This window comes from Amblyomma maculatum, chromosome 1, assembly GCF_055883805.1.
Source record: "Amblyomma maculatum isolate TAMU_Amacu chromosome 1, ASM5588380v1, whole genome shotgun sequence".
NCBI classification, from domain to species: Eukaryota; Metazoa; Arthropoda; class Arachnida; order Ixodida; family Ixodidae; genus Amblyomma; species Amblyomma maculatum.
This window is the reverse complement of record NC_139344.1, coordinates 172,386,107-172,530,285: the sequence shown is the minus strand read 5'-3', so window position 1 is coordinate 172,530,285 and position 144,179 is coordinate 172,386,107. Positions and strand designations below refer to the sequence as shown.

The following is a 144,179-nucleotide window of genomic DNA, read 5'->3' as shown; positions in this document are numbered from 1 at the left end:
TCGGCGTGGGTGCTGTGCTCATACAACGGCTTGGAGGAAATCTACACGTTGTCACTTACTCAAGTCGCACCCTCAGAAATTCTGAACACAATTATACCGTGCAAGAGTGTCTGGCTGATGTTTTCGGCGTACAGCGGTTTCGCTCGTACCTTTATGGACGTGCCTTTACAGTCCTCACCGATGATCATTCGCTTTGTTGGCTACTTAATTTGCGCAACCCCTGTGGTCGGTTGGCCAGCTGGGAATTACGCCTTCAGGACTTCAACTTTACTGTGTCGTACAAAAGTGGCCGCCAGCACGCTGACGCTGACTGCCTCTCGTGGCTGGCTCTCGCGACTACTCTTTGCGATGACAACTTTGATGACTATCTTGCCACCGTTTCCTTACAATTTCCGGATCTTGACACATTCCAGCGAGAAGAGCGCAAATATCAAGACTTGGTACCGCTTTTTAAAAAAGCTCGTGATCCGACATCTGCGAACCCTTTCTGCATTCGCGATGGTTTGCTCTACCGAAAAAAAATTACTCGTCTGGCGGTGCGCGCTTTCTGCTCGTCGTTTCGGCTAGCCTCTACTCCTCTGTTCTACATGCAATGCACGATGGCGTGACATCTGAGCACTTGGGGTTTTTCAAGACTCTTACCCGCATTAAGGAACGCTTTTACTGGCCAAATATGCGTCGCACGACTCAGCGTTATGTGATCTCCTGTGTGCAGTGCCAGCGGTTCAAGCTTCCCACGACTTCTCCGCCGGGCCGCTTACATCACCACCGACCACCCCATATGAACACCGACCACACCATATGACCTCATCGGCCCGTTTCCCCGCTCGTCTAAAGGCAATCGCTGGGTCATCGTGTGCGTTGATCACCTCACGCGTTACTGCGAAACTGCCGCCATCCCTTCCGCCACCGCCGCTGACGTCTTTCTTCTCCACGCTGTCGTCCTCCGTCATGGGCCTACTCGTGTAATTATTAGCGACCGTGACGGCCAGTTCACGGCATATATTGTCGAACAGCTTCTGCTCTTCTGTTCTTGCCAATTTAGTCACTCTATTCTGTACCACCCTCAGACAAAAGGGCTCGTTGAACGTACAAACCGGACACTGAAGAACATGCTTGCGATGTATGTCGACTCTCGTCATAAGAACTGGGATGACGTGCTTCCCTTCATTACATATGCCTATAACACCTCGACGCATGAAACAACTGCTTAATACCCGTTTTTCTGTCTATATGCCCGTCCGACTCGAAGTTCTCTCGACACCATTTTGCCGTCCTCTCTCGACACCAAGCCTTCTATTTCCAGCACCCTCTGCCGCGCTGAAGAGGCTCGTCCTCGCAGGACCGCTCTAAGCAGCAGCTACAATCGTCGCCACTGTGATGTCTGCTACTTTCCCGGAGACTTGGTATGGCTCTAAACGCCTCTCCGCAAGCGTGGTTTGTCCCAGAAGCTGTTGTCGCACTACACAGGCCCATTTCTTGTGCTCAATCGGATCAATGACTTGAATTACGCGGTGTCTCGCCAATCTTCCCAAGACCGTCCCTCGCAGAAAACACAAGTTGTCCATGTCACAAGGATGAAGCTCTAGCTGCCACTCTTCGGATTCTGGCTGACAGCCCAGGGGGCTTCGTTTGCGAAGGGGGAAATGTTAGGAAGCGCCGAAGAGAAGAAAGAGGAAGTGTGTGGTAGACGAAGAAGCTCGCCATCTGGCCGTGAAAGCACCACGCTAAGGTGAAATGGCATCCTGTAAATAAACCGTGACAATAATATTATTACTCTGAAGTCAGGACACATATTGCAGCAACTGCAAAGCACCGGAATTGCAAAGGTTAGTTGTTTGCTAGAGAAGAAATTGTTTAAGCAAAGAGATATTATATGAAAAGAAAGAATTAACACAGAGAAAGTATCAATTTGCAAAAAGCGAGAGCCGAGTGCACCAAGACCAAATCTGCAGCATTTCGCGAAATACGAGCTGAAACAAAAGGCGATCGTTAAAGGGATGCAGTGGAAACAGCACTTGGGACATTCGCAGTCTTGCTTGTTCTTTTCTTTACCAGGCACGTTCCAGTGTGCCAAATTGGAAAGTGACCACGACACCAGAACCTCGACGATTTTTCTCAGATTTCTCCAGAATCTAAAATTGCCATAAAATGCATAAAAATTACCAAGAAGCAACTGTCATCAAACACTCCATTTATTAACTTTAAAAAGAAGTCGTTCAGCCTTTAAACAGCACTTTGTGCGTCTGCAGGCCGCAGAGAATCTGGACGGCGCCTTTCCGGCCGTTCACCCATCGTTGCCCGTTCGTTGCGCAATGCGTGAGCACGATGCACAGCCAGGACGGCGGACGGGAACGACACAGGGACGAACAGCCGTCTTGTACACACCTCTCCGGTCGGTGTGCGCGCGCGTAGGTTGATGGCGATGGACTTATTTACGAATGAGGGCGAAAAAGGGAACAACGAGGAAGCACGCCGATCGTCGTAAACGTCAGCGGCAGGGTGGCCGCGCAGTTTCACCCGTTCCTAGCGCAGAGTGACCCTTGCAAGAAAAATCGCCGCGGCGAGCGAAATAGAAACGAATTACCAGACAGTCCCCTCTGTCTTGGCGCTTTACGGCGCCGCGGTAACGGACGACCAGGGGACAGCGAGCCGTATAGTGCGCCCGCCGTGACGACATCGCCGAACCCCAGGAGAGACGCCCTCGCCTATTTTTCACTGCCTCTTTTTTTTTTTCTTATAGCAAATGAAAGTTAATGGAAGAATCCTTGATTGTTTCGGCGGAAATGGGTCTTTTAAACGGCCGAAGGGAGCGCACGTCAGGCTCGCCCACGGAAGCTCAAAGTCTCTTTTTGCTCCCGCGGCGCGTTCTTTTGTCTCGCCCTCCTGGAGGATAGATTTGTCTTTTTCTTTCCATTCTTTAATTTCTTCCAGAACAGGTTCGAGGTTCAGGAGCAAATTGTTTAATATGTACGGCACGATGCGCTTGAGGAACTATTGAACAGGGAACTTGAATCGCCTTTGTGGCGAAGGTGAGAGAAGACTTAACTCATCGGACATATGAAGGTTCTGCAAGAACTTTAGCAGCTCAGATGACTCTATATTATTCGAGCCTTATTTGAGTAAAATAGCTTGGCGTTGTGGGAAGCTCGTACATGCACAGAGGTGATTAGCAAGTTCACACGCTCTTTTCTGTAGGCAACGGGTACATAGACGCTACTAACTACATCATCATCGCCACTATCCTCATCATAATCACTAACAAAATCGGCATCGTCACGAACATCATCATCATCACTATCACTAACTACATCGTCATCACTATCATTAACCCCATCATCGCCGCTATATATCACTAACTACCATCGTCATCGTAGACAAGGAGAATTGCAACCTGTTTTTCACTAGCCCGGCGTGGAGTCCAAGTGGCCATGCTACAGACTGATCTCGCTAAGGCGTTCGACAGAGTATCTATCACACGACATCCTCTTCCTCTTACTGGTTCAGTCATTTGTGATGGGGTCAAAATGGCGTGCAGAAATTGCACCACGAACCTGGCTATAAACGGCGAGCTATCGCGGCGCACAGATGTGCCTTCCTCTGTACGTTCATTTGTCATCATTTCTGTTCCCGCTATTCCACGAACCGCTGTGTCGGAAAATTCGGCACAGCGATGCAATACGCGGTTTTAGGTTCCACACTTGTGAGGTCCGTTTGCTTGCCCACGTAGATCACGTTGCCTTTTTTGTGTCTGATAGCAAAAGTCTGAGCGCGGTCCAGAAAATAACCCAGGAATTTTATTAAACTTGGACAAAAGTGTTAGTTTGTGGCATGGCTCGTGGAGCACCAGACCAGCTGTTTTCAAGAATGTATACTAGTCCACAACGCCGAAAGCATACCTTGGTGTGCCACTCGGCAGCTATCGTGAAAGCGGGTCGGTTTAGGCCAGCAAGGCGGACGAAATGAGGGAGCTAACCACCCAATGAGGTGGACGCGACCTGTCTATAGTCGCGCGTGCTACAATCTGCAATGTGTTTCTGGCTACCAAAGTGATGTATATCTTGCAGGCCATGTACTGTACGTGAGCGAATATACATAAATTCCACCGTGTGTCTGCTACATTCATTTGGGGCTCCAGTTGGGAGTGGACGTCATGGACAAATATCTTTCGACGAGTCAGTGAAGGAGGCCTCACCCTGTCGCACTTATTTCTGCGTGAAGTAGTGCTAAGGTTCATGTTTCTCCGCGACCAAAGACTCTTTCCTCCAGTATTTTGTCCAGTTTATCTTGTTGTCCTTATGGGCGTGTGTGTGCCTCTTGCGCTTTGTGTTGTTGTTGTTACCTGCTCTGCTGCCTTCTCCCAAGAGATGTGTGACCAACTAGCTCATCGGTCGACTCTATTATTTTATACAGTGCATTGCCGGGCTTTATTGTGTCATCTGTCGAAGATGGACGTTACGGAACATCGCGTTGCATCCGCGAGATGGCTGCGTCTTATCGCTTCCTTGTCCCGCGTTTCTCGAAAGAGTATCTGTCATCAGTCAAGAGGCTTTAGTTGACGCAGGTTTCCCTTGTATCGCACATCTTTCACGACCGCATCCGGGAGAAACTTGTGAAAGCGAGTGAAAAAGATGTGGACAATGCCTGCAACGAAAACCTTTTTCTTTCACCTCCACACAGGTACCTTCCAGTAAAAACCTGGCTGAACGAAAAGGGCATTTTTGTACCTTTGGGTACGCAGTGTTTCCTCTGCAAAAAAAGAGGAGAACGTAGAGCACGTCTTTGTTCACTGCAATAATTTCGGGTTCTTCTGGGATGTTCTGCAACGCACACTGAATAAAGATATCCCGCTCACACCACACGGGATTAGGTATTTACCTGTGATGGACGCAGAAATACTATATGACGCAATTTTCCTGCTAGGTTTGCACAGCGACCCTGGGACTCGATCTGTACATGACTATTTTGTGGAGAGCGTTAAGGGAATCCATGAAGTCCTGATCGACAGTGACTGCAGCGAAGAAACTACGGTCCTGATTGAAAAGCTCAAGCAAATAAAAAAGTTACATTACACACTGCCAGTTAGGAGTGATATATGCATGTGAAACATGGCGTGTATTTATTGCAATGTATTATACATGTAGTGCATTATGTTGCATTGTACGTTATTGTGTTATACAGTATTGTATATTGCATTGTATATTATTGTATTGTAATGTTTTGTTATACTGTACCCTACAGCCTTAAATGCGATAAAGATAAAAAAAAAAAAAAAAAGCCCGGCGTGAAGTAGCGGTTTGCACGCTGGACTAATGATGAGAGGGATAGTGGTTCGATTACCGGTGTAGACCCGAATTTTTTTTAGTGCGGACATTTCTGCCGATACCTTTGGCCGAAACTTCCTTCTGCATAATAATAAGGGGCAGCGTGAACAGACAAGGACGAACACAAAACAGCAGGGCTGGCGCTTTCTCTTCGTCCGCGCTGCCTCTTATAATTGTGCATTCTGACCAACAAGCCTAAACCAAGATTCTGGTTACTTCCTTCTGCACCACCCATGAGTGAAGATAGTCTTTCGCTTTAGAAGGCTTAAACAGGCGAGACAAAAGGAAGAATGCATCGTCCAGTGCTATACATCACAACCTAGTGCACCGTGCAGAAAAAAAAAAAAGAAAGAAAAAAGCGCAGAAGGAGCAAAATGCATGATAAGAGGAACCGGGTCCTCTCTCTCCCTAGTTTTTCAAGTAAAATAAAACGGAACAGAAAGCAATCCGTACTGAACTGAGAACTCTCGGTAGCTTCTAAACTCAGTACGAAACGCGGAAAGAGACGGAGCTTCATGGCGTCATATGGAAGTTGGCTATTTAGTGTATACTTTCAAGGAGACAGATTGTCGGAAGCGAAAGTTCTTTTATATCCGCTTCTTTCATACTTCGGGTGCTGCCATGCACCGTGGCCCTTCGAACAATGCATCATGGTTTAAAAATAGCGCGTCGCAGGATTGTAATTTGAAAAACCCGCGGCGTGACAATAAATCATGCAAGTTGTTATCTCATTTCTGTAATGGGTGCTCGCGAAATTTGCCCTAGTTGGTTACAAATGGGATGGCGAGGTTTTGGATGTCCTCCAAGCTTTCCTCTCGAATTTGTGCGTATCGGCTCCCCGCAGTATACGCGCATATGCGAGAACGAAATAATCGTCAGTCCAGCTCGAAATCCGCGGGACGCCTAAAAAACTACAGCGTCTTGCGTATTTTATGAAGCATATAGTAAACGACCAGATTTTGATTTAATACATGTATTACATTCAGCGTGCAAAAGTCAAGGCCCATCAGTACAAGTCGTTATTTTGAGAGAGGAGACGCCTTGGGGATCCTGTTCAACTGGTCGTCTTGGAAAATGGATTTCCTGAATCCCTGACATTTCCCTCCTTAGGCGCAAAGAGCCACTCGCTCATCACGACAGTATGCCAGAGTATAAGCAGGCCTCACTGATCGCCTGTAATATTCCCGCACACGTTCCCCATTTTCTCACAACTGTCCTCCTTTGCGCAGCCTGCCGTGTTTAGTGGGCATTTATGCTCTTCGCAATTCATTTGCTTCTGGAATGATGTGGAATACAGTCGAGTAATGTAACAGGACGTTATAAGCAAACTGATGGGTTGAAAGGTCTAATCTTCCAAGGCATAACAAAATATTGCATGACTAATTTTTCCTACGCTGGACTGAGTAAAAACTTCCATAGCAAACCAGCGGGGGGAATTTTGACAATAAATAGAAGTAAACTACGAGCATCCCAAAAAAAGATCTGCTGGTAAATTAATTCCTGTGACTAAATGTTGCTATATGCGAAAAAAAAAAAAATGTCGTTCATAAGCAACCTCCCGTTAAAAAAAAAGTAACTTGTCCAGAATCTTTGGGTATATTCCTTGCCGTTTCTATTACGTCCATAGTGCAAGATATTAACTCTCGTATGACCCCGCAGCATTGTTTGAGCCATTCCTTCAAAAATGCTTCCAGCGACCATTATACTGAGTGAAACGCCAAACCATATCCCCTTCACCTCAGGCGCCTTTCTTCATTTGCCTGGAACATCTTAATCATGCATATTCAAGGAGCGCATACCAGTGCGACGGCAGCGCAACAGATATGCACCCTTGCTTCGAGGCGGCAGGGGGTTCTCGTCGAAGTGTGCCAATGGGCACACGCAGAGACGCAGTCGATCAAGTCGCCGCTTTCCAGAAATAGCCAGAAATTTAACCTTTGATCGAGTTTCAGAGAGAAGGAAGATTATGAAGCAAAAACTGCCAGACCTATCCGTAACTGTGGCTGTTGCCAAGATACGCGTCATGCCAGATCCTTCTGGGCCTGCGAGTCGAAAATACGGAGCTTTGATCAAACATTTTCAAGACACAGGGTTGGATTTTTAGCCATGCAGTTTGGCAGTTATGGCGCACCCGGAGTAACAAGTCTGTGTGTGTGTGTGGGAGAGAGAGAAGCTGTCGCCCTCATCCCTCCGGAATTATCGAACTTCAGGAGTACTGTAATGCACCTAGCTCTGCTGCTCAAAAGAAACCATACTTCTTCCTCAACACTCCCACATCTAATATGCGCCCGTTGCTGTCAGACCGCGCAGCGAAAATCCTGCCGATTGATTCTGACATCCGAATAACGCAATGAGCCGACCCAACTACATGCATAGAGAGCTACGTTTAATAATTTCTTCTCGCGGCGCGAAATGCGCGGGAAAATAAAACTCGCTTTTTTTCTCTCTCTCGAGATCGGCTTAAAGGTCCCGTTCTACACAACTGAACCTTTAAAATGGGGCCTCATTGTTGTCGACAGTAGTGTTGTGCAAGGAAAATCACGGCGGATGGCATTTGTCAGATGACATGGCTGGGCTGTCCGACGTCACGACACCTACATGACATGGCTTATTTTGCAGGAGCTGGCAACTCGTGCCGCTAATTTAAGATGGGAATCGAACTCGCGACCCTCGGACCTCAAATCAGACATGCTGGTGGCCGCCCCTGAGCCACGCAGGTGCATTTGAGGGGTTTTATTGACACGGGACTTCACATCTTTGTCGGATGGCCTTTCACATAATGTGGAAGATTGCGACTGCATGCTACTGATCATGTGAGGGTATATAGAGAACAAGGAAGTGCTGACGAGAGCCATTATCGCTGTCACGCCATGCACTTATAGAAGTGAAGCTTAAGTACGCCCAAAAGTTTCGTACTTTTTTGATTGCAGCTTTAGCGGATCACAGGCGGTTTTCAGCTTTCCTTCCACATATTTCTCAACTTGAAATAACTGAATCTTTAACGCTCCTAGTCGGAAGAAACTACAGAACATTTTCTGCTATCACGACAGAATTTATGTGCGGTTTTTGACAGTTAACCTGTTGGGACAACAAAACTTTTTGTATATGACATCAAAACTTCCTGTAGTTACAACAGAAAAAGTACTTCAGAACTACATACTACATAAAAGTGCTACAAAATAAGTTAGAGTACCACTGACAGATGCTACGGAAGTACAGAAAATTCTGACGTGTACTACAGAAACTTCAGAACTACAGATTATTTTGTCGTAGTTTTTACATGTTTCTGTAGTTTTTATTTTTTTTTGTTTTGTTTTTAGTGGGAGATGCGCGGCTGCATAAGGCATAATTCGCATCATCACCTCCATGTTCCTCGTGCTGTATTCAAGGTAACTTACATAATTACCTTAAATGCTTCCAGGACTACAATGAGGAGAAAGGCTGGTGGGTCCTGCTTACTTCACTGAAGTAAACAGGGCTGCTGCATGTCTGCATGTGAATCTCCAAGATGGTTTTTCCCATGGGAAAACCGGGCGAATCGAGCGGAGGTTTGTAAAATACGGAAAGCAGAGCGCTAAAAAACGAAGACAATTAAGTAATTCAACGCACTATAAAATGCCTCCAGAAATTTCACAGAACGAAACAACAAATGGTTACGTTGACAGTTGGAACCACGGTGTAAGAATAGAAAGGTGTCTCTACGAGCACTCCGCAAGTTGCGCAAAATCCCTCGCAGTTCCCGGCGCCACACGACTGCGGGCCCTTTCGGGAGTTAGAAATGGCGAAGTAAATTGGGCACCAATAGACGTTAGCAGGAAAACGCTGAAATATAGGGGAAGTATACGTTGGAGGGAATGGAAACAATTAATTTAGGTTAAACCTTCACCGAAATGAGTAAATACAGAGAAAATAAGATGCATATTTTATTATAATCCTGAGTGTTTACCAGTTCTCATGGCCTTCAGTTTTTTTTTTTTTTTTTAGTGTGTGAGAAGCATTGAGAATTGCAACAATTCGCTTGCAATTCGCCGATAAAAAGTTGACGCCTGTGCTGATCGGTCATCCGTAATTTATCAGCTCGTCGAACCGAAAATCATTCAGGCGATTTAGTCCCCGACATGCAGCTATGGGCAAGGCGGCTCAGTGTAGTGAGCGAATCGGAGCGGCTCCACTCGCTAAAGTGAGCCGGCTCATTTGAACGGCTCACTGGCTCACTTACATCTGTAGAGGTAAATGGGTCGGTCAGGAGAGAGCAAGATATATATATATATATATATATATATATATATATATATATATATATATATATATATATATATATATATATATATATATATATATATATATATAATATTAATAGTAATAAAAAGTAAAATCAATTTTGGCCCTCACGCGACAAAGCAAGCGGTGGCATTTAGCATCAGTTTCTGCCTGCGGTTGTGATTGCAGTTGCGGTTTCTGCCTGTTGAGACGACTGAGGCAGGTGCTACGAAAAACGCGGAACATTCGGACCACTTCGCTCTGCTTTTCTTCTCTCCGAGGGATGGCTCCGCTCCAGACACTGAAAAACACCGCATACCAAGCACGCTTTGTGTACGACAACATTGGACTCGATCCCCTGACGCCCGGCCTCGAGGGCGTCGAAGGCCATTCTTTGCCAATTAAGGCTTCTTTACTTCCCCCTTCAGTGGCATCGGGTGTCACACTATATTACGCACACAAAGCCAAAGGGATTGCCGCGGACTATTCTACACAGTGGACAAGTACGAGTACTGATCCCCACATGTCGGCATGGAACAAAACCACAAAACTGTAAGATAAAAAAAAAAGTGCGGGCACCGGTAGGAGTGCGCCCGCGGTACCCGCGGTACCCGCGGTACCCGCGGGAAGATCCGAAGGCAATGGGTTGTTTGTGACACTGACAAGGAAGAGCGATATAGTTGCTTTCTCACTTTCCATTTTGAAAAATCTCACCAGGCTCCAACAGACAAGGCTCACTTAACGAGAGAGAATCGGCTTTTCAAAAGAACCGCTGTTCCAGCCATCTAGCAGATCTCCATCCATAGAAGAAATGCAAAAGAACCAACTCACTCGCTCTCCAAAAGAACGGCGCACTCCACTCAAAAGACAGCCGAGGGCGAGCAGGAGGTTGCTTTTTCGCATCCCTAAGAGATGGCGCGGAAGGCGCACCCGCCTGTGACGGAAAAGGTTCACTGAACGAGAGAACAAGCAACCGACTCTCCGAAAGGTCCGACGCCTCCGACCGCTCCGATGGCTCTGACCGCACCGAATCCGACGGCTCCGGCGGATCCGGCTCCGACCATGCGGAGGCAAATGGCTCACCCGCTCTTTGAAAGGAGCGGTTCCGAAGATTCGGCTCGCTCCGGAGCGACCCATCTCTACGTGCAGCTCGTCTGAGCGATGGTGCGAACCGTGGTGAACGATCGTGCACACCGCGCGGTGGGCTAGGGCCGCCAAAGCATTGCCGCACTCGTCTCTGCAACTCAGGTTCTGGGTTTTTCGAAAATTTCGCGTATCGCCCGGAAGCAGCTCCCGGTGCGGCTAATGGAAGAAGGCTTCGGGGGTACTCAACTTCCGTTCTGGTTTTGTTTTGTTTTTTGATTGTTTGTTTTTTTGCGCGCAAAGTTTGTTTTCCTACTCCACGGTTTGAGCGCGGAACCTGCAGACGCACTTCGTCTGATCCGTGCATATATGAGCGCATCGAGACGGTTCAGTAAAAGCTTGGTGGGATAGCAAAGTAAAAAAAACAGGTTAGTGTGGCTGGATACTGTTAATCTCCGAAAGGAGCAGGAGAAAATCATTGCTTTCAATGCAAGTCAGCATCGCAGTGCAGTAGCGCACCTCTGCAGTCTTTTTTTTTTTTTTAACGCGATGCACTACAAGAAATTTCACCACTGTTTTATCGTACTTTATGCTATTTAGTGTTAGAAACGGGCTATAGCGTAACTTGACTCCCCTTGAACGATAACACGGCAACGCTGAAAACCCGCCTCTGTCCGTGAGAGGCGGCGGCGTCGCGCGACGCATCGCCAGGGATTGTCGCCTCATGCGGTTACCAAATCTGATAGCTTCTATTATCTTTATTACGGGCAATAAATTAATGAAACGAACTTCGTAGAATAGCGACTGTGAAAATATCTTTTGCAAGACATGGTCGCCGAGGTGCACTTACGACTACATGGCCCTTGTACACAGTTTCCTAAGATTTTGACACGAGATGCGGCTCGAAATGCTTTTCGCATAGAAATTCTGAAGGTTGGAGTAAACAATCCTTACGTGGTGTGGCATTTCTCCACACCTTCAAACGGTCTTCATCCTTTGGTGCCGAAAACAACGCCAACGTATATTTCCACGACCTGTTGCCTATCGTGCATCGTCGTGCATACGTGGACCCTGAAACACTGGAGACAGCACCATACATACCCACAATCAAAGTGCAGTCATTTTGGAGCAAAAAAAAAAAAAAAAACAGCATTACAGATCGAATTACAACACCGTTCCGAACAAAACTTACATTTAACGGCACTGCAAGCAGACGACAGCGGAGTAGCGGCGGGAGCGGTCACTTTGGACGGACGGACGGACGGACGGATGGATGGACGGATGGATGGATGGATGGATGGATGGATGGATGGATGGATGGATGGATGGATGGATGGATGGATGGATGGATGGATGGATGGATGGATGGATGGATGGATGGATGGATGGATGGACGGACGGACGGACGGACGGACGGACGGACGGACGGACGGACGGACGGACGGACGGACGGACGGACGGACGGACGGACGGATGGACGGACGGACGGACGGACGGACGGACGGACGGACGGACGGACGGACGGACGGATGGATGGATGGATGGATGGATGGATGGATGGATGGATGGATGGATGGATGGATGGATGGATGGATGGATGGATGGATGGATGGATGGATGGATGGATGGATGGATGGACGGATGGATGGATGGATGGAGCGTCCCCTTTGAAACGGGGTGGTAGCAGAAGCTAACATGCTCATTTTTCTCCCTATATCTTAATTATTGATTTCGAATCGTTAACTAAACCATCATTCTATTAAATTTTTGTTCCTACATTACTAACATTATGTCACTTCTCTGCTTTTAAGCCACCAATCTTCCAGTCGTTTTTTGCTAGTTTCCACCGCCGGTTTATTCACCCGGCCACTGTTATCTCTAAACCCCAGAGCTTCAGAAACAGTGATTGCGCCTGCATCAACTTCCGGATGGATACCATTACATTCGAGTATAATATGGTCGGTGCAGCGGTGGCGTAGCGGTAGAAAATCCGCCTCTCATGCCGCACAATTCTCCACCGGATAAAAAAAAAAAATCCGCGTGTCGATGGAATTGCATACACAGGTTTGGGGTGCGACCTGATGCCAGTGAACACCTCTGGCAACGCACTCCCTCACCAGAACAGGAGTTCGCCACCCTGGTGCAGTAATTGGCCGCAACCTCCTATGATAAGCTCCATAAAATCCCGGCCCTTAGTCACCAGCGGCTGCGGAACAACTGACCACTGAGTATACTGTACTAATGGGCGACTTCAGTGCCAAGGTAGGTAAAAAACAGGCAGGAGACAAGGCAGTAGGTGACTATGGCATTGGTTCTAGGAATAGCAGGTGGGAGTTAAAAGTTGAGTTTGCAGATCGCAATAACTTACGAATCATGAATACCTTCTTCAGCAAACGGAAGAACCGGAAATGGACATGGAAAGGTCCTAACGGAGAGACTAAAAATGAAATCGATGTCGTAATGTGTTCAACCCCCGCCATTATGCAAGATGTAGAGGTAATCGGGAAAGTGCGATGCAGTGACCACAGGATGGTGAGGTCCCGAATTAGCCTAAATCTGAAGAAGGAACGCAACAGATTAGTAAGAAAAAAACCCATCAACGAATTAGCAGTGAGGGGGAGGGCAGAAGAGTTCAGGATCTCGCTACAGAATAGGTATTCAGCTCTAACTGAGGATGGCGACATTACCCTAGAGGCAAGGAATAATAATTTCAGAGATATCATTACTGAGTGTGCGGTAGAAGTAGGCGGTAGGATAGTTAGAGAGGATACCGGTAAGCTGTCTAAGGAGATGAAATATTTGATTAAGAAACGCCAGAGCATGAAAGCTTCTAATCCAACAGACCAGATCGAATTGACCGAGATATCAAAGCTAATCAATAAGCGCAAGGTGGCCGATATAAGGAAGTATAACATGGAGAAAATTGAGCAGGCTGTAAAGAACGGGGGAAGCCTTAAAGCGGTAAAGAAGAAATTGGGATTCGGCAAAAACCAGATGTATGCGATAAGGGACAAGGCGGGCAACGTCATCACTAATATGGAAAAGATAGTCGAAGTAACCGAGGAGTTCTATACAGATCTCTGCAGTAGCCAAAGTAGTCAGGACCGTAATGAGATTGGCGGTAGCGAAAAACAGTCAGACGTTCCACCAGTGACGAAGGACGAGGTCAAGAAAGCACTAGAAACTATGAAAAGGGGGAAATCAGCTGGAGAGGATCAGATAACTAGAGATTTGCTGAAGGAAGGGGGAGATATCGTGCTAGAAAAACTGGCCACCCTGTATACGCAGCGCCTGGTGTCATCGACGGTACCGGAACCATGGAAGAATGCAAACATTATCCTCATTCACAAGAAAGGGGACTCTAAGGACCTTAAAAATTACAGACCAATCAGCTTACTGTCTGTTACGTATAAGGTATTTACTAAGGTAATCGCTAATAGAATCAGGACAACCTTAGACTGCAATCAAGCAAATGATCAAGCAGGGTTTCGGAAACGGTACTCTACTATCGATCATATCCATACCATCAATCAGGTGATAGAAATATGCTCGGAATATAACCAGCCCTTATGCATAGCATTCATTGATGACGAAAAAGGATTTGACTCAGTTGATACCTCGGCGGTGATGCAGGCATTGAGAAATCAGGTGGTAGACGAGCCGTACGTGAAAGTGCTGGAAGATATATATAGTGGCTGCACAGCAACCATAGTTCTGCATAAAGAAAGTAACAAAATTCCCATAAAGAAAGGTGTTAGGCAAGGAGACACAATCTCCCCAGTACTATTCACAGTTTGTTTAGAGGAAGTATTCAGAGACTTGGAATGGGAGCAGTTAGTGATAAGGGTAGATGGAAAATACGTCATGTAATCTGCGATTTGCTGATGACATTGCCTTGCTAAGCAACTCGGGGGATGAACTACAAATAATGACTGATGACCTAGACAGGAAAAGTAGAAAGGTAGGCCTGAAAATCAATATGCAGAAGACTAAGGTAATGTTCAACAGCCTCAGGAAGGAACAGCAGTTTACATTAGGTAGCGAAATACTGGAAGTAGTAGGCGAATATGTCTACTTAGGACAGGTAGTAACCGCAGATCCGGACCATGAAAAGGAAATAACAAGAAGAATAAGATTGGGATGGAGCGCATTTGGCAAGCACTCGCAGATTATGACTAGCAGCTTACCGGTATCGCTCAAGAGGAAAGTATACAACAGTTGCATCTTGCCGGTACTCACCTATGGGGCTGAAACGTGGAGGCTAACCAAGAGAGTTCTACTTAGGTTGAGGACAACCTAGAGGGCTATGGAACGAAAAATGGTAGGAGTAACATTAAGAGATAGAAAGCGTGCAGAGTGGGTCAGAGAAATAACTCAAGTTACCGACATTCTAGTAGAAATTAAGAAGAAGAAATGGACATGGGCAGGACATGTAGTGCGAAGAGAGGATAACCGATGGTCGCTTAGGGTAACAAACTGGATTCCAAGGGAAGGAAAGAGTAGCAGGGGGCGGCAGAAAGTTAGGTGGGCGGATGAGATTAAGAAGTTCGCAGGGGTAAAGTGGATGCAGCTAGCACAGAACCGGGTTAAGTGGAGAAATATGGGAGAGGCCTTCGCCCTGCAGTGGGTATAATCAGGATGATGATGATGATGATGATGATGATGATGATGATGATGATGATGATGATGATGATGATGATATGGTCAATTGTTTCACTGGAGTTTCCACATACAGCACATGCGTCATCTCCATTGTTAAATTTCTTTTAGTAGCTGCGTGTTCTAAGGCACCCTGATCTAGCTTCAAAAAGTAGGGCACTGCCTCTTGAGTTATCAAAGAAATCATCCTACCTCATCTGCATTTTCCACTTTTGGTATAATTCCACACTCTGTTTCTTTTCCATCGAATTTATCCAATTTTTACCTTCTGTGTTTTTCACCTGTTGCTTAATGCTCTTTATTTCTCCGTCCTTGTGACTAGCATACTTACTAGTTAGTTTCCTAGTTCTTTTCCTCCAGTGTGAGTCAACGCTTTTTAAGTACAGGTATTTAAATACTTTAGCTGCCCGTCTGTTACTGTCCAATTTCCTCAGGCGTTCCTCATAAAATATTTTACTCTGAGCTTCCCGTACTTCGAAAGATGCCCAGCCCATATCTCCCTGTACCGCCTCATTTGTAGTTTTGCCGTGGGCACCTAGTGCTAATCGTTTAACGGATCTCTGATTTATTTCTAATGTCGACTGTACCTCTGATTTTAGGCACAAAACCGCGTTTCCGAAAGTAAGTCCGGGCACCATAATTCCTTTCCAAATACCCCTCAAAACCCCATACCTATTGTTATGCTTCATTATCCCGGCATTCCTTCGCCCTTTGGCCTTAAGTGATTGCTCATGCTTTCCAATGTATGCCCATCCTTCGTTTACCCATACCCCCAGATATTTATATTCTGCTACTCTAGGTATTTCAGGGCCTTGTATTTTAAGACCCTGATCAGTTGAGCCGTTGAAAATCATCATACCCGACTTAACTGTGCTGAAACTGAAACCTAGAGCGTCCCCTTCATCTCCGCAATACTTAACTAGAGTTTGCAATTCTTCCAGACTCTCAGCTAGCAGCACAATATCGTCTGCATATATCAAACCGGGGAGGCGCTGCTCTACCGCCTTTCCACCTAATCTATATGACAGGTTAAAACCTAAGTTACTGTCTTGTATCCTCCGTTCCAGGTTTATCATATAAAGCATGAACAGCAGCGGTGATAAAGGACAGTCTTGTCTTAATCCTTTGCATACTTTGACATCCTGCGTACTTCTTATTTCTTCCCACGTAATTTCTACTTTGTTATCCTGGTATATTTCCTGTAGGAACTCTATTATCTCACAACCGATACCTTCTTTTAATATGTTCCACAGGACTTCCCTGCTTACGTTGTCGTACGCCCCGTTTATGTCCAGGAAGGCCAAATACAAAGGTCTATTTTCCACTCTAGATATTTCGATGCATTGGGTAAGCACGAACAGACTATCATCTAAGCGCCTACCATTTCTAAAGCCGTTCTGAAGTTCTCCGAGTATCTTGTTACTTTCTACCCATGCTTGCACCTTTAATTTCACCGGCTGCGTGGCTAACCTGTACATAACAGATGTTATGGTAATCGGCCTGTAGGATTTTATGTGCATCCTGTCTCCTTTCCCTTTATAAATCAAATTCATTTTATTCTGCCGCCAGCTGTCCGGAATTTGCTTATTCGTTATAACTGTTTCCAGAGCTTTTAACAACGTTTCTTTACTTTTTGGACCGAGTTCATTAATCAGCTTGATCGGAATTCCATCTATTCCTGTAGATGTGTTTTTAGGAATATTTTTTTCTGTCTTTTTCCAGTTTAGATTGGTCAGTTCTAAGCTGCTTTGTATTCTGCTACCTTGTGTTGCTTCCTGATTTGCGGAGATTACCCTATCGTCGCTTTTAAATGACTCGGCTATAACTGATGTAATGTAGTTCACTGCGTTGTCTCCCTTTAAACAATTTCCCTCGTTATCTTGAATTCGATCCTGCTTTCTTTGATTCTTCTTCCCTAGCCAACTTATATGGTTCCAGAATTTTCTTGCTCCGCCTCTAGAGGCATCGTGTATGTCAGCCATCCAGCGATCAGTGAACTGCCTTATTTTAATTTGGACGAGGGCCTGCACCTGAAGTTTCTTTTGTCGATATGATTCCCATTTTTGGTCGATTTCCTCCTGAGATACCTATGCTTTCTTTGCCATTCGGTGTTCCCTTGAAGCAGCCCGTCGTTGTTCAATAGCTTCCCTGATTTCCTTATTCCACCAGCTCCGTGGCTTCCTCTTTCCATTCTAGCGGTTTGCTACTTTAACCTCCTGAATTTTCCTCCTTATGAGTAGTTCTACCTGTTCATAATCCCAGTCTTCCATGGGGCTTTTCTCTATTGCTTCTTCTATGTCTGCTGCTATCTGCGCTATTTGATCGTCGTTTAATTTAGCGTTTACGTTTTGTCTAAGTTCCATTTCTCTTTTCATCAAGGGCCCCATCTGCAGACTAATAAGTTTATGATCACTTCCCAGACTACACTCCCCTTCTTCGTCTATTTCCATTTTTGTGACCTTGCTATAAATTTCCTGCGATATTAGACAATAGTCAATGGTCGTCTGCCTGTTGCGGAATTCCCACGTGATTTGGCCTTCACATTTTGTTTCTCTATTTACTATAACTAGATCGTGTCGCTCACAGAAATCTAGCATTAGCTTCCCGTTACAATCCGTGTATTCATCCAGATCGTCGATGTGGCCGTTCATGTCCCCCAGTAGAATAATATTGGCCCCATTTCCAAACTGGCTTATATCGTCACTGAGGCATTCAACAAGATCCTTGTTTTCTTGCCTGCATTGATGTCCTGTTCCTAAATAAACTACCCCTAGCCATGTCCTTATGCCGGCAATTGTTCCTGAAACCCAGATATGTTCCTTACAAGATGATTTAATTCTTTGTCAACTTGTTCCCCGGTGTATCAACATACCTACCAATCCACCCTTTTTTTCCGTTCTCGTTCTGTTGCACCCTTCACAGACGTAGCCTTCTATAAACGGCGGATCTTCTAGATCCCTGAGATGAGTCTCGCATAGAGCGTACACACCTATTTTGTCATCCTTCAACTGCTGTTCTATCTCTAGCCATTTCGCTCTTTTTCTACCTCCTTGCATGTTTAGTAGCTGATCCTAGTGCTAAATTTCTTTTTTGTACTTTTCTTTCTCGACCTACTCTTTGCCATTTTTGCGGGCTCAGCCTCCATTATTACACTTTCTTCTGCTTCACTTCTAACTACCTCTGTGCACGGAGTCCTCGCGGACCCCCTAAAAAAGCTACAGCCCTGCCTGCCAGGCGCCAGCCGATCTCTGCTCCCACCCTTCTGTTAAAATGAATGCCATCTCGCTGAAAAGCCCTACCAAAACCTGCTTTATGTACCTCCCTGTTTACCTCAACCACTTCGAAACGCTTCTCCAGGCTGAACTTTCTTAGGTCCTGATTAACTGTCACCACGTCCTTTTCCAGCTTTCCGTTCAACCCTAGCACCTCTGGTACTGTGCATACAACTATCTGCGTTTGCTGTGCTATCTCCCTGATCTCGTCAACTCCCTTAGCTAAACTTTCCACCACTCCTGCAGCGTCACCATTTAGGACATCGTTTAGCCCCACGGCTACTATTACCATACTGCGCTCTTCGGAATTCTTCAACAGCCTATTTTTACTCTCTTTCAGCACTGCCCTCATTGTTCTCCCTGGGAAGGCTCCAACCAACACTCTCTTATCACCATTTACACGTTCCAAGATATCTCGCTTGCACCTGTTCATGTTAGAATCTCCGGCGATAAGCACCTGGGCCTTCTCTCTCCCTCTCCCAACTGTTGGCTCCTGCTTTCGGTAATCTGTGTCCTTATCACTGGGATTTTCTATCTTCCTTACTTCTTCCTTTTTTTCCGGCTTCTTAGCTGCTTCTAAATAACTCTGACGGTTCGGATCCGCCTGACCTACTTTGCTTATGCCTTCCATGCCAGTGCTGGCCCCAGCCACGTGGCCCGCATTGGAATGTTCGTCCTCGTTGGTTCCAAGGATAAAGTCGGCCCTTTTTTTTTTTTTTTCAATTTGAGGAAGCTGTCCAAGCAGTTTCTGATTTTCCGCCCATAACAAACGTACTTCATTTTCTAAATCATCCACACGAGACACTAAACTGCCCCTTTCTTGATCGAATCTATCTAGACGCGCACTCAGTACACAACACCGACACAAAAAGTTGCTGCCTTCCGCTTCACCTACAGAGTCAAAGCGCGTTTCCTTGAGATTAACCTGCGCCTCACACTGAGTACACTTTACCTTCTTTTGATTGCACATCTTAAGCGCTCATCGACTGAACTATAGCTATTACGAATTCTCAGAATATACAAATTGCCAAAAGAAGACACAAGAAATGACTAGCAAACACGCGTTAAAAACCAATTCTGGGACTGCCAATAGCCTAGAAAAATAAGTATTTATCTAAACAAGATAGTTAAAGAATGAACGCCAAGAAAACCTAGCTGCCGGCACGAAAAACCAGACCGCTAGGACCAAGAGCTAAAATCTATTCTTTAGGCTGCACCTAACCTAACTAGCTGAAAACGAAATAAAGTTAATAAAAGGAAGAACTCATCTATTTGACGCTTCGGAAGCTCCCGCTGTCGCCAGTCCGTCCGTTTCCGGTAGCCACGTGCAATCGGAGGAGCGATGGAACACGCGTCCGCACCACACGGCTGTCAACTTGGGCCCGCATGACTGCGTCGCCACCTTGCGGCAGGCAGCGGACCTGCGAGCTTATGGCCATGGCCTCCGAGTTCACCCTCTCGGAGGCCATGTTATGGCGCAACTTTCGGAGCACAGGACAAGCGGCGCCGTTGATACACCTGTCTATTCTTACACCGTGGTTGGAACTGTGCTACATATAGCCCGCATTACTTTGTTATCCATCTGTTGCGAAGGGTAGAGATAGTAAGCAAGGCTAGCTCTGCATGTGTCTCACAGCAACCTTAACTTCAAGGGAATTATATATACAACCGACGTTTCATCAACAAGTACATATTGATCTCTAAAAGCCTTCTTAAAACGAATAAAAACAATCCGTCCATATTTACCGTGGCAGCGTAAAAGGCCCGTTCTCCAGAAAATCCGGCGTTGTCGACGTTGTGTGTGAAAAATCGCGAGCGGGCGGTAGTTGGCAGCCTAGTCATTAACTATGCATAAAAGCAGAGTTTGTGCGACCAAACTAAGTCTTGCCTACAAGACGTCGAGCCTCGCACGCTCGACGAGCGTCATCTGCGTCATCCATAGTACTTGGACACGGCAACTGCTGCGTCATCCGCCCGCGCTGTTTTTGTTTGTTTGTTTGTTTGTTTGTTTGTTTGTTTGTTTGTTTGTTTGTTTGTTTGTTTGTTTGTTTGTTTGTTTGTTTGTTTGTTTGTTTGTTTGTTTGTTTGTTTGTTTGTTTGTTTGTTTGTTTGTTTGTTTGTTTGTTTGTTTGTTTGTTTGTTTGTTGCCCTGGCCACCCACAGACCGCGCATCTTGGCTGAGCTCCTTCTCACCGAGTACTTTCGCTTCCCAGCTGCAGCTCCAGCCTTTCGAGGGGAGAAGGCAACGCAGTACTACGTTACCTGGAAATACACTACTAAACAATTTTAAAATCAAAGTTGCACGATCAGTAAAGTATTTGGGCGTGCAGTTTGATCCCACCAAGTCAACACTGCCATTTAAATTTCCTCTCCGATAAACTGTCACAGGTATTGGGTCTAGTCCATTCGTTCAGATCACTTCCTCAGTCCATGAAGCTGTTAATATACCGAGTGTCCAAGCTAACTTTTGCCAAGGGTTTAAAAATAAAACATTTCAGATAGATCAGAGAGACCACTTGTATGCAGCTGCCAGCCATCTGACGCACCGCAGAAATTTTTTTTATTTTGCAATTAACTAATTAGTAATTACGATAATTTTTTCTAATTTGCTAAGTATTGCCTTTAGACAATCAATATGATTGGCAGAGTTGGAGAGCACCTTCTGAAATCTCCATTCCATTTATTTCCGATAAAGAAAGCTTCACGTATATAATTTTTTCCAAGTTCTAAAGAAAGCCCGCGATATACAAAAATATCACGTGACTGAACGTGAATATCACGTGCGTCTCTACTGTGGTGCTCTCAACCGTGATTTGACGTTTGTGAGCGTCGATAGTGAGGGGCAACTGCGGTAAGTGGGACGCTTTTTGATTTACTGCTTCATTCGACATGTATGCCTCTTTGTCGGTGACAACATCCCTTTAATTTTGTGCTTCTACTGCTTCCCTTCTTTCTGTTACCACTTCTTGTCTCTGTTGTCTTATTTTTCTTTCCTATCCGCTTCGATCAATGACGTTGACTGGACTTGAGCCACGCAACGACTCGGAGTGTGCTGCAACAACCGCACTCACCATACCACAGGAGGAACGATATGTTCGAGTGAACGTTGACGCTATGACCCAGTCGCGCAGCTGGGAAGGAACACTCCGAGGCCTTCTCGACGGGAGGAAAAAACAGGCAAACTCGTATTTACATCGTTCATAAAGTTGACACGCTCACATCCAGAGCGCGAAGAGACGCGTCTTCGCAAGAAACAAAGGTGTACAGCTCATCCGAATTTCACTCTCACCAGTCTCAACATCACTAGCCCATGCGGCGCAGGCCTTATGCAAATATGAAGCCCCACCTGAACCAAGCCGCTTGAACGGGCCTGCGTGGCCTAGGAGCTAGTAGGCATCCAAAAGCCCCTGAAGGTTGATTTTTGTTCCACCTTCCCGCTCCAAATAAGCAACCCGAGTTGGCCCTCCGAACTTTGCGATATGTGTCTCGTTAAATAACGCAACCTACCGTAGAATTAGTGTTCAGCCATGTCACCTGCCAGTTAACACCTGCCATAGCCATGCCCGTGATTTTGCAGCGAGAGCTATATTGGCCGCAGTCTTGCCATTTCGCCGTGCCTGTCCGTAAAGCGAAGAAAGAAGAAGCCGTAAAATAATTAGTGATTAAGCGAGTGGCGGCACGTACATTAACGGGAATTCGCAAGAGGAGACTGCAGACGGGAGCCGTTAACGCTATCGCGTCAAACCCCTTTAAGCCCGATGTTCAGGAACTCCCTCCATCTTGTTTTTTTTTTTCCGTTCTTTAAGGTGATTAGCTAGAAGGGGTAATTAGCTAACTTTTTTCCATGCCTCGTCCAGAAGTAAACTGTCCTCATCAAATTGTACAAGCCTTGAAAAAGCGGCTCGCTGAACTGTTTCCAGCAGGGCATCGTCTGCATAAAGCACGTTCATTTTATCAGCCATGAAAGCTGGCGAAATCCAAAAGCTCCCACTTGACTGTGGTGCTGCTTGCAAAGTTCTCAAAAAGCGTCTCGGATGGCGAAATCAGCATTTTCTGGAGCGCTGGCTCCAACGGAGCTTTGCGCCTGCACTGTTACAACACACGACGCGAATAGTTCCAGCAATGACTGAGTAGTCTGAGCCGTCGGAAAGCAAAGCTTGTAGGCTCGCGCCGGCTTTTGTTTGATTTTGATAAGAGAATTGTAAGCGTTTTCTTTTTGTTTGTTTTTTCCAGATGCGATTTTCGTTCTGGTTATTTATTTATTTATTTATTTATTTATTTATTTATTTATTTATTTATTTATTTATTTATTTATTTATTTATTTATTTATTTATTTATTTATTTATTTATTTATTTATTTATTTATTTATTATTTGCGAATACCATATGCACTAAAAGGTCAGATTTTGAGGCCATTGATTTCTACGCTTCTTTTAAAGTCATTAGACTTGAGATTTCAGGTTGGTGCTTTACGGATTCGACGAGATTCGAGAATTTGAATGTATCAATCTTGTCAGTAAATCATTACAAATTTTTGCTCTAACATTTAAAATGGTTACAATTGTTTATTAAAAGCCGCAATTTTATCGACACAACGTGGGAGGAACACGGAGGAGGTTGGTGACCGCGTCGTGGAGGGTCAGGTTATTTATTTCTCCCATGTGTCGCCGAATGCCGCGAAACTACGCTCCCGTAGACTTTGCTTTCGATGCCGTTTTCTTTTTTTTTTTTTTTTTTAGTAAGCGCTTGGTGTTGTAAATGTACTGGCGCCATTAAGCATTACCCTACCAAGCTTTTTACGCCCGCTGTGCATGACCCTCAACACCGGTCACATGACCGTTTCAAAACGCTAGCACAAAAGCAGCTTGCTTGTTTTACCAACAACTTTTACACATTCAGCGCCTCATCTGATTCTTGAACCTTTTTGGTTTCCCTTTAACAATAAAAAACGATTCCGCAAAAAGAGCGTGCTTTTCTCACAGTAGGGAGCAAGATGTTGGGATATTTGCAAACTGGGCTGGCATTCAGCTTCGCTACCCAGTAAATGCCCATAGGCAAACAGTCGGCTAGAGGAGCATAGGCAAAATACGGCTGGGAATATTCAAGTTTGATGGGTAGCGCGGCGGCAGTTGGTTTAGGATAGAACAACTGTGGTCTGAAGGTGGTTGTTGTGCAGCATACTAGACCGCTATTCAAATGATTGGCAGAAGCAACGAGTCAGCACATTGTCACCTGTAAAGCACGCTTTGCCTCATGCATATCCTTTTACAGGAAAAGCTTGCGACTTGGGTGAAGGTGAATTGAGCAATATACGCTTTTCGCCCCACTGCCGGCAAACTCAGGACAGCATGCTCTAAATCACCAGCGTGGTTTTTTTTCGTCCTGTCGTTTTCGGTGGGCGAATACTCGGCGTCGGAAGAACTACCGCCGCGTCATCCATTAAAGCCGGATGATTTAAGAAATAAAACTCGCCTGCGTCGGAGTCAGCAGCTTTATACACACTCACGCCCTGGCCTCGCATCGAATGCAAACAGCGCGTTCCGCTGAACGCGCATTGGGATACATCAAGTTCCAGGCGGCGGTGGTAGCTGATGTAGGCTGTCATTGCACCCGCTACCGTTTCGGGGACGGACGACGACTGTTGCAACGCGCGTTGTTGTTGTTGTTGTTGTTGTTGTTGTTGTCGTTGTCGTTGTCGTTGTCGTTGTCGTTGTCGTTGTTGTTGTTGTTGTTGTTGTTGTTGTTGTTGTTGTTGTTGTTGTTGTTGTTGTTGTTGTTGTTGTTGTTGTTGTTGTTGTTGTTGTTGTTGTTGTTGTTGTTGTTGTTGTTGTTGTTGTTGTTGTTGTTGTTCAAATAACTTATGGCACATACCCACAGAGGGGGATCGGTCAAGAATTGGGTAGCAAAGAATATTTTTTTTAAATATACTTGCATAAAAAAATGATTTGAGGGATAGACGAAAGAAAACAAAACGGGAAATAAGTGAAATATAAAATGAAAAGTGGTAACACACACGGGAGATTGACACTGCAATTGTAGAACAAGTGATGCTGAAATATTTAGCAAGGCAAACGATTTGAGTCCAGTAAAAAATTTTGCATGGCGGTAAAAACAGACCTGTGACTGTGCCCAAGGATGGTGGTGCCAAATGATAACAATGTCGGGCTGCTTAAATTAAGGCCAAGCTGTTGCAATGGCCTTTCCATCAACTGTTTTCTCAACGTAGTAAAGCGGCGGCAAAACAATAAAAAGTGATCTAATGTTTCTTGTTCACCGCAAAATGCGCAGACGGGAGACAGTGCCAAACCAGACCTGTAAAGATAGAAATTTAAAGGAGGGATACGGCATCGCAGCCTTGTTAGTGAAATCTCAAGTTGCCGTGAATGACATAATTTTCTATTCCAAGAATAATTTAGATGCAGGTAGTCATCAGATCTTAAAAGATGTCCATTTTTTATATTTAATAGAAAGTTTCTTCGAAACCTCGCTGCGGTGATGTACGCGGTCGCCGGAAGGATAGATAATACGGGGCCATTAAGGGACTCTTTTGCCAAATTGTCAGCATATTCATTTAAAGTCACATTGCTGTGGCCTGGTACCCATACCATATGTACAATTTTCAAATGTCTAGGGATCAGTGAGACAAAGGTTTTTACTATTGCAGAATCCGCCGATGATGAGAGAGATGAACACAAGGATAGAGAGTCGGAAATTACAGCCACTTTAGAAAATGAGGAGTCCAATTTCCGTAAAGCGAGTACCACCGCCAGAAACTCCGCTTCAAAAATTGGGGTGAAGTCCGGAAGCCGGACAGAAAAAGACCAGTCTAAATATGGACAATATATACCCACACCCGCCTTTTCATAACTTTGAGATGCGTCAGTAGCTACAACTAAATTAGCAGAAAGGCTTCCTAAATGATCTTCTAATAATCCGTTTAGAATAACGGATGATAAGTTTTTAGCATTATTCGGGAATATGTCGTCAAAGACAATTTCAAGAGATGAACCGATGGTTTGTATGAGTATAATACTAGGAAGAGAAACATTTAAAGGGTCCAGCAAATTTTTGACCATAACAACCTGCGGGGTGTGAAATTTAGGCCAATGGACACCGAAAAAGGAGGTCGGTTGACAACAAACAATAGACGTAGATCGGTGAAACTCTGATTCATATATCCTTAAGTACGTCTGAACGATTAGGGTGGAATCTATATATCAAGGGTGGAATCCGGGCTTCAAGGTAGAGCACATTGTTGGCAACAAATTTTGGAAGTCCAAGACACAACCGAAGCGCTTCTCGCTCCAAGAGAACAGGCGGTCGAATTTTATAAGCTGCTGATCCTGAAAACAAGACTGATCCGAACTCTAAAATTGGACGCACACACATAACATAAATCATTAAAAGGACATCTCTCCGCATTCCAGACCTGGTACGACGAATTCGGCGCAACATGCCCACGGCCCGAGCCCCTTTCGTAGCAATGTGGTTAATGTGGGGCTGCCATGAAAGATTATCATCATAAGTGACCCCTAAATACTTTAATTATTTAACCTGTGGTATTATTTGCTGCTGATACATTACAGACAGACTTACAGAATCTTTTATATTGAATACGAGGACTGCGCTTTTGTTTACATTTAATGTGAGACGCAAGCCACACAACCAATTCTCAATAGAGTTTAGGTAAGTTTGCAAGTGGAGATAAAGGGATTGAATATCCGATGCAGTTGCAAAAAACGCAATATCATCCGCATATACGTAAGTGCGAACGTCATGATTAACTGGTATTGAGCTGAGTAGTATGTTGAAAAGGACTGGTGAAAGGACCGCTCCTTGCGGCACTCCCCTGGCTTGCTTATATCTGCCAGAATGAACGCCATTTAATGCACAGTAAAACTCTCGGTTTCGGAGGAATTCAGATATCCAAGCTACTAAATAATGTGGAAACTGAAGAGATTTTAATTTTTGCAATAGAATGCTATGCTCAACGCTATCATAGGCCTTGGCTATATCTAGCGTTAACAAGGCAGCGTGCATTTTTTGGCGCCGCGCTAAACGAACTCGACTCTCGAGATCAGCATGTGCATTCCAGATGGAACACTTTTGACGGAAACCAATTTGGCCAGGGCTGAGGATATTTTCTTTATTCATGAATTCCGAAACACATATAAGTATGACTCTTTCAAATAATTTTACAATGTTTGATGTTAATGCAAATGGTCAAATACTATCAATGGACAAGGCACCGTCTTTATTCTTAAGTAAAGCAAATTTGAGGATCATTATTAACTGGTTCCATTGGCATTACAGATATCGAGCCCGAAGGAAGTGCAGACGAGAAACGCTTCTCCAGTCCTTTGGCAATTGTTTCAATTGTGTCTATTGCTTCATGGGGAGTCAAAATAAAGGAATGCAGATTTTGTGTTTGCGGAATCTTTTTCCGCGAGCGTAAAAAACTAAAAAGAGCAGTTCGATTGCCAGATTTAGAGAGGAAATCAAATGCTTAGCATAATACTCGTCCTTCGCTTTTGCAACTGTACGTTTAAAAGTAGCTGCAATGAACTTGTAATCCTCCCAGTTTTTCGGGCACTGGTTGTGGAGAAGCTTTTTCCATGCCGCCTTTCTACGTCTGTAATCTCGGGAACAATCAGCATTCCACCAAACAGCTGAAGTATTGACCTTTGAGCTCCGTACCAAGATCTCAGACTTCTTACGGCAATCCTCAATCACCGAGCATAAGCGTTTTGATTTTTGTTCTTCATCCGTGTTAGTCAATGACTCAAGATTAGAGCGTAACGTTAACTGAAAGTTATTATAGTTGATAAATGACTTCAACTGAGAAGTCGCTGGAGTTACAGGGCGATTAACCTCAAACGCAATCGGTATGTGGTCACTAGAGGTGCCACAATCAAGTGTCGACCAATTATTAACGAAAAGACTGGGAGAGGTAAAAGTTAAATCAAACACAGATTGACTGTGTTTTCTTATGAAAGTGGCCGAACGCGAATTTCTACAGGAAAAGTTATTATTTGTTATCCAATCCCAAAGACGCTTGCCACAACTATCTGTCTTGTAGCCCCATGACACATGATGCGAATTAAAATCACCAGCCAGAAGAACTGAGTTTCGACAATTAACTAATAGCAGATCTAGAGGTTTTGTATCTTGTACAGTTCAGTTCAGTTCAGTCGTTCAGTCGTGTCCGACTCTTCGTGACCCTATGGACCATTTCACGCCACGCTTTCCGGTCTCTCACTATCTTCCTAACATCACATAACTTCATCTGCAGTGCCTCGAGGATGCCATCTAACCATCGCATTCGCTGCCTACCCCTTCTCCGGCGACCGTCAACCTTTCCCAACATCAAATCTTTCTCCAGCGACTCCTCTCTTCTCATCAGATGACCAAAGTAGCTGAGTTTTAACTTTAGAATTTGACCCTCCAATGAGCAGTCAGGGTTTATGGTCGACAATATCGACTGATTTTATCTTCTGGCAGTCCAAGGAACTCTCAAGAGTCTTCGCCAGCACCACAATTCAAACGCGTCAATTCTTCGGCGGTCAGCCTTTTTCACAGTCCAACTCTCGCATCCATACATCACAACTGGAAAGACCATAGCACGAGTTATACGGATCTTGGTTGGCAGACTAATGTCTCTGCTCTTTACTAGGCGGTCAAGGCTAACCATTGCTCTCTTTCCCAGAAGCAGGCGTCTCCTAATTTCATGGCTGCAGTCTCCTTCCGAGGTAATCTTGGAGCCCAAGAAGAGAAAATCTGTCACAGCTTCCACTTCTTGTCCATTGATGCTCCAGGACTTGATAGGGCAAGACGCCATGATCTTTGTCTTTTTGATGTTCAGTTTAAGCCCAAACTTCTCACTCTCTTCTTCTACGCGCATCAGAAGTCTCTTGAGTTCCACTTCACTTTCTGCCATTAAAGTGGTATCATCCGCATATCTAAGGTTGTTGATACGTTTTCCAGCAATCTTCACTCCCTATGAAGACTCGTCCAGACCGGCCTTCCTCATGATGCACTCTGCATATAGGTTAAATAGGCAGGGCGACAGTATGCAGCCTTGTCTCACTCCTTTCTCAATCGGAAACCAATCGGTAAGACCATGCCCAGTTCTGACTGTGGCCTCTTGTCCTTCATACAGGTTCCTGAGGACAAGATGAGGTGAATTGGAGCTCCCATCTCTTGGAGAGCTTGCCACAATCTGCTGTGATCTACGCAGTCAAACGCTTTGGCATAATCAATAAAGCAGAAGTAGATGGGTTTCTGGAACTCTCTTGCTTTTTCTATGATCCAGCGGAGGTTGGCAATTTGGTCTCTAGTTCCTCTGCCCTTGCGAAACCCAGCTTGCACGTCCGGAAGCTCCCGATCCACATACTGCTGCAGCCTACCTTGGAGGATTTTCAACATCACCTTGCTAGCATGCGAAATAAGTACGATCGTGCGGTAGTTGGAACAATCTTTGGCACTGCCTTTCTTTGGAATGGGGATGTAAACTGACCTCCTCCAATCCTGTGGCCACTGCAGGGTTGTCCAAATCTTCTGACATAATGTATGCAGAATGCTAACAGCGTCATGGTTGAGGTTATGAAGCAACTCAGCTGGAATGCCATCACTTCCGCTGGCTTTCTTCTTAGCAAGACTGGCTAAGGCCCATTCAACTTCACTCTTCAGGATGCCCGGCTCGAGATCAGTAATCACAACAGTCTTATGTTGGGTTTGCACATTCGGGTCCTTCTTGTACAGTTCTACTGTGTATTCCTGCCACCTCTTCTTTATCTCTGAGGCTTCAGTGAGGTCCTTGCCTCGTTTGTCCTTTATCACGCCCAGCTTAGCACAGAATCTTCTTTTGATATCTTTGATTGTCTTGTACAGAGCTCTTGTGTTCCTTAATTGGCTGTTGTCCTCAACTGCTTGGCACTGTATGTTCAGGAAGGCATTCTTATCTCTCCTTGCTATTTTCTGAAAATCCGCATTGAGAACCTTGTACCTTTCTCTTTCCCCCATAACTTTTGCCATCCTCCTTTCCTCAGCTATTTGCAAAGCCTCTTCAGATAACCAGTTTGCTTTCTTGCATTTCTTTTGCTTTGGAACTACCTTAGTAGCAACTTCTTGTATTATATCACGAACATCAGTCCACATCTCTTCGGGCTCTCTGTCTTCTAGATCTAATTCTTGAAATCGATTGCTCACTTCCACAGCATATTCTAATGGAATTTGATCCAGATCATACCTGTAAGGCCTTCTAGTTTTCTGCGTTTTCCTCAATCGAAGCTTAATTTTGGCAACAAGAAGCTGATGATCGGTGCCACAATCGGCCCCAGGCCTTGTTTTTACTGCTTGTATAGCGCTTCTCCATGTCTGCCGGCAAAGAATATAATCGATCTGATTCCTGTACAGACCGTCCGGTGAAGTCCATGTGTACAGGCGCCTCTTGTGCTGTTGAAAATGAGTATTCGCTATGGTCAGGTTGTTTTCTTGACAAAACTCTACTAGCCTCTGTCCAGCTTCATTTGACTCGCCAAGACCGAACTTGCCTACATTTCCGGATATTTCTTCACTCCGGACCTTAGCATTCCAATCTCCTACGAGAAAAACGACGTCTGATGATGGGGTGTGGTCTAAAAGGCATTGTAGGTCCGCATAAAATCTCTCAACGTCAGCTTCTTCAGCAGTAGTGGTCGGTGCATAGATTTGGATAACTGTTATGTTGAGAGGGTGACCTTGGATCCGAAGTGAAATCATTCGGTCGTTTTTGGGGTTGTACCCTAGCACTGCTTTACCCATTCTTCTGTTTACTATGAGAGCGACCCCATTCCTTCTCTTGGATTCGTGCCCACAATAAAAGACATAATGGTCGCCGGAGTTAAATTCTCCCATTTCGGTCCACTTGAGCTCGCTGATACCCAAGATATCAATGTTCAATCGGTTCATTTCTCGCTTGACGACATCCAGTTTACCTTGCGTCATAGATCTTACATTCCATGTTGCTATGTGATATATCTCCTTGCAACATCGGACTTTCCGGTCGCTTCCCGACACATCCACAACTGAGCGTCCTTTTGGCTTTAGCCCAGCCGCTTCATTCGTATGGAGCCACTAGGCATCGCCATTTGTTCATCCCCAGTAACATGTGGGACGCCTTCCAACCTGGGGGGCTCATCTTCCGGCGCCATATCATTAATGGTATTGTGACTGGCCATAGGGTTTTCTTGGCAGGAAATACTGGAGTGGGTTGCCATTACCTTCTCCAGTGAATCACATTTTGTCAGAACTCTCTGCCGTGACTTGTCTATCTTGGGTGGCCCTACACAGCAGAGCTCACGACTTCATCGAGTTTCGCAAGCCCCTCCGCCACGACAAGGCAGTGATCCATGAAGGGGTGTATCTTGTACACCGCTAGGGAAATAAGCATTCACTAAGGAAAACGGACGGTTCCTTAGAATTTCAAAGTCTAGGGCCAATAACTCACAATCTATAGAAGATAGCTGGAAATAAATCTGAGCCCTGTGACAGAATTTTGTACAAACAAATATAATTAAACCTCCTCCTTTTGATTGGCGATCTTGTCGGAATGAATGATAATTTTGTAAATAGAAATGCTTTTCGGCTGTTAGCCAAGTTTCTTGCAAAATAATTATGTGTGGATTATATTGAGAAGAAATGTAAACTAAATCTGTTGAAGCTGTTAGAATTGAACGACCGTTCCACTGGATAACTCTTAGTGCCCCTATGATTGCAAAATCTGGGCAGCCGCAACTGCCTGCCCCAAAATATTATCCTTCGGCTTTGATGTATGCTGATGTTTCTTTGATTTTGGTTGGGACCGCGGAGAAGAATGGTTGGACATTGGAGACCCACACCGTTTTAGAGTTCTTACATCTGATTCCACCATCTCTGCGTCATTAATGTTTCCATCGTCATCTGGAGGAGCAGCCCTGTGAGGCGAAGCAACAGTAGTGCTTTCAAACAGTTGAGAGCTTTCAGAGGCCATGTTTGCTATGAAAGGGGCTGTTCCTGATTGCAAGGCTTGCGTTAGCTGAACTGCCAGAACGTTAGAAAAACACTCTGTGACAGTAGCAACTATTCGGTCGACCATTTTAGTCATTGATGCTTCCACTGCAGTCATTATCGCCTTTGAGATTGATGCATCCAGAGGCACACCTGATCGGGCTGACACACCTGCATAACCATGTAATCGCTCCTTAACCTCTGTTACAGCGTCACGACGCGAACAGCGTTTTCTATCTATTACTTCTAGAATTTGCAGCTCCTGTTTTCGAGATGGACACTCCAAGGAGTTTGCAGCGTGGGCTCCACCGCAAAGGCAGCATTTGTCGTTTTGTTGTGAACATGATGACGAATGATGACCATCGCCACATTTGGAACACCGCACGGACTTACTACCACGAGCACTGTGACCATATCGCCAGCAATTAGTGCACTGCAGTGGCTTAGATTCAAGAGGATCCACACGGAAGACCAATGGCCATGCCTTTATCTCTGACGGGCATGAAGTTCCCGCAAATGTGGCAATCACCGACTCTGTTGGTACCCGCGTATTACCTCCCGGCTGCAACGATACACCGCTACCACACCAGCCGCCGAAAGAAGGTCGAGGGTCTCAGCTGGAGTTAAAGAAGAGTCTACTCCTCGGACCAATCCTTTTGTGCATGCAAGATGAGTAGGGATAAAGCTGCTCACCTGAAGCGATCCAAATGAATTGCATTTAAGCAGATCCTTCACGCAATTGAGGTCTGGAGATCGGCACAGTATCCCGCCACGCCCCAACTGCCTCACTTCTGTGATCGAGTCATACAGGGAAGAGTCCCAGGGTTATTCATTTTAATAAATCCGCCATCCTTGGGCACCAGCGCCACAGCAATGTTCGGAACGCCAGATCGTTGGAACGCTTCCAGAGGTAGATCGTGAGGCGTAATGAAAACCGACCAGGGGGAGCGCCTCTGGCCGGCAGACTGCGTAGACATCACTTTACAGTTACAATCTCTCTGCGAGCGTTATCAACACGGTGAAAAGCGCAAATGCGCAGGGGAAAACCGGAAAAGAGGACTAGCCGCCCAGTACTTAGCCGATTCACGCCTTCTGTTCGTAGCGGTGCCCTAATACGTCCTCGTGTCAGGATTCTTTCTCCCTCTTCTTCTTTTTCTTTCTTCTCTATTTTCTCCGCTCTCCGCACGAGGCAGTGGAGGTGGCTCAGCTACCGAGCTGTTGTTGTTGTTGTTGTTGTTGTTGTTGTTGTTGTTGTTGTTGTTGTTGTTGTTGTTGTTGTTGTTGTTGTTGTTGTTGTTGTTGCTGTTGTTGTTGTTGTTGTTGTCGTTGTCGTTGTTGTTGTTGTTGTTCAAATAACTTATGGCACATACCCACAGAGGGGGATCGGCCAAGAATTGGGTAGCAAAGAATTTTTTTTTAATATACTTGCATAAAAAAATGATTTGAGGGGTAGAGGAAAGGAAACAAAACGGGAAATATGTGAAATATAAAATGAAAAGTGGTAACACTCACGGGAAATTGACAATATAATTGTAGAACAAGTGATGTTTAAATATTTAGCAAGGCAAACGATTTGAGTCCAGTAAAAAATTTTGCATGGCGGTAAAAAAGAGCCAGTAGCAGGCCCGTGCATTTTCTTTTCCTTCTTCCTATAGTCGCAACAACAAGCGATGTCCGAGCTTACAGATGACATCGTCGCCCGGCAGACAGATAAAAAATATGAAACAAAAAAAATATTTAAAAAACTGAAAACATCTGGCAAAAAAAAAAAAAAAACATTCGTGAGCGTTTGCTATCTCGTCATTCCCTTAATATCGGAGCTGAAACTTGTTCGAGCCGTCCAATCAGACGAGTAGTCGTGGCGTTGTGTGCGGAGCATATCCGAACCGCAGTTTCGGTCGCTTGTGAGCTGCCGCTGGTTGTTAAATGATGAGTATTTCGCTGACGCGCTGTCGTGGACGCACCTTTGAAGCCCTCCGTCGTTTCATCTCGTCAACACGGTTTTGTTGATGCCACCCGACAGTCCGGTTGTGTCACCAGCAACTTTACCATGGAGCCATCATGGATGAATCATCTGGAGAAGGCCTGGCATTCTGGAAGAAACCAGAAGACCGATGATCTTGTAAGGCTTCTGCACATCTATTTTGACAGAGCTTCCAACTGTTTTGAATGTGCACTTGTGTTGATGCATACAGCGCGGGATTTTCTTTGGAATGATCTCAACACCCTAGGCTTTACGGTCATGAAGGAATTTCAGGAGTGGATATCTGACCGTCCAGCTTTGTATGCCCGACTTTCGAAGGAATTGAAACACCGTGCTTTGGCGGTAGTCATCAAGCAAGCAAAAGTATCTTTGATTGAAGTCGTGTGCCAAGTGTACAAGTTGAAAGACGATCCATATGACTACAATGACATTATAGACAACTTGCTATTCAAGAACTTTTATACCGAGGCAGGCACTATCGTTGCATGGCTGAACCTTCAAGTATATTACAAAATTGAAGAGATTGCTGTGCCGCTCTACCTCCTGGACAAAATAGAGCTCCTGGAGAAGTACATGGAAGGAGAGCCTCGAGTTCAAATAGATCTACTGAAGTTCCTCGACTTCTTGTTCATTGACCCATCCCGTGTTAAAAGGCTGAAGAACAATCTGGACCTCGAGCTGGTGAGCAAACAAAAGCTTAATGGCGAAACAATTTCCAAGGCTGCGTCTAGGCTACTTAAGCAGTATAGACTGTCAGTCGAGCTCTGCCCAAATATTCACTACAGTAGGAGCAAGAAGGCTTTGAAGTATCTTATCCATCAGCGGAATGCTAAAGAATACTCGGAAGCCAGCTGGAAAGAGGGGATTTATGATGTTGTCCACGGTTGCATGAAACTGCAGCACGACCTTCTTCAATACTTGGTATCATTTAATGACTGTGAAACTGCTCTATGCTTTGCACTGAAGCTTGATTATCCAGAGGATCATTGGCCAAGGCTTCTTTTGGACTACAAAAATCGATGTGAACTACAAAAAGTGCAGGAACTGCTTACTTCATGGGACTTGACTGATGTTCCAGACGTTACTGGCATGTTCTTGGAACTGAGGCTTGACCTTAAAGATGTGACTATGGTGAATTCATCTGCCGGTTTCGAGCACTGCATTACAGTCATTACTCACCGCAATGTTATTGGCATCGACGCAGAGTGGAAGCCAGCCTTTGGATTGATTCCCTCAAGGCTGGCCATAATCCAACTAGCGGTTTGGGACTGCGTGTTTATCTTGGATATGCTGAGACTCGTAGCGGAATTGAAAACCTCTGACTGGGACAAACTGTACTCTGAAATTTTGTCATCGCCCAGAATTCTTAAGTTGGGTTATGGCATTAAGGAAGACATCAAACTACTGGCAGAGACAGTCATGACACCAAATGCTAAAGTTAGCAGAGTTGTTGACCTGTGCAACTTTGCACAGAAGCTCAGACATGACTATCCAAGGGTTATTAAACCAGTGGACCCAAGACGGAAGTGTAAAGGATTGGCTGAACTAACATATTCGACGCTGGGCCTACCATTAAACAAGAGTGAGCGCTGCTCCAATTGGGAGAAGAGACCGCTGCGTCCGTCGCAGACTGTGTATGCAGCTTTGGATGCTTACTGCCTCCTGCAAATATATGAAGAGCTAGAGAAGAGATGTGAAGAGGAAGCTGTGGACTTTGGAAAGCTTCTCCGAGAGGCTGAAGAAACTTGGACGGAAATGAGCCGAGCCAACGGTCCTAGGCCTACATCCAGCAAGCATTAGAGTTGTGCTGTCCCTTGCAACTGCCTGGAAGTGGTACTTCGGCATTGTACTGGCTCAAAAACACTTTTTTTCCTTTGTCTTCAAGAACTTTTGTTTTCTATTAAAGTTTGTCTACTCCAATTGAACTGCTTCAGACCTGCTTGATGACCACAGAAAAATAAATGAAGGCCTTATACGTTGTTTTTCCCATTTTGGTGATTAAGCGCATGTAGTGTGTACTGTTTGCACGGAAGTTCTCAACTCGATGTAATTTGCTGCTTAAGTTTTGTCTTGTACAACTGCACCAGCCACTTCGTTTCTTCGTGAATATTTAGCCCTAGCTATAGTGGTTGGTCGCATTTATAATTTGCATTGACTTGCACCATGATTGAATTTGTTTTTTCACACTTCATCAAAAGAACAAATGCTACTGATGAGTACAGATAGGAATGTTTATACGTGGGTTTTGATGCTGAACCTCGAGGCTCAGCATCGGAACCCACGTTTTTTTTTTTTTTTTTTTTTCAATTTTTGCTCAGTGCAGATAGGTTTTTTGCCCCGTTGTCTTCTTCTTCGGACTTACGGTTTGGCTTGGTTTATGCGGTTTAACCTCCCAAGGCGACTCGAGCTATGAGGGAAGCCATAGTGGAGGGATCCGGAAATTTCGACAGCCAACGGTTCTTTAACATCGCACAGCACGCGGACCGCCTTCTCTTTCGCCTCCATTAAAAAGCGACTGCCGTGGCCGGGATTCAATCCATCGTCATTGGGTTCAACAGTCGAGCTCCACAGATTCACCTTGGCGGGAATTTTGAACCCGGGGATTTTAATTAAAATTGAGAGAGTTCAAAGGGAAGTGACCGAATTATTTAGAGGTGCGAAATACGCTCAAAGTATACGTAATGACTAGTCATCGACAAGCTTTCTTGAAAGGCCGTTCCTTGGACCCTCTCCGTGGCTGCCTGCCCACTTGACCAGCTATCTCCTGACAAGGTGACATCTAAAAAGCAGTGCAGTAGCGATGATAGGAAAATATCCGCTCGTAACCGTAAAAGATATAAACTAGCGCTCTCCGTGACATCATTTAAAAACGCGATGTCAGGATTCCTTATTCTTCTTCGTACAGTTACCCTTCGATTGCGCCATATCATGTATCACACGCGCAACCATGCACAAACACCGACTGGTCGAACATGAACCTTCTAACACAGACCGGATGCCAGCTGGCAACACAAGAACATTTGACAACTCCGCCACGCTCGGCGGACGATGCGACCGTAGACGGACGGTGTACACATCTCCATAGAGCGAAACATAATGCCTCGATTGCTGTCAAACTCGCGGACAACCCTGCAATAAATAACAATACACATCAAAATAAAAATAAAAGATGTAGCGTCGAACCTTACAGGCATCTTGGGCGTTCCAGGCTCTCCTGCTTTATTATGCCCTACAGTTTACTATTATAGAAAGTAGGCAGCTACAACTATTTCACAGTAGGAGCCACAGTAGGTGTTAGAAAGGCAGGTAAGAATGTGGTCATGAGAGACACAGTCGAATGCCTTAATTGCGGCCATCGACTGTGACCATAAGCATTAAGTTGAGAGCTATCAGGTGACAAAAGTGTGCTGAAATGTGAGGGAGAGGTCCTGTGCAGACGTGGGAACGAGAACTAATGAGAGTATGAGAAAACGAGTTGAAGCCTCTAAATGCCGACCGAGCCTAGTGAACGCCATTCTATCCAGCGCCTTGCCGATGCAGGAGGTCAAGAGAAATGGGGCGAAGTTTGAAAAGGGCTGGCGGCTTGCCAGGTTTTGGAATGAGGGAAATAATAGTGGGGAAGTCTGGGCGAGGGTAGAAATGTTATTTAGAAGGGTGGAAACTTGGGCGAGTCGGTAACGGTGATCCATGGCATGAGTGTGTAGTGCAAAAGGACGAAGGACACAGAAAAGGTACACAACAGAGTAGAAAACCTTTTTCTCGGGCGATATCTAGAGGTTGAGAAGATGGTATTTTGCGTTGTCAGGAAGAGCGGAGTACGCGATTCCATTCTCACCGGGAGCCGACCGAGTGGCATTAGCAAGAAGTACAGCCTCAAGCTCGTGCAGTGTAAAAAGGGCATCGAGGTCACCTCTGCACTGCCTGCATATTCAGTGTAGGATGGGGAGAGAGGTGAAGATAATAACCTGCGAGGGTTGCAAAGACCTTATGGGAGACTTTATGGTAGAATAGCGAAAGTCGGGGTAGGGGCAGGGGTGTACCAAGTTCGGTTCGAAAAAGGCTCCAGGACGATTTTTATGGAGCGCCGAGTCAAGATTATTGGTACTCGAGAATCCTCTAGCGTAGCATGTCGTCTCGTAGATTAGAACGGGATCGAGGTCTGTATTTGAATGCTAGGAGGTTAGAGTCTGGCTGGTTCTGGGGAGCTTTTTGCGACGCCTTCATAGTCTGATCAATCTGGTGAGATAGGGGTCGATGTTCGAAGAGAGATACGCAGCGGCCTTTGTGCGAGTAGATGGTGAGGTCGCTTGAAAACGGGCAGGAGTCCACGCCTCATAGGAGATGAAAGGCTAAAGGCATGCCAGTTGGTATGTCTTTTCACTGCATGCGGATGGGGATCCGAAGGGGGACGTAAATAATGTAGTGGTCACAGAGAAGGCTATCGGCACTGGCTAACCACTGAGGTGAAATGGGACCGGGGCAATGAGTCAAGGGTTGTGGGGCGTTGAGAGCATGTGCCCACCCTAGTGTGTAGCCCATGGGGCGTTCAGGAGGGTGAGAACCGACGCACGTAAGGCCGCTCCAGCTGTGTCTCCTTCGCGCTTGCGAGCTGACCACTTCAGAGACCAACAGGAATTTAACTGCCCGCGACGACGCGCAAACCCGAGCCGTACGGTTCCACGGACTTCGGATCGTATGCCCGATCAGGCACCAGAAGCAATTGCGTTTCTCCCTTTCTCTACCTTTCCACTATTTGAAACGTTGCAACACGTGACGTCATCCGCTAGGGGCGCTAGCGGACGGCGCAGCATTCACCATATGCGTGGTCATATGTGCGGGCACCGCACCCATGCCACAGTATTCAACTCGCTGCGATCCGTGGGGTACGCCTTTCACGTCGTGACGGAATTTCTGCATGCACCAGCGAAAACCATGCGAGCGAGTGGATACACCCGTGGACTTCGTTCAACAAGAAAAACGACGGTCTCGACAAAATGTTTGACTTTGTGGAAACATCGGCTCGTACGACCGCGGTAACTTCGTCGAGGTCTGCCGCGTACTACAAATACCACTGCTTCGCGTTGAATTCTCCGACATCGGTGCCTGCCTTGTGAAGTGTGGTCTTAAGTTTTGCGACATGTGAAGAAATTAAAACGTACTAAGCCATCAAAGTGTTTTAATTTTGGCTGTGGCTAAAGGTACGTCGGACGGACCCGATCGATGGTCTTAAAGGTACGTCCGACGGATCCGGTGCGTTTTTCTTCGGGATACGACGGACGGATCCGGGAAATATTTTTCAGAGGTACGGCGGATGGACCCGATCGGTAGGGTTCTTCCGACGGACCCAACGCATTTTTCTCCGATATGGGCCTTGGGATCCGTCAGGAAAGCCGGACGGATCCGAGATTCACAGATGTGGTTGTAGCAACAACCAACGTTTTTAGATCCCTTGGCAACAACATGGTAGCCATATGTAGCCAAATCGAAGTTGGTATGAGGTGTGCGAGGTGCAAGAAGTATGTACTACATACTGCATGCGTGAAATGTGAAATTACAAAGAATACTACAGTGGCAAGAATAGTGCCTAGAATGGGTGATATACTACGTGATGGCATGATGATAGGTTTACGTGAGTTTGCGTGAGTTGGACCGCGGCAGGGTGGCAAGCACGACCAGAGCGCAAGCGCATGTAATCGCGGTGTTGACGGCCAGCCCGCGGCCCGCACGCCCGCTCATTTGGTCCTCGTTATCATGTGGATTAACGTCTATGACGGTCGTTATGTAGTTATGTAGTTTTGATTCTTCAAAGTTTCGTCACTTCCATCTGTGATGAGATGCGTCACGTAACGCATCGCTTTCTGCTCGCATTGAGGTTTGGTGCTGCAAGTTCTACGTAGTACATATACAAGCGGCGCTAAAAAAGCTGGGTGCCGCCGGAGTGTCTCTAGCCCAAGCATCGCGTCATTCGTGTTTGTTGGAGGTGTGGTTTGTGCTTGCCGTGAGATGCTGTGATGTACGGATTACTGCCTACTAGAGTGCTGTGTGAGACTACGAAGAGTGCTGTGATGAGTGCGCCGATGTCCGGACGGACATCAGTGTGTCCGTTTATGATCGGCGATGTTGCACGTGCATGTCAGTGTTTATTAGGTGCAGTGGTAATTTATTTACACGCGCTGTGCAACAATCAGACGAAAATAAGTCATCGACAATTTGTTAGCCTGCACTACAGAGCTCAAAACTGGGAAAATGGGAATGCACATGATGCAGTTTTCGCATGTTGGAGTGGACCGAAAAATAAATGCCCAGCCCACACCTCCGGGATGCGCATTACTACAGGTGAAATGGTTCAGGTTTCTGTAAAATAGCTGCCTGGCACAGCACCTTTCTAAATGTTCAGGCTTCGTACTATTGTTGAAGGCCACTTTATCATTAATAAAGGAACGAATATGCTTTATGTGTTAATGACTAGTGCTTTTTCAACATATGTTCATTATTTTTTTCGTTTTTTTTTAGTTTCCTTTGTTTTTCATGCTAGACAAAAACAAATAGTACACTTTTAAACTTGTCAGTCCAAAGCTGAACATGAATATCTGCCATGCATGTGACAGTTTTAATGCTAGAAAGGTTGACGTGTATAGCATGTACGTAGACGCAGCGACATCTTACTGGCACGTTCGGCTACTTGCCCCAAGGTCGTGATGTTTAATGCCAGTGATGGCAGTCGCACTTTGGTGCAGGTGAAATGCAAATGCTTCTGTTTCCTGCAAGATGTCAACGCAAAGTACAAAGCCCGGGCAGTCAAATTAGTCTAGAGCTCTCCACTACGGTATTTTTCATAGCTACATATGTCACTTTAGGATGTGAAACCCTACATGCCACAGGTAGGCTGCATTGTTTTTTAGATTTTGTAACCTCTCATCTATGTTTTGCAACATTTGGCTAATTTTAGTTCTCAAACAGTTGTTAAAGATGAAACCGAAGCAGTTCTTGGCATGGTTTCCTGCTTGGATTAATTTGCTAATTGCAGTTCTTTGAAACTTGCATCAATGCTGGAAAGTTCAAATAGCAGGCAGTTGAATTACAGGAATGATGTGGATCGTGCATTTCCGTTCTGACAAATCGAAAGTAACGGTCCCTTCCTTGCATGCATAGGTGCCCTTAGACAAATACATACTCGGGTGTGTGATTGTGACGCATATCAAGGGTCAACAGAAGGCCATGTGGAGCAAGTGTGATATTCTTCATGAAGGCTAAAGTAAAATTGTACAACAGCTGCTGTACCATGCAGAAAAAAATTGATCATTTAGTGTATGATTAACTGACCATGAATAGCATCTTACTCAGAGTATGATGTGATATATATATCTGGTTTAGCATCCCAAAATAACTGCGGCTATGAGGAACACAATAGTTGAGGGCTCCGGTATAATTTCGACCACCTGGGGTTCTTTTACATGCACTGACACCGCACGGTGCATGACGGCCTATTGTTTCACCTCTATTGAAATGGCCCTGCTGTGGCTGGAACCAAATCTGCATCTTTCGGTTCAGCAGCCAAGCACTCTAACTACTGAGCCAGCACAACGGGGCCAAGTATCAAAATGCATGCCATTACATTTCCTTCTAGCCGGTGGTTTTCTTCACAGAACTAATGTATACAAGGAAAAGTAAATAGCAAGAAAACACTAATTTTATTGCACATTATATTCACATTTCAGCAAACATTCTCTAGGAAAAAATTTCCCATAATGTTTGCATGGAAACCATGAACATCTTACAAAAACAAAACAATGCACTTACTCCAATCCAATTATTAATGGGCAAGGTTGCATCTATGCTACTACACTGCACTTATCACAAAACCACAAGCCCCATCTGCTTTGGCCAATCTGATGAAACTAACGGAGACAGATGTCGCACACCACAGACTGGCCGTCTCGCAACATATCTCTGCATATGTTGCATTTCAATTTCATGCCTTTCCACTTAGCTTCAACTGTTGCCAGCATTACTAGTCACCCATCTTTTCTGAAGTTCCTTTTTATGCTGTTGGGATCAGCATCCTTGTTAACAATGGTCTCTGGAATTTTCGATGCTATCATTTTCACATCTTCCTCATCTGGAAGAATGAAGGAAATGACAAGCTTTGAGCAGAAAAAAATTGGGGAGACTCCAAATCTCCACCTGTAGGGGTATGGTGTGCCAGCATTAATGGTTCTTGTCTGCAGATCCCACTGTGGATTCCCGTTAATTTACATGCCCTTTGCTACAAACATAATTACTAATTCCTTAATTCATGTCTGTTACCTCAGATATACTCATTAGCATACGGTCGTAGGCTGCCCTGTTAGGTGATAGACAACCTGGCATAGACCTCTGTAAGCCTCAACCTTTCTTAATTGGAGCTGAAACGTCCCAGAACATATTTCAAATATAACTTTGTAAGCTTGACTTAACAGCTCCTGCCGTGTCGTGTGGCCTCGTGACATTTGGCTCGTGGCACTTTTGGCTTGTGCACAGGGGTCATCTGTTAAATACTGGTTAACATGCATGAAAAATACATTTTCACACAAACTGGTGGCAAATGGTCAAGTGGTGCACTGCAGATTCTGAAATGTATACCTATATGCATGCAAGGATCGCATCATATAACATGATCAAGAGTTCTATCAGTACCTGCAGTTGCATAGCATTTCAATGCCCATTAAAGGACCACCTCAGACAATGGTTGTTACCACAAGACCTGTTCTAACAGCGTACTGACACCATTCCACTGAGCGATGGACATGTGTATGCATACCCTAGATAGCTCATGATTGTAGATCTCATTTATTTCTATGACTTCCAAGGAGTTCCTGTCGTCAGAAACCCTACACTTTATGAAATCGGGACAGTTGTCTTGAAAGGTGATGAAATAAATAACCAGGTTACCTTGATGCAATGCTAAATTACAGAGATTGAATATGCTGCATGAAGATACCAAGAAGCTTGTACAAAGAAAAGTGAGAGTGAAATGGCAGGATTTTTGAAACATTGAAATAAACTACAAACTATACTTGTCAAACCTGTTATTAAGGAATGGAAATCATGCAGTAATCAAAAACACAACATGGAGGCCATTTTAGGTCATCTTCACAAAACACATACCCACACCTCACACACAGCTTCATACTTATGAAAGAGGACAAACCAATATGCAAGGAGTGTGGAGATGAACTAACAATAAACCATATCTTACACGTGCGCCAGAGTCGACAAAATAAGAGGAAACATTTTGTACAATTTTGCAACAGATCTCTTTCCATCCCAGCATGATCCTAGGAGAGACGTGAAAATTTCCTGCATTTTTGGTTTCCTAAAATGTTCCTAAACAAGCTACATCCTAAAGAACATTTTAGTCATTACACACAAAATAAATACATTAAACCTTGTTCTTGGTGCATGGCAGCATTAGTCGCTTATGCACCATAAAAATCAACACAATGCTGTAAGGTATACCTTGGTTAGCTATGTTATATGAGACAAGCTTTCGGTCTGGTGTGGTCCTTATTCACGTGACAGCGCTGTCATGAGGGTCTATGTCCCAGCGATCGGAAAGTGACCTATTCCAATAATTTTACAAACTGAAGGCGATTCTACAGATTTCTAAAGACGAGTGCTCAAATGTTTTATCAACGTCCGCCTGCCTTGACAGCCTGGAGTGAAACTGTTGAATAGAATACATTTTTGTACATTTAACGTGTTTCTGAAGGCGTTGCTTTCAATTACGGGACCCACAAAAAGCAGCTGAATGTCAAACGCCGCCTAGGTAGGCTTTCTAGCAAGACAGCGGTGTAGCGTGGAAAATCGCTCCGCCGGTCCATCGCTGGCGCCGCTAACTTGACAGGCGAACTGTTCAAAGTTATAGCTACTGACCACACCTGAAACACTGAATTGCGCATGATCAAGGCAGAATTTCTCTAACACTAAGCACTGGTAGCTATCGATTTCGCGCCCAATATTGTGAAAATTTGTCCTCTCTTCGATCATTGATACGTCCACGGTTGAACATTTATGCGCCTCGGTGTAGGCCAGCCGTTGGAACATGGATGCGTGGTTGTAGCAACGATCACTTGCATGGCACACTCTGCAAAATTCCAAGATTCAGCTTCTATAACGAAATGTGCAGCGCACATTTTCTACCGCGTACCTAAGTCCGGCGACGCATGCATATCGATCCCGATCGTTTCAAAGCTGCGCGGCCGTTCAGTCGGGTCACGCTAACCTCGAGCATGCGGGGGTTTAAACTACATGTACGCAAAATTCAACGACAAGAAAAAGATGCAGGCTAAGCACTTTAGTCTAGTCTTCCCCTAAATACCAAATAACATTGCTGTTCACAGAGAATTCGGATCTTTCCGGTTGTGCACTCTTGCGGTGCGGTGCAGTAGGTCTTCGCCTCGACGAGTCGATGTGCAGCTTGCCGCAGTAGCAGCGCAGGCCTCTAGTAGACTCGGCATGTCTTGTGCCATGGCTCTGAGGTAGAATTTAAACGAAGAATTTAGCTAGAAACATCCTGTTTCCTCTGTCTGCATGTGAGGAACGAGCATAATGCCATTTCACATACATACTTTGGACTGCCGAATGTTCTGCACGGCGAGGTGTGTGTGTGTTGTGCCGGCGCTAGATCTTCGGAGGTCGATGCAGGACCTAAGACAGCGTAAATGCTAGGAATAGCTCGCTCGCATTACGGGCAGATCGAGGTGATAGTTTAGTGCGAAGCGAAAGCTGCTCGTGAATGTGCGTATCTCGATGCTGGTGGAGCTGGTGCAGTACGTAGCATCGCCTGCAGCTATGTGCGTGAAAACGATGCTTGCCGTACACAACCCTAAGTGAAGACCGTGATATATATGTTAGAACGGATGCACTCTTCGTAGCACCTCATCGAGAGTCGCGGCTAGCTGATATCATAGAGGATAAGATTCATTCACGCGTAGCAAGCGGAATGTGGCCGCGTTCGACGTGCATATAGCTATGAGCCTTTATATCGACGTCCGCCGTATCTTTACGAGAATCGAATGGATACGTCGGACGTACCTTTAGACACTTCGTTTAATTTTTGGGAAGCGAGCGAGGCCAAGAGCCACACGTGCGTGAGGGTGTCGATGACCGGCGTGTCGTTTTTAGAGGTGAACAAATTGCGACGTGTCTATTCGCTTAGCTAAAGCTGTCACCTCCTCCAACTTGCAAGTGACATGTTACAACTGTATCAAGCGTTATCGCTGCCCATCACGTTGTTGCAAACCTAGGTTCCATGCGTTGTGTGCATTTCAAGGAAAGATACGTTGCCGATACTAAATTTGTAAAACATGCTCTGGGCGTGCCGTTTATGCTGCGGGCGCCTGAAAGTATTTTTTTTTTTTTTTGCTCGGCTTTCTGTCACCCAAATTAAGCAACTGCATCGATTCGTTTTACTGCTGAAACAGCGCCTGTGCAAGCTTTCATCGGCAGCTTGCCGACTACCGACACTAAAAATGTGCGTTCGCGACCATGCCAGCTTTGGAATTGGAGTATTTAATGCGCTCGCTGTCCCTTCAAGATGTGTTCTGCCTCAGTGGCAGCTAACAACCAGTTTAACGAGCTGCAAGTCGTTTTGCCCGCAATGGCCAGCCGGCCATCTTTTGCTGTCGAGCTGTTGCACGGGTGAATGCCTAGTTGCAACACCGAACAGGTAGTGTATGTCCCGTAGCATTCGCTGCAGACTCCATGCGCATGGCTCCACAAAAAAAAAAAAAAAAAAAAAAAAAAAAAAAAAGTGGATGTGGACGTGTATAACAGCTTGATAAAACCTTACGGATCACTTCCAATATACGGCGGGCACCTGACAGCGAACCTGATACTGTTCTAGCGGACGCGCGCCGATGGCACCGGCTACCTCCGACATGGCGGACGAGGCGACACAATGCTCTTGCCATCTGGTAGTATGGCCTCCTATTGTGTTGAGCAATGTCCAGAAACTGTTCAGCTCAATTCTCAACTATCAACTACAAAACTTCTGTGAACCACATAACATATTCACAGAATCTCAAAACCGTTTCAGGCGAAACCGTAGAACTAGCAATCATATATTCACACTCACCCAGGCTCTCGAAATGAAAAACAAAGCAAAATCTGTTATATCTAGCCTTCCTAGACATAGAAAAAGCATATGACGGCATCCTTCTATCGAGGCTCTGGCAGAAACTGCGGGACATAGGTCTAGAAGAAAAAAGTATCGACCTGCTTAAGAACCTATACTCACAATGCACAGCAGTGTACACACTCCAGGAGCTCAGATCAAATGGAGTCCAACAAAAGATTGGATTAAAACAAGGATGCCCACTGTCCCCAACACTATTTAATATCTACATCACACAGCTCCTCCAAACATATTGGACAATGAGTGACCAGGTCTTCAAATCCACACAATAATGACGGACAAGCAAATAGAATATACCAAAATTTCCAGTCTCGCCTTCGCCGATGATATCGTGCTACTAGCAGAATCAGCAGCTGATCTCCAACAACTCCTAGACATCTGCTCCCGAGTAGCACGAAACGACCAGTTCAGATTCAACACTGAAAACACTCAGTGGATGGGCATAAACACGAACGACACCAGTGAAGAATTCACCCTCCAAGAGAGCCCCATGAAAAAAACATCGGAATACAAATACCTCGGCGTCACCCTCAGCGACCGACCAAAATTCCTGGACCAACGTCAAAACGATCTAGTAAAATAATCAAATCGCCTCAAAGGCCGTGTCTGGCACCTGGCCAGACATTCATAAAACCCATATACACTGTTGGACGTATGCTGTGGAAGGCAGTCGCAGTATCAGCGACAATGTACGCAGACAATGTGCTGGCCTACTCCAGAGAAATGACACAATGCCTGGAGCGACACCAAAATGAGCTAGGTCGCTGGCTGCTTGGGGGGCAGCATAGCAACTTCAACCGCGGCAGTGAGCGGGGAAATGAGCTGGTCCTCATACGAGGCAAGGGAGGCGAAGTCCAGACTACAATACGCTGGTCGACTCGAATTCATGACAAACACAAACTACAGTCGCAGAATGTACCTACATCTAAGGTACAAAAACATCAAGACAGATTGGATTCGGAAATACACGTCCCTAAACACTAAATACAACCGAAACTCAAAACACGACACCAAGTCAGAGGCCGAGTGGTGCAAGGCGGTCTTTAAAGAAATTGGAGACGCCGAAACAACGGTATGGCGCACGGAAGCAGGAAGAAAGCAAAGCCTGGCATTATACTGCCAACATAAACTTGGACCATCCCCACCCCATATTACCAAGGTGACAGAGGCAGCGCCCTTCTGTTTCAGGCCCGCACGGGCGCTCTGCTCACAAATCAACGCCGTCACGAGCTGTTCGGCGTGGACCCGAAGTGTCGACTGTGCGGTGCACCAGAGAAGACCCTCCAACGCATACTACAACAATGTCCAGCTCTTCCTGCAGACCCACAGTCATGCACCCTGGCCGAATGCTTAGCGCTAACAGGCGAGACCAAAGTGGCCGGAACTGCACACGCCGAGGCCACGAAGGCACGGCTTCAGCTTTGGGAATGGCAGCAGCCATGCCGAAATACCAGCAGGGAAACCTGAAACGGGTGCCGTCCTGCCAGAGCAGCTCTGAACCACGTGGGAACAACACGACAACAGCGGATACAGCGCAGTGCCAAGGTTTTGTGCCACCACGGACAAAGCAGGGGAAAATGACCCTGCAATCACGCCGGCAGCAGCCACAACGGCTGGGGCTGGCTGATATTTGCGACCATTCCTTCCTCCATGTTTGCGACTTACAGTGAAAGACGCTGTTACTTGACTTGGCTCTTGGATTCGTGAGGCTTCATGAGGCTGCTCGATCGACGGTGCCTTTATGGTGCAATAGCACCACGAAGAACTCATATTTCAGTGCACTGTGATGCAATGTTGTGATGTATTACTCTTTTCCTTTAACTATCCATTTCACCTGTGGCATTGACAAACGCCTGCTTTGAGTCAAAAGGGATCAAGACCTCACACTTACTTACACCCAGCAATCGAGTTGAGAGGCCCTCGCTCACGGGGCTCCCACGCTCCGCATATAACAGGTACCCTGGGGGCATTGAGGAGGGTAGTAGTAGTAGTAAGACTTTATTGAGGCGCAATACTTAGGCGCCTAATACATCGATGGCCTGCTGGACGAGCAAGTGCTGTTCTTCTTCACCCTCAGCACCAAGCCAGTCCACCCAGGTCCAGATAGTATGGGAGGAGGTGGGAAAGAATCCCGATTGCGATGCAACCAGACATGAAAATAGGCAGTGTGAAAGGTTGGCATAAGGGGAAGGGCAGTTGGGGCATGATGGATCACGACGAAATTTATAGAGATATAGCTGTGCAGGGGTAATGAGTGTGTTCAACTGTATTTGCTGAAGGATATGAGCCTCCCGAACGAAAAGATTAGGATGAGGGTTGGGGTAGAGCTTGCGGTTTAAGCGAGCAGCATTGTAATATTCACTGATGGTGGCGCCCTCCCAAGGATCTTGGCCAGGGATGAAGGGTGCCCGGTTACGAGTTTCACGAGCAAGCTGGTTCCCCAGCTCATTGCCGTCAATCCCCGAGTGTCCAGGGAGTGTCCGAGTGCTCAGGAGGTGTGAGCCATAGAATTATGCGTCAAGAAGGTAACCTAGGGAGGGAGGGAAAGGGTAGGGGACAACAATGCTGGCTGAGGAGAGCTTGCAGAAGGTATTAGAAGACCCCCGCTAGATAGGATTGTAGCGATTAAGGAAAGTCAAGGGAATGCTACTGAGAGGTCACGGCAAATGCAGATAGAAGATAGAGGGGTAGGTTTAGAGTGCTGGAGCACCGACTGTTGTACAGACACACCTGGACGACAGAAGCACAAGGTTATGTCATTGGCATACGCAAGAACGCATATTGAAGCATGTTCTCTAGGGCTCAAAAAGGACGGAGCCCTGGTGCACACTGCAGTTGAAACTAAAGTAACCAAAAGGCTTCCCATGCACACATACACTGAAGGTTTGTTAAAATAGTGAATTGAGGGAAGAAACCAATGTGGGAGACCAAGATACTGAAGTACGCCAAGAATTGCACAGCAAAGGACGTTATCTTGTGATGCGCGCATGACCACAGTACAAACAAGACTCTAGGGAGAATGGTTAAATATATCAGCAGCCAAACAGTCCAGTTTGAGAACGGAACCGATTTCAGATTTTGGATAACAACCATTCGATTCCAACCATATGCCGCCACCTCTACACCACCAACCTCTGCGACTACCTTAGTGAAACTGGACTTCACTCCTCCTTTTAACTTTTTATCTCCTGCATTCCATTCCCCCTTCCTCAATTTATGCCTTGTAGCAAACTTTTCGAATAAAAAAAAAAATGTGCTATGACAAGCAAGCTGCAAAAATGTGTTCATTCATAAAGCTTGCAGATAGTAGCGTAAGGGGAATAGGGCAGAAACTGTCCACCTAATTTGAGTATTGAAACAATAGAATGTTTCCATTCTCCCAGAATAATTCCAGAATGCCATACCTTATTGAATCCATCAAGCAGAGACTGTAAAGCAGACCCTTCCAGACTAAAAAACAAGCAGTTCGGTGTGCCGTCATGCCCGGGAATACGTGTTTTGAGGCAATCTATGGAGACGAACAATTCTGCCATTGTAAAGTCTGTAGTAACCTCATCAGGGGGCTCAGAAATTTAACATGAGAGGAGTAGCAATGCACCCAGGTAGCACCGAAATATTAAGAGCAATGTTATGTTTGTTTCAAACATTATTTTGATGTTGTTAATGCCCTTTTTTCTAATGTTTTAGTAATAAAGATTGGTGTAATGTTTCCATAAATATTTAAACAACATGAATATGTATGCAACATAAATATAATATTCGTGAAAATGTAGAGCAGCCTTGCACGAGCATGTAAGGCCCACCGCTTGTTATGGTACACAGCCTGCACGCTTTCCAGAGACCACATTACAGCACAATTCCATAATATAGCACCATTCCCACACTCACCTCTGAACAAAAAGCATAGAGTAAACCTTTTATGTCCATCGTCGATGCGTGTTCCATGAGTGATAGTGGCAAATGGATAAGCAAAACTTTCTAACAAAATATTAGGGCTGTCCTTGGCATTCTATGGTGGGCATCATCTCAAAGCTCTAGTTGCAAAAAAAATGTTATTGAAAAAGCATGGTTACTGGAAGAAAAGGGGCAAAAGTGCTTGGACTCACCGTTTGAAATATATACGCTATGTTGTTTTATTGTTATGAATCAAATATTTGGGAGACAATATTAAAGCATTTGTTTCTAACATTAAAATAAATGTTTTAATGCAACATAAAACATTATTTAACATTATCATAACATTAAAAAGTCAACATTAGTCAAATGTTTCCTTTTGATATTCTACTATTATTTTTATGCCACAGTGTTAGAATGTTAGGAAACATTAAGACAACTTAATGATTTTATATTATTCTGATATTCGGTGCTACCTGGGAGTCATGATATGAGAAAACCTGTTGTACAAATAAAGCTTCATCCACATTCAGAGCCAGGCAAATTCTTTCGGTGTAGTCAGCTGCTTGATAAGTCCATTCCATGGCTTAAAACACCTGCCAAAGATGCCGACTGCCCTGTGTAGAGTATAGGTGGGCGCACCATGCAGTCCAGTGTTGCCTCCTAAGTTGCTTTGAGTAGCTGAAGAGTCAGGGGTTACGAGAAGCATAATGATCCACCTGGCGACGAAGAGTCCGGATATTTAGAAGGTGCATGTCCGGGTTCAGATCATCTTTACTTACGGTAGTAGAGAGCATGTGAGCCAAAAAAATAACAGTGTAGAGACAGCGACAACAGATTATCTGCGTGTACAGCATTTCAAGGTGCCAAGCATATGCTGCGGCATATTTTACAGAAACGTGAAGCTTTAATGGAGATTAGGATAGCTGCGGTCAGTGCACCAAGTATCTGGATTGTCTGCTCGCTCCGATCTTCGCGGCAATAGCCGTGCGTGCTTAGATGGGCCAAGTACCCGCGCGCACATTACCATTTCCCTTAGCTAAGAGCCCTCACATCCGGCTTCAAAAATGAGATACAATGGTCTCTCCTAAATTCTTTCCTTCCTTTATGTTGCTCAGCAATAGCTGCGATGTCACAAGCAAGTATCAAGAATACATGACGCCCATTGGAACTGCAATAGCTTTGTCCAGCCCCTGTCATTCCGGCTTCTGGAGCAGCTTAGCTTAAGTTTGTGTGAACTATAAAGCTACAAAGCAGAGAATATATTGTAGCTTTTGTATGCGTAACATGATCTCATACTAGCTTATGGCGCCGAAGCCTTCGTTCGGCCACTTCAAACCAAAACTGCGAAATGAAAAATTTTGATATTTTTTCTTGTGATGTTTATTACCTCGGGGCATAAAGGATATGGTATGATGGATAAAGGGTATGGTCAAATAAATGTAAAAAGGTTAGCTGATGCAATGAAATCCAGGAGTGAAGGTGATGTGGTCTTTATTTAATGCTTGCGAATTTCATACAGTGAATCACATATACTAATGCCATACGCACAGTTCCGAACAAAATTAGTTGGAAAAATTTTGTCTAGACCGCAAGATTAATGCCCCCCCCCCCCCCCCCCCTCTTTAATCAGCTTGCACAAAAGTTCACATTCTGCATGCACTTATTTGCTGCAAGGAAGCCAATCACAGTCCAGATTCAGTAATGTACCTCTATCTCCAAGCCAAATGATTGGAGACTGCAACTCCATAAATGCTTGGAGACTGCAACTCCATGGAGACTGCATCTCCATACGTGCAACTCCATGGAGACTGCATCTCCATACGTGCAACTCCCAGTGGTACAAATAACAAGCCTCTTACAACTGCTTTTGCAGCAAAAGTGCCACTTGTAGCAGAAATTTTAGCTTTTGCAAAAGGAAAAACTGTGTTTTGTAGCAGAAAAACGTTTCGAAGCAAAATTTTGCCTCTGGAGCACATATCAAAAGAGTGCTGTAGCAAAATTATGGTGCAAGGAGCTAGCAATTCAGATTCTGTGATTGAAGAAAAAAAAATAGTCAGCCCTATATCCAAGTTTTCTCTGTACAGCACTTAAAGCCTTCAAGATGAAAAATTAAATGTACGAAAAAAAATTGCTGCAAGAATCATATATCATATTATGTCAACAGATATTTTTCTATTTTTAATTATTCTAAAGGATATAAAGTGGCGCATCGTTGGTGCAACGAAATGAGAGTGCTCATGAACGAGGAACAGCAACTCGAGCCTAAATATAAGCAGCACTATCCGTATGGTGCATGTCAGGCTAGTATAAGTGCCGTTTAGAAGCGCCCCAATTCCTGACCATGAGTTCTGAGCAGCATTAACGCCCTTGACTTTCAGAACGTACGGTACAACTCAAATCAAACAGCAGATTCTGTTCCCAAACTCGTCGAGTTAATATACTGCCCAAACTATTCAAAATTTCGAAAACTGAGCTCTTTTCCTTCAGTCTTGCTGCGTGCAGAGGCAGCGTGCAAAGTTTGACACAGGACTGCCGGGGGTGATTGCGCGGTTGGAGAGTGGCATGGGCTGGCCTGATGTAGTACATGCATAAAGTGGTACATGGATGGTGAAGCGGTGCCTCCAGAGATGGGTTAGATGCTTTTACGGGAGTTGCTGCCACACAAAAAGCACTCTGGAACTGTCACATCACCCTATTCGCGCTGCAGTGTGCTTATCTTGCTGCATTGAAGCCCTGACCCCTGTTCTGTTTTAATCTTGATGTTGAGCGGTCCAGTGTCTTGACCGCGTGCTTTGCTGCAGCTTATCCAGAATAAACCGGTATTTTTAAACAGAGTGGATTTGTCATTCCTCGGATGAGACCATGTCTAGAGACCCACCCTCTCGAAAACAGGGCATTCAGCCTACAGTAGTACTAACCATCGATCAAACACATGCTCAGTACAAAGATTCAGACAAAAAGAAAGACCCGTTCATACATAATAAACAGCAATGTTTATTTACAAACTGCTTTTAACTTTGGCACATAAAAACTTTAAAAAGTATGTTATGTAGTTGCAAAGCTGATGCTGGCCCTAGGCTTTCGATGGTGTTTGCACCTTTTAACAGCGAGGCCTGAAAACACAGCTTCTTGTGAGAAGTGTCACTGGGGATCTTTTCACAAGCACTTGTTCTGCTGAACAGCAGCATGCTACAACACTAATATTTCAGCAAGATGAAAGGCATTGAGATCATGAGGCTTAGGTGTCTTTCATGTAACTAATACTGTACAATATAAAGTTTCTAATGAATAAAATTGTTCGAATTATCACAATTTCTTAAGGTACTGCTAGTTCATTTGAAGATATAAATAACTATTTTTCTGAACACAAGGTACAGCAGGCAAAAATGTACATTCTGCTTTAGTTGGGAAGTAGCATTTGTTACACCTTAACAAATATTCAAGACACAATCCTGTACAATCAAGCGTTAAGCCTTCAGGTAACAACCATCTGTATTTCCTTTTCAGATTGTTGAGTGGTGTAGTCAATACTGGGGCACACATCTCTCATGTAATCCTACTAAAAACATGGTATAATACTCAAAAGGCCAGTATTTACTAGACATCAGTGCACAACCTTGATCTTTGTTAATGTTTAAGCCACATGCCGGCTGCTGGCTGAGACGAAACTTCAGTTCAGTTTGTACAGTGAAAGTAACACTGCAAAAGCGCGAACAGGCTTAAGTAGATGGCATTTTACCATGTCAACCCTGACAAATATCACAGACTGAACGGCAGGCTGGAAGAAAATGTTCAGAAAGAAAGGCTACGTCCGTTTTTGAAACCTTGACATGTAAAAGGCACAGTCAGGACAGTACACTGTGGGAGGAGACACAAACTTCTTGTGACACAGGTTGCAAGGAACTTGGGAGCTGTCGTGAGGCTTGAGAACAGCATCCACGTGGCAAGAGCTATCACACGAGTCAGAAGAGTGAACAGAACTCATGTCCTCAAGCTGCGAAGGCTCGTGGCATTCTCTGGAGTCCTGCTTTGCTGCATGCTGCCGGTAAACCCGTTCAAGAAGTGGGTTGGGCACATAATCATCCTCTTCTTCCTCGGCACACGCTACTAGGACCACCTCATCAGAGAAAGTAACACATTTTTTCAGGGAAGTCTTGCGCTTCTTGCCATGCTCCACATCTGGCTGAGGTAGCTGCTGAGGCCCATCTGGTGGTACTTTGGCAGGGAACTGGAAGCTGTCAGGAGATGTTGTGCGCTGCTGTTCCTTGATCATTTCAAGTCGTTGCAGAGCAGTCTCATAATCGGGAGGTCTAGTTGGTCGCTTTGAAGAAGAATCGCTGTTGGTGGACGCCATGGCATGCAGCACTGTTTCAGTCACTGCTGACGATGCTGATGATACTCGAGCAGCAGAAAACGACCTCGCCTCCACAGGATCTGGTGATCTGGTATACTGAAAAACCTTCCCATACTGTTGTACCAGTGGAGACTTGAAATGGCTTGACCGCTGGTCATACGCGGCTGAGCCATGCACTTGGCTAGAGGCAGGTGACGGGCTCTGGATTGATGGCTCTTGAACAAATGGCCGGTTGTATGAAGTGTGATGGTGTGCAGAGATCATGGTGCATGGGGTGGGCGATGATGTAGCAGTCTGGTATGCAGGTAGGTAGCTGCTGCCTGAGCATACTGCTGCAACATTATACACTTGGCAGCTCTGTACTACAGAGGCCGCTGGTTTGCTTGCAGCATTGCCTGCTCTGTGGCTTGGAAGAGAAGCTGGCTGTGGAAAGTGTGCTGGACCAAAAGACCTATTTGGAGGGACACTGTCTGAGCTCGACAGCAGGCTTGTCGGGGTGCTCATTCTCTCAGTGCGCATTAACACGGATGGCGTGCTTGCTGTCTGTGATTCACAATCAGGATCTCTAGCTGCTATTGAGTTTCCTGCTTGAAATGGCGTGTTTTTGCTCACAGCTAAAGGAAGCTCTTTAGCATTGGCTAGTAGTGGATCTTCATGTGCATTTGACACTTCTGGATCCAGCATACCTGGGCGGAGAATTTTTTCGAACTTCAGTGCAAGATCTCTCACAGACTTTGGTTTTATATCGTCGTGCTCTTCTGCACTTTCATAACCTTGCTCCTCAGAACTCTGCACAGGTCCATTATGAGCTTTTACGCCATGACCTTGGCTGTCAGCTGGATATGCCTAAGATGAAATGAAAAAAAAAAAAGTGGTGTGAAAGTTGAAGACAAAAATAGCTGTACAGCAACACACTGTCACTATATGAACACACACACATACACATTTTAACAAGAAGCTCAGTGCTTTGCTTATTATTTTCATTACATGCTTTATGTGTCATTAAATCATGCAGGCAATTACTCCTCGCTATTTTGTACAGACCATCCAGTTCAAAGCGGGCCTCATTTTCTCAGATCAAGGCTATCATTATGGTGAACTCTCGTGTGCTGCTACGTGATACTGTTTTAAAATTTGCACGCTTGCTTCCAAGCCCAAGCAGTAGAGAAGTAGCAGTAGTAGTTGGGAGTTCATGGCGGAGTGGCAAATTTGCTCACGGTGCACTAAACGAGGTATATTGGCAACAATATAGTTATTTACTAAAGTTGTAATTAAAGTAGCCAAAGAAAGCCAACATGTTTTACACGTTTTAAGAATTTGCAAGTGAATTGTGGTGCATTCTTGGTGCTTCCAAGCTGAAAAAAAGAAGAGGTACTATGTCTACCAGGAGGAAAGCATTTAACTTGGGACATTTCTCATGACACCTAGTACCTTTTTAATATCACTGGAACACTTAAAGCAATGTTATTAAAAAGCAGGCGAATCAACGTAAACTAATTTAAGTGGCCGCTACAGACATATCTTCACTTCTATAAGCTGCCTCATTTTTTTTCTTTCTTAAGATTAGTTTAGTGCCTGTTAACTATTAGAGAAGAGATGAAAGCAAGCAGGCAAGACCTGTGAGTAGACAAAGCAGGGGAGGGGGGGGAATTGTAAATTCGACACTTGTTAATTCAGACAATTCAAACGACAGAAGCGTAAATCTGGCAATTGCCCGTAAGCATCTATAGTTTTGGATGCTCATAAAAATTCGAATGTGGACAGCTCACTTATGTTAATTCAGGCAGGAAATTGCAACCTGCGCAGCCAGCAATAACTGGAACAGACTTCCCTGAACCTGAATTTTGGAACACTGATGCCGGCGCACTTTGTGCATGCTATGGTGGTCGCGATGATGATCGGAAGTTTCGCATTTTTGACATAAAGTGATAGAAAGGTCTGTGCCACAGTTTCGGTTTTGCTCTCTCTGACCTCACATCATCCTGCAGTTGCGATCTGGCACATGCATCAGCCAGTCACGCTATTTTGTAAGCTGCTTAGCTCATCACTGCTATTATTTTTATTTTAGAATGGCGTCACGCTGTTCTAATGCCTATGCATATATTCCTCGCATGAATCTGCATACTACCTCCAGTATGCTGAAGCTGTGCATTGCTCACGCACGGTTTCATCGCACTGTGCACTTTACCACAATGCTTCACCTCGTGGGCACAGTTTCATTGCACTGTGCACTTTACCACAATGCTTCACCTCGTGGGCTCTGCGGTGAAGCATCCTCAAACAAAACAGGGATGTTTTGTGCTACTGTTTCGTAGTGCGAAAAGGATAGCGGAGCGGTCTTTATGATTTTGCAGCATTCCTTCCATGTTCCAGACAGCGTGTGCAAAATAAAGCATTTGAAAGAGCCGAGAAAAACAGTCGTTCTTCATCTTGAATGCCTGTCATGCAAGTATTCATCAGATAAAATCACTATGAAGGAAACGGTTTTCGGCATTTTTTCAGGCCCATTCGACAATTCAAACTTTCGTCTAATATTGAAACATTTTTTCTGGTACCTTGAAGGCCGAATGAATGTGAGTTTACTGTACTACCATTATTGGGGGGCCGGCAATCACTTTTCTTAGAACAATGAAAAAGACTTCAAAGATTTTCTACATGTTGAAGCAATCTGCTAAGGCATATACTGACTGCTACAAGGGTGTAGTTCACAAGATTCATTTAAAATGTGAAAAAGCATTGGAGATCCAGGTTGCCCTAATAGCCAAAATCTAAACGACAGCATGCCAGGTGTCTTCAAACACCATGACAGCAAGGCATTGCCCTCAATGTACACACACTTTTGAGTTGACAACATTGTGGTACTCGAAAAATCATGTTTGAAAAAAAAAAGGGGAAACTGATAGCTTTCTTCATGTTGTTGAGAAACATGTGTAAGCTGCGCATCAGTTACAAGGTGTGAAATATTGTTTATAAATACAGCTGCAGTCCTCGCACACACCCCAGCTGGAAAAATGAAATGATATATGTCACTGATGCCTCTTCTCTCAAGACCATGTTTCGCTCCTAGTCTTGTTTGCCACTTGCTCCTTTTTCCGTTCAATCTTCGACCATCATCCTGCCTTCTGTCTGGCAACTGCTTTATGAAAACTTGATAGTTGCATAACATGCATATGTGTCACTTTTACTTGCACGTCATTGTCACTATAAAGATTACATAGCATTCTGCTTACAACATGTCCTTTACATGTTTACATAAACAGCATGCAGGTACAGCTATCTGTGTGCTGTACAATTTTGATGCTTTTGTACTCACATGTTTATTCGTAACTTGGGAGGCTGCAAGTATAGTCTGCTTTCGAAGTAGTTCGTCTTTTCCTAAGGAAAATAAGAAGACAAGAGATAAGCCATTCCATTACATTGTACATTATGAGTTAAGACACTTTAGTGTTTTGTAACACATGAGAATGGCATCAAAGACATCATAACAAAACATGTACAGTAAACGATCATTTTTCAGACTCTGATAATTCAGACTTGCACAATATTTCGGACTTCATTCAGGAACTGTCACGTACACCCGTGGATAAAAGTGGTAAACTCTACGCGAACCACTTTGCATTTTTTCCGTATAAAAACATGTGCCACACAAAATTGCTTAGACAAGATGGCAAGTATATCAAGGAGGGTACATTATGCATATCTCAGAAATAACTGCTTCTCTGTCGGAAAAATCTGGTGGGCAGTTTTCTCGCAGCACGTGGAGTATACCACTTTTGTCCACGGGTGTACATACCCCATAGGATGGTGGTGGTGAACAATTTTATTATTAATGCCCCCAGTCTGAGGCAGTAAAATAAGAGAGTATTAGTCGGATAAGGTGGTATCGGTGCTGCCTAGCTTACCCCATAGGAGTGTGTACATTTTTGCAACTGATCTTTTAGACTCTGGAGTCCTCGATAGGCGCCAACAATACTGTGAAGTGCGTCACAACTAGCTGGTTCTTTACAGCCGTGAATGGCACAATCTTGGATCTTAAAGGAGTCATTTGGATGGACCAGCTTGGCTATCTGCTCATTGTTGCTATCTAAAACAAAGGCAACAACTGTATGCTTTCGTTGTCAATGAGGTGGCCTACAAAGAGCACGAAAATCGGATTGAAAATAGAATAGGAGCATCGCCCAGTGGATTCTCTCGCTCTGCTCACTTTCTTCTCCTCAGTTCCATCCAGCAATCTTAGCGGCCGTCTTTATCCACGAAAACTGAGTATTACTGCCTCACGCAGTGCATGCATTCCTTTGCGGCATTACCTGCAGCAGTGTCATACTGTTGAAGAGAAGTGGTGCAGACATGACGAAAGCATGACTCTGGTGGAGTTATAGCATAACGTAATTTGCTTTCACAGGGCGCTACTGTGCATGTGCAGATCACCTTGAGGGAGTCGCTTCTTTCCTGGCAGCACACACACATGCTGCATCAGGAACAATCAGCGTGTGTGCACTGGCAGTCTGCCATATTGGACCTCACTAGCATGGGCTGACAGGTGACAGTGGAAGCAGATCACTGTAGCAGATCACGCTATGCTACAACTTTCTATATTGACACATAAATGACATATCAGGAGCAGCAAAGTTTGCAATTTATTTAGCCGACGGTTCATATGTTTTTTTTTTGTTTGTTTGTTTTTTGTTTTGTTTTTTTTTTTGTTTTTTGTTTTTTTCATGTTCACAGATTTTTCTAGCTACTCGATAATTCAAACCATTTTCCAGGTCCCGTCGAGTCCAATATATCAGCCAATGACTATGCTATATTACGCAAGCAGATCTTACCACACAAAAGCCTGAAGATCAAATAAAACTAAAAGCTAGCCAAGGATTGATCATACTCAGTTCAACATATAAGTAACAGAGTGGTTACTATTTACAGTCAGTAACAAGTATAAGTCCATCAATCAAGTGATTAGTTCCCACTTAAAAGTGGCTTTCTTTCTTTAAAAGAAGTATGGCTAAAGAAAAAAACATTTATTTATTTATTTATTTATTTATTTATTTATTTATTATTTAGTAGCGCTCTATAGGTAATCCACAAGTAACATGTAGCAAAAATGCATACTCTCCTGCTGTCAGGCAGGGAAAAATTTACATGCCTTCATGTGTGTTGCTTACAAACTTTCAACACACTTGCTAACTAGGTTAACGACTTGAGTAATTCTGTACTGCTGGAGCACTGGTTTATTTATTTTGGCAAAAGAGAAAATTGGTGCATGGAGCTCATGATGGGTATTACAGGAGTATGCACCCGCCTCAGGGTGCTACTTACTACATAACCATAAAAGACTATTTTGGTCTTCACAGCAGTGATGTCACACTGTGTTCCCATTTAACACAGTTTTGCAATTCCTTAACCTTCCTTATCCTTCTTCATACCACTTTTTTTTTTTTTAAACTTACAATGCTGACTGCATCAATTTGCAGGCAACTGGCATTACTGCACAGTGTGTGCTTGACAAAAAAAAAAAAATGAACTACAGCAGCTGAGCTCAGTGCTATTGAGGTTCCAAAAGTATATATCTTGCATAAATGCCTTTTCCATGATCAGCATGAGGAAGCAAATATGTTTTAAAAAGTGCTACAGTGGGCTCTCACTAATGCAAACTCATTTAACTTGATCTTCCAGGTTATCCGAACTCATGCCTTGGTCCCATTAGCATTAAGAGTACTAAAAAAGGTTCTCCAAGTTCGAATTACCAAGACTTGACTGTATTGCAAACTCTCCTCACCTGAAGGTATCCCGTCCTTGCCAAATGCAGCCCTGGCTCCATCCATTTGGTCCCCTTTCTTGAGCATTGCCATTTGTTTGGATTGAAGTTCACACAGCCAGTTATTTCCAGTTGGTGCAACGCTTGAGTGCTGCTCAGGCCTGGGCTGTGTGGATGCTTCATTGCCCAGGTTTTGAACAGGGTTGGCAGTCTTGGGGAGAGACTTCAGGATCTGTGTTCTCTTGGTGTGAAGCTCTTTTAGGAAACCGTTTGGTTCCAACACTGTACTTGGGTTCGCGCTGAAGTTGCTGTTGGAAAGAGTTGGAACTGAGCTTGGCATCTGGGTATCACTGAAACTTGGATGACCATTGGCCCCGAACAGCTCACAGGGCTGCTGCCGTGGTTGCGGCAGCTCAGATGGCTGCTGCAGTGGCTGTGGCAGCTCATATGGCTGCTGCCGTGGCTGTGGCAGCTCAGATGGCTGCTGCCGTGGCTGTGGCAGCTCAAATGGCAGCAGCCGTGGCTGTGGCAGCTCAGATGGCTGCTGGCGTGGCTGTGGCAGCTCAGATGGCAGCAGCCGTGGCTGTGGCAGCTCAGGTGGCTGCTGCTGTGGCTGTGGCAGCTCAGAAGGCTGCTGCTGTGGCTGTGGCAGCTCAGACGGCTGCTGCCATGACACCTCTGATGGATGCTGCCTTGGCTGTGGTCGCTCAGATAGCTGCTGCCGTGGTTTAGGCATATCAAGCTGTAGCCAGCGAGCTGCCAGTTGCATTGACTTTCTTTTTTGAGCACAAGAAATGCTTCGTTGATGCAGAGTTGTGGAAGAAATGACTCCTTCAACTTGAGGAGGATCAACCTTGGTCAGAAGGGGGCGCTGCGCCTGGCCTCTGCTCACAAAGGCTCGGTGGGGCTGATGGAAACCGCAGCGCTTGATGGTGGCAGAATGATCTTCGTGGGCCTCTTCTTCGTTAGAAGACTCATGCTTCCCGACTCTCTCATTTTTAGCATCGAATATGACAGTATCGTCAAGTGCCCTAGACTCAGTCTGTGGTAAGTCTTTGCCTTCCCGCAGGTCAGGCAAACTCCTGTTTTTACGGCGCATAAAACCACCCATCAACTTCCTCCTGATCTTGTGCGGCTTCTTCACTGAAACACTGGCTGCTTCATCAGCGTCATGGTTTTTCATGCCTGCTGGGTTTGACAGTGTCCGGTGTAAGGAGGGCTTCTTTGACTGCTCCCATTCACTAGAATAGTCACTGAACTCAGCATCTCTCATCTTGGCGCCATTGGCCTTGCCAAGGCTGCTCATGCCATTTCTCACAATCGTCTTTGGGCTGAGTGTGTACTCTCCGTCAGACATCATTTTGATGGCCATGTCATCCTGACTGCTGCTCTGCCATTGGTCTTTGTAACCCTCAACATCTTTCAGGCGGAGAGACGACTGGGCAAACAGTGCCCCATTCTTCTTCTTGGAGCCCTTCTTGGGAAGAGTAGCATAGATTTCTATGTTTTTCACAGGTTCCGACAGGTCTATGACTGTGCATTCACTGTCTCTGCTGCCTTGACGGGTGTGGCGACTGTGCGTACTGTCTCTGCTAACCTGGCGACTGTGGTGACCATCACAGCCACTGGATTCTTTCCCCCGATGCCGTTCTTCTGCTTCCTTCAAACGCTTGTACAAATTTGAAGTGCGTATCACACACATGCTGTGCCTTATCTTTGCATCAATCACAGATTGTATATTGCCATATGGTGCATCCAAGGCAGCCCTTGCTTTAGCTGTGGAAAAAAAAGAATGATAGTGTTCATTCACTTGAACAATCAACCTAAAAATAAGAACATACGTAAAAAAAATTCATTAGTGGCAATAAAAGTGTTAGTATTGCTACAAATACAAAGATGAAACAGGCACTGGCACAAGGTGCAGTGCTCATGCTAAGCCCGTTGGCCATTAAAGCATACCTCATCATCATACCATCACATCATCCTGTTTCTCTCATCTCGCTGTGTCACAAGGCTTGCCACCACATAACAATATTATTATAATTATTATCTGATACAAAGCACGTGCGTTGCCAACAAAAATGTTTAAAAAGATGAAATAGGCAAACTAAACAACACAGCTCACACAGTACGACATATTCCTTTTACCAGTAACATATTATTTGATAAAATTCTGCATTTACCTGCGCCTGATTCACTGAAGGCAATGGCCACTTTGATGTGCCCTGCTTGCTCCATTTCATGCGATATCTGCAGGCATGCTTCAGCTTGACTGCACAGCTTCTCACAGTCCAGTGATTCTTCTGCAGAAAAAAAAAAAGCCCGGTGAAGTTGATGGCAAAGAAACATCCTGGATATTGACAGCTCCAAATTGTACAGATAAAGTGAACATGAACGATTCATCAAGGCTTGATGCTCACCTTTCTTCCCAACAGGGAACACATCATCAAACACTGAGTCTGAGGCTGAGTCGCTTCCTTGCAGCTGTGCAAGACGAATGTCCCACTCAAGCCGGTTAGAGATCTGCACAGCTTCTGGTATCTGCTGCAGGCGAGGATCCGCCTTGGCTGGAGATCCTGGCATTCCTGCTGACGGGTAGCTGTCCGTGCTTGACAGGGAATAGGAATCATAGCCTTTGTCCACAAGCATCCCAATGTTGGAATATTCGTGCTTAGAAAAGTTGTTCACAGCACGACCGGGACTCCCACAGGCTCTGCACAGGGAGTAAGTAAAGAATCAGACAGGCTGTCCACTACACGTACTAAGAAAGGTTCTCCAAAACAACTACTTATTGAAGAACATATCTGTATGCATTTTGTATAGAAAAACAGCTCAAAAGGATGAAGGACAAAGGAACAGGAAGCATACAGACGAGCGCTGTGCTTCCTGTTCTTCTGCTCTTCATTCTTTAGCACTCTTTTTCCATACAAAATGAATTACAACCAACTCGCTCAACTGAGCATCCTACTGCAGTATATTTGCATGCCACAGAGCTCTCATGCAGAGCATGTCGCAAGAATGGAAGAAATTGGAAACTAGTCAATGACTTTGAATAAATGTTGTGCCCTCAGCAAAACAGACAAAATAATGATACAATAATATATGCATCATCATCATCAGCCTGACTATACCCACTGCAGGGTGAAGGCCTCTCCCATATATCTCCAATTAACCCGGTTCTGAGCTAGCTCCACCCACTCGACCCCTGTGAACTTCTTAACCTCACCCGCCCACCTAACTTTCTGCCGCCCCCTGCTACGCTTTCCTTCCCTTGGAATCCAGTTTGTTGCCCTAAGCGATCATCGGTTATCCTTTCTTTGTGCTACATGTCCTGCCTATGCCTATTTCTTCTTCTTGATTTCCACTCGAATGTCAGTAACTTGAGTTATTTCTCTGAACCACTCTGCATGCTTCCTATCTCTTAATGTTACCCCTATCATTTTTTGTTCCATAGCCCTCTGCGTTGTCCTCAACTTAAGTAGAACCCTGTTGGTTAGCCTCAATTTCAGCCCCATCGGTGAGTACAGATAAGAAGAACCCTCTTGGTTAGCCTCCACGTTTCAGCCCCATAGATGAGCACAGGTAAGATGTAACTGTTGTATACTTTCATCTTGAGCGATACCGGTAAGCTGCTAGTCATAATCTGCAAGTGCTTGCCAAATGCGCTCTATCCCAATCTTATTCTTCTTGTTATTTCATTTTCATGGTCCGGATCTGCGGTTACTACCTGTCCTAAGTAGACATATTCGCCTGCATCTGCATGCAGTTGGTGTGGAAAGATGAACTGGCTATACATTAAGTCAATTGCTACAATAACTGTAATGCTTTAGCAAAAAACACTTTAGCGACCATGCCTCTTAGAAACTAATGCAGCCAAGCAAGACAAACTTGAGGCTGCAAGCACCTTACTATTCAATTTACTTGCATGGCCTCAATCATAACTCACCTCCTCACACCTGAAGTGCAGTAGTAAGAACCATCCAGAGAGGCGCTGCTTGCCGAGCTAGCACTGTTTCTATCTCCGCTCCAGTTGCCAGAGTCCCTCCTTCGGCATGCTCCTCCGTCAATCAAGTCGGATACCTTCTCTCGCATGTGCAACGAATTCTCAAACGATTCCAGGCTGCTGCTGCTGTTGCGGCTGCCAGGCACTACTGTCGCATTGGACCCATTGAGGACACGCTGCCTCTGCAGGTGCTGAAGGCTAAGTACGCTCTCCACTGCTTGTCTGCTGATGTAGGTGCTGCTACTGTGGTCTCCATCCAAACAGCTATCCCTGCCTGCTGTCGGTTTGGTCAATCGGCGTATGCTGTTAAGGTGAGCTTCCAGGTCTGAGCCACTGCCAGCTGGATCAGTGGGTCGTTCTGACATAATGGAAGTGTCCGAGTAGGTCCGCGCCCTTGGCTGTTTTGCACAATGACCAAAGGCCATGTCCAATACAGGTTCCGGCACAGCTGAGCGGCCTCCCATGCTGATGGCTTTCTTGCTGCTTATGTAGGTGCCGCAACCCCATGGCGACTCGTCGCTGGTGCTGTTCACTGCTAGACCTAGCTCGTCATTCTTCTTTCCACTTTGCTGTCCATATCTGTGCTTCTCGTTTGACCGCTTACACTCCATTGGTTTCTCTGCAGTGGCAAAGAAAGGTGACAGAATTCTTTGTGAATGTACGTAAAGCAATGACTGAGCCATCTAGTGATCACACTGGGTGAAACTTTTGATTTAAAATTAAAAAAAGCTCTCGGACTCGCATTGCCAGCTACATTTTTGATGTGGGACACAACAATAGCTACAGAACTACAACTCCCAACTCCAGCTACAGAGAAAATATTATCACATACAAAGCAAGAGAGCTGTATGTCAGGAACAACTATCTATAACCAGCATAGTTCTCCTTGCCCCCTGCCTTCATTTATGATTGTTTGTGCTTGAGTGCTTGCCACAAGCATATGTTGAAGCACAAAGCCAATGGTGCTATTAAAGCACCAATCATGCAGCAATTCTGTGCTCAAAAATAAATATGCAAGTGTAAGGAATCCTCTTTTTTGCACCCTTAAGCACTTTAAGCCTTGTACTCAGAACCATGATCTAGCACTTGACCTTTTGCACATCTGCTGTGAACGGGCTCTGAAACCCCTCTTATTATAATCATAAGCAACGCCTGGCCACAGAAAGGTGCTAAGCAAGCTATGTCACTCGAGAAATTGCTTCCTGGATATCTACTGAGCATACAGAAATTAAAGGCATACTAATTAGCAGTCATAGCTTTCTTTAATGTAAAATTTCACCTTCTTAATCTTATAGTTTTCACTCAACCTGCCACATCAAGAATGGTGCACTGACTACAACAGCTAAGTTTGGTCATTACTGCCCATTGCAACCATGTTTCATTGTCTTAAGAGGCGGTGTGGGTGATTACTGGCTCTGACACCATACACCAGGGGCATAACAATGGGATACTAGCAACAGCGAAATAATAACGAGTTGTGAGAAACAAAGGACGGTTTACTTTCTGCTCCATTCCAGAAAGCTATGTGCTATTCTGAATAGGACAATGTTGCTGGGCTGAGATTCTGACATGCCTAATTACCCACTCAATATGCTAAACTACAATACCCAATGCTCATATGGTAGTTCAAGGAATCTTAAACCTGAATTAAGTTAGCAGTCTTACTGATATGTTTTTAACCAGCAGGTCTGTCGAGAAGTAGGTCATGCAGGCCAGTTGTTAATATTGTCAGACTTCTATGCGAACCTTAATTTAATGAATTCTGACAAAAAGCTTGCAATGAAGAATCTGGCGCACTTGAGATTTTTCTCCGCAATTAAGTTTTGCTTGACCACCACATGCTCGCTGCTGTTTCGTTTTCACTTGAAACTTTTTTGTAAAAGGACACGTGTGAGAGGTAAATTGGTCATAACCAGTTTCCTTTGGTTCTGCTCGTTACAAGGGCTTTAGACACAAGTATGCAATACAGAATGATCTGGAAGGTGCTCACCCACCGCACTGCATTCTTGTACCTTAGTAAAGTCCTTTTAAAAAGCACAGCCAAAGAAAAGTGGTTGCGACCAATTTACCTCTTACACATGTCCTTTTACAAACAGATTCAAGTGCAAAACAAAACCGTGGCAAGTGATGGTCAGGCAAAACAAGATTGCTCTACCATCTGACATGCTACTATGAAATCTGCATCAAGTCCTGCCTCTTATCACTATAGTTCGATACAACTTGATTCCACCTTGATCACCACACTGAATCACTCCCTGACAAAAACTAGTCTAGCTGTTGGAGATTTTCTTTTTACCTAAACACAAAGCTGACCACCAGACAAAAATAAACTCAACAAGCTGGATGACTCTGCTTTGTCTAACGAAGTAAACTTCGCTTACTACAGTGACTGGTCAACAGCGTAATATAGGATACCAGCCTGACTATGACCACTGCAAGGCAAGGGCCTCTCCCATCTGTCTGCAATTAATCTGATCCTGCGCCAGTTGTGGCCATCTCATCCCAAAAGCTTTCTAATTACATTCACTCCTTATAACCTTCTGGCAATCTCTGTCAGCCTTGCCTTCCTTTGGGATGCAGTCCATTACGTCAACAATCATCAGTTACCTTGGCTTCATTACATGCCTTGCCTGCCCATGCCCATTTCTCCTTCTTGATTTCGACTCACTGACCCACATTTGTTTCTTAACCCACTCAGCTCTTTTTCCACCTATTAACATCATACCTATCATTTTCTTTTCCATACCTTCCTGTGTTGTTCTCAATTTAGGCCGAACCCTTTCTGTTGACCTCCACATTTTTCTACAAAGGTGAGTACAGGTCAGACACTCGTATCAGGTGCTTTGATCTTGAAGGATATCTGTAAACTGCCTCATGATCTGAAAGCACTTGCCAAATGCACTCCAACCGCAATTCTTATCCATTTAGTTATTTCATTCTCGTGGCCCAGATCTGCAGTCACTACATACTACTATAAGAAGTTTTGTACCTTTACCACTTCCAGTACCTTGCTGCTACCTATAATAAAACTGCTGTTCCATTCCAAGCCTGTGGAATATTTTCTGCATATTAACCTTAAGACCCATCTTCATCTGTCTAGGTCACTGATCATGCTTTGCAATTTTCCCCTAAGTTATATTTAGCAAAGCAATACCATCAGCGATTTGCAGATTACGTAAGATATTCTCCATTAACTTCTCTCCCCAAATGTTCCCAATACAAGTCTCCGAGTACTCCCTGTAAACATGTAGCGAATAGCAGTGGAGAGATTATGTCTCCCTGCCCGACTCCCTCCTTGATTGGGATTTTATTTCTTTATGGGACAACCGTGGCTACACAGCCACTATACTATATCTTTTGCAATCAACAAAATAGTGCTAAAAGCCCCAGTGTCGGCACAAGTGTTGCAATTCTGAGCGAAAAATCACGAGCATCCCTCTGGCAGGTGACATGGGCAGGGCACAAGACCACAAAAAATGGGCGAGTGGGCAGGAGCTGCTAACTCTGGGAGCTCCTTTGAAATGGGAATCAGACCCTTCAGAGCCCTCAGTTCCCAAGCCAGGCACACTACTTCTAGGCCATGCAGGCACGTCTGTACGGCTGGGTTATGAAAGCGAGGTTTTGTATCTATGCCGATTGGTCTTTCACATAATGTGGTAGCTTACGAATGTATGATAGTGAGTATACACCTGACACCAGATAACAGAGACACAACAAATGTAAGGGATCATCACAAGCGAGTAGCAAAGTGCAAGGATGTGAACACAGATCTGCAAGGGGAGCTGCTGACAGGAGCCATTGAGGCTGTCGCACCGCACCCTTAAATGTGGAAGGAGCTTAAGTGTCTTCTTCTTCTTCTTTTCTTTTTTTTTCTTTTTCTTTTTTTTTGCACATGACTCTTCTACGTCTCAGCTTTATAATACCTGCATGTCAGCTCTATAATACCTGCATGACTGCTGAAGCAGGAGTGGAAGCAGGTTCTAGCTTTTTGTAGCAGGCATGGGAGCAGCAAAAGTCTTATTTTAGAGCAGCTTTGGCACAGCGAAATTCCAATTTTGGAGCATGTTTAGAGCAAGTTATGGGCTATTTCGGAGCATTTTGGAGCAGGCTGATGGCGTTAAATGCTACTAAGTGCATTTTTCTGTTCACAGTTGCAGTAAGTGCCTCCAGTAGAACAGAAAAAATGTTCAAATTTACCTAAAGTTCTAGGTACTGAATGGAATAAAAAAAAAAATGCCGAAAACAGTCTGCGTTACAGTAATTTTATCTGATGAACACCTACATGACAGCTGTCTGCATTTGAGATGAAACCCTAATAAAACGTTTTTCCCGGTTTCGTAAAGCGCTTTAATTGCTTTGCGCACACTGTCAGGAAGGTTGAAGGATTGCTCCAAAATCGTAAAAGCCTCCCTACCCTTTCTCAGGGCTACTCAGTGGTATTAACTGATGGCTCTGCCCTAAGCAGCCCCCTCGCGTTTTGAGGATGCTTCACCGCAGGGCATGGTGAGGCGGCAAACTGGGCAGAGCGGTGAAACCGCGTGACTATATAGCTGGAAGCAGAACGTGGACACATGCATGAGACATATGCGTATGCGTTAGGACGGCGTGATGCCATCCAAAAACAAGAAAGTTTGTGCCGCCCCAAGTAGCATTCGATGCGCATGCCCAATCGCAGCCACGGGATGGCGTGAAGTAGGAGAGAATCCAAAACTATCCGATTAAGATTTTTCGGAAAGGCCGAACTTCCAATTGTCATCATACCTGCCACAGTGCGCACAATCTGTGTGGGAACAACTGTCCCATGCAATTCAGGTTTGGGGAGGCTGTTTCAGTGATCGCTGGCAGAGTGTGACGTGCCTCAACGTGTTGCAGGCCACCAATGCGCTTGCTGCACGCGGCCTATCGTTGACATCTACCTAGCCTTTCGTGAAAATTGCGGCGATAACAGCTTTATGACAAACACCACAAGTGAACCAAACTGCCGCGGATGTGGATGCGGCTGCATGCTTTTGCAGCGAGCGCCCAGTGTTGCACAATCGACGATAATACTCAGGTAAATTTGGCATTGTATACTTGCGATGGTCTATTACCGGGTAAATTGCTGTTTAAGCGCAGCTTGGCGCAACAGGTCAGATTGGCACAGAATGGCGCAATTGGCGCAGCACTTCCACCCCTGTGAAGTAGTTTAAAGTGAGTCAAATGTTTTCTCATAATTTAAAATGGCTATATGTAAAAGTTGCTTCTATGCAACATAAATCTTTATCATGTGAAAAGCAATGTGAGCATGGTATATTGTTGAGTAGCTTTTATGAAAGCTTGCCTTGTCCTTTCTTTGATTTAAGCCTCAGGTTGTTCTGGCTCTATTAGCAATCACTTTAGTAAATACCAAGCAGGAAACTTTTTGCCCATTTCTATGAGTTAAAATAATGTTAGCAGTCTTGCAAGAATCCAGTACACTTAAGGTTATCAGACATGGCATATACAGGATGGCCAGATTTTCTAATGATCAGATTTTCTAGAACAATCTCTCCATCACCCTTAACAAATCTACTGTTACCTTATCTTGACTGGCTGCTTTACCGCTTTGCAATGCTTCTAAGACTTTCTTTACTTCCTCTTTTGTTACTATGACAGAATTTCTGATTACTCTGCACTAGTGTAACTCTCATTACTGCCCTGATGACCTTGGCTACTGTATAGACCTATAAAGTACTCCTCGGCTGCATCAACTATCTCATCCATATTGGTAATAACATTGCATTCCTTGTCGCTCAATGCATACATCTGATTTTTGCCTATGCCTAGTTTTCTTTTCACCACATAAGGCTATCCATTCTATAGCAAAATCAGCAATGATATTTGTGAAACTCTCATTCACAGCTCATTCTGTGAAGCAGCTCGGCCGCAACTGAAGTTCTGGAATGAAGATCCCACACAACTGATCATCGAGCAACCTTAGAGACCTATTTCTCAATAAAGTTTATTCCCTCTCTCTCTCCCTGTTCTGCAGTTAGATACTGAATTCCTCTACTTTCCTTCTCACTGCTAACTCGTCAGTGGGCTTGCTTCTCACTAGCCCATTGTTATCAACTGCAGTTTTAAGTTGCATCCTACTATTATTGAACATGCTAACATTGTGTTAACCTCTCCCTCATGAGCCATTAAAGCATTGCCCCCATAAATGCTGCAAACTAAATGGAAGCCCAGCATTGGCAAACCACAATGTACATAAAATATGAAGGTTTCTTGTGCTTATAAACATTGCACCCACAGCATTTGACAGTGTATTTATTAAGCACTTCTTAATTCTTGCTAAGTAAGTCACAGGAGCAGCCTGACTACCAAAGCCTGCCCCATAACTTTATGACAGCAATTGTACATGCGCTTATCACTTCACACTGGCGGCAACCTCTCTGGTGTGGTGTATTAAAATGGAGCTTCAAATTTGACTGCACCCACCCATTAGTAGTCGGAACTTATGCTCATGACACACTAAACCACAACAAGGCCTCTTGTCCACAGAAATACTGCTGCAAGTGCTGGTGGGATTTTGTTCATAAATGTTCAATGATAAGATAACTACCCACCAAGATTTTTCTGGCAACCTGCAAGGTCAATAGAATTCTGAGGCCAGGAACCTTCCCTTGAAGTAATTTTAGATTTACTAAAGCCTATTGGCTGCAAATATGACTTCTTCTCATTAAGGTGCAACAGAAGTCTGAACACCTGCTTAACCCTTTTGGGCACTCTGTACACAGCAGTTTACATTGTGAATTCAGAGCTTTTTCTGAGACTTTGCTAGAGCCAGCAATGATATCTGTATTTGAGATGAATTCCGCACTCTTATAATCTGAACTATATCATAATATCCAGAGTCATTGCCCATCCCCGAGTCATTGCCCACCCCCTCAACTTTAGGCAGGATATCAATTTTGTGAAAACCAGTCATCGCCAACCCCAAAATGTGTTAGCCACTGGCTTTGCAATTTGCGAAAGATACCCTCCCGACTGCTATGATGGCAAAAAAAGAAAAAAGAGGCAGAAAGCAATAGGTTTATTCAAGCATGTTGCACTTCCTATCGAAAGGGCTCTATTTAAGCTGCAGTTTTACAATCCATATTCTCACAGCTCTCCAAACCTGTAGAGAATGAAACCCTCAGCAGCGCTTTTCATTCGGGAAGCAAAATTTCCATTGATGGTTTTGAAGAGGAGGACGAGCGTGTTACCAAGCAAAGGTTTTTCTTGGACGCCAAACAGAAACTTCTTCCAGTTCTTAAAAGCCATTCAGAGATTTGCTTGAATAAAAAAAAATGCATGTTTTCTCTTTCCTAATTTTTTTCTTTGGTACCAGAGGTATCACCCATCTTATTAGTTCAATGAATATCAGGTGGCAGCAGGGTGGGAGATGACTCCGGATATTACAGTAGGGTGCTTTTCATGTTTGCCATCAACAAAGTAAGCAGTATACCTTAATAGTAACAAAGTAAGTAGTACATATACCTATATAGGGTATGCAATACCCCTATATAGGGGCGGTGTACAATAAATAAAAGCAATAAGCTTAGCAGCACGTCCTTTGAAAGAGTCACGTAAAACAAAATGACTAATTTCATAATTTGAGGGGTTTCTAGCATCATGCCCATCTTTTAATGAAAGCCTTCATGTGCATCTTCACTCCTTCAAGAACTCCTTGATCATTCAAGTAGCCATTTGACAAATTCTTGTGTTCCAATGTTACAATCTGCAACTATTACAACAAATTTTATAGGTGCCTGCAAAATAACAGTGTTTTGCATTCCAAACCTGGCTAAAAGGCCTTCTTGAGATCTGCACCAAATATTTTAATCTGAAGAGAAACAGTGAGTAGCGCCCTAGACAGTCGATGCTAGTTCCCGTTCCTTTCTGTCATAGGGGGGGTCTTTGAGACACTGTTCAAGTAAATCCAATATGCACTAATGATCCGAACTTCATGCTCACTTTTGTGTTCCGACATGTACGGTATCACAGAAGTAGGGGCACTGGCAGTAGACACTGGAGTTCCATTTGGGTTTGCATAAAGCAGAAGCAGGGGCTGGAAGTGCCCTCTGTGGCACTTGTCTACCACCTGCTGCCAATGGGGGCCAATCTGAAAGAAATAGCAAATTCAGCAGGTGAAACATGGTTTGATGAAAGGCCTGTTTGCTTCACTGCCCACAGTTCAATCAGCACTCCCGGGAAGCTCATGATCTGTGTGTCCCAAATGCCCACAATAAAAAAAAAAGCATTGAAAGAGAGTCATAAACCGCAAGTCTACAAAAAGGCAGCTAGTATAGTATAGTAAAGTATGGTTTCTGTCTCGAACTGGGGCAGAACTGTCAGTTGAGATAGTTAGGAAGCCTCACTTGGCATTGTACAAGTGAGCTAGTAAACATTCTTTGATCCAATTGCCTCCATATATGTTGCCCATTACGTGACGCCCAGTCAACTGCACAAAAACAAGTAGTCTGAGATAGACCCATTATGAACTACTCACACCTGTATGTGTTCTGGAGCAGTAAACGTAATTTTCTTTTTTCTTTTAAATAATGCTCATTAGCAATAACCAGCGTTATAATATCCATTCTTAGTCAAACCTTTTTCTAATCTGAATGCCAGACATCAATTAACTGCAGGTGCAACGAGATCTGAAAAGAGTACAACAGGTCGAAAAACCATTTGCATCCCCAACAACTATTCCAAGATCCATTAAACTGCACGGGCGTCATTTCTCACTACATAACAAACTCATCTCATTGCAGTAAATCTCACTACTAAAGCACAAAGATAATGCCTAGGACATACTTATCTTTATTCAATAACACAAAAACAAGACTGGCATTGAGCCATGCAAAGCCACAGTGAAGTCTAATAGCAAATACTAATAGGCAATCCGGAGCACTCTCCGAATTTGCGAAAGAGCAAGGTGCCTAAAGAGTCTAGGGACCGTGCCACCGCAGGCCAATCAGACCCAAATCCAGATCGCCTATTAAAACAACTCTGATTTTGTAGAGCAAGGAAACTTGCTCCATATTGCAGACTGGAATTTGCCATAAGTTATCAAGCTTAGACAACTTTCAAACCTGTAAGCTGACATCAATTAAGACCTGAATGAAAAATGCCAAGGTCAAAATGTTTAGACAACAGATAATGAGCTGCGCTAAATCTTAACAATGTAATAATTAACAAAGAATTTTCTTTTCCAGTAAAGCAGTAGAATCTGGTAGGTATGATTTTCCAAAATGCAGTAGCATAACACACCTACTTAAAAACAGAAATAAAATCTGCATTTCTTAGTGATCACTGAATTGACCATGTTCTTATAAGAAAAGTTATAGCCGCAATCAAGAGTTTCTCAACACACCCAGAGTTCCTTTGCTTACGCACAGTTTACAAGTAGAGTGAAAGAATCTACTTAAAGTCAAACCTCATTATAGCAAACAAGTCAAAATTGTGAAATTGCGCGATACAGCCAAAAAAAAAAACCTGCATGCAAAAGCAGCGCGGTTTAGTCACTGAAGGGATGGCAACTCAGGCGAAGTTTACTAGAGAAATGAGGCAACATTTTTTCAAGTTTTATAAACATTTTCAAAGATCCTTGCGGTGATTCTGGAGACCACAAAAAAGGCAAACTCCAGATAGGCTGGCTTCCTGCACACCACCGCTACGCAACAACAGGAGGTAAAGCACCTGTTAGGGTGGCATTGCTGCATTAAAGAGCAATGCGCCATGTGGTGTAGGCAACAGTCATCAGAGCAAAAGTTATTGCCGTTTTCACCACCTCCATGGCACAGCTGGTTTTGGGGTGCTGTCAAATGGATCGAGAGGTGCGAACTCAAGCTGGCCAACAAATTAACAATGCTCCATGGTGCTGTATCTTTCACGTTACTGTTGGTGAATGCAAGATTAGCAAACCTTCGCACAAATGCTCGCAGCACCACCACAACTTTTGTACTGCGGCCAAGCCTTCCAACTACTATTCAAGCGGGCGCTGCTTAGCGCTGGGGTGTTCAACATATCTGTTTCATAGCCAATCATGGCTAATTTGCATTCAATATATAAACTAGAAACTGCATGCATTTGCAGAAAATGTTTAGGGTAAGTATGATATAGCCAATAATTCGTAATATCCATGTTCATTATACTATCGAAGTTTCACAGGTAGAAAGTGGAATCCTTAACTTATTTCTGCACATAAGCAGAAGGTTTATTCTGAGCAATATTGCAAGTTCCCATGTCACAAAATAAAAAGAGGTCCTTTAGACTTGCCTCTCTCACAGTGGCATCATCGAAGTATATCCATACACATAGCTTGGTGTGAAAGAAAAAGGTAGAGTAATGTTTTCCATAGTATGTCACCAGACCAACAAGGTTGTGAGTCACTGTGCTAGCCCATCTGCTGTCCACAACTTTGTGAAACATCTGGAAAATCAAAAGGACATGTACAAAGGTTAATATTTTTCAAGCAAACAAGATGAGAATGAGTTAAAAATAAAATTTCAATTCATCTGTTTCATTGCAATATTCTCAAATAGAATGATCCAACTGAGATAGCTCTGATTAGGGCAGTGAAAAGTGAGTTGGTCCTAGTCAGAAATTCCATTGAGCAGGCTCCAGGAATGGCTCCAGCTATAAAAATTGTTTTTCAGCTTGTTTAGCCAATGCTGCACGGCAGGCACTTTTAGCCTGACTGCTCGACCTAGTCACTTACCTCTTCATAACATTCAATGTGAACACTGCACAGATTACTCTAACCAGAGAGGTAAGTACATTTTCAGCTTAGCTCACCTCTTCTAGAGCTAAAAAAAAACTGGATCATCTGCTGGTACTTGGGCTTCAAATTTTTCACCTCATTCAAATGACTCTATATCCCAGAGAAGTGCATGTTCCCTCATGGTATTGTAGCAGCACATGGTGTGACACCAAAAAAAAAGTAATTTTCCCTGCAATCCACCTGACGCTTTTCCAGCTTTTCTAGAACTTAGTGTCATTTTCTTTTTTGCTTCCAAGTGTTCGTGGACGCGTTGTTCGCCACCAAAAAAAAAAAAACAAATCTGAAAGTCGTTTGCTGTAAGAAAAGTAAATAAATTATAGAATCGCTACTTTGAAGCCTCCTTTAAAGTACCATTTAGAGCCTTTCTTGAGATTTCACGTGAAATGAATAAGTGATCCAGGCCTATTCTGTGAGGACTTATTTCCCTACAGGCTTTTGCTGGAATCTCAAGCACATTGCCTATCTTTTTTGTGCCTCTAAATGACCATACGCCAGCTGGTAGCAGAGGCTTTAGACCTCTTTGCTTCACTCCCTAATGATGTAGACTAATCAACAGATAGTGAAGAAGACGATACTGATGAGCTAGTAGCTATTGTTACCCGCTCAAAGGGTCAAGACGACTGTTCCCAATCCCTTGCATACCGTGATGGTCTAAAAAATAAGCAAGAGAGCGATCTATAATTGACCTGCAGTGCCCTGTGACTACTACAAACTACATACAATACATGCAGGAAGCAGAGCAGTTTGGCTAGCTCTGGCTGTATTACAGTGTGAGCCAAAAGCCTCGAAATTGGTGGATGTGCCTCCTTTACTTCATTTCTGACTTCACTCTTGTAAACAGCTATGCGCTGTACCGACTCTCAAATTCTGGCTCTGATGGTTATCTCTGCTTTCTAATAAGGGTATTGAGGCAGCTCAAGAGCAGCTGCACTAGCAGGAGAAGTTCAGTTACCACTGCTCTATGACAGCCCTCCATCAGGAAGCCGGAGAAACACCACATTTTCCTCAAGGCACTACTTCATAGAAGTGCCGCAGATACTGTTCGACTGCAAAGGATGACAAGTGCTCAAGGATAACTGGTTCAACATGCAATGTTCACCACTGCACGGCTCCTTGCTTTGCAAACTTTTACCAAGGATAGGACACCCCTCTGAGCCCACATTGAAGAATATTCCCATATCTTAATCCCCGCTTCATGGGATTCATGGTTCGTGGGATTTCTTGCTAGTATAAGTTGTGTTAAGGGACTAAAAAAAAGCCTTCTTGGTTAAGGCAATTTAGCAAAAACATTATACTCTTTGCAAACTTTCAAGTCAGCACTACTGCATAGTTAAAACCCCTTTACCATCCATGGCGGCGGGGCCCCATGTATGGGCACAAGTTGGATGCAGCGCTGAATACTTGTATTTCAACCCTTATACCCTGCATGATCCTGGAGAGACGCATTCCTTCGCATTTACAATGCAGAGAGCACAAATAGTACCTGGTAAGCAATGGTTTGGCAGAGCCACTCTTAATCCCTTAACCATGACAGCAATAAAAGGCAGAGGCACGGAGGGAATGAGCGCAGCATTATTGTCACAACAGACAACCCCAGCACTGCTTCCCGTTTCAGCCTCCAGAAGAGGTTTGGCTGCCATAGTGAAGGGGCTTTTGCTGTGCAGAGAAGCTGACCTCCAGAGTTTTCCAAAGGGTCCATGGGCTTTTAAGAGTTAAAGTGACAGTGCCATATGGTGGGTGAAAAAAACAAAGGTCCCAGAGAAATCAAGCTGGTGCACACAAGCATCTCATAAAGCAGTGTGTAAAGTTACAGCTCACAGTGTAGAAAGGGTCAATCAATAAACTCAACGTTTGATCAATGGTACAAATGCATTTTTGTTTAAGCCACAGGCACAACAACATCAATGACAATGTGAACAGTTGTAGAGTCAAAATGGCAATTTCGCTGCCACAATGAGCCAATGGCATAGCACACATATTAAAAATGCTGAAGAGGCAAGTGGATATATAAAGGCAGGCTCACGCTGCACCTTAGTTTTTGTAATGTGTCTTATCAGATTAGAAAGGCATATATCTTATACAATACTGCATTTGCACCATATTGCAATACAAATATAACGGAGATTACATGCACGAAATCACACTTACCTCATCCATATTTACAGTCATCCCAATGCTGTCAAGGACGTCCACGATGTGATCCACGCTTGGCCTTTCAGAGTCCCAAACCAGACCAAGGCTCACTGTAACAGAATTGAAAAGATGCATATCGTGAAGTTTTCTGCCATAAGCATTAGATATGAAAAGTACCTCAAGTGACAGAAACGTTTAGTCATGCAAACCGACACATGCATCTGGACACAAAGCACAGTTATTACCTATGTCAGGTCTGTTCATGAGGGTCTTGCATATCTGGATTTTGGCCCCACATGAGCTCTGCAGTAAAAGAGAAAAAAAAAAATTAAAGAACTGACAAGCACCATACTCCAACATGCTTTAAAGTGGCCTTTGTCAGTATCAAAACCACAACCAGAGAAAACAAGATTACTGTGCAAGCGTCCTTACTGGGCAGTCTCTGATGTCACCCATTCCTCCTGCCCGTCTCAGCAGCTCCCCAAAAGACACTGGCTTTTGCTCCGTGCTATGCACAATTGATGCTTGCAAACTGAAATAACAGAGAATATGACCTTTAAGCAATGAAGCTCTGAAAGCATGCACAAAATATAAAAAGCATGCATAATCATTTATATTCGTATCGCACCATAAGGCGGAGGCTGAGACGTAGTGAACCATTTGAGTGAATGGCAGTGGCTCAGAAGATGCACCACAGACATGACACACAGTCTGGAAATAAAACCATAAGTATGAATAAGGATGCCTTTCCTGAGAGACAATTACATACTGCCAAACCAACATGCTCTACACATTTACCTGTTCAACAAGTGTCATGGCAAATTTCTGATGAGGAATGCAGTGTCCAACACTACACATATCTTCAACTTCCTGGCTTGCAATATGGAAGTGAATCCTCTGTAAAATATTTTCCTAGGAAAAAAAAAAAACATCATAGAAAACCTCAGGCACTCTGAGACATAATGAGTAGACACAAAAATTTAGAAGAACTCCGAGCGATACATCGAAGCTGCACAGCTGTGGTACTCCTTTGGACCACTTTGTAAACTGGTGTGGAAGCTCCATCAAGAGACAATGAAAGGTGTCACTCTCGCATGAGGCCTAGCCACTACTAGGTATGCACACAATCACTTCAATACTTTCCAGGGTACCATATACTCCACCTCTATGCACTGATGGATTTGGAATGGACATGGCTGCTGCTAGCTGATGCTCTACAGCAGAACAAGCCTCTTTGCAGTAATGTTTCTGCCTTGGTAGACTTATACACCAGAGACACCCACTCCTATTACCATCAGGAAACCCTAACACTGGCTTTCATCCCTTCTAGCTCACATGCTTGTAAAGAAGGGCATGTAGATATGCAGCTCTTGAAAGAAAAACAAAAAATGTCTGAATTTAATAATAACTATTGGCTATACAGTGAAACAGGCTACTATAAGCAATTACAATATGATCAGTATGAGCTCTGTAATAAATTTCCTACTCATATTGTACAAAGTGCCAATAAAACAGCATTCCAGAAAAGTCTCGATCAATACTTTAATGAATTCTAACATGTCGTCTCCCGTGCGTCGCGTCCTATTACTTTGTATGTGTTTTTTCGCTTTCTGTGTCATTTGATCCAGCTCAGCAGCTTTCTGAGATGGTGTTTGTGTAATTGTAAATCAAAGTGTTTGTTACTGTGGTCTGTTATTTGAAATTTTAGATGTGTTATTGATTTTATATGTATTGTTGATTCCCTCCCTGTCATGACCCTCAGTAAGGGTTAACAGTATGAATGAATAAATAAATAAAATGAGGTGGGTAAAGGAAAGGAGGGGATTGAGGCATATATAGATTTCAGCGCTTAGGGAACACAAGAACCATTCCGAGCAAGCAAAACATTCAAAACAAGGGCCGAAGGTTCCACAGAACCTAGTCTCAGAGCCCCTGTTATAGAATAACCTAATAGATAAAGTAAACTACAGATTTCTGCACCACGTGTAAACTAAAACTTAATCTTCACAATGAGCACTCTGCATGACAGCCCAGATGCACTGGAACAATAATTACACCACTGAAATGAGGGTTCGGGCAACATCGATTGAATGCAGCCTTCATTGTCAACTTAAAATTTATATACACTATGGTAGGCATGAAACACATCCGTCTCTTCCATTTTTTCTTTCTTTCCCGTGGCAATGACGGAGGCTCAGCCTGCACAAGTCAATAATAGTCTTCCATTGCTCTTTGCTCAATGGTTTGCAACGTGGCCAATAAGAGCTGTACAATTTTGCAATCAGATAGCCAACGAAAACCCTAAGAGTGCATATCATACAGTGATCGCTGTATGCAATATGTGGCTGCATGCGAACAAAAAAGACGCATGATAACAGATAATGATGAATGCTCAATGCTTGCAATTGTTTTTTTTTCTTGGCAATAATTCACTGCTATTAACACCTCAAAAGAGTTCACACAGATTAAAATATAAGCTTACAAAGCATTCGGCAGCATCATCCATAAAGCCCAACTGAAATCTCCTCTGGTCAAAGAAGGTCTCGGCCAATGCCCGACGTAAAGCATCAGGTGGGAGGGCAGACTCTTGGCTGTACTGGAACTGGGCAAACAGTTCCTGCAAACAGCATGACAAGTCTAGTTGGGAATACATATTCCCCATACACTAAACAAGCAACATCTTCAGCATACCGGCTAGGAGGTGGTAAACTTGCATAAAATAAGTGGTGCGACTATATAACAATTAACATGAAAACTGCCTAAACTTGAATTACAGATGCAGTGAGCCAGCACTTTTATTACCGAGTGATTAGGGCTCACTGGCACAAATGCAACACACACGAGTTTACGTCGTCACAATCATAAAAGCTTCATTAAAGCAAAATATTTAAAACTACCAAATCAAGTGAAAAGAAGTTAAGAATGCCAGCCTTCTTCAATAGGTGACTTTACGCTATAACATTAAAAACATGCACAAAGTAGGAAGAAAAGCTTCTCCAAGGACATTTATCAAATCACTACAACCAAGTTCACTATCAGTAGTGTCACAAAAAATAATGAAATTCATATCAGCCAGAGCAGGCAGCCTGAAACTGAAATGTGCAGCATGCATATTTGCAGGTGACCTGAAGTATATTTTGTTCACAGCTGTCATAGTAGTCAGGGTTCCGCTCCAAAGTATTACACTCTGTGATGACGTCCAACTTCATAAAAAAAAAAAAAAAAAATGCAAGCCTGAAGTGATGTACATTCCACATATTTACTTTAACACTGCTCAGATATGGACTCACCTTCAAAGCACAAAAGATACAAGAGTCTGTCATGCAGATGTGCCCATTTAAGTCCCTAAAGCTTCTTCTAAATATGTCCAAGTGCCACAAGACCTGCAAAATGAAAGAGAAGAGATGTCTTAGAAGTGCCGCAGGGTAAAGCTATCCACAGAAAATATATCTTGTTTTTACAGTTTCTTGCTGTTTCTCACAATGAGCCCTCTTTCCAAACCCACAACCAACTTGCTGCATGCAAAATGGCTACATCATGACGAGGCAGCAAACACACCGTGGCTGGATAGTAGTGCCCATGGCCTGCAGAACGGTGTAGTGTGTTCTGAGCAGCCATTTCAAATGGTCAGCGAGACCCTGACAGAAATGACATTCCAAAGTGCACCATGACCATGAGGAGCTATATGTAGGTAGTATTATGAGCTACATACAGCTAGCCTTCTGGGGCAATCCAAGTAACCCCTCCAGTTAAAAGTTAAGAATTTAAGTTTTCCATGCTGGTTTATTTTTTTATTTACATTACTCCCTCCCATTCCACCCTTCTTTAGTATTGCTGCCATTCTTGCCACTCCTCCCCAGCAAGAAACTGAGCTGGATAAAAGGTAATTTTATGTGTGACCCATACCGTGTCACACTGATCAAAAGAAATGATAAAGATGAAAGGCCATCTACAGAGAGCTGTACGCTACAGGATGGTATAATTTTAAAAGCAAGCAAAATGAACAAACAGAAGACCTAGAGACTTACATGCATGTGAAAGGGACAGGTTTATTCCCAATAAAGCTCTCTTTTGCACCGCCTAGGACCATTCAAACATTTACAAAGCGGATCGTGGTTATAATTCATTCACCTGTCATGGTGCACCGACATTATCGCCGCTGGCCCAAATTAATGTTAAAAGCATTCATTTATTAATCAATTATAAGTAACAAAGCTGGAATCTGCTACAGGTTGATTTCATTAACCTAACCTTTAGATCCAGACAATACACATTTGCTATAAAAACGGAAAATGCAAGGTGTTCATATGACAATTAACATAGTCTACTTTATTTTGACCTTGTCAGGACATGAACTCAACCTGAATTATCACAGTTGGAATATAAAAATGCTTGCAGACCTACGTATGAACACATGCAGTTGCTCTGTATGCAGGCCTCCCATCAAAAGAAAAAAGTGACTACACAGAGAAAACAGTTCAGATATGTATGTTATTTATCAAGTTAACCAAGCTCTAAACACTTTATTAGAGTTAGACTCCTCGCTTGTCTCGCCACTACTGACATATCATATTTTAGATATCACAGCTGGATATCACAGCTGGATATCACAGATATAGATATCACAGCTGGAGTGTGCCACGCTCTGTGCAGAAAAAGTTTTAAGAGTGGGCTACTTTCTGAACACAGAGGAATTGTGTGTGGCAGTTAGTGTAGAGTTGTATCTGACTATGCAGAAAAATTAAGGGACTATATAGTCAGGTACAACTCAAGCCTGCAGTAGCTGCCATGCACAATTCTTCTGTGATAGAAAGAAGTCTGCTGTTAACGCTTTTGTGATCAGCTAAATGAGAAGTTCACTACCAAACTAAATTACAAGCTCAAGGATTTCGATGCCACTGGCTTGTTTGATATAGACAAATATCAAAAACTGATTCTGTTTACTGTTCAGCAGAGTAGTACACATACTGCATATCCCTGCCCATTGTTAGCAGCTGCTGTTCATTTTTTGTTTTATCCTACTACAAACATGAATAATTAACGCATGCGAGTTGTATTCTGCTGGATACCCCTCGTGACAATACTGCAACAAGGAAAACTATGTCAAGAAACATTTTTAAAAATGACTTACAATCTTGGTTAAATACTGTTTATGAAATATGACAGCTAAGTCAAGTTTTAAAAACATTTGCTACAGCCATCAACATCAGCCTCAGTACACCTACTGGAGGCCAAAGGCCTCTCTCTCATGGAGGGAGGAAATTCCTTCCTCCATGGCCTCTCTCAAACCCCCCAATCAACTCTGTCCTGTGTCACCTGCAACAGCACAGTAGCAGCGATGCATACACCGTAAACCTGCGTGTGCGCGAAAAGAAATACACTTTAAAACTTAGTTCGCCTCTCCCTTCAACAGTTTTCAGCCACTACTCAAGATAATTCTTTGAAATAAAAAAAAAAAACAAGGGGGGGGGGGGGGGAGCAGTCCAAGCGCGCGGGGATTCCCCACTGACCCACGCCCGGATACGCTGCCACCGCCCGGTCTCGGGGAGAGCGTGTAAAACCCCTAGGGACTTTAAGAGCGCGCAAACGCTACTGCCGCCTACCGCCTCGCCCGCCGCGAGCCTCCGGTACGTGACGTCACACCTAGCGCCAGCCAATCACTTCCTTTTTTTTTTTTTTTTTTTTTTAAAGTTCACGCCTGCGTTTCGCTCCGATGAGGGGCAGCAAGGAAGAGGATGTAAATGAATACTAAACAGGCAGATTGCATCTTCAGCAGGTCTTGCGCGCGCACACACACAAACTGAGGGTGCGTGCAACCATATAAACAGTGGCTAGTCACCGTACCGCAGGTACCGCACTTCATGCACCACTTTAGCTTCAAACATGACATCATTAAGTGCATCACACTAGCAGAGAACTTCAAATCTCAAAATGCCGCCATTGGACGAGTTGCCTTCCGCGAAGATCGCGGGCCGAATGAATCGTCGACCAGAGCGGCTCCCCCCGCCGCGTCCTGCTTAATCATCGTCGTCTGGTAATAAGACCCCCGGAGCTGGCTGGACTTAACGTACAGAGCGCAGAGACCACCAGGGACGCCTCGGGAGAGGAGGCGTCTGATGTCTCAATCTGGCCGGAGGAAGCGCGCCTGTTTCCACCCGCCCGACGACCGTCATCGGCCGTGAGGCACAGGGCGGCCACTTTTTGCCGGCTGTGCTGCGGTTCCTGCGTGCGGTGATCGCAATGGCTTTTCATGGCCCTCCCCCTTCCTGCGCAGGAAAGGCCGCTCCGCCGGCGCACGGCCACGCGTTTCACGCTCCGTGCGCGCAGGTGGGTCCGAGACCACCTAACCTAGCTTCAGCGGTCACGCCTGGAGGGCAGGCCCACTCACTCTCGCCGCCCCGGGGCCGTGACAGAGAACGGAGCTTACATATGTTCCGTCATCTCGCTCCTGAACTTTAACGCAAGCAGCCACAAAACCAGCGGACATCTAGAGCGCGTATTCCTGAGGCATGTACTACATAGATGCAGTGGACGTTTCCGGAAATAGGCACTGTTCGCTTTTTGCAAGCACAGCGATTTTGGTTAATGCTGGATGTTTCAAGCCATTAATTACCTCAAAGTGACCACGAACAAAGCAACTGCCTATGTACAGTCAGGGACAAAAGTTTGCCAGGCGCGAGTTCGTGGAAAAATATTTATTTTTGTGGTTGTGAAAGTGATTGTCAAACATGGAGAATGAAATGTGCTGAATCACGAGGGAACAAGCACACTCCATTTAAAGAAAAAAATATCACACTGCAAGCTCGCGAGGCAACGAAGAAATAAATGTTTATCCACAAATCCGCGTCCCGCAAACTTTCGTTCCTGACTGTACAGGCAGGCCACTTATTTGTTACTAACACGACTGTACTTTCCGTGGTCAACGCGACACTAGCGTCGGCGATCGTCTTGCAATCTCAGCGGATCGCGCGCTGACCGCCTGGCGGCCAGGCGGGCACCAAGTCGTGAAACATTTTGTAGACGGTCCCTCGTTGCGGTAAGCCGTCGTCGGTCACCTGCCTGAGTTGCCTGAATCCCGCTTAGTGCAGCGAACCTCCTCTCCAAGAAGCCACGCCGCTGCCGGAGAGGGAAGCACGACGCCTTCTTTCCTCTCGCATCGAAGCAGCCAACAGAAAAGGAGCAACCTGCTAGCGGCGGACCTGTTTTCCGTCTCCTCTCGCCGTGCAGAAGCTCTGCTGGGGAAGAACGGCCAGCGGCGTCTCAGCCGCCATCTTGGAGCGTTCTCTCTCGAGCCGCCGTAAAAGCAGCGAAGCACCTCCGACGCTTCGGTTCGTTGTCCGTGTGGTCGCGGAAGCAACCGTGTCTCCTGGCGATCAATGCGCATGCTTCATTTCACACGTACTGCGTTGCCATATGGTCAGACAATGCTCTCAGCAGTTGTAGATGACAGACCACAGCAGTGAATGTAAATTGTGCCAACATTCATTATTTCAACACCACAAGTGAATAATTCGGTCTGCAGCATGTCAACTTTGCTCTCCAGTAGGCGGTTCACCGCAGTTATTGATGAACTAGCCGACTCTCTTATCGTACAGCGCGAACGGCTTAAGTAGAATGTCCGGAGATTAAATATGATCCACTTTTAAGTGTTTCTTCAAAGCATTTATTTCGTACGGTAGGACGAAAATGGCATAGTTTTAGGACCAGGAATTCTGGATCTACAAGCTTCGGTTGCCTGAAGTACGAGTGCAAACGAAAAAAAAAAAAAAAACGCGACAAAAGAGGGCCTGTAATGGTGCTTCGTCTGTGGCGTCGCAAGTTGTTTGCGCCTTCCTACGTAGTATTTCGGTAACTTATTCTTACACCGTGATTTCGGCGTACTCGTGGCTCCTTCTAGGGGCCCCCTCCGACAGCAGCCCGCTAGCCGAAAGGCCACCTCGCGCTGCAATGCAAGCGGCAGCCGCGAGAAGTGCGCCTCCTACGCAGCGGCCGGCCGTAGGATGACAGTCCTGGCGCCAGCAGCTGTAGGCGCACGTGACAGGCGGCCTCCGCTGCACGCTGTCATGAAAGGAACGCTTCACTTTTGCTGACTTCACGCACTCGATAGTGTCTTAGTGTGCAGGTTGAGGACTTGTAAAGAGCACGCGGAAGTTGCGAAGAGCTGAGCGCTTCAAGGATCCCTCCACAGCGCAACCGACGGAAGCGCTTCAGGTTGGCGTCACATAGGCTGAGACTGCGTCGCGACGGTATGGCGTGCAACCGGCACGCTTCATCAGAAACTGTTCGCCCATCAATAATTCTTATGGAGCGCGTTAGGGAGGAGGGAATCGTACAATCTTGCAGCAGCCGCCTAGTCGGCGTATCTCACTGTGCATTCTTAGCACGCACAGGGCTGCATGAGGCGACGGGTGCTATGTGGCCGGTAGCTGAAGCGCGCAAATGGTGCGGACGCTTCGGACTATGCTCCGCATGCAGCAGAAGTACTTCCTTCATCAGTACCAGATCCAAGCGTGGAACCGAGCGAGCAAGGGCGACATCTGCTCCGAGGTACTACGTACAAGTACAAAACGTGAGCAGTCGATCCAGGCGGGTACTCAATGCAGTGATGGTCGGCCTTTTTTCCAGGTCTTCTCCCTTTCTAGGAAGGCTGCCGTGATCCACGGTGAGCACGAAAAGCGCGGAGCAAAATAAAGAGACGGAGAGGCTGGATTTTTTCTTTCCTACCAATGCCGGAGAACAGCTGCGCGCTCCGTGGGAAGGGAGCGGCGGCGCAGACGCACACCGTTCCCCTCGGCCCTTTAAAGAACCCTCCCAGCTTCCGGCGAACGTCTCGAAGGAGAGCGAGGCGAAGACGCCGGGCGGAGACCGCGCGGCGACAGGTGGGGACCGCCGTCCTGGCCAGTGGGTCGGCATAAGGAGGGCAGGATATGCGTTGGGAGAGGGGCCCGAATCGTGCTCTTTTGTTGTTGCTTTCGCCGAGGCGGGTCTGCAGCGCGAGCGCGCTCAGCCACATGGCTTCGCCTGAATCGCAGCAGAAACTGTTTGCGGAGTCATTTCGCGCGATTACCTCACGAAGGTACCGGGCTGCGATCACATTACAGCCGATGACGTATAACCTAAAGACGGGCGCAGTACTCGCACAAAAGCGATCAGTTAGGTACTTTATAAATTCCAGGTGCGACTACTATCTGGGGACGCATATCCCTGGACGAGACCGATAAGTTTCACGCTACCGTCATGCACATGTCTGAAACAGTCCATCCTTCGCTCACAACGAGCGTCGCCAATCAGAGAGGCTTGAATGAACCCGCCAGCGGATTCCTCAACAAAGCGGGTGCCAACGACGAGACGCCTGCCGCAAGTCTGAGCCTTGGAAAGCAAGTGCGTGCGCGTACGACAGACGTAAACAGCGCTCCAAAGACGGAAAACGCGATAATGGTGCGCGTAAACGCGCGGCTCTGCATTTCAGAGCCGGCGGAGAGAAGTGCGGGAACATTCTTGGCAGCCCGTTCACGCGCTCCTTCATTGGTTCGCTCTACGAAACGGCCAGGCGTACTTTATGTCATGTTTTACTCATGCTACGTAATTAGGCGTGCGTAGGGCTCCAACAAATGAGACCCTTGCCTGCTTGCGATCCCGTGCTCTCGCAAGCGGGTCAGGGTGAAACCTCTTATTACGTACGAATAAGCACGTGTGACTGGCCAAATGATAGGTCCACAGAAGCAGCTCAATGCAGTGACGAGTGATGTGGGTAGGAGAGTGTTGTGTGGTGACCGAGTAGCTGTTACTTTCGGGCTTCAACATCGATTTCGGTAGAAATGTAACAACAGCGCGCTTATAGGCACGAATATAGCTCCAACTATTAAACAAACGATTTCCGTGTTGAGCCCGAGCATTTTCTCGCCACTGTGAACGTTGCAACCTGTTACTGCTTCCGCTCAATCACCGACGCAAGCTGGCCTTAGCACGAAACCAGTGTAAATTTGTGTTTTTAAAATACAGCTTCTTAGGCATGTGATACGTGTTCGTTTGAGGCTGAGCATACAGAAAGGGCCACGTCTGTGACTGAGCCATTTTCCTTGCACCGTTGGCAGAGCATACCAAATAAGGCCGGCTGCGAACTGGTTACCAAGCTGCCGAGAGCTTGTTTTCACACATACGCGGCATCCGAGCAAATAGGCACTCGGCGCATCTTTGGTAGTCGGTCACCTGACACAAGCATGTGTAAAAATGACAGGTTGGTGGGTAAAAAAAGAAAAGGAAATGAACGAGAAATGAGTGGAGACATTTGCAAGAAGGGCTCCTACGCTGCCATATTATTCGCTGGACTGTCACGTGGACCTCGCGATAACGCGGTGGGGCTTCCGACAGTCCAGAGAGAAGGAAGTTCGACACCGCCCGATGCGTAAGTCTAAGCAGTGACGCAGCCAGTAGGGTAAGACGCAGTCAGTCATCCCCTGCTGACTTTGCACTTCGAACTGTTCCCTCGCACGTACACGTTCACGAATTCAAAGTATGTTTGGGACATACAATGACGGAGGGCAAAAAGTTGGGCATGTTGGTAAATATCCATAATGAAAACTAAAACGAAAAAAAAAAAAAAAGGCGTGCACACTGAGCACACAGGATAAGCGCTTGTCCTGTGTGGTCTCTCCCTTCAGCATGCTAGTCTATTTTTTTAGGTTTAGTTTCCATTATACATACAATGACGTCACTGTGTCAGTCAGCTATTAACAACCATCATTCAGGCACCTCTAATTGAACACTGAAATGTTTTCGAGATGCGAATTGGGTCACGCCTAGCGACGTACGTTATTCATTCCTGAGCATGTATGCTACTTTGCCTTTACGCACTAACGCAAAGCAGCGCTGCCGCATTATCGAATTTTACCTCCGGCATTTCGCCCCAATAACCGCTCCGTTCACTTGCCATCGGCCATTAGACCAACTCCCTCGCTGCACTATACATATCCAGGTGTCTATTTTTTATTTATTTATTTATTTTTTACGGCTTACAGATTTGTATTTTAAAATCTATGAGAGATATCTAGGTGCGGTCTGCGCATATGGATTGTACACTAAGACGATCACCCACCAACGTTTTCATTTTGTATTTTACTGGGCGATATTGCGAATTCGAATGCCGTCAACGTCATAGGCGAGTCCCCGTTTAAATTTTCTTAATCAGCAGTGTGGCTCGAAATATCGTACATCAAATAAACACATCTCAGAGCTCGGTTAGTTGGCTCTCACACATTGCGCATTTGTAAAATTAGCGTCGTTGAGCGCGGTATTGCCACCAAAATCATGTTGACTTATTCTAAATCATCAAATACACAAACGGCGCCTACCTTCTATGCATAAAAAAAAAATGAAAGCGACGCCATATTTCACAAGTGTGTAGTGCGTGAAAGCTAACTCAACGTGGCGCAATTAAGTGCGCATTTTTAGCTTCGATATCTCGAGCCTTGTTGCCGCTGAAGAAAATTTAAAGGCGACTCGGTCGGTAATGACGTCCTTCAATTTCGCAAATATGGCCCTTTAAAATTAAAAACAAAATAGTATAAAGGTAATTAGTTTTACTTCCGACTTGCTTTACAACCCACTTGCAAAAACCGAACCAAACCCTCATAGTTTTCAATACACACCTGTAAACAGCAAAAAAAAAAAAAATAAATAAATAAATCAATCAATCAATAATTAAACGGGGGTTCAGCTACCGCCCTCGCTACACGACGAAATGTTCCAACAAACACCGAAGAGGGCCTCGACTTTTGGACCAATGACAAACCAATGCACGTGACAATGTACTAAGCGCGCACCAGAGCGAACCCTTCCTGAGCTCAGTACGGGTCAGCCTCCCAGAACAGGGTCTCCTACTGAATTCACTGACGTCACAGGATCAGATGTCCAATTGAAAGCCGGTTCTTTGGCGTCTGCGCCTTCCAATTTGGAACGCGCGTGTGGGGAAGACGCCTGCGAGCGTTCTTTTTTGGTTGCACGGTTTCTCCAGCTCGTTAGGCCGTGAGGCTCACATTGGGAGCGCGGCCCCAGCGGGCGCTTAATCAAGCGCAGCAGGTTCCGTGCAGCACGCCATTGCTCTGAGGTCGACAGCACTGCCGTGCGGCACGAACCCAATTCGCCCTGCTGGGACCGCGTGCAGCTCGTGACCCTGTTGTTGCTGCTCCAGTCAGACTGCGCCGACGGGCACGCGCACAGGCCCCATTCGGGTAACGTCCGCTAACGTTTGGTCGCCTAGACCGACACAGTGCGAAGTCTACCGGCACCGCGCAAGCAATACGCAGCCCGAGGAGGGCATGTACAGTACGGTCCACCGTTAAAGGGGAGAAAAGATCGTTTGGCCTAAACACTTTGCAAAGCACTGCCGCCGACCACGGGACCAAGTGCATGCTCCGGAAGAGCAGTCGGCTGCGCGATCGCCTCTGTTCCCTTTAACAATAGACCGCACTGTAGATTGGCGCATACGGCCACAAGTAAAATGCCATCTAAACTAACGCCAAATACCTGCACGGCACTGTTGAGGAAGCAGTTGTTCTGTCCCGGCATGTTGAGCAGCCCCTTGGTGCGCGTGATGGACATGGTGCACCTGGGCATCATCATGCTGTGCGCCAGGCTGGCCGCGCTCGAAGACCCGTTCTTGGCCGGCGGCGCCATGACAACCCGGGACGCTCAGACTCCGGGCGCAGAATCCACGGGCCCTGCAACAACAAGGGGGCAGTCTGGTCAGTCCGAGCTGCGGCGCTTGACCCGGGCTTCAGGTCGACCTTGCATTACTGGGCAGCGCTGGCAGCGGCGTTCCCACCGCTTGCGCTTAGCGCAGCGAAGCCACCTGCAGTGGTCGCCGACACAGTAAAAGGGATGCACGCTCTCTCGCGGGTCACGCTAGAGTCCTCGCGCAAGTCAGCTTCGTTTATGAAGTTTTTATTGCTCCGCGCGGAGCACCGACGATCATTCGATGCCACAGCGCTCAAGTGACGGGCAGAAAGAAAACAATTGGCAGCTCAGTTGAGCAGCGGCATCAAGCATCAAAGCACAGAGACGCATTCGGAAATGCCAGGTGCGACGAGCAAGCATCACCGCCGCCGTCGCTCAACCGTGGTTGGACTTCGCTTCGGTGCTTCGGAGACCGTCGGTAAACGGCGGTTCGGTTAGTTCACGGCTGCCGAGTGCGCGTTCGTAAACCGCGTCGGCAATTCCCACGCACGAGGACTGCCTGTCCGGCTCGGTGCGCACAGTGCGTTTATGAACGATCAACAGCGCAACCACATTCGCATACCTGCCCACATATTTACGTAAGAGCTAGTGATGCGAGGGACAAATTGCTAAAGGTCGCATGAGCAAAGGGAGCGCAATTATCCGATTCAGTGCCTCTGCATACCAGCACCGTTGACGGCCAAGGTGTGGAGCAGTTATTCTGCCCTAATTAGTAGTCAAAATAAATCTTCTGACATCACATTCAATGTTTCCTCACCTGCTTTGCTATCCCGGGCGCCCTGTGCGGATGGCTTCACAGCAGGGGCTCACCAACAACATGCTCCACCCCCCTCCCCTGTCTCTATACTTCTCTACATCGGAGACGCAGTAAAAGAAGGTTTGGTCTTTGCCTGCGGAAAGCTTTCAAGAGCACTGCATATCATGTCGTTTCTTGCTTCCAATTGCAGGTCCGGCGACAGCTTCATGGCTTCGGCGCTACCAAGCTCCGCGGAGTACGGTGGCACGAGAACAGCAGCCACAGGTCCCGCTACCCTGCGCCAGGCGGGCGTTCTCGCCGTTTCCCGGGCGGTGCCGTGAGAAGCGGTAGCCTCTGCTGACAAATAGCCTCGTAAACTGCCCCAGCGACAATGGGAGCGTCGCCCCGGTGCTTTCAGCGTTCGGGTGTCAACCGCAGTACCCGCATATCGGCGATGTCCATCATCGAGGCCGCTGACGGCTGTCGGAAACCATGCGCCAGCTCGTCGTCGTCCCTGACGGCTTTATCGGGCGGCATTTGCACCCGCGCCGATTCAATGGCGAATCCGGCATTGCGCATGGCAAACATCCTCGTGAGAACAATGGTTGCCAGGGGACGGCGCCACTTCCTGGGCGCATCGCTCGCGATTGCCATCGACGCCGCGGCTACGACGGGCGGAAACGCTTGGGCAAGTATGCGCCCTTCGCGGGACATCCGACGCAGGGCTCGCAGGGGACGAGGCCGATCACAAGCGGCAGCGCGGGAGTCTCCCTCGCCTTCCCGAGGACAGGCTTGGGCGTTTGAACGCGACCTGCAGAAGCGAAAATCCCTGGCTACGGCGACGCGGAAGGAACGGATCGCGAGACAAAAGAGTGCCGGCTGCGCGGAAACTTTCACCTCGGCAACCCGTTGTGACCGGCGGCCGCTCCATGGACGCCGGCCGCCAGAGACGCGCGTGCCACGGACAGCGTGCGGGTCGCCCTGAACCGGTTTCGCGCCCAGGACCTGTTATCGGGCGCGCTTGGGAGGCACACAGGTGGAGGGGTGGCCGCCATGTTCTCCTTTGCATGTTCCCGGTCTCGCCGCTGATACGCGCGGCGATCGTCGTGCTCTGCGTGTTGTGTGGGCCAAAAGCTGGCTCGACGTGAGCAGGCTTCGTTGACGCTCAGGGGATAAGATATGCACATGCACGCGCACGGAAATGGCGGTCGCCGTTGGTATACACACGTAGCTGCAATCTTTTTTGCCACCCCCTCCTCTTCCGCGCGCCGAAAACTAGTGCGTATGGTGCGCAACACATGTGCACAAGCTCGCAACTCGACTCACTATAGGAGGCCGCTGATGAAGTAAATAAGCCGGCTTTAGCTAAAGCTAGTTAGTTACGTGAAGTTTTATGGCGCATAAGCGGCTATGGCTATCATGCGCCAAACACAAGGTTAAACAGTGCGTTGTGTTAGGTGATAATAGTCTTATACCTACAGATGGCTTAAAAACGTTGGCTTTCTTGAGAAATTTAGAAACATGTGAGAAAACCCACGCGGGCCGGTTCGCCTAAAAGCAGCATTGGGTGAAATGGAATCTGTTGAGTGTAAAATACACTAAAGTAATTTTTTCTCAGTTCTTTGAGATTTTTGTACGTGATCAAAATGTGATTTACTGTCAACTCATTCCCACACATTTCCCAAACAGGTTTGCCTTTTTTTTTTTTTTTTTTTTAAGTAAGAAATTGTGTGTAATATGCGTCACTTGGTGGGGAGCGCAAGAGCATCATTTTCGATCGCCGATATGTTCGATGCCAGTGAAGCTAGCTTAAATTTTTTTTCCGTGTCAGAAAGGACTGACGGGATACCTATTGCTCGTGCGCGTTTCCAGTTTTAGTAAATAGCTTTTCGTGGTGCGTGTGCCCTATGCCTAGACGACTGCGAATCTTGAATTGCATTCGCCGTGCCATCAGAGTGCATTCGCAAATGTGTCACCGGAATCTTGGCGGGACTCAGAAATACTGCGACTTATATACATATAATGACCACATAATAGCCCAATACGGATACATAGACACTACGTATATATCCTAAGCATCAGAACCGACCAGATGCCAGTAGTTATCAAAATATGCTTGGTCACGCCAACGCTTCTCGGTCACAAGCCGCCCCCGTCCCCACATCCCGGGCGCGGCGGACGCGTTTCGATAGAGGTGGATCGCGAGGCGCTTATGTGTACTGCGCGATGTCAGCAGATGTAAATAACCCCAGATGATCGAAATTATCCGGAGCCCTCTACTATACGGCGTCCCTCATAATCGCTTTTTTTTGGCGTTCAAGTTTAAACGTCATAAACAAAATCAAACATGCGCATTCAGCGATGCCTCCTGCCAGCTCGTCCAAGAACACGTGCACCACCATCCACCCACAATAACCCACCACAACTCGCATCCACTCACAATGCACTTATTTGCACTCGCAAGCCCTCATATCCAGACGCAACCATTCACTCGCACTCACGCTCACAACCACGCTCACGTCCACCCACTCACACATGACCACTCACATTCCCATCCACTGACTCCCTCATTAGTGAGATACGCGTGCACTCATGAGCGAGTGCGCCGACCTATGCCTTTTATGGAAAGAAAGAAGCTCTATGTCGGAATGCATCCTCAGCCAAACTAAGACGGGGATCTCAAACACGCGGCCCGCGGAGCTGTGTGATGCTGCCAGCCGGCTCCAAAAATTAAAGCCCTTCTTCCGAAAGCACGTGCCAGTTTCACGGGTCGGTTTTGTCAAAATAAAAAAAAAAAAAAACTCGTTTTCCAACTAACATCTGCTATAAGGTCTTAATTCCAAGGTTGGAACACAGTACGAAGTCAATTTCATTCATTCTCTGTTATGGCCAGCTCACGAAAATCTGCGCCGCCATCGCTTCAATCCCAACATCACAAATCTCAACACGATTGGAATGCGCTTCACTGCCCGCACCGACCAACAGCCGCCTCAAGCTTCGTCTCGCCTCCCCCGCAGCCGCGCGCGGGCGACTGCCGTCAAGAAGCCGGACAACCCCAGACTTTTAGCTCCAAATCTACATTTCGTTCTTCCCTGAGGATAAGTGACTGTGATATTTATTACCTACTGTGTACCCTTTCGTAGCTCTCTCCGAGCCATCCTGAAGTGGCGCCCTTCCGGGGCTTAGGCAGAATCGAACACGCGCCGTATCTCTTTTCCACGAAAGAATTCCCGGGATGGTGTGGTCTGGGACGAACTTTCGGTTGATATTTACGTATTTATTGGTATTTACTGTTTATTGACTATTTTTATTTTTTACTTCCCGGCTCCTGGCCCGCGAAGCACGAAGCATGCTCACTTCCTCCTCTTAATCTTAGCCATAGCGCACGAAACGATATCGTGAAAGGAACATCGCACCCACGTGCTTGCGTCGCAGTTCAACGCTGGCATATTAGAGGGCATAACGGAACATTGTGTCGTTCTACTCAGCGCTAGCTCAGCAGGCGTTGCCGATTTTAGTTCATCAGTCACTCGAAACGCGGCCGGGTATACCGCACCTATTTCAGCCCGGTGGCTTATAGCTGCCCGGAAAACAACTGCACCTCTAACCCCCCCTTCCCATCCCCCGTCTAAAATTAAGCAATTAACAACACCTGCTGGCATCGGAAGTTAACAGTCAGTGTTCTGAATATCACCCAACAAGTTGCTGTTCCGGACATAGGGGGCTTCGGGCTCCGCGACAATTTTTTTCTTTATTTATTTCAGGCACCAGCTTCAATCGGCGTCGCCAGTGTCACATCGCTAGCTAGTCGTGAAATGAGCGAAGTATACGACCTGCCTACAAGTGACGCGTTCCCCGCGCCAGTGTGTCTCGGACCTAAAGCACTGCGGCGCTTCTCCGAGCCACGGCCGGACACAACGACGATGCCGCTCGAGTCTTGGCCATTCCCGAGTACGCTGGCTCCGGACTGCCCTGGTCAAGTCACGCCCGTCCGAGCGCCACTGCACGAGCGCACAAGACCCGATGCGCCGCTCCGCAACAGCCGCTGCGCTTGGACGCGTCGGAAGAATAGCGCCCGGCTGGAGCATCTGACTGCGGCCAACGGTCCCTCGGCCCGCCAGAAAAACTCGCTGGACGAGCGGGCCGCATCAGACCGTGCGCCACACACAAGCGGCCAAATGACCAGGCCCTCAACCATCGCATACACCAGCGGCCGGCACACGACCAGGAACGTCGTAAAAACGCGTTCCCTTCGCACAACGCACGCGCCAACGCATCCCCATAGAACCACTTAACTAAAGCTATACCGCGCCACACAGTTTGGAGCAAAATAATCTCTATTTTTCATTTTTTCATTACAAACCCGTTTTCTTATGTCTATTAGGCACCTATATAGAGTCGAGTTGCATACCATGAAGAATATATATATATATATATATATATATATATATATATATCCTTCATGGTATGCAACTCTCTCTCTCTCTCTCTCTCTCTCTCTCTCTATATATATATATATATATATATATATATAGAGAGAGAGAGAGAGAGAGAGAGAGAGAGAGAGAGAGAGGGGGGGAGGGGGGGGGGGGGGGGGGCTTGGCTACATTGGCGTCCCATATGTTTTCGCCAGTGTAACGCGAGAAAGAAGGCCTAGCTTGCGGACGAGTGAACTGGCACGACGCGAAGCACTATTAGTTACCGTGGCGGCGTGCATACTCCCTTGCGCCGTCGGTGATGTCATGTCGGCAAGAATGGGTGTTCCGTAATGCCGCCTCTCGTTTCCTTGGGCTTTTTTTCGATCAGTCTCTCGCAGTGCGTCCATCTAGGCGGGATGACGCCACGGTGCATCTGCCCATCGCGGACAGCGAAGGACGCGCTCATCGGCGGCGATTACCCTCAGCCGCTTCAGCCAAGAGGAAGCGGTACCGCGCGTCACCACCGAGACGGGCGACGCCAGGCGAGGCAGCGCTGCGACCAACTCCACTCGCTTACTATGGGTCACACCGTTGTGAAGGGTCACGCCGCTATGAACGGGCTCCGCAACACGTGAGCATCCCCACCGTCGGCGCCCAAGATTGTTTTGACGTGTCGCCAATGAGCAGCTCAATATGTACCAGACATAGATCGAGTCCGTGACGGAAATGCCCAGGCCAAGGTGCTGCTAGATGACCAGCCAAAAATCTCACCTATAAAGGAAAATCAGCTCCGTAATTCTTGCAGCGTCTGTAACAACGCTCCTTTCTTCAAGTTCCGGCGCCAAAGCAGAGAGTTAACCCGTCAGCTTCTGTTTTAGAATCAAACATCTTGGAAATCAAACTAGCGCACTTCAAAACAAAGACACAGGAAGAGAACGACAACACAGCGCTGTGTTGTCGTTCTCTTCCTGTGTCTTTGTTTTGAAATGCGCTAGTTTGATTTCCAAGATGATTTGCCAACTAGCCCGTTCTTCCACTCTTGCAAGTTAGAATCAAACATACAGCCATTGTTACCATTACGCGCGTAAGTGTTGTACCTTGATAAATACTACTACTAGTAGTACTACTTGCTTAATTGGGCCCGTTTTGTTGTGTTATTATTATTATTATTATTATTATTATTATTATTATTATTATTATTATTATTATTATTATTATTATTATTATTACAAGTCGCTTGCGCGCGTGCAATCGAACCGTCCACCAACACGACGTCGGAGCTGGACGATGCGTCACTTGAATCTAACGGGGGCGTGACCCGCTTTCGCTGCAGCCTTCGCCGCCAAGGAAAGAGGTGGACACTCTGAGAGGACGAGTCTCGCCCGCGTCAGCTCCAAATCCAGGGGCGGCCCTCTTTTGTTTCCGCAACAGCACACAGCTGGACCAATATGATCGCAAGCTCATTTAGCCCGTATGCATACACGGCGGGAGGAGGGGGCCTTCGGGACGCATAAGACTCAGTCGCGCTTTCGATTAGGCTCACGGCCGCGCGAGTCACGGCGCGCAGCGGGCCCCCGTCCACCCGGCGGCGGCCCTTTTCCCAGACCGTCTCCGCTTCGGCGACAAGCGTGACCGCAGACGAGCCATTGTCCGGCACCGTGCAACGAACCGATCGCTTTTTTTTGGCCCAACGACAGATGGCTTTCATCGCGCGCCGTCAATTTATATCCGCGCCCGAAAAAAACGCGCCAGTGTCTTCCAGACACTGCGCCCGCGAGACGGCCCCAGAAATAAAAGGGATCGAAGAGTCCAATGGCGCTTTTCGTGGAGTTGCACCCAAGGAAGGAAGCGCTGAGGACAAGTTCAATAACCAGCGCAGTTTAATCGCAACTGTGTTAATCCAGTCAGATGAACAATCATGAAGTACCCGATGGAACTATATTCAGCCTAAATAACACAGCATATAATATATTATATATATATATATATATATATATATATATATATATATATATATATATATATATATATATATATATATATATATATATATATTGTTTTCCGAATCGCGTACGTTAGTGCCGCCAGCGAAAGAGCACAATGCATACGCGAGCTGCTTACTTTTCACGACTGCGCCATGCGCTGAATTTCAATCGGTGTTCGACCCACTTCCTCCCGGTGTCGTGCCGGAAAAGCGCACTTCGTGAAACGCAATCAATGGTAGGTGTGGTGGGTTCGTTCCCCCTCCTTGGCCCCCGAGTGAATTTCCGTCGCGAACGCCACGGTCGAAAAACTATGCCGCAACAATGGCATCGTCATTCTGGCGCCGCCGCAGAATGGGCTATGGCGGCATCACTGCCAACGCAGCTATATTCTAGAGCACTATAACGCAGCCACTGGAGGCGCTGAGAAGGGGTTCGGTGGAGGGCAGGCACCAGCGAGCGCGAACGGCTCCGGGCGTGCCCCCGCCCGGGGCTTCAAGTCCGCCGGCGAGAGAAGACTGTTCATGCACGCAGAGACACAGCGTTCATGTCCCGTGAAGAAAATGAAATAACGCAGCGCACACACCCGGAAAGGCCGGCGGGGAGTGTTTTCTCCGACAAGTGCGAATGAAGGAAGGGGGGGGGGGGGGGGGGGGTGCTAATCGAGCGGCAAGCGGGCGCGTAATTTATGACACGGCGCGGGTAGACCGCGCGATGTTTGACGGACGAAGCCCGTGGTGCGGGAGCGGCGGCCAACGCAGTCCTTGAGGTGTCACTGCCCAAGGACCGGTAGAGCAGCCTCATGGAGTCTCCTTCACAGCTGTCCTTGTACCCGACGGGCCTGCGCTGCCCGTCACTTGGAGCTTAGAGACGTCAGGCGAGCACCGTGTGCTGAAGCGCGCGCTTCAGCCTTCGCTCGCGTGAGTCGTTCCATTCTACACAAGTATTTGCTTCTTTCCATTCCTTCGAACGTCAAAGCGGCGCAAATCAAAATGATGCATTTGTTCCGCAATGGACAAAGCCGACTGCAAGAAATCGAGTGCGCAAAGGCGTCTTCGAACGGTTCACCACTGAAGCTTTTATGAACCAAGGTATAGAAGCCCAATGCGAAGGAAAAGGCGCGACTAGTAAAAGCAGCGCAGCACGCGGTCAACACAAGCCCCGCCGTGTTCCGACGAGAACCTTCTACCGGGGCCGGCTCGCGGTGTCGTCGATTTAGCACAGCAACACCACAAGTGCATCAACCACGTGCATCTGTCGAGAGCACACCAGTTATCGAATCTGAACGCAGCCACGCACGCCGCCGCAGCTTGTGGAAAGCCGAGCACGTCCCCGAGTAGTTCTCTCACGCCCGAACTCAGTCGCGAGCCGCGGGCACGGAGATAGAAGGCTCCGTGGCAGCGGGTAACAGCTCGCGTACGACCGTGAGTTCCCTCTCGGTTAGGAGAAAAAACAATCCCCGCGCCATAGAACCCCCTCCCTCCCTGTTCTCCCCTCTCATCGATCTTCCGCTCTGCAAATCAATTAGACCGGCTGCTGCAGCGGGTTCGCAGAACGGTCGCTGCCACCCGTGAACCGGGCATTCTTCTGGAGCGCGCTCTTGCTCAACGTACGGCAATCCAGCGCATCCCGAGTTGAAATGTGAGCTACGCGAATGCTAAGTGCCTGGCGGCCACCCAGCCGCGCGGAATCTCCGGAAAAGCACCGGATGCTCCTTCGCATGCTTCGGCTGCCTATGGGCGATAAGGATACGCGCCAAGAGGTTATTTCATCGAGCCGCGGCCTTCGGATTATCACACGCGAACACGGCCCAGCAGTACGGCCGTTCGTGCACCGTAAGCGTTTTCATTTGAACACATGCGCCATCATCGAACGTGCTCAACTTTCTGCCTACAATTAGAATGTAAACCGACACCGACGTCCGCACCCAGATGGTTGTATACGTGTACACGATGCGCCGTTATGGACTGGGCAGGCCGTTTCGACAAACACACAGGTCAAGCGCTGGCGCCATTAGTGTTCCAACCACTACAGCTCCAACCGCTGCGTCTAATGCGCACCATTCACACGCTAGGTGCAACGAAGCGTTGTTGCACTGGCGTCGGCATGCTGCCTCGGTCCAGAAGAATCGAGCGACCGCCGTCCAAGTGCCGTACGAGCGATTCGCAATGGTCAGATTCATGTTTCTCGCCAAAGCCACCCCACAAATCGAACGCGTGTTCGTCAATAAGCTCGGCGCCGCGGTATTCCTGGCCAGGGGCGGAGCGCGTACGGGGCGAAGCTAGGAATAACCAGAGTGGCAGGCATGCGCGCATCCCTAATGGATCGGCGGCGGCGAGAGCGTGGCCACCGCGGGGCCTCCAGTGCCAGCGCTGCTTGGCCCCAGCCTGTCGGCGACGCCATTATCGAATTCCAGAGCAGGAGAAGATCTCTCCGGCCGGCCCAATCTCATTTGGCCCGGATGGCCGTCGCGAAGGCCGTATAATGGCCGCTCAAAGCCGAAGCCGCGCGCTCTGCCCTGGGGCCTCGGCCGGCCGCTGCCCCCTGCTCAGGTCGCCGCCACGAGCCGGCCTCTCTCTTCCCGAGGCTATGTTCTCAACGGGATCATTTTAGTCGAGCCGCCTCGCAGGCGGCTAAGCGCGCGCGCTCGGTCGCCTGTTGAGCGACGCTCCCGCAGCGCTACGAGATGGCTCTCCCAAGTGAACAAACTCCTCGGATATGCATGGCAGGTTGCTGCACGGCCGAAATTTCGAAGGAATTCCCAGCGAAATACTGGCCAGAAGGAAAAGCATTGTTTTAGCAGTTTTCAAAGCACTAACGAGCCTTCGCCCTGTAAAGCTAAGCGCCGTTCGGCCAATGGTCGCTTTGACGCCAGGCAAACACGAGAGGCCTCCGTTAACTGGGGCATGAGGGCCTGCACGTCGCATTGTCTGTCTGCCGCAGTTTCGTTTCTTCAGCGAACCTTCCTCCCTCCCTGTGGCGTCGTCCACGAGCCGTGCACGCGCTGCCCGTCCGGTTTGTCCAGCGGGGGTCGGCAGAGCGGCGAGGGGGTCTAGCGGGACCAGTGAGGCCCCCTCCCCGGCTGGCAGCGGGACGCATGCTGGGCGCGGCCAAACCGGCTCGCTTTTCCGCGTCGCCCGGCGGCCGACGCCGCGGCGAAAGCGGTTCGCGATAACGTGCGCGCGAATTTCGGAGAAAACAAATGGGCTAGCCGTGCGTGCCAAGAAGCGGGCGTCCCCGACACGCCAGGCGCTGCGCGTCTACGCAACGGACGCCAGCCAGATCTACGGCGCGCGACACAGAAGGTGACGACGACCAGAGCAGCCGTGCAAGCTTAATGTTGGGCAGTAACCGACGCGCTCACCTGTGATGAACGCATGACGACCACAATAGCCGCTAGACCCGATCCGACGACCGAGGCAAGCAGCATCACGACTGCTGAGGCTAGATGGGGCGCAAACGCGTCATTGTTCAGTACCAGCGTTGTCGTATGTCTTACATATCAACTTCTTCTCAGGCTAACTTGATTAACTTCACATCTTTTCAACTACTTGACACAACTAAAGTTACCGTGCGCAAGAGCACGCATACCGAGGCCGCTTCGCTTTCACTGATTACTCAGGGGCCGTATTCCATAACATTGCACATTCGATTTCGGATTCATTCGGTCCTCTGGTATTCAATGGGTGACGAAGCGGCGGTTTTCAAACGCCCGTGGGAAGAGAGCGAGCCATTGGCGACTGCACCTCCGCATTGACTGCAGCCAATGGTTATCCGATGCGCACGGCGATGGCTATTACCGCTGGCAGATCTTCCAGGACAACGCCTACTGCGACAGCTCCGTCTCAATCCACTCAACCCCACCCCAGCAAGTCCTGCACCTCTCATGATCTGTCCGCGCACGCAGGATCACCAAAAGCTCCTAACGCGCAATATGAGAGCTAACCACTATCAGGGTAGGCTCGAGCGAGCGATTGCACCAAAAGATACAGCAGTCGTTCCGATATCCTTCATGTTGACGCGGCGAAAAATTCTAAAGTATAGATTTTTCACGGCAGTCGCAGCCTACTAATTCGCCTGCAGAGGCGGAAGGAGCTGTCATCGCACTTACGTTGGCCCTCTCCACCATTGACAGACAGAACCGAAATTTGCACGGATTCTCAGGCTACATATCGCCACTGCGTATATAAATGGCGTAGTGACACCGGTCACCCATCAACCTCTTGCCACAGCGTCAATTCTTGACCAAACGGTTAATCTGGCGTGAATCCCTCGGCATGCCTCGATCCCCGGTAATGTGCTGACTCGAGAACTCTCTTCCCGGGCCCCGGACACACAAGCCCCGCCGCGCAAGAGGCTATATAGATCCTTTCTACATATCACCACATTCCATAAACACAGCCGCATGACACTTCCACCACCCCATAGTACACAGTCGCCCTTATCCAGCGTCCCATACATCAATTGCACACGGGTTGCTTTATTTCCCCCTACCGTCTCTCATGATTTCACCCCGGCTTCCCACCTTACTGAGACACCTGCGGTGTACCCAATCCCCACTTTTCCACTACCTTCGGAAATGTGATTCCCACAGGCAGTAATCCCCATCCCACTCACTCTTCCTGGGAGGCCGCTTTGCTGACCGCTCAGCCCGCCGGCCAGAAATGGCTAGTGGATCGGCCTTTATGTGAAGCTCGAGCCCGTGGACTCCTGGACCAGTTGGACCACCCTGGAAGACTTTTTGTTTGTGTGTGTGGTTTGCGTGTCTAATAAAGTTGATTCCATCTGTCCATCCAACTCTATGACCTCTGTGACTGGCCGCTCGCTGCTTTCGTCCGATGCTGCCGCAGCGCTGACGTCCGACCAATGAAACAGAACTTTACGAAATAACGGTCCACGAAGAAATCGCATTCCGCTCTCTCTTGGTACATGCCTCGTGCTCTGAAAAACTGCTGGCAGCCATCGCTGCCTTTTCTTTATAACTAATAACCGCCAAATGTGAAAAGAGGCTCTCGCGAATAAGTTTGCACAGCATGCCGACATAAGAGAAAATATCAAAATATAAGAGTGGCGAAAGCCTGGCTGTTTTTCTTAACCCCTTAATCTCCAATTGCTCTGGCCTACGCTATGGAAGTTTGGCTCTTTAACGTGTATACACGTTAAAGTCGGCGCCCACGAAGTAAGATTTCTTCAGAAAAAAGAAAAAAAAAGAATCCTGTTTTCACGTACTTCTATAGACATCCACTTGTGTTCGGCCAGTGAACTATACGAGGCAAATGACCTGAACTTTACGCCTGGGCCACATACGCTGAATGCAAGCGACGCGAAATTAAATACTGCTCGAGAGAATGGATGGATTTACAATTGTTATTTTAGTTTGTGTTCGACAATACTGCACTTCTTTACATGCGTAATATTTTGAGAAGGTTCATTCGTCTCTTTCCCAATGGTCAATTCGACTGTAATGATGCCGATAGCCGTCAGCAGCGACGGCACCGGCGGTATCAATAGTAAAAGAAAGAAACTGGAAAAAGAAGCGTCATACGACATGGTCCCATTTCCGACCTGCGCGCTCAACGGTGCTCCTAAAATGCTCCTGCACATCGCCGTATGCGGACAGCCATTCCTTCGTTTCACATACACGCCTTCAGGCTTCCGAGGCATGAGACGCCAAACAAAGCGGGGACAAAGGCCGGCGATAAGCTGCGGCCGCCCTCGACAGGCACAATGGCCGGCTGAAAGCCACAGGTTATCTATCGGGCGATAACAAACGCGGCACGTCGCTGCGCTCCGAGCACCCACTCGGCCGTTGGGCCAGCCAAACAAGCGGGCCATCGGAAGTTGCTTCTCCCGCTACCGGAAGTGGCTGGATAAACAGGGCCGCCCCGCCCGGAAGCGAGATTTAAAGGTCCCGGCTGGGGATGGCGTCCGAAAGCGCACAGGTAGCCCCTCCGCCGCGCTCCATCGAGCAAACCTGCGCGCCGGGGGCGCCGCAGTCGGTGACGCGTTTCCCCGCTCGAGGATAAGCCCCGGATTTCCTCCCGCGTTTCCGCTTTCTCCGGTACCGCCGCGCTTTGTGCACACGCGCATCCGCGTGCATACGCAATCTCCGCAGTTCTTTTGGACTTTGCAGCAGGGTCGCTCGGTGACTTCCCTCTCGCTCTGTGTTGTACGCCTTCTTGCTGTTTTGAGACGGGACACTTACGCGCTGCTCTAGATCCCTGTCATTTGCGCCAGTCCCAGTGCATCAAATAACGAATGACCAATTAGCACAAGCAGCACTGCTTTGTGAGCGTCGCGAAGAACGCGAGAGCGGCAGTTGGCGTCAAACGCGATTCTACTTGAGGATAAGTGGCACTGGTGTGTTTTGTGAGCGCGTGGACAAAAGCTAGGAATTCAAGAGGGAGAGATAAAGCTGGAAAACGTACCAAGGCGTTGGCAAAACCCGAAAGGACTCAGCTTAGATGGTCCCTCGGCAAATAAGCTTGTACTGAAGGACAAGATAAATAAAAAGGGATCCACAAACGTCCCCGACAGCGTGCACCTGTCGGGCGCCCGGGTTGCCCGAGCATTGCTGGAAGTCGCATGCAAGTCACCGTCGGTGCGGCGCCCTCCACGAGAGTCCACAGCTTTCCAAAAGCGGCGCGGGAGTCGGGACACCCGACGGAAACTGCCGGGCGCGGTCCGCGATCATTCCGCATTGTCTCGTACCAGCCGCTGTCGCGTGTCTTTCTTTAGTTTTCACTTTTGTTTCGGCGCGACACGCGACCCGGCGGCGGCGGATGCGCGCGGCGGGCTTCACGCGGCACCGACTGCGAGGAATGCTCCACTTTGGCGCGGAAGAACGCAGACTGCCGCCATGGGACGACTGCGCGGCACTCCACGGCGCTGATATCGAGGGGCTTTACACGGAGGGTGCTACAGGCAACAAGTGCTCGCTGCGTCAGCGCCACAACGGAAACCGGAACAAAATACATCGGAGCGTTAAATCGTACGGCGTCTCACTTATCCTCGACACGAACCTGACGAAAGCAGACGACGGAAAACGCACAGATTCCAGAGCAACGCATTTCGGAATGCGATGACGTCATTTAAAGTGAACATGCTCGGCACAAATTAGAAAGAGAAGTAACAGGCCCCCGCAAATGGATGCACGGGGACAACAGGAAGTGTGGTCACTGGTATCATGTAGTACGCTGGAAGCCAGACTGTCTGCCTTCCGGGGCCATGTGGTCGATTGAAGGATCCACGGGATAATTGCGCTCCCACTTAACGAGCGTGCCGCGGCCGCGCGATCGCGCTCCGTCGATTGCAAACAGCGGAAGAACGCGGAAGATCTGACCCCGCGTTCGTTCGAAACCGGAAGAGCGGGAGGGTGTTCGGAGCTCCCGTCGCACTTTTCAAGAACAATGAACAGCTCCTCCAAAACGAGGCAGTCATTGCCTCCTTTATTAACGGACGCTCAGCAGCGCGACCGCCGACACCGTCTTCGCCGTTTTCTCAAACTCGTTGCTGCCGAGTTTGAATTATTTTCGCCGCCTTTGGACTCGCGCAGCTTTCCGCGAAACAGCCGCCAAAACCGGTGTCTGTGTGGGCGTAGCTGTGCTTCCAGTAAGACGCGCCAGAGGTGCCGAACTGGTGCCAAAAAGGCGCCTCGAGGTAGTACACTCTGGGAGCGCTCCTTTCACTAGTCGATGTGCGCCTTTGAATGAGATGGCCGTGTGGATTGCGCCGTCGGCTACACGGGCCCACGCGAAGGACAACGCTGCTGCCCGTTTCGCGAGCGGCAGTCCCCCGAAGGACGACAGGGCAGTCCCGAGTGCCAGCCGGCTCCCAATACGTTTCCCGATGAGGTAAAGCTGCTTAGAAATGCGCGGTCTCCACCCAGCACGACCCCGCGCAAAGCGTCGGCCAAAACTCGTATCCTTTCAAACACTTTGGGGCTCTTTAAACAGTCGAGCTGATGCATCGCGGAGTGCGCTTTAGCGACCGGCTTCGGCCACATAGCATTGGCGGCAGAGAAAAAAGTGCGCGGTCGAAAGACACCGCTGGTACATGATTAAAAAGAGAAACAATAACTACTAGCAGCCAACGGCGAAACGCGTTAACAAAGCGCATGATTAACAGAGGTATGCTGCATGCCCTCACGTACATTACAGTGTTCGCAGTACAGAGGCACAGCAGCAACCAAAACAGTGCTGTAGCGCTAGAAAGCACGTCAAGATCGCAGTCTTGCGACTAGCACAAGTGGACCGAGTTTTAATAACATTACCAGAGCGCAGCAAGGAGCACGCTATGGGACTTATTCTCGCGCAGGGCCAGCCGAGCCGTGACAATGTCCTGGCGGTCCATTCTCATCTCCAACCACACTGCAGCCGTGAAACGCTACGATCTTGCACACACGGGAACTGTCCTCGTCGAGGAGAGACACATGGGGCCACGTAATGCCGACAAGCGCCCGTTGCGTCAGGTTCGTGGGGTCCCGTCCCGACATCAGGAGCTGCGGCCATTCGGAGAAGATGCGCCCCATAAACTCGCAACCTGGACGCATCTCAGGATCGATCTCAACGCGTCAAGTGCAGCGTGCCCGGCCAACGGCGACTGCGGCCGCAGAGCGATCTGCTTGTAATGGAGGTGATCCATCACCCACGCGTGGTGCCGTCCGGCCTAGTTGGGGCACGAGCCCTTCAGGTTCGACGTCCCTGTGGTCTCGCTTCTCCACGCGCGCACCACCCGCTCTCCCTCGCAGTTACATCCGCCACGCTTTCTTCGAATACGAGTTTCGGAAGACGGCGGGCCACTACAACCGCGTGCGTACAAAGGCGCGGTTTTTCGCGCAATCTAAGCACGGTTCCTCGCGCAGTGGTCTCAAGGGAAGTCTGCGTACATTTTTATATCCGCACGCTATACGTATATTACGTGCTTACGCAAGCGGTAGACTGCCTGCAACCGAGACTTCGCAATCCATGAAGCACGTGCCTCTAAGACTCACAGACCAGACAGAGCTATTGTATACAGAAGACGTGCTCGGCGCTTCTAAGAAGCGGCTGATTCAGCGCCCGAGCGCTGCAGCACGGCGGCGACGATGTGCAAAGCAGCGGGGCTTCTTGCTAGGCCAGAAAAACTCGCCGACAACTGGTTCGTTCATGGCCACAACACGACTGCCGTCACCAGGCAAGCCCTGTAATCCTCGCGGCGGCCTTCCGCGCATCCAGCCGGAAACAGCTTGGTCAGAGGACAGTGTGAAACCTGTCCTGCCCTTCAAAGAAATTAGCGGCCATTTCACACCAGTGGGTGGCGACGAAGAGAAAGGAAACGACACGGGCCCCGCAATTCCAGGCGCGGTATTCAATAACTCTTGGGGTCCATTGCTCTTCGTCGTCCTGCTACATGTACGCGGTCGCCTCTACATCATCTCCCAAGGAAACGCGCTCTCGCTTCTTGATTTGACGAAAAGCCCGAACGTAATCGTGAGGTTCGGAACATGCGTGTAGTGCGACCCTACAAACGTCGTCCGCACATGATTACAAGCGTAGCAGGGATTTGGGTTTTCGACTGGCTACCGCTACAGCCTGAACAGTCGGGACTACAAAACGAGGGACTCCCGAATCCATTCGACGGCAAGTTCGGTAAGTGTTCGTAAAGCGGCCATTTGAGCGCGGATGGTGGACCCGTAGTCTACGGTAACACTGGAGCATGTGTGGGCCTATACATGCGTTTGAACTTAGTCATGAAAAGAGCGGACCGGAAAAGTCCTGTCTGAATGCCTTCGCTGCCAACGACGTACCTCTGGGCTTTGTTGAAACGGGATAATCAGTGTCAACACGTTTTCAGAAAGATGCGCTGTCAAGCAGGGTCGTAACGTCAACGTTCAAGCCTGACACGAATACTAGGAGTAAGTAGCGAGACCCGTGTTCCGGAAGGCGCAATATGCCAAGAAAGCGCAGCGAGTGGTTGAGTTCCGCTCTAGCAAAAGACACACGAGACCCCCTCCCCCGTTATTTGCAGGCCCCAGTCGGTTTGCGCTGCGACAGCGGAGGACGCTGGCAAGGCGGCCTGCCCGACTTCCGACGTGACCCCTTTCCTCTGCGGCCATTGTGGACTGAGGACGCCGCCGGTGCCCCGACTCGCTTGCAGCGGCGGCGCTTTGTTTCGGCGGCGGCGGGCGCTCCTGGTGAAAGTCGGTGGGCCATGACGCGCCGCAGGTGGCGGCGGCGGCTTTGTTCCGTCGGCCATTGGGCTTTTGTGGCCGCCGCGGTGCGTAAGTCGACGCGGAACAAACAACAGGGCCGCGTGAATGGGCGACGATTCCCCGAGGAGCAACCCGCGCAGGGTTCAAGATGCGCCGATACGCCCAGAAGGTGCCGGCTAACGCCTGTTCCTCCTTTTTTTTCTCTCTCTGACGCCTCAAAGGAGGAGCCCAGTTTCACGAAAGCTACCAACCGTAACCGCTGCGTGCAACGGAAGCCCGGTCGACAAACAGGCGGCGAGAAAACTCAGAACGTCAAGTATTCACTCAGCAGGGCGCATCACGCACCGGACGCGTACCGGAGACAGACTGCGCGCTCGAACCGCAGTACGCCCTTCGAGCGTCGTTCGGCAGGCGATGTTCGACCTCTCAAAGAAACTCGCAGTAACGCAACAAAGAGTCTTGCCCGCGTGCGCAGCGCCACTCCAGCGAACTGGCCCAATCAGCAACTTCACTCGTGCATGGTGGGCCACGCTCGCGAGTCCGAGACGGCGCGTGCCTTTCACTTACTCTAATTGCCGAGGCCCGGTCGTGATCGGAATGAAAGGCCGCCTCGCTCGCCAGTCGCCACACGCGGGCCGAACTCTGGACTCAGAAGGCTGCCCCTTCAGATCGTGCATGTCACAGCGGCGACTTCCAGCGGAAGAAGAGCAAACAAAAACAACACACCAGGGCGAATTAAATGGGCCCGTTCCATTGTTTTCGCCCGCATCGAGGGTGCGCTAGAGCGCGGCGGGTCCCACATATTGCGTGATCCGCACACGAAGCGCCGATGGCCTTGATAGCGCGACGCAACTGGGCAATGCCGTGCCGCCAGAAAGCGCGAAGAACGGGCGCCGAGGTATCGTTATGCTGACCGCGTCTCATATGCATTGTATCGCAGGTTCGGCTGTGGTTTCGCTGCGTGCTAGTTGTACCAAGGTGGCGCCGAGATAGCCACGAGCTAACGCCACGGGCCAAAGGTTGTGCTCAAAATTACGCCGTTCTGAGACGTGATCCGGTTAGGCGGACTGTCAGAATGGATCTCATTACAGCTCTCTGCATTTGCAGTTACAACACTCTCCATGCTTCTCGAACACTGGAAAGAGCAATATTATTGTCACTTTAATGTCACCTAGCACGTTCCGGTGCGCTCAAATGATCCGGGATGAACGGGAAAGGAAAATGCACACTTGTGAAATCCTGTTTATTAATTTGCCTTTTTTTTTTTTTTCATATCACTCATCAGGAGCGGTCAATGGAGAAGCAGTATCTGTCTGAGCGAGGGCGCGACCGCCAAATGGACAAAGTTGTGAGCGTTACAACGCACCCTCAGCTACCATGATACGCATAACACGCTGACATCATTACGGACTCGGTTGCGCCCTTCAGCGCACAGATAAAACTTTTGACCATAGCGCACCTGCGCGGCGCTGGTGAGCAGCAGATTGCTGACAACCACTCTACTGTGGCAAACGCTGTTCGCCGCCCAGGCCAGCGGCGACGCAGAGGCGCCCGAGGGTTCACGTCGAAGCAACCCCTTCACTCTTCCGCGCTTCATTGGTCACGGCAGCATTCGTGGCTATTCAGAGCCGGTGGCAAGTGGCTCGTTTGCCTACACGGGAAGCGCGTTCGGGCAAAAGAGAAGTGGCGACTCGCCGAGCCGCCGCCCATCAAACTCATCAAGGAATGCGGGACCCTACACCTGCCCGACGGGCTGCCGCCCCAAGTACCAAACGCGAGGATAGGAAAAAAAAAAAAGAAATTAGGGGGAAACGTAAGTCGTGTAAGGATAACAGTTCCTCGTCCCCTCTAATGACACAGATGCCACTTTACGTGAAGGTCACATGGCACAAATAAACCCGCGCTTTTTTCTAAACCACATAAGCGTGCCTTGCGTGGCGTAGTGAGTTCTGCTCAACAAACCAAGTGTCGAGGGTCTAGTCCCGCCCAATATTCTCGAAATTCTACTTTAAGCGAAATCGATTAGTACTTGATTTACTATCACCATTACTTCACCGTCAACGACTCCGACACAGCGTTTGTTCGGACCATTTCGTGCCCTTTTCCGCGTGCACAGCATGGTTTAAGTCGTACGAAACTTGTTCCGATTTTAGCGTTCCTCGGGACAACTGCTAAGGTTTTGCGCAGCATTAAATCTCCGCTCCCCCCCCCCCCCCCCCCCCACATACACACTTTTTTTTTTTTTTTAAGTAGCAGCAAGACCCCTCTGCGCCTATGAGTCCTCTAGGCGCACGCCCTGCGGTTGAGTCACCCTGGAGGTGACGACGAGGACACGACGCAACCGCCACTCTGCAAAGAAAAAGGCGCGCTTCCCTGTCACCGCGCGACGTAACCCCGCATTGTTCCAGACGCTCACGTACGAGGCAGTGGCATAATGGATTCGGGTGTTTCCGACACGGCGCCTTCAACGCCAAGGGCGTCGGTTATGAACCGCCCCTGCAAGGAACGCTGCTAAGAAACGTACAATTTTAAGGCGTCACTGGTGAGTGGCTTTCCTGGTTCTTCGGAGGTTCGTAGGCCCCCATAGTCTATGGCTGTATGCTTTTCGCCAGACATGCGTTAGTTTGGGCCGCGTAAAATAAATTGCCCTGCCCACACCGTCTTGCGACACAACGGGCTTGACGACTGAAAGCGCACGAAAAGACGACGACGCGAATGCAATCTCAGTTTGGCCACCGAGGCCGTCACGAGTTCAGTTGAGTGCCGCCATCGTCTTCAACTCCCGTAACAGACAACACACGAGACTGCCCACTTGTCATTCGGAATTTCAGCCTCGGGACAAAGGTTTAAAAAAGATAACTGACATACGTGTATACAGGCATACATATTCGGACCCGTGCCTCTTGCAAGATGCAAAAAAAGGGAGCCTCGATTAAATCATTTTCCTAATCACAAAGCGTCTGCCTATCCTTACCGCGCACCCTAGAATACGTGACATGACGCACACGCTCATTACTCGCAATCTGCTGCGCATCCCCAACCCTCAGCACTCCACAACTGACCACCCAGCAGACATGAAGCATTGCGCAATATACCCGGCGTTCCTACCGAGTCGCTCAAGCTAGCGTCGACATATGCGACTATGGTCAGACCTCTCTGCTTGGCGAGACGGTGGAGAGCTGCGGTAGCGCGTTTCTTCAAGTCTTCGGGGGCTGTCGATGCAGGAGACAAATGTATCTGATAAGGAATAGAGGCAGCTATAATCTCCAAGACTGAACACATCGCGTACTATCGCGCAAGCTGGCTGACGCACGGCGCCTCGACGTCGCGTTCTTTGGAGCCCCACTCAAGTGTTTCCGTCCTTTGCGGTATTCGGAACCAATCTCGCATTTTCACGAGCCTCTGCCGCGACGCGAGAATGACAGCGTCGCGGTGGGCCTGCGTCCGACCAACTCAACGTGCCCAGTGAGGGAAGCCGTTGTTCCACCACTTGTTCGGTCCCCGGGGGAGAGCCATTCCAGGCTAGCGGGGTCACAGGCCTCGGCGGCCGCCTTACTTTTTCCGCCCGATGCTTGCCATTGTCGACCGCCCATGGCTGCGCCCGGCCCCGTTTCGCAAAACCCGAGGGAGAAATCGTCGTGGACTGCGTCGCAGTTCGAGAGGCCGCGAAGGGCCCCAGTCGATGAGGCCAGCCGGCCAAGACGAGACCGCAGTGAACGAGAGGCTGTTCCGCTCGCGCAACCGTTAATTACGAACGAGCTCAAGGAAGTACGAGGCCACCAATTACGCGCGTCCGATGCATGCCGCCTGTGAAATAATATTGTAGGCACAACCAGAAAAACATCACCAGTGGGAAAACTCCACCCGGCGTTCTGTGCATGCCTTTGGACGAGAGAGAAAAGATTCGGCTTTCGGAAATACTGTCACACTGGTTACCTAGAAACCATCATTGAGGATCTTCCAAATACATCGGAACCTGCGCAATTCCGCTCGCGAAGGCGCTGCAACGTGACGCAGGCCACCATGCACGTGCGACTCGCGCCTTCTTGCATCGAGACAAGGCCTTCCAACTGCGCTTAGATGTCGCGCACTGCGGCGCTACCCGGTCATTAAAATTAGCCGACTGCATTCCGCGCGACGGGGCCCGATCGCGTCGCGAAGGCCCTCCGGGGCCGAAAGGTCACCCGAGCCGGTGGCACAGGCCCTACGACGGGGCTCGTGGCAGCAGTTTCCTCCTCCAGAGCGACTCAGTTCGGCCGCCCGGCGCTGGCCGCCTCGGCCATTTCGTAACGGCTCGCCGGAACTGGTTCCCTTCGCGGAAATTGCGTCCATCGTTTCTTCTTCTCCGCGCATCGTTTTTTTCACGCTCGCAACATCGGACGAGGAAGATATATACACCGGCTGCCCCGCAGCGCCGCGCGTGCGCTCGCCAGTGGACGACGCGCGCCGCGCTTTGCGGCCGCGTCGCCCCCGGCCGCATCCGATCCTCGCATTCCGATGGTGGCTCCCGGCCAAAGGAATGCGCTGCAGCCTTGGGCCATGGCGCTGCGACGCCCGCATCGGGACGCGGCGTGCTCCGCAGTCACATTTCTGCCAGGGTGCAGTATAATCGGCGAAATCGAACGTCCTCCGAAGGCGCGTGAATACGCCTTTCTTCGAGGCATCTGAATTTACAAAAGAAACGCGGGACGGAGGCCGAAGGGCAACCATTGTTACCTACAGAGCTGCTGCTTTGTGCCACGCGACCCTCCCCTTCCCCCCAAGCACACCAAGAACTGCAGGGTCTTTCTGAAAACTCCCGAGATGCGGTCTATCAGGGAGTAGGGACGGGGGCACAGCTGCCACTGCCGCCTTCGACTTCGGTGACTCAACATTTTGCTCGGCAAATTCTTCGCTGGGTCGATAAATTAAATAATTAATAAAGTCCCAAACCTTGCGCGCTGCATGTCAGAATCCGTCATACGCCAGTGACTCAGCAGCGCGCGCACTCATTTTCTCCAACCTCATGGTACCACGCAGTGAAGCGCCGCGCTAGCAGAGGAAGGAAACAAAACACGCGGAACGGCTAACCGTCGAGGAACCGTCAAGGGTTAGTCTGAAGCACGAATAAGCGCAGCCGACGGCGTTGTGCCACCCAAACGAAAGATGCGCTATTCTTCACTGCGGTAATGCCATGTTTACTTAGTCATGTTGCCGCGTCAACTGGGGTCACATCTCGTCCGGCCGGATCTGTGACTTCGCCAAAGGCGGCTATTGAGACCATACGCTGGGACACGCGCGTATGCGTACGCTTTGTAAAAGTCAGTAACGGCTCTTCAGGCGTTTCTCAAAAGAAGGAATTCCCTCCCGTAATAGCGGTATCCGTGTAAGGACCTCGCGTGTGTCTACCGTTACTGCATGCACCAAAGTAATTTCCCCGCCTGGCAGGTATGGTCGAACGCCAGCAACAGCTTTGGTGCATTTGACGCTTTTACAGATGACCTCTTAAAGAACCGCGGGAACGATCGTGCCAAAAGAGCGTCGAACAGCGTTTCAGTGTGAATGTTCTGAGCGAAATAGGTAGTCTAGTTATCTTGTTTTACTTGAAAATTGGTCGTTGCATGAATTGTCAGAAAATTCTTACATTTTTCAAAACAAGTTTCATGCGCAAGAGTTGCAATGTGAGCTTTCAAGGAGTAGTTCTGTTTATCTCTTTCTAATGACGAGCTCAAAGGGTGAGGACGTTAGATGAGGAAACACACAGAACTGTGTGTGTTCTCTCTGTCTAACGTCCTCGTCTTTTGCACCGTTTCATCAGGCATGATCAACCAACTAGCCAGAACCTGACGTCCAGTTAGCTTTTGTTCGTTATATCCATCTTTCAGCAATATACCGCTTCGTTACAGTAAACAGCTTGAAGCTCCCAGCGCGACACCGCACATGGAAGATCGAAATATATTTATGCTCTGGAGGTTGACTGAGAACAAAGTGAAGCAAAAACAATGGAGTGAAGCGTGCGACTGCTGCGGCGATTTTTCCCGGGCCGTCTTTGAAGGACCGCGTTGATAACCCCAAGCGAAAAGCAGTATTGCGAACGCAGGCTGCTGCGCACCGTGTACGCTGGTTGGTCTCCCTCCCACCTTCAATGCGGAGCTGTTCGCGTGAATTCACACTTCGTGCGCTCCGGGGGAAAGGGGGGGGGGGGGGGGACAATTTGGATTTAGGCGTATGTCGATCTCGGTTAGGCAGCCCTCGGGTTGTCCTGCTGCCACGGGGCCATTTCCGTGCCCGGCACGTTCCATGCGGTTCCCACTCCATCCGTTCAAGCTGCACGAATTCCTTGCGGCGGCGTCAGCGCGTCGTCCGCAGCGGTACGTAATGCCGCGTAATCGTTTGGCGGCTCCCTTTGCAACGGCCCCTGCAGGGGTGACGAGCTCACCTCACCCCTCCCTTCCCCGAAGACGTCACGATGTGGTTGATGCGGTCGCATTCTGCAGCTCCGTCAGCGCATGCACAGACTGCTGGGGTCCTTCCGGCCAGTCCCCATCGTGCAGGTTGCTTGGCGGCTTCCCGGAGCGTCGATTTCACCCACGACGTCCAGGAGGAGGATAAAGAGGTATTCCGCAACCTCCGCCGCTAATGACGCTACCTGGCATCGCTAGCGCGTTTTAGATTACTTCAGGAAACATACAAAATTTCGAAAATCAAAAAGAAAAAGCGCAGTTTGCACAGCGAGAGGAATTTTTACGCCGGGAAATAAAAAAAGAGAGAAGCGGGGGGCGGGGGGGACTGCCCCCTTGATACGCCTAGCAATCTGTAGTAAATGGATTCCCCAGCAGTTCACCTATCAAAATGAAAAGCTTAAATTAGAAGACCAAAGCGTTTTTGTAAAATGCAGCGGCGAAAAGAAACAAGTTACAAATATTTTCTTCCCCATCATCATTTATAATACCTTAACTCCAATCAGGATCCGCACAATGGAGAAAGGAGGTGTGGGAATATAAGCACAGTTCATACAAAGCATAACTGCGTACAAAGCATAACGGTAAAAAGGTTTCACAGCTTATGTAACAAGAGAGGTGCTGAATGACATTAAACATTGCAAGCTGCCCAACATTTCTCTGCCCCTTTCCACCGCAGCAATACCGCGGAACAATCGCAACACAAATTTTCGAAACGTGTAGCAGCTTTTTATGACATCGTCTTTGTGCACAAGGTGCCATGCGCAGAATGTCGGACCAACTCGCCCAACAACACTTGCTGCGACCTCAGCAGCCACAGCGAAACCATCCTCTCCATCCTGCTCCAGTTTCTGCATGGCCCATGCCACGGCCCAAGAGCAAGCTTTACAGATGGATTTTGACGCCACTGAGCACTGAAAGTGCGTGACTTACACACTACTGATTGCGGCTTATTCCACAAAAAGTAACTTTTCATCGTAGTTACCTCTGTACAAGCCCAAATTCAGCAGTGCGGCAACCAGCACAAAAACAGCAAGTATCGGTACACAGGTTGTACACGTAATTTGAGTTAAGATTTAAAAAATGAAAGGCACTTCGGACGCAAACCGAACCGCATGCAAGATGTCCATACTAGCCTAGTAACTCAGGTTGTTTATTATTTTCCCCTTACCTAACCGATTAGTTCATGTTTAACTACTCAACTTTTTAAATACTGGCAGCGGATCCCAAATATGATGCAAGTTGTAGAGCACCTTTAGAAACGATTAGCTTCTTAAATTGTTTTTCCATACGACATCTCTCGCGTAGAAAACCCGCGAAATATGAAAAACAAAATTTAGTTGTGGTTTAGCTCGGGATAACCCTAGTTGAGTTGCGAAGGCAACGGGGGAAGCTTCTTTTGCCTGCTACATTATTCCCCTATCACGTGCTATCAGTGTAAGGTGCTACATTATTGGGGAACACTTAAGCTCATCCTTTAAGAGTATGACGCGCGAGCGTAAGCTACCAGCCCACATATGAAGTCACGCTTCAAACAAGCCGTATGGACGTGCCTGCGTGTCGTAGGGGTAACGAGAATGCAAACGGTTCTGGCAGACTGATTCTGATATCACCCTCCCATATGAAAGGAGCGACCCGAGTTGGTAGCTCCTGCTCCTGACATAGGGGTAACGTGAATTAAAATGTCATGGCAGGCTGATTTATATATATATATATATATATATATATATATACCGGGTGTCCCAGCTAACTTGAACCAAGGGTTACAAAATAATGTATTTAAGGTAGGTCAGTGAAACCAAATGCATACAACTGCCAGCCTGTTTGCGCACTACAGGCAATTTTTTGTTTTGCATTTACTTAATTAGCTAATTATGTTAATTTCTCTATTTTTTTTAAATATCGACTTTAGACCAAACATGTGAATTGGAAAGTTGTAGAGCACCTTCAGAAACCCCCCTTCCACTAACTTCGATAAAGAAAGTCTCACGTGTATCTTTTTTTTCCGGGCTCAGAACAAAGCGCGCGAAATACAAATAATACCACGTGACTAGCGCATTTGTGCGCCGCGATTGTGGTGCTCTCAGTCGTGGTTTGAGCGAACGACATAAGCTGCGTCTGTGACCCGATGGTCCCGTTGCAGCGGCAGGCAGAAATGTTGGCGATGGTTCGAGCGAGCTCGAGCTCGCCAGTCACCACCGCGATTTTGGCCACGCCTGCGCACCGCAGCAGCCTACATCCCGACAGGCGGATGGCGATAAAAAACCGGCAAATGAAGGTCCAGCGCTAATTTTAGTCGAGTCACATGATGTCATCTCGCCCCTTTACCCAAGCCTGTATGCGCAGATTCAGTGGCTGATACCTTATCGCTCATCCCTTTGTCATGACGTTCACTGATGGGAGAGAAGGAGGCCTTGTTAGAATGTCGGTGGTGTCGGCTCGCCGCTCTCGCTGCTACTGCACCGTCACGTGGGTCGGCTGTCTGACGCTGGCGAAGGAGCCATCGCAGGCATATCGGCCTGCCGCTTTAACGGGGTCAAGAAGACACGGCCGCAGCTGATTTCGTTCGCTCAAACCACGACTGAGAGCACCACAATCGCGGCGCACAAATGCACTAGTCACGTGGTATTATTTGTATTTCGCGGGCTTTCTTCTGAGCCCGGAAAAAACGATACAAGTGAGACTTTCTTTATCGCAATTAATGAAATGGGGGTTTCTGAAGGTGCTCTACAAGTTTCCAATTTACATGTTTGGTCTAAAGTCGATATTTAATAAATTAGATAAATTAACATAATTAGCTAATTAAGTAATTGCAAAACAAAAAATTGCCTGTAGTGCGCAAGGAGGCTGGCAGTTGAATGCAATTGGTTTCACTGACCTACCTCAAATATATTATTTTGTACCCCTTGGTTCAAGTTAGCTGGGACACCCGGTATATATATATATATATATATATATATATATATATATATATATATATATATATATATATATATATATATATAGGAGACCGTAGCCACGCCTCTTCACGGCGTAGCTGCCTCCACCCGAGGTCTCACTTTGGCTTGCGTAATATTGCTTTCGCAATAAAAAAAAAAAAAAAAAAAAAAAACATAAATCCGCGAGGTGGGTCACTTGTGCACTGCTATTTTGCTGTTTTCAAATGTGCGATTAATGAACGAGGACAGCCGCAGTGTGCATGGGGCTACCTACAGACAGGGCTTTATGCTGATTGTATTTGTGGCTCCGGCTCATGTCCGAAAACATCAGTGGTAGCCCGTGCTCCACTTCCTAACCGTGCCGATCCGTGTGAGTATCTGTGACGCACCGGTGATATTGCTCACCACTCCAGCACCCACCTGCAGCAATCGCTATCTTCGCGACAATGTTTGCCCGTAATTTCCGCTTCGCTGTTCCTGCCTCAGCTTCTATCGCCTTTCGATAACTCCCTGAGTGACAACGTTGAGAATGTCGCATGGCATCCGGGAGGGTATATGCGTACGTGAACGGGCGTGGGTTGAATACGATGCAATACCTGCCGATGCACAGACGCTGGACGTGGCTCGTTGTCCACGCGCACGACACCACTGACAATGGCAAAGTGTGCACAAAGTAATACGGATACGCGGAACCCTTTCCTCGCTGCAGCACCATCATTCTGGAGCGATTCTGCAGCTGCCTCTTTCATTCTGTCTCTTATGAGACGTCCCCGAAGGCAAGTGAGCAATGTCGATATAGACCAACACCGTGTTTACAAAGTGCTTGCGACGCCGCAGCAGAGAGGGAGTGAAAAGTAGGCTTAGCGCCCATAGAAATACATGGAAGCGAAAGTTTTCACAGTAGTTTTCTAATTTTTTACAGAGCAACCAATACCATCCTAGAACATAAGCTTTAGTACTTTTAAACCACCGCAAAACGTATGAGGGTGCGAGTAGGCACGGCGACCCGTAGACACAGATGCAAACACAACTTACCGCAAAATGTTTCTCGTTTCGCAGAGAGCCACAAGAGGTGGACGGTCGTTAAACACTGGAGAGAGTTTTGAAAAAACGTGTGACAAAGTTTTTGCTACGTCAGTTCGGTGGAATCTATACTTAAAACGCAGCTAAATATATGTGTAATGAAGCCGTATACATACCACCGACAGGCTCGTTATCAGCTGGGTATTTCTCCAAATCTTGCAAGCTGCACTGAATTTGCTTACGAATAGCGGTCGTTCAAGGTGTGCAGCCTAGAAAAAGGTATACATTCGAAAAGCACTTCTCAAACGTCAAGACAAGCACACGAAAGAGTTAACAGACGACGGCGCAGACGACGCTCTATTGGAGTGCGGACGACGCTGGCGTCCGCGAACGAGACTTATGTGAGCAGACGGGGCATGTTGGTCGTCTGCTGCTGCACGCACTAAACTGCGTACGGACTGCCTTCAACTTAATAATTTGAGCGGCAGTATTTAAGAGAGAATGTAATCTGTGCGGTAGCATGTCGGACAACACGAAGGGTTGCAGCGATTGCGAGAAGCACACAGCGCATAGCTCTTTTTCATGGGTATGTCGGTCTTAACAAGGCACATTAATCAAGGCATTTTAACAATAGATTCCGTTCAAAATGACGTAACCTGCTTTGCGATACTTTTTCTTCAAAACATCCGCTAACTTTTAACCATCTGCCGTGTTCATTGGTGCCTCCGAAAGAAGAAACATATTTCGGTAAGTTTTCCTCGCACGTGTTTTTATCAGCCGTGCTGCTGATTTGCAGCGCTATACCTTTCGCGGTGTTTTGAAAATACTTCGCCTTTTTAATGAGGTTTTGTAGTTTCACAATGTGTTCTACAATGTCCAATAGTTACTCTGCACCGAATTACGACATCAAAGGCGCACTGTGAAATCAGAAAACTGGTTTGAAATTTATTGGTTTCATGCATTCCTATGTGCACTAAGCCTTCTTTTCACCCATAGGCGATACAGCCCAATTTTTATAACCTCCTTAGTCCAGCCTCGCGACAGCAGTGTCACCGCATCTTGCTTACGTCACAGATCGATGTTGGTCTATAAAAACACGGGAGTAATAAAGGTGAGTTGCAATACGCCACTTCGCCACGTATACTGTTTTACAAACAATTTCACAGCCCGCTTGGCGGTTGCCACCAGCGGTTTCTGGGCCTTGACGACGTACGCCAGGGACGCTGTAACCGCTCCGAGGTTGTGAGAAACGCCGCACACGTCCCGAGGAACGCGGCCAGGAAACTGCGCTGATTATAATCGCCAAGTAATCGCACTTCCCGCGCATTACTGCCAAAGGATGTAAACGCCGCGCTCTCCAATGCGGTGTGGGCTCCATCAGGCCAGTCGCCCACTAAGCCATGGCCGCAGCGACGTCTTGGGGCGCATTTACCGAACACACTAAAGGCCCGTTCACACTTGCGACTAGCAGCGGTCGCGCGACCGTTTTGGTCGAAAAGCGAGTCGCAAATGGTCGCATCGGTCGAAAAGCGACTGCCGCGTGCCGATCGGGCACTGCTCGAATTTCCAGTCGCGCGACTACTAGTCGCAAACCATTTCACCTATCAGCGAGGTCCCGGAGTACTCGAACGAGCACCTTCTCAATGCAATTAAAGAATACCCCTACTTTTTCAACAAACGGCACCGGGAATTCAAAGGCAGGGAGATAGGATATGGCCTGGGAGGAGATTGGAAAGATATTCGGACTATCTGGTAAGTACCATGAACTTCTGAGAAATGGGTTTTTCACGCAAGTGCAACATTTTATATTGATATCACGGCGACTGACATCGTCAATTCGTCGTCGGCGTTCTCTTGGAAACACGAGAGCGCGGCATGCGTACCGGCTCGCCGGAAAAAGCTGAAGTGTCTGGCAAGCGGCAGCTACCGACGTTCACTGTCATCGCCCAGCAGCTCTCCTACTCCCAACTCGTTCGGAACGAGAACAGAACGAGAAGGCGACTGTCGCAAGTGTGAACATCGGTAGTGGCGAGCTCTTCTCTGGTCGCGCGACTGGTAGTCGCGCGTCCTCATCTAGTCGCAAGTGTGAATAGATAAGTCGAGCGCAAGCTGCCTTTGAAGTAAAGTTCGATTTATGGCAGGCGTTGCAGCGGACTTGAGACCACCGGAAGTCGAGTTAGACCTCTGCATTCGGGGGGTAAAGCACAGCCACTAGACCCGCAATTAAGAATTATCGCCCAAAATACGTATAAAAAGGTGCATCCTTTTTACAGTGATGCATAGAAAAAAGATATATAGCGTCCGTGGTGGTATTAGAGAAGATAACCGACGCAGAATAAGCTGACAATCGAACTGAAAACACTAATGCTGAGATGTAGTGCGGTCGAGCTGGGACTGACGTCCGCTGCTGGCGTTTCGGTCGCTAGGCTGCGCATGAAATGGTCGGTGATCACGCGGCGCCGAGCCACAGGAGCGCAGGTGCGCTCGCCGCCGCCCTTCGCACAAACCGCAGCTCGTCAACCTCGCAGCGTTTGGTGGCGTAACGACCGCTGTTGTGTCTGCGCCGGATCGGTTGGCAAGCGGCGCACGTCACGGCCGGCGATGCGAGCTCCGGCTATTGTTTTGATGCGAGTTGAATAACCATCCAGCGAGCTCCGGTTACGCGAAAGCGGCAGCTGTACTACACTCCGGTCTGACTCGTGCACGCGCGAGGTAGGTTAGGTAACGAAAGCCCGGACAGCGCACTCGGAAACAATAGAGGTGCGTTCCTGACACATTGCGTGCCACGCTCACGAAAACATCCCGGCGCGAACACGCCGGCGCAGACTGCAAAACAGCACGGCCAACATATCAATCGTTCTGGGGGCTTCCGACGGACGCTTCGAAACTGCACAACCGACGCCGCTACCCAATCACCTCCAATCGTAGGCTGAACCAGTGAACAGTCAAACAGTACACTGCGCATAGAAATTACTGCCTTACTAGCACCGCGCAGTTGTATGACTTGGTTTGATCGCGAGAAAAAAGGTGTGCTCGTTTGAGCAGTGGATACTTTGACAGCAGAGAGGAAAGACGCTCCTGCACTCTCTCTGTCTAAAGGGCTCTCTCTACACGGGTCTGTGTAATGCAGTGTTCTGTGTGTTGTTAAAAAACGCTTCTCCGTGTCCTTGCTGCTTCAACATTCATTACCGCGCTATCCCAATTACTTACGTCTAAAACGGCGCCGCTTGCACGGGCATCATTCGCACCGACAGTTTGGGCCGCATATTGAGACGGAAGAATCGGGGTAATCAAGTTTTCCAGCGAGGGGGAATTTTTTCTGCGCTACTCGCGCGAGTCCGCATAAGCGTGTCGCAGACAACCATTGCTTACAGTTTGGTTTGCCTTATACGATTCAACGTAGTAGGCGGTTTTATGAATTTCTACGTAAAATAGCATCCTAAAAATCGCACAGTGGACAAGCACCTTGTTTTTTGCCTCCGCCGAAAAGAGGACGCGGCAGCCAGGACCGAACCCGGGTCCCTAGGATCAGTAGTCGAGTGCCCTAACAAATGCACCACCGCGGCACGGCAGACAATCGCTGAGGAACAAGTGGATGACAATGTGGAGATCGGCGCAGATTTTGAGAATCCGCCGAAACTTTTAAAAAATGGGGTCTGGAAGCTTTTCGCGCCTCAGCACGACCCACGATTGCCCAGCATTTCCGCCACATCAAGTTGGGTATCACTGCTGGAGAAGCCACGGAGAAGACCTAGTCGAGGGGCTCACTTGAGATATCCTTCGAGGCCGTTCAGCCCAGGCTCGACCTTCCACGAATGGATATGAAACTAGCTAATGGATATGAAGCTAATATTTGACCCGCTAGCATCAATGGATGAAAAGATAGTGTCAACGTCCGAATTTCGTTCCCCACGGTCACCGAGTTTCTATTACAGGAATAGGGGAACATAGCATGCGCGGAACGCTGATGCTACAAGAGCAAAGGGCGTGGTTAGGGACCCTTTTCTGCGTCAACCTTATTCTCAGTCTGCCACACGTATTCTTTCTACGCGTGTTACTGCTCATACATCACAATCTTCCCTGTATACCACGCCCACAACCCGGAGCGCGTCACCGCGCTCACTAGACCTGAATCATTAGCAAGTAAGTTTTCCGAGCTGGTTTGACCAATTATACGGCCACCGCCGTGACAATAAAATCTGATATCGCCCCTTCCGTAACGGTTCTGCCCAGTAGTTCTAGAAAGCCCGTCAGTCTTTCCAGCAAGCTGTGAACGAGAGTCGCAGCGCATCACACATCCACGCAATTCGCCTTCATTCGCGTTCGCACGTCATTCCTCCTTTCCTACCCAATAGTGTCCACCTATTCGAACACTCGCTCTTAGCTCAGCATCTCAGAATTTTGCCAAGCAAATTTCACTGTCTGTAAATTAAAAAAAAAAGAAAAGCCAAACCAAAACAACACTGCTACGACCGCCGAAGAAGCAACCCGCGCCGCTCGAGTGACGCAGATTCAACGAATGTAACCGATGGGAAATCACCGCACAGGTTGGGCCGCCGCGCGTTTCCTAGGTAGCAACTCTAGCCACCGCTATCGACCACGTGCCCTGCCCGTGCTCGGCGGCAACAGCTCGTGAGTCAGCGCAAGCAACGGACCGGGGTAACTACTCGGTCAAGCCAGTAAGGAAGCCCTAGCCAGCGGCGCTGCACACAATGCGACGGGAAAAGGAACAGCTGCGCGTCGCGCGCGGGCCACCTGCTGCACTCGACGCCGCGGCCAAGGCCCGGCGGCTGCCGCACCATGAGACGACACGGCAGTCACAATGAGCCCGCCGGTCCGATGGCTGCACATGCAGCAGCAACACCCGCTTGTCCCCACCGCGGTGACGCAGTGGTTAGGGCGCTCGACTGCATTGCCCAAGGATGCGGCATCGTCGCAGCCGCTTTTCGATGGAGGCGAAAATCAAAGCGCCATGTGCTGTGCGATGTCAGAGCACGTTAAAGAACGCCAGGCGGTCGAAATTTCCGGAGCCTTCCACTACGTCTCAGAGCCTGAGCCGCTTCGGGAAGTTAAACCGCATAGACCAAATCAACGACCGGTTGTCGGGTAGAGCGGGTGACAGCCAACACAACTGATGCACGGATGAACGCAATTAGTCCGGTCCCAAGAAAAACAGCTGGTACACTTCGTACAAACTACGCTTGCTGGAAGTTGCAGCTACGGTTGTTCTTACTGTGATCAAATATCGACAAGCTAGAAGAACTAGCAGTTCTCCGGACAAGGCGAAGGTGTTCTCAACGTGAATGCTTGCTTTTGACAATATAGAACAAATACTACATGCATGCAGAATGTGAACGCCGTGGAAATGATATGAGAGGATGAATGAGCTTTTTTTACAACCCGAAAACTAGACCTGCTTATGATCGCAACATCCCACAAGTCAACGTAAAAGCACGGTCTATGGTAGGCCAGCGTTGACCACATGTTTTTCAGAGAGCCTGCGACTTGGCGACAAGTCATGCGTGTGTAGATGCTGTCGAATTAGGTTGAGCAAAGAAGGAAAAAGAAGGCCTCGACGAAGGATGTTAGTGTGTAGTGTAGCCTGACCATTTCCCATATCGAATTACATCGCAGCCGACGCTCAAAGGGAAAGAAATCGTTAACTATTTCGCTGTCCCCACCGCGGTGGCCCTGCGTTTAGAGCACCTACTTAACGCAAAAGAGCGGCTTCAATCTCGAGCTCCGCGGTCGCTTTCTGACAGAGGCAAAAAGCAAGGAAGGAACTCGTATACTGTGCGATGCTGATACTTCACTGTACGGCTGCTAACTAACGTTTCATTTACTTCTGGGCAAATAGTAGCTTTTGTGTGTGTGTGTGTGTGTGTGTGTGTGTGTGTGTGTGTGTGTGTGTGTGTGTGTGTGTGTGTGTGTGTGTGTGTGTGTGTGTGTGTGTGTGTGTGTGTGTGTGTGTGTGTGTGGACTGTGTGACACACAACTGTGTCAGAACCCGTGAAGATAAATGCTGTTTTTTTTTTTTTCCAACGGGACTACCCGTTGCCCTGCACACCGAAGTTTTTCATCTACGATACGAGATGGGCAAGAAGGGGAAGCACCGGAAAAAGGAGCGCAGGCTGCCCGTCACAAGCTACCTGAGTCGCTCCGGAGTGGCTTCCCCCACCGCGGGGACAAAAACCGGTTTCTGAACAGGTAGGCACCGCGGTGGCAAGAAGCCGCGCGAACGGGCGCCACGGGCCTGGAGAAGATGCGTGCGTGCAGCCTGGGCGCAGACGCAGTGCGGTCATCACCTGTCACCGTAAATGTGTATTTAAGTTTGGCAGTACTGAGGAAACACTACCACCGCGTGAACGCGCTGCGGCACTTTGACGGCCTGTCACAATATGCGAGACAAGACGAAAGCACGGCGGCTGGACAGGTCGTTCTCCGACATCAACATTAGTTACAGCTGCAAGACATCAACAGATATCCCTCTGGTCAAACTCAATACGCGCACCTGTACTCAGAACAAAAACAAGCAGCGGTTAAACACGATCAGTGCAGCGGCGCCCAACGTGGAAGAAATCTTTAGAGGAGACGAAACCGAGGCTATTTCGTCTCCCGTAAAAGGTTCTTTCACGATTAAACAATAGGAACTACAGACCACGTATTCCACACATTTCAAACCAGACGTCCATTCAGTCGTAATGAAACACTTGAACACATTCTGTGCATGCAGCCAGGTAGTACGTGTCGCAAGTCTCCCCTGGTTGGGTCAAACATTTCTGCTGTACGAGGAACAAATGAATTCGGACGGCTTACCTGAGGCAGTCGTCGAATGAGAGTGGTGTGCTGTATCCCACGGCGACATGTATCCAGAGGCACAGAGGTTCATCGTGTTGTAGTCAGTACCGACGCGGACACAACTGACGAGGAGCGAACCCAAGATGCTTGTGACGCTGGCACACCCTGTATTCGCCAGTTTAGCTCCAAAAAGCTACAGGCGCGGCCAAAACAGGTGCAAGCAAAAGCAAGGAAATAGTCACTGCAGTAGCGGCACAGGCCCCTGTGCGCAGTTCGCCGACAACTAAGCGAGCAGGTGCACAGGTTCGACCAGGGAAGTGCCACCCGACCGCTGAAAATTACCTTGAAACGAACCGGTAACGAAGAGCTAACAGGTGAAAATCGGGCAGTTGTTCAGGGCGAAGACTTTGTTACTCCTAGAGAACTGTCCGCCAAAGTTCTGTACGCGTTCGAAAAGTTCCGAGTACTCGCGCCGGACGCAGCGCCGCAAGACAGGGCCACGCGGCACGAAAACAGGGGAACGACTCAGGTCGCCAGGTTGCACTCAACGCGCTCGCGGCTTGCAGTCGACGTCACGTTGCCGCGTTTTTTCTCTCTCCACTATCTCTCTCGCTACGAACTTCGCCCTTGGTGTTGCAGGAGTTCGCTCCCGGCGCTGTGCCCTCTTTCCTTCGCTTGTTCTGTGACGTCAAAATGGCGGGAGAGACATGCAGCGCCCCACCGCGTGACGCTTTGAAAGCAGGAAAGAGCGCGGCGCCCTTCGAATCGCGGCGCCGCTCGGTTTGCGAGACTGCTCCGTGCAGGTGTTGTTTTTATTTCCTTCTTTCCCCCAAGTCCGAAAGAGCGCAGCGCTCAGCTTGGTGTGCGAGGCTGCTCTGTGCAGGTGTTGCTTTTATTTCCTTCTTTCTCCCTGGTGAGCTTCTTACCTGTCCGATCGCTCTCTGCAGCGACGGTCCCCGCGCGCCTGGAAAACCGGTTTCAAGTTGTTTTGTGCTTAGGAAAGAAGGCTGACCCCTCAGGGGGAGAGGTCTGGTAGCCCTCCGCTCTTGGTTTGTGTTTTCGATTTTTGTTTTTTCAACTCGCGCCGTCTGTGCTGTTCACCGGCTTCTCCTCAAGACGGCGACCGCTGGGGGCAGCGATGCGCTTCGGGGGAAAGCCTGCTGCACGCGTCAAGAAAGGAAGGATGACATCAGGAATCATGGAAGCGAAAACAAAGTTGTACCAAACGTAGCAAAAGCGGAGTAGGTTAAAAGTAAGCGGAATGATACGAAATGAGATAATACGAAGTACTCTTCAAGCCACAACTGATGTCCAAACACTTTTCATGTGCCGGTGGCTGCAATGACACTCAGCTTGCAGACAAGTACGAATACTGTTATTCCTCTATTGAAGTTGAAAATGTCGTACGATTATTATACGACACGGGGAGAACTATTTAGAAAAGAGGTAAATGCCTCCTTGCCACTTGTGCATGTAGGGTCGGTCACGCGATAGTAAACCATGACGCCCCTAAAGTGTACGCTTAGAGCAAAATACGACCGGTCGGCGTCGTGCTGGCTATGATAGGAAAAAGTTACCAAACGACGAAAATAATGGTGCGCATAGTTAACTTGCTCATATACATGTCATATCATTATGCGCGACAAACTTTCAATTTTTTTTAGGAATTTATCGGTGTCATAATCTCGTAACTGCTGCAGAGTTCGATTTTGTGGTATTGTTTAGGGCATATTGAAGGTCAATCTTAATGGTCGCATGCTCAAAACTCTTGATGTAAGTTAGGGATCGGGCTGGTAGGCGCGATACCACGTTTAGAAAACGGCACGGAGATAGGAGCAGGACACTGGAGGAAGGTGACACAGCACGGGCACTGTTTTTAATGCGAAATCACTACTGCACGAGATGCTAAATCCGAACTGGGATTCCAGTGTTCCGTGAACTTGAAGGGACCTTGTCAGCCTAGCATAGCAACAATCAAACGAAGAACGCGTCGGACCAGAACGGATACGAAACCAGGCATTTATCGTGGGAAGTGAGTACGGAACATCCCGAGTATAGCCACTTATTTTTCTTTATTGTTTTCATTTCAGAACACCTCATAAGTAGCTGTCGGCGCAGCCGATCCCACTGCATATTTAGCTGCGACATTCTCGCGCTGTGCATTTTATGTCTTCGTCTTTATCAACTTCCGTCCGTGCGCAATGGCTTCAATCACGTCTCTATCGCGTTGCGTTAGACGTGAGAGACGGTTTCGATTAATGAACTTGGCCCATCCTCATATAGGACTTTGAGCATTTCGAAAATTAAAATCCGAAGCTTTAGCTCACCCACATTGAAAACCGACTCAGCGAACCCCCAAATAGACTACTTGGCCCACACCCTAGATTAGGTCCGAAAATGTCTGGATGGACAGTCGAGATTTGGAAGCACTCGCACGATACTAATTGGCGATCCGAGCTGTTTCCTCGGCATAACCGAAGACGCAACTATATGACTTCATCAAACAAATTTTGTTCAAAGTGCCCTCCAAACCACACGATTAGCCAACTCATCCTCCCCAGTACTGGACCTCGTGTTTTGTTCGCAGACTCCGGTCACAGCTAGGCTCTTATATATCACTTGGATTCTGCTGAGCCAGTATATGCGCTTCACGGTTACACTTCATCTCGATGACAAGTAAGCTAGAAAAGAACCGAGACGGATTGAAAGACGGGTTACCAGTCCGCGACATCTACCTTCGTTGTGATCAACTACGTGCTGTGGAGTTAGATGTAGGTTACAGGGCGTTGTTTCAACAGCTTTTGGTTTCCTTCTTATGGGCTTGCAGGGAGACTCATAACAACAGCGCGGCATATGGGACATAGAGGAATGGACGACAACACAAAGCGCTGACTCACAACTGAAACGTTTATTAGTCATCAGCCAGTATAAATACTGCCCTGGTGGCCAGAAAGGAAACAGGCACGCTTGACTTGCGTGAGAGGTACCCAGAAAGTATACTTCCGATGATTTTGCGAACTGACGTTCCTTAGGGCTTAGTTACAAGCTCTGTTGCTGTTCTTAATGAATTAGGCCAAGAATACTAGCAGTAGGGACACGCCGCACGGCAAGTCACTGGCCGCTAGCACGACCACGTTGCACTGTCTTGCCACACGTCGGAGTAATCACGTTTGAGAGCATGGCAACAGCCATGGTCGAAGGAAGGCGCCCGCCATCAGGAAGCTTTTAGGGTCTTTGGAAATGCACAAACAGCAAGGAAGATCGACCGCTGCTGTGATGGTATCTCTCTCCTGGCACCACTAACAACCCTGCCCGTGCCTTTTCTTCCAAGATGCTGTCTGCCTGGGGACGCGCGGCCTTGTGTACCTCGGTCGGACAACGAGCGGTCGGCATGCTCGGCACGCGGCTTGTCGAGCTGGGGCGGCGACGGGGCGCCACAGCGACAGTGAAAGATGTATGTGAACAAAGCCGAGGTGAACGCAAGAAAAAAAAACAAAAAAACAAATTAGGCACACCTTTCCGAGGGAAGAGTTCTTCATGGCGCCTTCCCACAGCTATCTGCACAGCCTAACGCTAGGAACTGTTCTTGGTCTGTGTTACCCCCTCCCCCTTTTGCGACCCCGCACTTTCTCTACAGTTTACCCCCTTCATCACTCCGCACCCCTGGACCCCCCGGCCTGAGCGTGCACATGGCACGAGGACAAAAATCCGTACAATTTCCTTTCCTACCCAGCCTTGGTGGCATAGCCACATAATGACAATGAGGATTACAGAGCAGTAGCAACACGGACAAGAACAAGCGAGACGGACGCAAACACGGGAGCTGACTAAGTACATATTTGTGGTCTTCAACTGGCTTGTATAGGCAGCAGTTGTATGACAACACAAGGCAAAAATACATAAATAAACAAGAAAAAGGAACGGAACTGATGAAACCGTGGCATGATTATCTCGTCGCTCCTACTTATTGCCTCCAATCGCCTCCCCCTTAGGGAATGATGGAATGGGGGCGAGAAAAGAGGAAGTAGAGAGGTGCTCAGGAAGAAGAGGAAAAACCACAGGCAGGAGGGGTGCTGCAAATGGCAAGCGCACCAGAAACAATGGGGGGGCTGTATGCATGTAGTTTGAAGATTGCATTGTGGGAAGCAAAGTTAGCTTCCTCAAGAAACGTGGAGAGGACGCTGAGGGCAGAAGCAGGTAAAGCAGGACACTTGTGCTGTACAATCTTTTCAGGTAGGAGATATTGCATGGTCTTGGAGCGTTAGGCGGTGTTAACCAATGCTGAGGCGAGGACGAAGAGAACGAGTTTGTAGTGTCGGTCCACGTACTGGAACGCGGCGGAGGTTGGTTGACGAAATGATGAGTTCATCAGAGTGGGAAAGGAAAAATTCAAAATATATTTTCGAATGAGACTACGAGTCTCATCGAGGGAGTGGCGTATGTGCAGAGAGAAGTCGGAGGATGACAGGCTTCTTTGGCAAGTTGATCAGCCTGAGAGTCCCAAATGCGCGGTTCTAGCTGTCATCATCGTCCACTGGATGATGCCGCAACCTTGTAATGCGAGAAAAAAAAAATGTTTTTGGACGAGGGTGGCAATTATAGGGGTGCTCTTGTTGCTTCCAACCAGGCGGAGGAAGGCAGACCACGAATGGGAATATGATGGTAGCAGGAACGCTTTCTTCTGTGAGCACTTCTACAACGAGATGGGTGCCAGTCACTTCTGCAGTGGTGGAGGGGGTATGAAAAGGACTCATCATCATGAGCAGCAGCAGCAGCAGCCGGACTATACCAACTGCAGGGCGAAGGTCTCTCCCATTTACGGGTTTTCAAGGCTAATTTAAGGTCTGGAGAGTAGCAAAGTGATGTGTGACGCAACCGAACCGTCCGCGTAGACGATGGTTCGGTATAGTGGCCTAGCTAGGAATATTTTTCAGGGTGTGTTATATACGCTGTTGCCAGCACCACGCTCGTGAAGTTTTCGCTCACAACGCGAACTCCGGCGCCGACGGCGGATTTTCGAAAAAATTGGCGAAAAAAGTCCGGAAGGAGAAGGGAGAGGGGATAGATGCACCGCTCAGAAAATTTCGGGAAGTGTTTTGACACCGAAACCTGCCACCCTGGTACACCCTGGTTCGGTTGGCGAGGTTGTTATGCATACAGCAGAGGGACTCTTACCTCAGGTAGAGACTGTAGAGCGGCACGAATGAATTGGGAACCATAACTGTATGATGCTCACTTGGAGGAGGGGGAAAGGCCTCAACAGGGCCAGTGCCCGATACGATGACGTCGAATACTGCGACGATCTTCGTGTAGGAGAGGTGACGAGCTTGGATTTTTGGAAGAAGGTGGTCAGAGTCATGTGCGTTAAAAAAACACAACATCCTTACTCAAGACACACACTGGTCCCAAGCCCACGCTGCCCACGCTGGTCTACAAAACCGTTCGCCGCTCCCCGCGCCTCTCACTCCTTCTCGTCCGTTGGAACGCGGTCTCGGTTGTTTTCGGGCGTTTGACCCAGGGCGACAAGCGGACAATGGTTCGAGGTATGCTGCTCTCTATATGTCATAAACTTCACTCCACTGGAAGGCAAAATACAGTGTATGCTTCCCTGGTTACACACATAACTTACCAACATAGCTGCGTTCAAAGCATCGCTCGCACCCACGAACTGCATTCTTTCCCGTCATGTTTATTCAGAAAGAAAGAAGAAAAAAAAAAGTAGCCGGTCCGTTCGCTTACGTATTCTGCTGCAACCTATTCGTTTGCTTAGACGCGGCATCCACGGCGCCTGTTGGTGCTGTGGTTGAAACGCCGCGCAGCAAATAACCTGAAAAAGCGAAGCCCGGTGAAGGCTGTCATGATCCCGCGTGAAATACACTGGATGTGGGCAATTATTGCCTTCACTGCGCCTTATGGTCAGAATGCGTTCACACTTCTTTCATAAAAGGAAGAAAGCAAATAGTAACGCACTGAAACAACAGTGTACAGTAAGCGCGTGCGTTTAAGCACTGCTGGCTGGCAGAGGAGCTAGAGTACTCCTCTGCGCCGCAAGGTGAAAATTCGGCTCGACCTCACAGAAAAAAAAAAAAAAAAAAAAGACACTAGAAGAGAAATAAAAAAAGGCACCTAAGTACATTTCTTGTTTTACCTGAGAAACGATGGTGGTTAACGTTAAACAGCTCCTCACGCATCGGCGAAATTCCCGTAGGAAATATCCTATAGAATTAAAAATGGAAGCCTCAAATCCCGCACTCACCATTAATGTGCAAATTTGCACCGCGGACTGGCACTCGCAAAGGAGAACACGTCATGCCGTGCGCACCCCCGTGCGATGTTTTGCCGCAGCCGCACAGGGGAAGGGTGCGCGCTTTTTGCCTGCCAGCAGAGACTACAAAGCATCCATGTTCCGCGAGACTTTCAACACGCAAGTGCATTCTCTCGGGACGCCCAAAGCCTCTCGGGAACGTGCCTCAATGCACCGCGCTTCTCCGCGGCGCGCATCGAGGCACGCTCGCGATTTACAGCCTCGCCCTCGAATATTGAGATCTTGAGATGAATAACACGCTACCGCAGCCGTCGCGTTATTTGCCGCAAATTACTGCTGGTTCCTCCTTTACCGTAGACGGCTTTCAACGTCTGCCATTCGGACGCGCGCTGCGTCCTGCCCTGCGACGAACAAGAGCGCTTTGCGTCAAATGTGTATCCTCCGGGGTGTCTGCGCGGCCGTAGTTCGCCTGCAAACGCGAGCAGGCTGCATGGCAGTCACTCTTCGCAGCAGCCATCTCTCCGATCCCGGCTCGTTCAGGCCAGAAATCAAGGTGAGCAGCCGAGCAAAACGCATTCTCGGTGGGCGGTGCGCAAGAAGCTTCTTTCCGCCGCTGCGGTCCGCTTCTTTTCCTCTCCAGAGCGCTCTATGCAATCTCCTAGGCTCATCGCTCCAGGGCGCAGAAGCCAAGCAGCCGCAGAAAGCCATCACGTCTGACTGACGGGAGCCGACACCATGTGCAAGCCACAAAACCGGGTCATAATTTTGAAACCAACGTTGACGAGGCGGAAAAAAAAAAAAAAAAAAACATACCCTCCCCCCTTTTTTTCTCTTTAGGTTACGAGATACAGTGGAAAGAGTTGCGGACATAATGAACGTATTCCGCTAATTCCACTATCCAAGAAAAAAAAAAAAATAAACCTTTTCAAGGAGCGAAGGCTCACACTTGTTTGTTTTGCCACTGGACACTGCATAGTCGTGAAACGGGGAGCTACCACAAATCCTTCAGGAGAAACTTTGGCGCTGTTTTCTTTTGACATACTCGTCTTTTTTCGCTTAATTGCTCGGAGATGAAGGAATAAAAGTTAAGAGCGGCCGGGAGGCGACTCAGGAGAGTTATTATAATATGAACCTTTGCCACCAGTGTTTTACCTGCTAGCAATCCTCTTTCTGAGCATCACGTTCATCATTATTTGACCAACGCACTGGTAACCAGGCGAGTCCGAAAGAGAGAGGCCTCTCTGTGCCCGCTCCACTACTGCTGCACCACTACGGGAGACCCACGAAGAGAATGGAAATTATGATACATAGCATTTGTTTTTTGTTGATGATGACAACAAATTTCTATTGAGAGGTTGGTGCCCAGTATTGACGATGGCCGTTCGTTGTCTCGGAAGCTGTCTATAAGACACTGGAACAATCAAATCGTATCCCATTGGTTTGCTGGAAGGGCTATATCAACACAGCATCTACATGAAATAAATATAATTACGAAAAAATACAAATCAGACAGAACGTCACTGAAAGAATGACTGAGGAGGAGGCTTAACTGTAAAATAAAGTTCAGCGAGTGGAGGAAAGCAAGAATAAACATAAAAATCCCCATCGATATACTAACCGCGCGCTATCGCGTACCACACTGTCATCAATATAGCGCCAATTTCTGCTCCGAAATTAAGTACCTTACTGCTAATACTGCCACTGCTAATACCACCAGAAAAAGAGGTGATGATCATTGAAAAAAAAAAAAAAAATCGTGGTTCATTCCGTGCTGCACCTAGATAACCGCACTGCAAGATTTACATGCGTGTTTTAGAAGTTTTGATCACATGTATAATCATAAGGAACTGCCCACCAGAGAAACCTCTGTGCGGTCTTTTTTTTTATTACACCACTGGTTAGCACCCACGAGGCGTCAGCGATGTCGTTGCATGTGCAACATAAAATCCTCGCCTGTTATCGGCATCTCGGAGCAAGAACTGGCGGATGCGCAGGCAACGAGGATGCTATAGGATTGGCATAGGCATGCTTATAGGCGTGAATGCGGGCAACGCCAGCGGCGACGCAAAAACAACCACACACCACTGCACCACTGCAAGCACGTGCGAGCGTAGACACACGTGCTTGCCAGATTGCAGGTGCTCGAACGCACCAGAGAACGCATCACAAAGAAGATGGCACACTGCATTCCAAAGTGAATATTTTTATTTTTTTTTTCAAGGAATATCTTTTGGGTAACATCGCGAATATATATTGAGCTATCAAGCATTCATAAAATGATAAAATTTATCTCTCGCATGTGGACTCTTCATTACATAAATGGTAGAGATAACGAGATTGCGTGTATAGGGTCCCTCCCGTTCGCATCGCGCATTTACTATGTCCACCTTTATTCAGCTTGAACCAACGACCCTTTGTGTGAAGCGTGCCCGTGTCTCCCAATCCAAAAGTCCGGGGTGGTTTCACCCTCCTCCCCCCGCCTAAATCGTCCCAGTTTCAGCTCAATGGCTTTCTTTTGGTTACAGGGACCTCCTTAAGAAAGTTAGCATTAATCATGAATTGATATGATTCGGTTGAAATAGCATGGCGGGCGGAAAGACGGACAAAGAAAATTAAAAATGTAGTTGTCAAATACATTCCTGCCTAAAATCTTAAGACCTCAATAATACTGCTGGCTTTCTTTGGCATCTTTAGATCACAGATTTTGTGCTTTTGAAGCGTACGCATCTGTCATGGTCGTAATGGATTTTTGTGTTGGAAAGCCCTAGCTCAAGTGTGATTAGACCGCATATCAGTAAACGCCTGAAGCGGTCGTGTTACAGGCACCTGATCTGCAGATAATGAACGCATTCGTCTGCATCTCTGCGCAGACAGTGCCCGCTCAGCTCAGCCAGAGGTGTGCAAGCGGTTCCTAATCGCAATCGGTGTGTGCTAATTTATGATTTAAAGGTCATTTAAAGGTCAGTAACCCCAGAATTTACAGGTGCGTCGAAGAGCAAAAATCTTAAGCGCTGCCACAGGCATCGCGTCAAAATTGGCGTCCGCGGCGGCCGCTTTTCGATGGAGGAGAAAAGCAAGGAGCCCGTGTGTTGTGCGATGTCAGTGCAGGTTAAAGAAGCCCAGGTGGTCGAAATTTCCGGTGCTCTCTACTACGGCGTCTCTCATAGCCTGAGTAGCTTGGGGACGTTAAACCCCACAAACCAAAGCCAACCAACCAGAAACGTGTGCTAGTCCTTATCACAGAGCCTCCCAGCATCACATATACCCGTCCGTTTCACGCTGTTTTTTGCTTCTACTTGTTTCGAGGATTAATACCAGTCTTGAATGAGACACTCAGGCATATTTTTATCACTAGTTACGTAGCGCGTCTATCGTGTCATGTTTGTAAACGAAGGTGGCGCTGCGATTGGCAGCGACCTGAGGATGTAGGCGGCGCGCTAACACTGCGCCAAGCGACGCCGCCTTCGAAACCAACCAGCGCGTGCGAATAATTCGAAGCGTGCGTCTCTTCCACGAAGAAATATTTTTGTTTATGCCTGGGGAGTAGTTATGTAATTTCTCAGTCTATTCCCCAGTTGAAGTTACCAGGCAGAGTGCAGTATAACAGCTTCTTTCTCCGAGGCAGCAACAGTGCGGCTCGACTGTGCAATGACAGATCAAATGAAATAAAAACGAAAAAAGTGCAGAAATAACAAATACCCGTCGTTAATAGTCTTCAACTTCCGGGCCCATTACTAGCGCATTCAGCAAGAAGGACGACGATCTGAACGACTGGAATCATCTTTTCATATGACGAATTTGTTTTATTCTGGTCTATGAAACACACGTTTCAGGCAGTCAAGGCCATTCACAGGTTATTGGTTTGGTTTTCGGGTTTAACGTCCCAAAGCGTCCCAACCGCATCGCAGCTTGCCGGAACATCGAGAATTATGCTCCAAAACAGAGTAAGCGCCGCACATCCAAAGCAGCCTTTGCCTACAACTCGAAAGTCACTGCTGTCGCCAACGCCGCCGCATCTCCACTGACGCCACGGGCTGAGGCGGCACTACTTTATGGATGTCCTAGAGCAATATTTGTTACAGCTATGGAGGTCGTCACTGCCATCATCATCATGATCATCATCAGACGGATATTATACCCATTGCATACCCATATCATGCCCATTTCCCCTCCAATGCGACTCCAACAATGCAGATATGAAGATCAAAATGTGTAGTTACTTCGTAAATACTAAGCCATGACAATTCCAACGCCGCTGCACCATCGGACGCAGTGTCCGATGGTGCAGCGGCGTTGGAACCGAGGCAGTTTTACGATCTTGAATCAGTCAATTTTTCACTGCACAAAAAAAAAAAAAAAAAATAACTACTTTAGTCTTTGGTACTTTCAAATTGCGCGCCAATCCCTTCCTATGCCTTTTCTTGGCTCAACTTCAGGTTGCGTGACGTCATATCCTTGACGTCACCCTAATTGACTGATTTAATTAACTATTTTACTATTTGATACTTAAAAATGTGGTGCCAAGCAATTCGCTAATGAGACCATTTTCGCCTTTACTTTTTCATTTTTGCCTCTAATTAATTCCCTAATTATTTTCCCACACGACATTACATCACCCTCTATCGACTGACACTACTCATTAACCTCTACCACTTCTTAGTTACTCACAGCTGCAGCGGACAACTGTTACATTTTTTTACTGTAATTGATTACCTAATTAACTTTTGGCTAGCAACATTATGTCTCCTTTATAGATTTACACCACTCATTAACCTCTACCATTTCTCAATTACTCGCAACTGCTGCGGACACGATTTTGCGGACGCAGCCTGCGGACACGGTCTGCGGACAGACATCTGTGAACGTAGCGAAGTAATGCTCTCGCATTAAAAACAGTTCCGCAGCTCCGGGAACACACTGGTGTTCACAAATGCGCGTAATCAAGGTTTCAAAATCGAAGGTATGTAGGGCAGTTCGTCTTCTCGGGGCTGGCTGCGTCGAATGAAGAAAAACTAAAGAAGCTCATTAATTTCGCGTAATGACAGAAGTGGTCGGCAGTTGCCATCGCTATAAAAACCTCGAAGAAACATGTAGCGTGTCGATTCAGTTCAGTCGACAGGAAGTGCGGCCGCTGAGTTCGGAAGCGCATGTTCCCACGCGAAGCGCGCTGCCATCGGCGCCGTGATGGGGAGCTCGCGAGCAGAGGTGACGCGCTGACCGCCAGTGAAGCGGCGAAGCCTCGTGACCTGATCGGTTCGCTCCTGCTGGCCTACACACACGATGAAAAATTGCTGCCCACGCTCCAACCACGGAACAGCCAGCAGGAACGACGAAGGAAGCTCGCGTGACGGTCCATCTGGTCGCTTGCTCGTGCCCTGGAAGCCGCTGAGGCGCCCCTCAGACGGGCTCCCCAAACCCGCGCGCGCTGTTTCAAGCTGAAACCCGAGCTGCCGCGACGAAGCGACGGGAGATGGACGCGTTTCCTGCGGCGACCACTCGCCGTTTCGAGACCCTGTTCTCTGCAAAGTTCAAACTGAGAGCGGAGATGTTCGGGGGTGAACACCGTATGCGGACTCCGGCGCCGAGATGGCGCCCTCACTGCTTGCAGCCTTGCAGCCACGCCCCGGGGCATCAATCAGCCGGCTCCTCTCGAAGCGAACTGCAGCCGATGCTGGTGCATGCGCCACCACTCGGCGCGAAGGAGCTGCCAGAGCTACCAAGTGGCAGTGCCACACCGGTGTTCTACTGGTTGCTTTCATGGCCGCTTTCCTTCATGCCAGGGGACCCTGTCTGGCGATGAAAATTTCAGTTTGGTTCCCTGGCTACTTTCTGCCTACATTGAACATTTTGTTTGGTGCATTTACTGGCCACTTTATAGTAGGGAGATACAGAAGCAAGAAAATAAAGCAAACCATTACTTCCAAGCTTTGCTGTCGTGGTAGACGATGCGCGCGCGTTGTCCCCAGGGAGCTTACAATTATCGCTCATGTAATCGCATAATATTTATTACGCACGATGCGGAGTATGACACAATTGCATCAGGTTTTTCTTTTCAATACCAGATTTGTTTGCTTTTGTGGAAATCGCCTTCGTTCCCGCCAGCGGGTTAAGCATGGTGTGCATCGACCGAATCTTGGGCTCACCTAGGGAGCCTACATATGCAAGTGGCATGCATGCTCATTTGCCCCATCGCGGGTATGTGAAGCTCTTCCCACTATCTTTTGTTCATTTGTGTTTATCAAGAGCTACGCGTACAAAAACATTTAACATCATTGTCCAACGGCGGTGCATCAGACATGTTTCAGTTTGCGGCACGCAGCAGCATTGTACAAGAGCACTTGCGGTGAGTGTCATTAGACGCAACGCGCTGTTGTGTCCGTTATTTCTCAGAAGGCGTCGGTGTGTCTGTGTTCGCTCCACGGGCATCTCAGCAAGCTTCGTCTGCAGATGTCCACCCGGTCTGCACGCACGCCTCAACAACCGCTGTCCTCACCCATGGCCATTTCGAAGCACCGATTTGGTCGCTTTGTGAAGAAACGGCCTGACTTCCCAAGAAGAGCCTGGCCTGTTAATTACCTACAGAGGGGCGGCGGCGGAGCAAGCGACCGTCGTCGGAGCCGCGCGGTGTCGGGTTACGGTACTCGACGTTGGACAAAAGCGGAGGGAGAAGCCACCGTCGGCTTCGCGCGAGCTCTGGCCTGCTGGCTGAAGTGTTTGCCGCTGAGGGGGAGACCCACAGGGCGCCGGACCGAATGAACAAAACACAGGCAACTTGGACGCTCAGCCGTGAGGAGAGCACGACGGGGGGTCGCTTGTGAACTGGCGACGTGTTTGTTTAAGTGTAGTGACACACGTGGAAGAATGTGCGGGGCGGGGCTTAGTGATGCAGTGCGCAAACTGTCACCTCGCGCTTTGCGATTGGCCCGTGCCGAAGATGAACTAATTCCCTGCCTAGGGACCTAGGGAGACCCAAGAGAAGAAAACCTGGGCCCGCTTGCACGAAACGATCTTAAAACTGTCTTAGCTAAGTGCAGACTTAACTTAGCCTAAAGGATAGGCCGCTAGCATGGCCACTTAAGACTGGAGTCGAGACGGGGCCTCAGGCCTGGCTTAAATAAGTCGCTTGCACGATTACGACTCTAGTGCCGTCTTAGTTAAGACACGAGGACGCCAGGTATACCTCAGTAGAGAAATTAGGGAAATAAAGTGATGCGCTGGCCCTGTCACCGCTGTAAGATGTAAACATTCCGTCAGTCTTGCGCTGCGTAAAATCCGTGCCATTTCTTTTTGCGGCTTAATATTGTGTTACGAGGTAAAATACCCCAATTGGTTCTTGAGGATATTCAGGGAAGCCATTCTGGTGAACACAAGCCGAACCGAAGCGATCGGAACCCGAGCCGTCTTAAAGAAGTCTGGTGTTACTAAAGACACCGTTTAAGTCTGGACTTAGCTCGGCCTTTATCCTGCAAGCCGGCCCTGGTGTCCGACATCGGGAGAGAGCTTCCATCCGAAATCTCCTAAGTGTAGAGATGTAAATGCATAAACTACTTGCACTCTGCTCTAATGAAAGCTCCTCGTCTCCGCGGTTCCTCGACGCCTCGCCAGTCAACGCTACCCTCAGCTCCGGCCCTGTGCGTCCGGCGTCGCGACAGCGCACTGAAAATTTTGTCATTGCCGCTTTCTTTCACTTTGTTTCCTCGGCGTGTGTTCTCTTGCGCGAAATTGACAAAAATAGAGGTGCAAGTCAAACATAAAGCTGGACATCACATTTTACGATTCAAAATCGATCTACGGTCCAAGAAAACACATATTTAACGTTTAACATTCCAGCTGAATTGTTGCCCAGCCGCTAGAGGCACTAAAATTACTCTGACAAGAACGTCATCTATTCTAGGTAAGCTATTTAGAAAGTTATTTAGAAGAGTCCTGTCATTTATGCGTGTCTCTGTTATTCCCAGGCATTGTAATTAATTAGTGAGAATCTCGGTAGTCCTAGAAAGATGAGTTTATTAGTAGCTGCTTGCAACTGACACCTAAAAACATTCTGCGGAGCACATAAATAATGAAACAGAAGTAAATTATAATCAGAAGAGGTAGACATTTGACTTCAGAAAATTAAACCTCATCTCAACCTCGAATAAGATTTCGTGACCTCACTCAACCTCAACAGTTGAGGTTAACGTCTCCTAGCTGAGTCCTGAGTCACCCGCATCTCAATTTTCCAGAGGGTGGCCACACTCAACGTCACCTCGAACTAATGTCGTGAGGTTGAGTTCGAATGGTCGACCTCAAGAAGAAACATAGCCAGAAATCAGTAAATCGGTTATTCACAAATAAAAAAAAAAAGAGGACAAAAAATCGCGAATAAAATCCGTCTCTCAAGAACGGTAAGCAAATTAAATTGATGACGGCATCGTTATATGTACTAGTTACGGCAATAATGACGTTTAGGGTTTTGTACAGAGTGTTCCGCGCTTATTGAGCAAAGGATTAAAAAAAAAAAAGCGGGACACTGTTGCAGGGTGAAACCAAAGACACATTGCTGTCATGGGGCTCTCCCAGGGCATTTTTTATGTTCGGCTTAATTCGGTAATTAACTAAGAATAGTGACGCTTTTTTTTAAAATATTCACAACAGGTCGCAATGCGTTTAATTGTTTATGCCGTATGGGGTTAAGAACAATGGATCCCGTTTGTTTCACTGTGTACTTCCTGCGAGTAGTTCTTTATCCTTGCAAATTGAAGAAATATTCCTCGAAATAAGCGCAATATCGTGTGACTGCGCGCAAGCTTCATTAATCCAAAACACGTTTGGCAACGCTACAGTCCCTGTCCTAATTCTTCCTGTCGATCATCTCCTTGATTTCCTCTCCTTCGTCCTTACTATCTCTTTACTTCCGCCGTACTATAGTAGGGGTGCTTAAAATGATTAGAAGCAGATATCGGGGCTGGCAAACATCCTTTTTACTTCCATTTTATTGTTTATTTGTATAAAACCGCCCTCTACTACTACTACTACTACTACTACTACTACTACTACTGCGCTACAGAACGGTGCGCAACAGCGCGATTACGTGTTTCTTGCTTCTTACATTTCGCGGACTTTTAAAATGCTGGACAAAAGAACCACGTATAAGATCCGTTGGTAGAAAAATGCGATTGGCAGTTTCTTAACCCCATGTACTACTTAACGAAACACATTTGGCCGAAATGCAACTAATATGCATAATTCGCTCATCTTAATTAATTACCTATTTATCTATATGACGGTGAGTATGGCATGGGAGTATTTTTACTGTGCAAGGGTTCGGGAGAAAATATTATGTAAGCTTTCAATGCACATACTGCTGGGAAATCAGAAATTAATTACATTTTCTTATTAATTCCCCCATTTCCTTTTTGGTGGTTATAACATTAAAACCCCATCGCCAAGGAAAGGCTGCGTCCAGCTTCGTGGTGTGGAAATTGTCCACCTTCCACGGAGAGTGCCGAAAGACCCAGCTGCCACGGTTGGCAGTGCGTGGCAAAGTGGAGAGAGGAAAAGCCCCACTGATTTCAATGCTACGCCTCTGTTCTTTTGTGCCCACGGCATTGTTACCACCACGTGACAATATCGCCGAAAGTTTTTATCAGAATTCGTGTAGTTTGCACGAACTATACTCTCAGTAAGATGTGTTTCAGGTAGCATTGCGTATGTAATTTCCCTTGTTAACAACGTAAATAAAGCTAACAAGATGCTCTTTTCGCACCTGGTCTGTTTTAAGTTGGAGTCTGTATAGACCTTGTGGTTTCTACGGGGTCATAGGCCACCAACCACCGCGGGTTCGAGCGTCGCGCGAGCCGAAGCCCCGATCAGCCGTCACCACGCGCACACTGAAACACCGCAGCGCGCACTCAACCTCCACCGGGAGGAGAGCACTGCGCTGCAAGGACACAAACCTCCAAGTTCACAAAGGAGACGTTTATTGAAACGCCATCCTCCAGCGGCACACACACACACACACACACACACACACACACACACACACACACACACACACACACACACACACACACACACACACACACACACACACACACACACACACACACACACACACACACACACACACACACACACACACACACACACACGCACGCACACACACACACACACACACACATACACACACACATATATATATATATTTACAAAACGCACATACACACACATACTCAGTCACCGTGTCAAGGGAGCGCGCGAGGAGCAAGGCTCCCCTGCGCGCACGAAGTGACACGGAATGCGCGCCGCAAGCACGCAAGGGCGTGCTGTGATCTCTCTCTCGCAGTGACCAGAGGGTTCCTTTGAGAGAGGGTGGGCAACCACCGCAAGGTACGCCTGTCGTGGATCGTTGGATCACGATCGACAGGCTCGAGCTTCGCTCTCAGGTACGACCCGGAGCAGACGAACTCGAGTACACACTGGTCTGCGCGGACAAAGGCCGGCAGACAAGAACAGTTGCGTACGCACCTTGCGATGTCTCGGAGGGGTCTCTCTCCGAGCTCCGCTCGGACGCTCGCGCAAGCGCGGCCGTCGAAGCGGTGCCGTGTTCCCGCCAAAAGGCGCCAATGGGAACAGCCACTGGGACGCCAGGGCGGAGCTGTGGCCCGAACGACAGTGACAAGTCGTCCGAGCCTCTCTCCGCCGCCTCAGGCGGGAGAAAGGGAACGAGGGGAACAACTGGGAAGCGGGCGGCGCAAAGGGCAGCCGCAGCAAGCCCGAATCCCACAACCTAAAAAAAAAAAAAAAAATAGCAAAGCAAAAACGTGGAACTCTACCATGGGCCTCAGGCACTGCCTGGCTGTGGGAGTAGTCTTCTTTAAACGAATTTCCACTATTATTCCCGGCCCTTACAAAGTTAAAAAATTTTCCGACGGAGTCGATACGAGATTAAAACATTTAAATATATCTGTGCGTGGTGAGTGACTTGCCGAATATTGCCTGAATATGTAATACCTTCTCTCGGCGCCTGTACTAATTAGAGGAACCGTAATAAATATTATACCCGAGAGGTGGTTTTCATGTGGCTCTTGCACAGAGCTTTTTCTCGGTTATGAACGCATTCAGTCTGCTATCACCAGTCATGCAAAGGCAACACGGTAGACAGCAGGTTGAGATAAACCCATCTGCAAGGGAAAAAAAGCTGTTTCCTTTGGTCGCTGTCTTTTTATCTTTGAAAGAGCTGTTTTACACTTTGCCTAGTTTAGCGCGCGCGGCGATTTCTGACAATGAGGTTCCCGAACGCCTCTCTCTTTTGTGACGACAGTTCTGTTGCGCATCTTCTTTTTTTTTTTATTTTTTTCCTTTTTGCTGCCGCTTGCACTTTAATGTTATTTGAGCACGTAATTGTCGGCAAGGCCACGCCATGTCTGCACTCCCTGTTCTCTAAGAAACGCGTCTAATTGACAAAAATTAATTGCTTTCTGAATTAAAAATAAAAGCACCACTTCATACAACTTATTTTTACAATGTAAAGTAACAAAATTGCGACATTTTCTACGGCAAGTGAGCCGCAGTATATTTCGAAAACGCAAGCACCCGAGAAGCCACGATGCGATCATTAAAGGAAGTAAAATAACATCAAGGCCTAACAGCCGTAATGTTTTGCCAAGCACTATTTATATTAGGGAGACAATGCTGTTTTCTGTCCAAGCAGTTGTCACGGCATTAAAGCGAGGTGTCGCAAGTAATGGGCGCTTTGTTTCAAGCGATGCTATTGTGGCGATAAGATGGATAAAGTTAGCTAAACAACAAATATATGCAGACTTAAATACGCAGGACTTTCAATTTCGTGACCATTTAGTGACCGAGAAGCGCAGTGGTATAGTATATTCGCCGAGGTATACGATGACCCTTTCGGAACGGCGGCCATCTCGTCTCGGGGTGCCCGAATGCGCATTTGGCGATAGCTCGGGCCCTTGCGAGCGCTCGGCAACAACCCTGATGAAAAGAATTGCGGCGATTCAACCACCTGTTAAAGCTACCGACTGCTGATGGGGAGGGCACTGATGTACACTGGCTATGACTCGAAGTTATGGTGAAATATTAAACAATAAATCGTTTACTTCACACACATCACAAACCAATATGTGCACAATACATGCATGGCAGCCATGCAGCAGTTGATTTTTTTCCTCCATGCTGGTTAACCAATTTTCTTCTAATCATGTTTGCCGTTGCTGGTTACTATTTGCGCCAAACTGGCTACTGTACAACCCTGTCTAGAGATGAATATTTCAGGTATAGGCCCCTTGGCTACTTTGAACGTCTATTTTGGCCCATTGACTGGCCATTTGATTCGTAATTGCAGACACAATAGCGAGCAAGCATAACGACGATCTACTATTTCCAAGCGTTGCCCACATAGATGTCGAGGCGGCGATGCGCGCACGTGTGCGCGCGGAGCATGCGCGCATGATATGCTCCATTTGCGCGGCTGCTGCCTGCTGCACGCCCTCTTTGGAGCACGGCGTACATGTAAAGTTCTTCCGTTAGGGTCGCGCATCCAAAACAATGTGATGGCACCAAAGGTATAGACAAGGGGTGCCGATGACAAATGTTCGGTGTGCAGAAAAATTGGGAACCTGATGAAGCGAATGGTTTATTTATTTATTCATAATACCTTACAGGGCCTAGAAGGGCATTGAGTAAAGGGAGCAAATAACAGCAAAATGTGCAAAAGAAACTAATTAATACAACATGAGATACAAAAGATTAGGTAAAAAGAAACTATTTTACAAGGCAAAACCAAAGGCGAAAATATACATAGGATACAAGGTACTTTATAGCATGAATGCAGTACATACGACAGATACCATTCGTAAAAAGAAGAAAAGAGAAAAAAAAATGCAGAAGCACTAGTCACTGTAAAAGTCATAAGATGCACAAAGCACCAAAATAAAACGCAATAGCAACGAAGGTCCACATAATATTGCAGGTGGTGGTGGTGGAAAGCATTTATTACAAAAGGAGAGGTTGCTTGGGGTGCGACCCTAGTAGCGGCCTGGGAGCGACCCTAGTAGGTCGCTCCCAGGCCGCAAGCTCGCACCACTGTCTTTATTATTATTATTTTTTTCATTTATACTTACGACGAGAGATGTAGAAAGGCAACTTGACCGCCCAACAGCAATGCACTTGATCAGTCTTCAATCATTAGTGACTTTCTGGCATGCAGCAGCGTATGGTACAAGGATACCTGTGGCGAATGCCTTTTTCCACACATTTGCACAACGCGCATTGCGTTTTGCCACTTCCAGTTTCTAATGCTGATACTGAATCTTGTTACGTTGTGTGAACTAAGGTCCTGTATAAATGAAGTTGTACTTGCGAATCAAGCTCGACCTACTGGTTCAAGGAAAAACAGATGTACCGTTCACTAGAATGTGCTAAAATATGAAGAAAAAAAAAATCACTTCAGAAGAGAAGAGAATAATTAACTTGCGATTACTTCTGGCTGGAAGACCGAGCAAGAGCGCCAAACTGTTCTGGGCGTTATTTTTGTTCTTGTGTTGATTCAAAAAGTTATTTATTGGATAATAAGAAATGTATTCATAGTATTGCTTCTGTTACATTTGGCTACAAATTTGGCACCAAGATCAAGTTGCGTGCCTAGCCAACGGCAACACCGCTTCTAATCGAGCTTTTAAGTTTGCAGCTGGTATACCAGACATATCGGAATTCAATATTGGAAACATGATTTTCCTCGGCAATATAGTTACGTGGCTAGTATGGCTCCACAAATTTCGGCAAACAACAACACCACCACGTGTACGGTGTGCCACGCGACCTTCTCTTTCCCGCCGGTCTGACCCATGCTGCGGTGCCAGCCGCTGAAAAACGACGTGGTTTTTACTCATGCGTGCCTACATATTTCCATCTGCAACCAACAGCCAAC

The 144,179-nt window shown here is 47.4% G+C and overlaps 1 protein-coding gene across 1 annotated transcript; it reads right to left on the bottom strand.

The window, feature by feature from the left end:
* Window positions 1-52,120: 52,120 nt before the first annotated feature.
* ec (ubiquitin specific peptidase echinus) lies at window positions 52,121-124,658 on the bottom strand. The gene is made up of 17 exons (XM_084589617.1): window positions 124,000-124,658; window positions 89,244-89,437; window positions 80,009-80,101; window positions 79,201-79,335; window positions 77,517-77,630; window positions 77,347-77,429; window positions 77,151-77,250; window positions 76,964-77,021; window positions 76,734-76,828; window positions 74,081-74,233; window positions 71,774-71,921; window positions 63,740-64,415; window positions 62,214-62,506; window positions 61,977-62,096; window positions 59,815-61,569; window positions 57,352-57,413; window positions 52,121-54,884 (listed from the first exon to the last, which is right to left on the bottom strand). The coding sequence occupies exons 2-17, from the start codon at window positions 89,391-89,393 to the stop codon at window positions 53,490-53,492; spliced, it is 5,430 nt and encodes a 1,809-aa protein (XP_084445743.1). The 5' UTR covers window positions 89,394-89,437; window positions 124,000-124,658; the 3' UTR covers window positions 52,121-53,489.
* Window positions 124,659-144,179: the final 19,521 nt, after the last annotated feature.

Excerpts from the sequence above, each read along its gene's own strand:
- ec (XM_084589617.1), bottom strand. The coding sequence starts at position 89,393 with ATGGCGCCGCCGGCCAAGAACGGGTCTTCGAGCGCGGCCAGCCTGGCG. Across the intron at positions 71,922-74,080 it reads ATGATGCCACTGTGAGAGAG|ATTGGCCCCCATTGGCAGCA; the intron begins GCAAGTCTAAAG and ends TATTTCTTTCAG. Across the intron at positions 62,507-63,739 it reads TGCACTTCAGGTGTGAGGAG|AGCCTGTGGGAGTCCCGGTC; the intron begins GTGAGTTATGAT and ends CTCCCTGTGCAG.